The sequence below is a fragment of the Podarcis raffonei genome, chromosome 9 (assembly GCF_027172205.1).
Source record: "Podarcis raffonei isolate rPodRaf1 chromosome 9, rPodRaf1.pri, whole genome shotgun sequence".
NCBI lineage: Eukaryota > Metazoa > Chordata > Lepidosauria > Squamata > Lacertidae > Podarcis > Podarcis raffonei.
In genome coordinates, this window is record NC_070610.1 from 10,170,288 (window position 1) to 10,314,466 (window position 144,179).

The 144,179-nt window shown below is 41.8% G+C and overlaps 2 protein-coding genes across 11 annotated transcripts; one reads left to right on the forward strand and one right to left on the reverse strand.

The window, feature by feature from the left end:
• The first annotated feature begins 7,146 nt into the window (after positions 1 to 7,146).
• On the forward strand, positions 7,147 to 42,755 carry NCAPG (non-SMC condensin I complex subunit G). Of its 4 annotated transcripts, none has more exons than XM_053402771.1 (22): positions 7,147 to 7,295; positions 9,365 to 9,471; positions 11,299 to 11,508; positions 12,404 to 12,632; positions 13,934 to 14,079; positions 15,293 to 15,377; positions 16,376 to 16,568; positions 17,600 to 17,740; positions 18,392 to 18,532; positions 21,031 to 21,154; positions 24,442 to 24,531; positions 27,486 to 27,665; positions 28,004 to 28,114; positions 30,065 to 30,184; positions 31,243 to 31,476; positions 33,051 to 33,232; positions 34,162 to 34,336; positions 36,607 to 36,768; positions 37,330 to 37,525; positions 39,240 to 39,326; positions 41,138 to 41,210; positions 42,236 to 42,755. In XM_053402771.1, exons 2-22 carry the CDS (start codon positions 9,367 to 9,369, stop codon positions 42,342 to 42,344), a joined length of 3,093 nt encoding a protein of 1,030 aa, XP_053258746.1. In that variant the 5' UTR covers positions 7,147 to 7,295; positions 9,365 to 9,366; the 3' UTR covers positions 42,345 to 42,755. The 4 variants fall into 4 exon arrangements, with proteins under 4 accessions (XP_053258746.1, XP_053258745.1, XP_053258748.1 ...); XM_053402770.1 differs by having other exon boundaries at positions 7,147 to 7,275; XM_053402773.1 differs by lacking the exon at positions 42,236 to 42,755 and adding an exon at positions 41,753 to 41,795 and having other exon boundaries at positions 7,147 to 7,275.
• A 5,250-nt stretch (positions 42,756 to 48,005) lies between these two features.
• Positions 48,006 to 110,140, reverse strand: LCORL (ligand dependent nuclear receptor corepressor like). 7 transcript variants are annotated; one of them, XM_053402759.1, is made up of 9 exons: positions 109,891 to 110,140; positions 89,915 to 89,980; positions 82,549 to 82,628; positions 82,213 to 82,342; positions 79,601 to 79,855; positions 74,668 to 74,755; positions 59,970 to 64,699; positions 56,948 to 57,003; positions 48,006 to 50,757 (listed from the first exon to the last, which is right to left on the reverse strand). In XM_053402759.1, exons 1-9 carry the CDS (start codon positions 110,009 to 110,011, stop codon positions 50,689 to 50,691), a joined length of 5,595 nt encoding a protein of 1,864 aa, XP_053258734.1. In that variant the 5' UTR covers positions 110,012 to 110,140; the 3' UTR covers positions 48,006 to 50,688. The 7 variants fall into 7 exon arrangements, with proteins under 7 accessions (XP_053258734.1, XP_053258733.1, XP_053258736.1 ...); XM_053402758.1 differs by having other exon boundaries at positions 74,668 to 74,758; XM_053402761.1 differs by having other exon boundaries at positions 74,668 to 74,758; positions 109,895 to 109,992.
• Between the last annotated feature and the right edge of the window lie 34,039 nt (positions 110,141 to 144,179).

Here is a 144,179-nt window from a genome sequence, read left to right on the forward strand (position 1 = left end):
GGTAAAGGGACCCCTGACCATTAGGTCCAGTCACGGACAACTCTGGGGTTGCAGCGCTCATCTCGCTTTATTGGCCGAGGGAACCGGCGTACAGCTTCTGGGTCATGTGGCCACCATGACTAAGCCGCTCCTGGCGAACCAGAGCAGCGCACAGAAAAGGAGGGTGGGTAAGTGGATCTAATGCCTAGCTGGAACCCTGTATAATAGAGTAATGGTTCAGCCTTTCAAACAATATAAATTTCAAGCGAGAAATGTTTGGGCATATGGCATGCCCTTCCCCACTTGGGAGGAAGTGTTGCCAAATAGTACACAATTTCCAGGTGTTGCTCAAATAATGCCACCTTGGATTACATGAGGATTTTGAAAAGTGGTCTTTCATGTTTAGCAAATCAGAGGTACGACTGAGAAGTGGTGAACTGCTTTGCAATAAATAATAGCACAGCCTTGCAAATGCCCATGATAATTGCAACAACACTTTTGTAAGCCTGCCTACATGCATGTATAATAGTCACTATGAATTTTCCTTATCCTATTCCCCGCTGGTGACCAAATGAATGCCAGTTTATAAGTCGGAAACAATATTTCAATTATTTTTATGCAGTTATACCATAATAACCATTTATATTATTTTCTAAAACGAAGTCCAAAACTATTGTTACAAGTTTTGAGGGGGTCAGTCTGGATGATGTCCTGAGTTCCTTCCAATCAAAATACGAACTGAATAAAACAAGGAACCACCTTTTCAAACAGAATTAATTTTTAGCCAGTGAGCAGTGTTAGTGGCCTCTTGGTCTCTAATGTCTGGTGCCCTTGTTGCTTTCACACTGTGTTGTATTCTTAATTTACTGTTATTACATGCCCCTGAGAAAGACTTTTTGCTGAAATATGATGGGCAGTGCATTTGAATCCATAAACTATCCTTCTGGCAGTTGGGGGTTTCCTTGCCTTTTGAATCTCTGGCCAAATTAGTTCTTCCCTTCCCACTTTATTCCTGTTTGCTTTGGTTTACAGCTTCACACGTCATCTCTTTTAACCATTACAACATTTTCCTCCAAATATTTACCAATATCCAAATATTTACACCCCAGTGCTGAGTAACTGACCTCTGCATACTTTGAATGACCAGGGAGGGTTTTATTTCAGAGCACATAGCCCCATATAGTTCTGATTTTTGGCTTTGACTGTATTTGACAGTGTTCTGTGAATGCAGTCTAAAATATTATTTAAAACTTGTAAGGTTGTAACTTGTAGTGATACTCCCACACCACTCTGTACTTGGCTAGATTTACTCACTCACTATGGGCTGTAAAATGCATTAATTCTTGCAAAACTACGTGAAATCCAAACTGGATCCTAATTGGCTTCTTCAATGGGAAGCCAGATGATTACAAGATCCAGAGTTTATTTTGAATACGAAGGAGACTTCTGCTGCTGCTGCTGCTACGTGCATCTGTAACAGTGGAAAGAATAAATATAGCAGATACCCGGAGTCGAAGGAATGTTGGCAGCAGTTTGCCATATCTTAGTATCAGAGGCACATATACATTCCTGAAAATTATGGCTCAATAACTGTAATGGAAACCCAGTTTGATTAAAGAGTAGAAAATTACATTTCATAAAGCTTCCCATTAACTGATTAACATTAGGACAGGCATAAAGCTACCACTGTTCCATAAGTAATTTAAATAATGTTAAGACGGGAAGGATGGAGAAATAATGAAAGGGAGACTGGCAAAGGAGGCGTAAGAAAGAGGTAAGCTGCAGGGAGGAAGTAAGAAAATTCTGGGAGTTTTTGACAGAGGGGTCACTCCTAAGAGATTAACAGAGCGTGTGGGGAGTGTTTGCATCCTAGCCCCTCAATGAGAGGGAGGGTGGAGAGGGAAATAGTTTACTGTGGTGGCAGTTTGGTTCAGCTGTTCCTGAGATTACATGCCCTGATAACTGGACATTTGTGGTATAAGTGTAGGATGAGCGTGGTGTAGGGGTATTGCTATCATCTTGCAAGTTATTTCTGGGAGGGGAAGTTGCAGCATGGTGAATGGCAGGGATCAGAAAAACGGGGTGGGGGGGCTGTGGTAGCTGCAGGTCATTCTTTCTACTGATCCAAATTTGCAAGTGACTGGTGGCTACAGAGGCTGCAAGCCTGCTGCTGCTGGTGCTCAACGTCAGGTCAGTACATAATAGGACCACCCAAACCCACGATTTACAGTGGTACCTCGGGTTACATATGCTTCAGTTTACATACGCTTCAGGTTACAGACTCCGCTAACCCAGAAATATTACCTCGGGTTAAGAACTTTGCTTCAGGATGAGAACAGAAATCGTGCTCTGACGGCGTGGCGGCAGCAGGAGGCCCCATTAGCTAAAGTGGTCTTCAGGTTAAGAACAGTTTCAGGTTAAGAACAGACCTCCAGAACGAATTAAGTAGTTAACCTGAGGTACAACTGTAATTGCAGATGAAGGAGCTGGCTTGCATAACTGAGACCTGAGTGGGTGAATTGGGTGACACCTGACTGACCTCCCTTTCATTGCCTAGTAAGGAGCTTATGACCATCAAAAAGAACTTAGTTAGTCTTGCAACAGGCTGTGGTCTGAACCACTGAGCCTCTTGGGCTTGCTGATCAGAAGGTTGGCGGTTCGAATCCCTGCGACGGGGTGAGCTCCTGTTGCTCTGTCCCAGCTCCTGCCAACCTAGCAGTTTGAAAGCATGCCAATGCAAGTAGATAAATAGGTACCGCTGGCAGAAAGGTAAACGGCATTTCTGTGTGCTCTGGTTTCCATCATGGTGTCCCATTGTGCCAGAAGTGGTTTAGTCCTGCTGGCCACATGACGCAGAAAGCTGTCTGTGGACAAACGCTGGATCCCTCAGCCTGAAAGCGAGATGAGCGCTGTAACCCCATAATCACCATTGACTGGACTTAACCGTCCAGGGGTCCTTTACCTTTTTTTTTTAACCTTATCAGCTTGTAGTGACAGGAGCTTTTTCATTGATGTTTGTCTGCTGAAATACAAGAGCCCCCATCTGCATAGAACGGCAATAGATTTGAAGGCGCACTCGTTTACACAAGCATTTGCTCAGTCTCCTGACCCAACTTTCCTGCTTTAATTGCTATGTTCTTTTTAATGGGAATGTTTTATTGCATATTTTAATCACAGAAGTTTACATTTTGCTTGTTGAATCATGTATTTTAATTATGGTGTATTTTGTTGTTATTCTGTATTTAAACAATGTTGTGCCATTGGTTTTATGTTTTTGTAAACTGCTTAGGAGCCATCTGGGTATTAGTGGTATGTACATTAATTAGTTAGTTAAAGGTAAAGGGACCCCTGACCGTTAGGTCCAGTCGCGGATGACTCTGGGGTTGCGGCGCTCATCTCGCTTTACTGGCCGAGGGAGCCAGCGTACAGCTTCCGGCTCATGTGGCCAGCATGACTAAGCCGCTTCTGGAGAACCAGAGCAGCGCACGGAAACGCCGTTTACCTTCCCGCCGGAGTGGTACCTATTTATCTACTTGCACTTTGACATGCTTTCGAACTGCTAGGTTGGCAGGAGCAGGGACAGAGCAACAGGAGCTCTACCCGTTGTGGGGATTCGAACTGCCGACCTTCTGACTGGCAAGCCCTAGGCTCAGTGGTTTAGACCAGAGCGCCACCCACGTCCCAATTAGTTAGTTAAAATAATATATGTATAGATTTGTACTTTTGATAGGAAGTTTGCCACAAAGCAATGATACTTATTTGATGTGATTCAAACATGCCTGATTGAGAACTCTTAACATAGCGTAAATATTATTTGTGTGCGTGTATGTAATTTGCCTGGATTGCTTCCTAATGCATATATGAACTGTCCATTCGGAAATGCTGTATCTAAAAAAAGAAGGGGGAAAAGAGCGCACCAGGAGATATATTGCAGTATTCGGTAAGCCTTGCTTTGATCCACAACTATTTCGTCTACCTGACTTGATTAAGAGGTCAGCAAACACTGCTTTCTAGCAGGCAGGGCACTGGATGCAAATCTTCTGAAGACTAATCAATGCTTCTTGAAGGCTGCAGCCAAGGAGTTGACTGATCAATTGAAACTAAGAGTATATACAGGGAACTTCCTGCATTCCCCCATCCAGGTCTGTGTGAGGAGAGTCCTGGGGCATGTTAACCAACATATTTTTGCAGTGGTGAACAGCATAAAATCAACAATAATATCACATTCGTTACACATCACAAATCAGTAGATTGGCTTAATATGTTGACATAGCAGGATTGTCCCTCAGCGAAACTGGGAACACTGGGGTCTAGTGGCTATTCAAGAGTGGTTCGGTTTTTCCTCTGCAGGCAGGCCAGCACCAGTGTGAGAAGCCGGTCCACCCATGAGGCAGTAAGGCAACCACCTCAGGTGGTGGGATCCACAGGAGCGGCACAGGAGCTCCTTCCCTGACTAAACCGCTTCTGGTGCAACAGAACACCGTGATGGAAACCAGAGCGCATGGAAAGGCTGTTTACCTTTCCGCCGCAGTGGTACCTATTTATCTACTGGCACTGGCATGCTTTCAAACTGCTAGGTTGGCAGAAGCTGGCACAGACTAATGGGAGCTCACTCCATCATTCGAACCGCCGACCTTCCGATTGGCAAGCCCAAGCGGCTCAGTGATTTAGACCACACCACAGCTCCACCCGCTACCCTTGTGTATATATGTAAAGGTCCTGAATGGTGGGATTTTGAATAATTCTTCAGGATTTGTAGACACTTGGATTAATGGTGTGGAGTTCAATGGAACATCACATTTTGCGTGTGTTTTGACAACAAATGGTTACAAAAAATAAGTATGTGTATGACATGCCACATACTTCCTGCCCTTTTATGATATATATAAAAAGCAAGTCGAATTGCTTTCTTTAAGTGTTTTTCTTTATGCATTAAAGGCTGTTCTGCATATAGCCAAATCTTTCAGTGCTGCAACACACAAATAATAGTGGTGTTTTGACCACAGGAGAAATGCAAATCTGCAACTTGATTGTCCCCTAGTGGCTAGTTCTTAAAATATGTTTAAAATACATTCCCTCAAAGCTTAGAATCTTTTCCACATAAGAAAATGGACTGGCACAGCATCTAATTCACGATCATCTTCTTCTCTTGCTTTGCTTTCATTCTGAATTTCGGAAGCATCTTACCAGAGTGTTAATATATTACAGTTGGAGCAGGAGACACACACACAACACAGAATACCTGAAATTGGATTTGACATGTCTTGTTTGACATGCATAGGATTGCACTATAAGCATGCCTATGATTTGTGCAGCACTTAAATGTGACTAAACTGGTAGCTGGGTATCTCTCCTGTATTAGTCCGTTTGGAATGAGGGTGTCAACAACACTATCACATGTAATAAACAGTCACATATTCCAGGCACAGGGCATGTCTTTTTAGGAAGTGAAACTAATTCACTAAGGAGTCTTAAAAATATCATTTTTGTCACTGGACAACTTTTAGCTTGGTAAGTCTACATCTGATGAAGAAGCACATAAACTGCTTTTGGTAAACAAAACTATTTTAAATTTACCTTTGAAAATAATAATAATAATAATAATAAGAAGAAGAAGAAGAAGAAAGATAAATAAAAATATTCATTTATAATACAATTGCAAGTACTTGAGGGCGGTTGTTGTTATAAGTGCAGCCTGTTTACTTAGAAGCAAATCCTCAACAATCAATGGGGCTTGTCTTTCAGACACGTGGTCAAAATGTGATAAAGATCCCAACACCCTCATAATTCCACTTGGCAGAGACCTGGAAAAGGGCCTTCTTGGTGGTGGCTGCTTCCAGACTCTTCAATTCCCTCTATGGAGAAGCTGGACTGGCTCTCTCCTTGCTGTCCTTCCACTGGCAGGTGAAGGACCTTGTTCCAACAGACTTTTGGGAACTGGCTGCTTTGAATGACAGGGCTGGCGCCATGCTGTTTTTATTGTCATTGTTTGTATGTCTTAAACAGATTTTATAGGTGTGTAACGTTTTAATTCTCTTAATGCTCAATTGTTTTTAATATTTTTAAACATTTTTGTTTTTTCTTATATGTAATTGCCTTGAGTCCTGTCAAGGGAAAAAGGCAGAGTATAAATAAATATATCATATTGATAAAAATCCTAGTTCGTGTATGATTAAGCGCAGAGGAGGGTTTAATAGTAATAATAATAATAATAATATTTTTATTTCTACCCTGCCCTTCCCGGTTTAAAACTGGGCTCAGGGCGGCTAACAGCAAATATAAAACATTGATTAAAATGTGACTTAGAAACAACATAAAATACAATATAAATGCAGCATCAATATCAATAAAATTAAAAAATGCAGGGGTCATTTTGGGGAAGAAAAAAACAAAAACAACCCAGTCAGCAGACATCAAATGATCACCAGGGCTAACTGGCTAAGTTGGTCCTACTAGGGCCAGCAAGGAGACCAGAGAAGAATTTAAATGTGGGGTCCCAGAAAGGGTTTCTCCATAGTGGCTTATGTGGTGCTTTTTGGCCCAAGGGCCACCCAATCATTGAACAACAGATAATTACAGCAAAAGATACAATAGAAGAAACAATTCTAAGAACATAAGAAGATCCTGCAGGATCAGATTCATGACCCATCAATAGTTAAGTACATGTCTATCGAAATCCCAAAAGCAGAATATGAATGCAGCTCTCCTCATTCATGTTCCCTAGCATCTGGTGTTCAGAGGCATACAGGGGTAGTATACATCCATCCTGACTAGCCACCATTCTTATTCTCCATCAACTCTATCCAAATTGGTGGCCATCAATACATTGTACCGTTAGCGCTGACGTCATTTCTTTGCCCCGCCCCCTTTCCCTCCCCGAGTCACAACCCGGGATTCTTAACCGCGCCCCTCCTCCGTTCATTTCTCTGCCTCCCTCCTCTTCCGCCAGGATCTCGCGAGATTTGAAGCGGAGAGAGAGAGAGAGAGAGAGAGAGAGAGAGAGAGAGAGAGAGAGCGAGCGAGCGAGCGGGAGCTCCGTGGACGCGCGATAACAGATTTTGAAGTCTTAAGCTTGCGGTTGGCTCTCGCGGCCGGCGCCTTTCATGCCGAGATCTCGCGCGAATAGGGTGAGGGAAGAGAGCGCGCGAAAAAGAGAGCGCTCCAGCTCGGCCCCGCCCCTCGCCTCTGTGGGCGTGTCCAAATTTTGAAGGCGACGGCGGGAAGAGGGAGGCGCGCGGCAGTTGGAGCGTGGTAGCGGCCTGGTCGGCTTCTGGGGGCCTGCGCTGAGTAGTTCAGGTGACACGGGTCTTTTGAGGGCATGTGAGGTGAGGGCTGGCTTGGGAGCGCGCCGCCGCCCCTTTCCCTTTTTTCTGGGTGGGGCTTTTATTGGGGTTATTATTATTATTATTATTATTATGTCTATACTGCTTTATCTTTTGCAAACCGCTGTGAGGTTTTTCCACAACCGAGCGGTGTATGAAACTTTACGGAATGAAAGGAAATAAATACGTACGTTCATCAGTTTCCTGCGATAGAGAAAGGCGTGCCAAGTCTATTATTACCTGCAGGAGAGGAATGAGATTGTAAGCCGCCTTGGGCGAGACAAGGCGGCCTGCAAAGTCAATACACAAGAATATAGGTACCCATAAATGAATTTATGACCCATAAATGAATATATCGTGACACGGGTTTGGGATGAAGCTGTTTTTTAAGCGGTTTCTTCTCTCACAAGTTCTTACAGGAATTGGGCAGAGGAGAGGGGGAAAGCGAATGGCAAACATGGCCAAGGACCGGTTGAAATGCTATCGCTTCGAAATAGTCATACCTCATGTTACATTCGCTTCATGATACAGTGGTACCTCGGGTTAAGTACTTAATTTGTTCCGGAGGTCCGTTCTTAACCTGAAACTGTTCTTAACCTGAAGCACCACTTTAGCTAATGGGGCCTCTTGCTGCCGCCACCGCACAATTTCTGTTCTCATCCTGAAGCAAAGTTCTTAACCTGAAGCACTATTTCTGGGTTAGCGGAGTGTGTAACCTGAAGCGTCTGTAACCCGAGGTACCACTGTACGTTTTTTCAGGTTGCGTCCCGTGGCGACCCGGAAGTACCGGAAAGGGTTACTTCCGGGTTTTGCTGCATGCACAGACGTGCAAAATGACGTCATGCGCAGAAGTGCCACTGCGTGTTGCGTTCTATTCATGTTGCAAACGGGCCTCCGGAACGGATCCCGTTTGCAACCAGAGGTACCACTGTACATTTAATTTTAATAAACATGATGAGATTACCAGACATTAAGCTATCTTTATCCACATAGGAATGCAGCTGGGCCATCAAGCAGTTTACAAAAATAAAAATAAAAACAGAAAAATTCACAACCGTACTAAAACAGATTAAAATTACCTCAATAAAATAGTCAAAAATCAACATGGATATTTATTGCAATAGATATGCTGACTCCTGTATTCAACCACAAATCCACGGACACATCATGGACCACTTGAATGATGTTTGTGGACCATTGCTGGTCCATGAACCACAGTTTGGGAACCCCTCTTCTAGGTTCAATCCCTGGCATCTCTGACTCCCAGGTATGGATGAGAAAGCCTCCTATCTAAAACCTGGACAGGTGTGGCACATCAGAGAAGACATTGGTTCAGAATGACAAGTAATCTGAAATGATAGAAACTGACAATTTGCTTTTTATGTTCTTTAGATTTGGCATCAATATGTGCAGTATTAGTGGCTCTTGTAAGACTACTATCTTCTGAGGCAAAAGTAGATAACCTTTCTGCTCCCCTTTGAGGGCATTTTTCCAAGGCCTGCATGCTGACCGTGGGTGGCACAGAAGCCACTGATTGGCGTGGTATCTCCTTTTCTCTCAGCCTCCATTACCCCATACTGCCAGGTATGGGAAGTCCAGTAATTTTTACCTGAGGCCTGAACTGATCACTTGCATAGGGCTTCTGAAAATGGGCTGCATATTGCTCACCTTTGTGATCTAAAGAAATGAGAGGGCATGTGCTAAAATAGAAAAGTGACATTGATTTTGAATTTTTCCACCTGTGGAAACTGCAGGTGGTTTTTCTGAAGTTTGTTTTGTCGTTCTAATCTTGCCTGTTAACTACTATGGAGACCTTTGGTGGAAAGGCAGAATATAAGTGAAATATGAAATAATTTAGAGCTAGTTTCCATATAAGACTAAGAATAAAAGGGTTTGCAAAGCAATACAGATAGAAGCTTGTGTTTAGGCAAGTTGAAAAAACTTGGAAAACTCTGGTAACTAGGCATAATGGTTGATCCATGGTGATGCCAACACTTAGTGAAGTGGGTTCCATGAATGTACAAGATTCAGTTAAGTTTTTAAAATGACCCATTTCTTTGCAGCTATGAAAGGGAAGAAGTTCAATATTAAGGAGACCTTTGAAAAAGCTCAAAAAGCTCACCAAAATCATGCAAAACTTGTGGCATCTTTGAAGCACATATACAATGAGGTAAATATTATTAATTTCATGCTTTTTGACTTTAACCCCCAGGGGTGGCTAACACATTCATAAAATACATTGGTCTCACTGAAAACATTACCCTTTACACATCAAAACCATGCAATGGTTGCTTCAAGAAAGATATTGGGTGGGAAGTAAAGAGAATATGTAACAGGAAAGCTTTGGCAACTGAGCTTATCTAATAGCCGGCATGTGAAAGTACCTTCACCTGCCTGCCTTCCCTAAATAAATACAACTGCAGAATATCCATATGGATTTGCAAGTAGTGAACCATGTTCAGTTTACAACAGTATATTTTGTAGCAATAAACAGTGCTTCACTTCCATATAACAGTTCTCAAAGTGCTTCATGTTATGTCGGTACAGAACCCTTGTAGTATTATAGTATTGCCTAAGTGGAGGAGGAAAGCAAGGTTTGAAAGGGGCCTACTTATGGTCACCTACTGAGTTCAGGAGAGGTGACATTTGTCAATGAATCCATGAAACTATTAACCATAGGAAACATTAAGTCATTCTTTTGCAGGGAATGATATTGTAATCAATTGCTATGTTTTTAATATGTTATATTTCCGGAGATTATTATAAGCTCCAGCCTTATTTCAGACTTTGTGATATATTGAGATATTGCAATGTTTAGCTGGCGATATATATTGTGATACTGAAAAACAGATATCGCCCATACTGTCATAATATATGTGTTGTTGATAGTTACGATAAAAAACTCATTTTTCCTTATGGGGTACCCAAGAGCCCATATAGAGTCCTTTTGTAGGTTTTTATTGGTAGGAGAAAATAACAGAGACCAATCAGAGAATATTGAGAATCGAAGCAGCTAGTAAGCCTGATCTTTATTAAAGCTGTTGCAACAGGGTGCTCCCACACACACACAAGGGGGGAGGGAGCCAGAATAAAGGTGTGCCCGCCCTTATATAGACTTTGAAATTGCCCACTCTCAAACTCCAGACCACCCAGAGAAACATCATACATACATCACGGGGGCGGTCTAAAACAGAATCCTGAGCGTGTTGTTTATCTCCTGTCTGCCATTTACCTGATTGCATTATCTGGGTTTTGGCCACTCTTTGTTATTATAACTACTTAATTCTTGAATCCAGGTCACAGGCTCACCCTATTCACACCTTAAATGTGCCCTTGGCAGGATTTGTAGACAATGGGGATTCCCATTTCCTTCAACCTTGCAGAGAAATATTTGAGGTCATTTTGGGAGAGAAAGTGGTTTCAGGACTTTTCTGTGGGTTTCACACATGTGGTTTACATGTGTTTGCTTGGTACATTTATGAACATTTTGTATATATAAGACCTTAAAATTCTTATAACAATACTAAGTCTTCTCATGTCACAGTACAGTACAATGGAACCTTGGTTCCTGAACAGCTTAGTTGATGAACCAATCGGCTCCTGAATGTCAAAAACCTAGAAGAAAGTTTTCCGTTTTTCAGAAGCTGAACGTCTGAAGTGGCTTCCGCTTGAGTGCAGAAAGTTCCTGCAGCCAATCAGAAGCTACACCTTGGTTTTCAAATGGTTTCGGGAGTCCAACGCATTAAGTTTGAGAACCAAGGTTCCACTGTACTGTGATATGAGAAGACTGTAAGTATCAACAAAACATAGATTATGACCAGTATTTCAGATTTCAAGTCTTAATCTGGAATTTTCAAGCTCTGTCCAAAGAACCAGTTCTCAGTGGAAAGGATTTTAACATGTCATTGGATCTGCCCATTTTTTAATCAATGTCTGTTCCACCATTGATCAATTTTGATACTGAAATTGCATTACTTAGTGTGTAACTTTGTTCTAGTTGCAGGACAAAATCTCTTTTCATGAGGAATTTGTTCATTACCTTAAATTTGCCCTGATTGTCTACAAAAGAGAACCTGCAGTAGAACAAGTGATAAATTTTGCGGCCAAGTTTGTTGTTTCATTTTATGAGCCAGAAAAAGATGACACTGAAGAAGAGGAGCAAGTGGAAAATTCTCTTCTGAATTATTTGTTCAAGTTTCTGCTTGAGGTACCTTAGCAATAATGTAATGGTGAAAAAGTAGCATTGGATGCATAATGCTCCTCTTTATAGTATGATCTAATGGACACCATATGAATCTGCATATAAATAGGGTGTATATTCCTATGCTATTTTCTTAATGGTGATGTAAAATCAGTCTTGTTATATGGGGTAGAAATCACTTTGAATGCAAGGGCTGTGTTATCTTTCCTGCTCTTAAAGACATAAAGCAGGCATACTCGGCTCTCCAGATGTTTTTGGGACTACAACTCCCATCATCCCTAGTTAACAGGACCAGTGGTCAGGGATGATGGGAGTTGTAGTCTCAAAAACATCTGGAGGGCTGCGTTTGCCTATGCCTGACATAAAGCAATGATAAGTGGGCTTAGCTTTTGTCTGAACAATCTGTGCTGCTGACCAATATTCACCTAAGGCCAGAATTTCTGAAGTGCAATTATAGGGGTCTTGGATGCCATTGCTGAGGCTCCAGTTTGCTCAATTGATTTCTATGGGATATGGCTGTGTTTTGGTTATAATTACAGTCTGCCTTTATGTTCTATAGTTTTGCTTTCAGCCACAGTTGAAGACCAGCTTCATAATTGCTGTCTTAAGCACCAAGTTCATTTTGCACAGCCGTTCAGGTTTAAACCTGGTGTCATTCATTCATGGGTTAAAGATCCTTTAAATGGAAAAATAAATAATTTAAGATTAAGACTGACTGCCAGGATTGTAAGAATAAATGAAGGGGGTGTTATACCAAAGAATACATTTGGTACTTAAATATATTCATATTGTGTGAATTTATGAGATTTTTATATGTAAATATCTGAAACTATTCATATTTTTAATACATAAGAACAATAATGCAGGAATACTAAAAATTAACTCCTTGCTTCTTTTTAAGTCTCACCATGCAAACAGCAGTGCAGTACGATTTCGAGTGTGCCAAATTATTAATAAGCTTCTGGTGAGCCTGCCGGAGAATGCTCAGATTGAAGATGAGCTATTTGATCAAATTAGCAATGCCATGTTGCTCAGAGTGAAAGATAAAGTTCCAAATGTGAGAATTCAAGCTGTGCTGGCATTGTCTAGACTTCAAGATCCAAAGGACAGTGATTGTCCTGTGGTTAATGGTACGTTGTTACTGTATCAATGATATTTATTTTAACTTAAAGATGTATTTTTATCTTTTCAGTTCTTAAAAACTGGCTTTAATAGTTAAGACATTAACATTAGTATTGAATTCTGCCTGGGAGACTTGAATGTAATTATTCAAACAACTGTAAAGTAGTTGATACTTTATAATATTGGAAAATAGATATGTACAAAGGTAGAACATAGGGTACAAGAACAGTTTATGGTACTGGCCTAGTTGGGGAAAAGAAAAGTTAGGAAAATGGCCTGGTTTGGAAGTACTTTTCCTGGCTTGTTATGGTATAGTTTTGCTTGCCTTCCCCCTTCATGAAACTGAATAACCATTTGTTTCGAAATCTAATTTTTAAAATCTGTTTTCCTTTATTTTTTAAAAAAGTTTTGAACAATACATTTTTTTGGGAAATAACCTGGTTTAAAATGATATCTGAATATAATGCAGACAATCTCTTAAAACTGAATTTATGATCCTCTTATAAAAGGTTGCGCTTTTTTTTTTTTTGCAATGATAACAATATTTGGGTGGAGGGGAGTTTTCATCAGTCATCAAACAGTGCAGTTGTTTTTGTCAGTTTATTATGACTTGTTACTGGGTTCCAGGGACTGGAAAGTTAACACAGGTTGTCATCCACAAAAGGGTGACCTTGTACTCTTGTGCTATGCCTAAATCATTTGATATCTGCGGTCAGTTCTTGAGTCAATACTCCAATCAATGGTTTATATCCAGTGCTGTGGCAATGGGGTTCTCTTGGTATAGCAAGATTTCTGTTTACTTCCCGTCCCTCTACATGCCCACAAATCCTCCAGAATAGATTTTGAGGAAGCATGGGAAACTGGAGGGGAAGAGGGCATCAAGCCAACACAGCTCTTCCTACTGTGGTTAGGTCGCAGGCTACTAGTTTCTGCAAGCTGTATCATGTTTGCCTTGGTTTGTGTCAAGTTTGCTACACTAGTGTAACTTAATGTTTCCTGTAGCAAATATGTGAAGTGTGACTGACATGTGCTCTGCCTTTTAAGAATCAGGAGCATGTGCTAGGAAGCCCTTCACTTGTTGTCAATTCCAGCCTATTTCCGTGAGTATTTACATCTGGTGTGGAAAACCATTGTCATATATTGGCCCATCAACTAAAACGTCTGCCAAAAATGTAGAAGTTGTGCATCTAACATGAGCATCATAAAATCTTAATGCAAATGGTGTTGGCCACTTGTTAGTCATGTACATTTTCTTTATGTACATTTCCCAGTCATTAACATACTCTGTGTAATACTGTTTTTTGTTCAGTTTACAGTAATTTAATTGAGAACGACTCCAATCCGGAAGTCAGGCGCACTGTGCTGTCATGCATTGGTCCATCAGCTGAAACCCTGCCAAAAATTATAGGTCGTACTATGGATGTAAAAGAGACGGTTAGGAAATTGGCATACCAGGTAAGTCAATATCTTACTACAATTACTTACATTGCTTCTTAGTAATATATGATGTAAACATTTGGAGAACTCAACTTTATTCTCTCTGGGGAGCAAAATTATGTTTGGGGTACAGGTGTAAATTTATGTATAGGTGCATTTGCAGTGTTTTTTAAACTTGTTATAAATATTGCTGGCTCTGATCATTGTGCCAAGGAAGTCAGTTCAAACTGCATCATAGCAGTTTTTCCAATTAATCTACTGTATTCTGGCTGCCATGTGTTTTTCATCAAGATGGACCAGAAGCAATGAATGTACATGGCAATTAATAATAAAAGTATTATTATTATTATTATTATTTATTAGAATGCTCTAAATCTGTCCTAGCCTGTTCAAAACATGAGCAGAATTGAACTGCAGAGGACCATTGGGATATGCCAGGCACAGTTTTTGGTCCATTTTAATATAGCTTTTTATTGAGGATTATATGGTTGAATTTTGTTTCAAGCTCTGGTTCAGTGTTTAGTGTAACTAATGTAAATGTTAGTAAAGGGCATTATATTAACTGTTAAACATCGTGGCTCAGCTCTTACAGTATTCAGCTTGCCATAAGAAGTAATGGGTTGCACAGCTGCATCAAATAATGGATGCAGCCAGTTCAGAGGTCTGGAGGAGCATGATGCAAATGTGAATTTGTATCCATATTAACCACTGAAGTATGGTTTTTATACATGGGTATTCATTGCTGGACTGGGATTTGTGTCGATAAAACATATCACCTGCTCTTGTGGCCATAACAGGTTCTATGTCAGTGCAGTGAATGTCTCTTTGAAAGTCTTAAGAGTTTAGTTCTGGGACAAAAGCATAGTGACTATTTGGAAGCTTTCATGGGTTTCCTTTTAGAAGGAAAACTATATAAACAAAATAAAGGCTCTTAATTTTCAGCCTGCTTACTTGCAAATCAATCCATTACATTTTATGATGGAATTAAAATGCCAAATTATATCTCTCGTTCCACCTGCCCTAGTTCATTTCTTCTGAGTTTTTAAAGTGTGTTTTAGACACAGAATTTGAGAATTAACTCACAAAACTCAAGTTTCCCTTACTGTTTTATTACTTACTATGGCAAGATTCTCAGTATGTAGCTGTTGTGATAGGCACGTAAAGTTGCTTGCACCAATTTGTCAAAAATCATTATTAGTAAAGCCCTAATGTCGTGTGTGCTCTTTAAAAGGTTTTGGCAGAAAAGGTTCATATGAAAGCTTTGACAATAGCCCAACGAGTAAAGCTTGTGCAGCAAGGGCTTAATGATAGATCAGGTAAGACATTCTTTTTTATTTTATAGTTGCCTATATTGTGTGCTTGTTCAGTGTGCCACTTCCTTATTTTTTCATTGCTAGCGAAATGCCTGAGAGCCATCTTGCTAACAATGGTAAACGAAGGCTGCAGTCCTAGGCATTCTTGGGAGTAAGTCCCATTGCAAACTAGTGGGACATACTTTTGAATAAACAAGTAAAGGCTTATATCGTAACAGTGGGCAATCTGGTTCTTCTGCTCCTCATGTGTGACAACATATGTAGTTCTCATGTTGGTGACAGGCTCCATCTCTTCTGCCAGGCTTTTACAGACATACCTCTGCTTCCCACATTAGTTGAAAAGCCCTCTAAAAAGGTAAAGGAGTTAGGCAGTAACAATGGATAGCACTATGCAAGTATATGCATGGTGCTCTGTTGGAGAAATTTGTCTGACAGCTAGGATCTACAAATAAACTTCACAGTGATGTGAAGAGACAGTATATATACAATAGAAGAATATACTAAAATACATTGCATCTAAAGTATTGTTTCTGGGAAGCCCTCGTTGTTTATAGTAGCACAGGTTTCATAAGGAAATCCTGATTTAGTGCGTCAACATAGACACACTAATGCAAAGTGCCTTCATTCCTCTCTTCCTGCAAGTAGGAAAAGTTGGCGTCTGAATCCTGGCTTGTTTGGAAGCCATTTACCATAACTCAGTTTGCACGTAACAGGAAGCTGTTGTTAACTGTAGCTTCCCAGCTTGAATCTTGACTCAAGTGAAGGGAGAAGCGAAGCAGAAATGAAGGAGTGTACAAAATCTTGGCTTATCAAGTCAGGAGTTGATAACGTGAACACTGCCATATATAAGCAGCTTATATACTGTTGAATGTGATATGGCAGAGAAAGTCAGCTTAATCACTAAGTTTGTGTGTATCATAGTAACTATTCTGTAAAGGGGTTTTTGGCAAAATATTTATTCAGAGAAATTATATCTCAATTTAAATTTCCCTGCTTAATAGAATCTGTAAAAGAAGTGGTGCAGAAGAAACTTCTTCAGGCCTGGCTACGGCTGGTTGAGGGAAATGTGCTAGAACTCCTTCATCGGCTGGATGTGGAAAGTTGTCCCGAAGTGGGTATTCCAGCTCTTAATGCCATGTTTTCGCTGTCACCAGTCAATGACTTGATTAAAAACTTCTCAGACCTTGATGAAAGGTATGTACGTATGTGTTTGTTTGTTTTTTAAAAAAACTTTATACTTGAGAGTTGAACTTAGGAAAGTAAGTTAAAGGTTTCTGCCTCATTACTTGCCTAAACTTTATTCCAAAGACTAGTGAAATAACCATGTTTGTTTCTGAACATTTCTATGACACATTACTTTCTGAAAATAGTAAACTGAACTCATATTTGCTAAAATACCTATAAATTGCTAAATATCTGTAAGTAGCAGCCAGAACTTCCCGTTTTTAGGCAAATCAAAAAAGCAGCTACTAAAAGGCATCCTATTAACTAGTGAGGAATACTTTTTGGAAAAGCCATCAATGTATTAGTGGGCAAAGTAGCACCACTAAAGAGGATGTTTGTAGTGTGCATGCTGAGTGTTTGCAGACAGAGTTTTCTTGCTCCCCACAACAACCCCTAAAGGTTTAGTCAGAATTGGTTGTACGTATGAGAAGAGAAATGTCCATTAAAATAACAGATGAGAGGTGGTAGGGTATATGCATTCTCCCCCCACCCCCCGGCAGTAATACTTGGGAAGATATTACCCCTCCCTCAACCTGGGCGCAGATGGCAGCCCATTTAATTTCTTCAGTAGAATGCAATACAATTCCAAGAAACTGGGGTTAGTCTCTTAATAATGCCAAAGAGTGACACTACGAACCAACTTTCATATACAGAGATTGCATTAATTTAGGATAAAGATAGTGCTCTGCTTACTAGTATTCGTCTAGCAACTAACTATGGAATAACATTTTGCATGGAACATAATTATATTTTGCTTCAGTGAGGCATTCCTGCTGGTTACCATGAGATAATGATCCTTAAGTCATTTTTTAAATCAATGAAATTGTCTACAACATAATTCTTGTAACAGCTGCTCTGTCTTTTCAGCTTTTAATGTGTGTGGCTTGAAATGTGAATCTCAGCTTGTATATTTGTCAAATACTGTGATTGCCTTCTTAATTGACAAAGCAAAACTCCCCCCCCCCCGTTGAAAATGTAACGTGTATATATTTGTTTTCAAGGAAAGTAATTCCAATAGAAAAACTAACCGCTGAGAATGCTTTGTATTGGAAGACCCTTTGTGAGTACTTGAAATCTGAAGGGGAAGAATTCTTAGAGAACATTCTGCCAGAACCTGCCATATATGCAGATTATTTGCAAAGGTAAACAAGAAAGTTAAAGCATTAGTCAGTGCTTTTTTCCAGAAAAAGAGGTGCCTGTAGTCACCATGAAGTTGTTACAGTAAGTGCTACACATTTTAACAACAAAAAGAGGTGCCGGTACTGCGTACCCTTGAGTGCCCCCTGGAAAAAAATCACTGGCATTAGTTTAATTTATACTGCTTTTGGTCCTCACAGTTATTCTTTTTTTCATCTTCAGTTACTTGATTTGGACTTATTTCTATGTTGTTCACAAAACAGCAATTAAACTGGTTTGCTGGAACATAAAGATTACTGTTACTAATTTATGTGCCTGACTCCTTGTTGAGTGTGCAGAAGTAGCTACGTAGGCTAAAACAGGTCTGTGTGAAAAAGAATCTTTTAGCACTGGAAAGTAAGACATGCTCTTGGGAGGCTCAACTAGACACCTTCTAACCGCCAGTGTTTCTTCATGTAAGGCCCAGCAAATGAATAAAACAAAAGCAGCGATAAATGCATAGTATTGTGAAGATTGACGAGGCAGCATTGTTGTCTGTGGGTAGACTCAGTCAAATTATATTTGTAAGCCCTTTAACTGGTACAGTAACCTAAAATTCAAATAAATATCAAGATGTTGCTTGCATCATACCGAATAACCATTTGTTTTTAATTAAGTTACCTTCAGAATATGCCAGTTCTCAGTCAAGAAGAGAAAGAAGATATGGTTTGTGTTGAGCAACTGATGACAAAGGAGTTTATAGGTCAGCAGTTGATCCTTATGATAGGCTGCATGGATACCACCGAGGAAGGAGGAAGGTAAGGCTTAGTTTAGCAACAAAGGGATTTTTGATGTCTATGTTATTCTGTTGACTTCGATTTGACTAGGAAATGTTTCAGTAGCTCAGTCCATTTTATTCAGCATTCTAGTCACTTGGTTTCATGTCAAAGTTCCAACATTAATATTCATCAGTACAGCACCAAATGACTTGGTTTAATGGTTAAATTCACTTAAATAGCTTGTTTCAAACATTTTCTTTCTCCATCCTTCAGCACACTGAAACCAGAATATGTTTCTTGTCCTGGGACTGCAATGAAACAGTGTAGTGCTTTATACAGGCCTGGATAGGATGGGACTTACTACTTTGCTGTCCAGCCAGGTTTCCCCCATAGATCCTGTCAGGTTCCTCTGTAGTTCCAGGATGAATCATTTGCTATGTTCCAAGACAATAATGCCTACTCACAACGCAAATAGCTCATAACCCATCTATTCTCAGCAGCCAGAAACGTCATAGCCAGATACTGGAGAGACCTGCCAGGAGTAAACATAGACCAATGGTATCAAATAGTATGGGAAACGGCCTTATTAGAAAAACTAACCAAAAAACTGAAACTAACACGGGGACAGATAGAAGAAGACGCCTTCACCCCAGTTCGGTTCCCCTTTATCACGTTGCTGTTGTTGTTTAGTCGTTTAGTCGTGTCCGACTCTTCGTGACCCCATGGACCAGAGAACGCCAGGCACCTCTGTCCTCCACTGCCTCCCACAGTTTGGTCAAACTCATGCTGGTAACCTCGAAAACACTATCCAACCATCTCGTCCTCTGTTGCCCCCTTCTCCTTGTGCCCTCCATCTTTCCCAACATCAGGGTCTTCTCCAGGGAGTCTTCTCTTCTCATGAGGTGGCCAAAGTACTGGAGCCTCAGCTTCACAATCTGTCCTTCCAGTGAGCACTCAGGGCTGATTTCCTTCAGAATGGAGAGGTTTGATCTTCTTGCAGTCCATGGGACTCTCAAGAGTCTCCTCCAGCACCATAATTCAAAAGCATCAATTCTTCGGCAATCAGCCTTCTTTATGGTCCAGCTCTCACTTCCATACATCACTACTGGGAAAACCATAGCTTTAACTATACGAACCTTTGTTGGCAAGGTGATGTCTCTACTTCTCAAGATGCTGTCTAGGCCTGTCATTGCCCTTCTCCCAAGAAGCAGGCGTCTTTTAATTTCGTGGCTGCTGTCATCATCTGCAGTGATTATGGAGCCCAAGAAAGTAAAATCTATCACTGCCTCCATTTCTTCCCCTTCTATTTGCCAGGAGGTGATGGGACCAGTGGCCATGATCTTCGTTTTTTTGATGTTGAGCTTCAGACCATATTTTGCGCTCTCCTCTTTCACCCTCATACAAAGCCCAACAAGGCAACAAGAAGAACCCACCAACAGCATTCAAATCAATATGGCTAACCTCATCCAAATACACACACACCACATGAAAACAAAGTTCACCACAGCCAATCACAAACAACCAAACCCTCGGCCAGGGGTTGACAAATTTTTTTCCAGCAGGGGGCTCAGATATTGTGGGGGGCCAGCGGGGCTGGTGGCAGTGGGGAGATGATGAGCGGCGTGCGAAAGGGCTCCGGAGAGGGTCTGGCAGCAACAAAGCCCAGCCCCCTTACTCCTTTAGGCAGGGCGGGGAGAAGCCAGGAGGAGGAGAGGGAGGAGGTGTCGCCGCAATGTGTGTGAGGGAGAGGGGGAAATGGTGCTGCCTGAACAATCAGAATCATCCACGCGGCGATTCCCGGACCGTCCGCAGGCCGGATCCAGAAGGCAATTGGGCCGGATCCAGCCCCCAGGCCTTAGTTTGCCTACCCATGCCCTAGGCCAACCCCAACCTCTCTCACCACCAAAGCAATACAAGCAAATAGTAAAGAGAACCCACACAAGTGACGCTGACACAAAACCCCACATATACAATAAGTAGAACTGAAGCATTGCCACCTGACCCCCCACCCCACTCAACATTCCCTCCCCTCTTTTCCCCTTTTCTTCCTAATGTAACACTAAGGTCTCAACAAATGAAACTGACCTGTAGAAAGTGTATCTTGAAAAAAGAGACATTGCACATACTTTTGTAAATCAATAAATCTTCAATAAACATACATTTAAAAAAATTATTTTTGCTATGTTGGTTGGTGTTCTAGATTTCCATCTCTGCCATACTTGACTCTGGTCATGTTTGAATGTTTTGTTCCCCATCAGAAATTTTACTAAAAGTTGTGCTTTGCTTTCCACTCTGGAAGAGATTTTGAAGAGGTCCCAGTTGTAATAATCAGGATCTGCCAAGTGTGATGGCTGGGAAGTGAGGCAGTTAAACACTTACATGTATTGGAAACACCAACATAGCTTATTCAAAGAAACTGCCTCACTTCTGAAGTAGCAGTTAATTGCCAGTTCTTGGATTTTAAACGAGAATAGATATTACTCATTGTTTAGGGATCGTTTTATTATTATATCATCAGTGTTATTATTTTTCTTAAGGAAGAGACTGCTGACAGTGTTACAAAAAATCCTTATGATGCCCTCTACTTCAGCATCCCTTGTATCATCACTTACAGAGAATCTACTCCGCGTTCTCAAAGATGATGACAGAAGAATCCAGACTGTAAGTTCTAATTGCTCTTTGTCAGTTTATATTCCAGGAAAACAGCCATTAAAAGTGTGTGTGTGTGTGTGTGTGTGTGTGTGTGTGAATCCCTGCTACGTCCCAAAAACTTTGAAAAAAATCAGAGATTTCAGGGAACACTGAAAAAGCCTCATGAAAATTTCTCGTCTAGAATGAGTGTAATGCCTTCAAATATATTTTTATCTCAGACATTCTGCAATATTAGAGAATAATTCTGACACAACACTCAGATTCATTTTTTCATTCAATCACTTCCTATGAGATATCTCAAAGCGATTTAACAAAAGCATATATAAAACAATTTTGCAATGAAAACTATTTCAAATCCAATACAGATATAGACTGGAAAAATGCATTCTAAAGGCTTTTAATGACCTTTCTTTTAGTTTGGAGATACTAGAAGTATCGTGTTTGTGCTTTCTTTCTACTTTCCTCTTGGTCAGCCTTTTCACTATTCCCCCGCAAACAACAACAGGAACACCCTGCTACGGACTGGGAAACAAATAGCATTTTGCCCTGCCTTGCTGTAGGATAAAAAGGTTAAAAGAAGTTGGGACAGAAACTTCAAAAGATCTTTTGTGGCTGCCAAAACTTCAGAGGAAAAATCTGAAAGGTTTTGTGAGAACTGAGTTTTAAGCAAGATGCACAGATGGAAGTCGGCTGCAACTCGTATTCACAATTTTGTTTGTACAAATTGTACAGATTTAATAAACATGCTAAGTAGGCTATAAAATTGTACTGAGTTAGGGGTTACCGAGCTTTTTGGACCAATTGCCACATTTGTAAATAGAAACTTGTAGACACACCTTCCCCTGCCACTGCAATCAAGTATATACCACAATATTACGGTGCTTTTTTCAAACCTATTTCCAATGGTATTTGGGGCAGAGTAGAGGATCCTGTAGGTGTCAGGGATGGCCTTTCGGTGACCTAAGATAAATAAATTTTGCACTTTATGTTGTTAAAGCAGGAAGATAAATTCTGGTTTGATAAAATTTTGGTTTGATAAGTATTGCACACATATATATTGCTTTTTTAAAAAACCCAAAGCTTCATAAATTTGGACCTTTCCAACATGCCAGATGAAGTGCTTTTGAACTTGGCACCTCCTTGCCTCCCACATTCTATGCCAGAGTGAGAGCCAGATAATAATAATAATAATAATAATAATAATAATAAATAAATTTTATTTATATCCCGCCCTCCCCAGCCGAAGCCGGGCTCAGGGCGGCTAACAACAATCAAATAATCAAACAATCAAATAAACCAACATTCTAAAAATATTTCATTATAAAAATTAATTAAAATCAAGTTGATGGCAACCATTAAACAAAACTCTGTGCAGGTTGCCAGAGGAGGGAGTCAGGCTGCGCCCTGACCAAAGGCCTGGTGGAACAACTCTGTCTTGCAGGCCCTGCGGAAAGATGTCAGGTCCCGCAGGGCCCTAGTCTCTTGTGACAGAGCGTTCCACCAGATTGGAGCCGCAGCCGAGAAGACCCTGGCTCTAGCTGAGGCCAGCCTAACCTCTCTGAGGCCTGGGACCTTCAGGATGTTTTTATTTGCAGACCGTAGGTTTCTTTGTGGGGCATACCAGGAGAGGCGGTCCCGTAGGTACGAGGGTCCTAGGCCGTATAGGGCTTTAAAGGTTAAAACCAGCACCTTAAACCTGATCCTGTACTCCACCGGGAGCCAGTGCAGCTGATATAGCACCGGGTGAATGTGGTCTCGCAGCGAAGACCCCATAAGGAGTCTCGCTGCGGCATTCTGCACCCGCTGGAGTTTCTGGGTCAGTCTCAAGGGCAGCCCCACGTAGAGCGAGTTACAATAATCCAGTCTGGAGGTGACCGTCGCATGGATCACAGTGGCTAGGTCAGGGCGAGAGAGATAAGGGGCCAACTGCTTAGCTTGGCGGAGATGAAAAAATGCCGCCTTTGTTATAGCTGTAATCTGCGCCTCCATAGAGAGGGAGGTATCGAAGATTACACCCAAACTCTTAACGGACGGTGCTGGCACTAACTGCACCCCCGCAAGAGATGGGAGTTGCCCCCTCAATCCCATATCGTCCCGTCCCAGCCAGAGGACCTCTGTCTTCGAAGGATTTAACTTCAACCGGCTCCCACGTAACCATCCAGCCACGGCCTCCAGGCATCTGGTCAGTGTGTCTGGGGCCGAGTCAGGATGGCCATCCATCAACAGATAGAGTTGGGTGTCATCGGCATACTGATGGCAACCCAGCCCAAAACTCCGAACAAGCTGGGCGAGGGGGCGCATAAAGATGTTAAAAAGCATCGGGGAGAGAATCGCACCCTGAGGCACTCCACACACCAAGGAGTGGCGCGATGACAATTCCCCCCCAAGCGCCACCCTCTGTCCCCGACCAGAGAGAAACGAGCGCAGCCATTGGAGGACTGTGCCCTGGATCCCCACGTCGGCAAGGCGGTGGTCTAGGAGTTCGTGATCGACCATGTCGAAGGCTGCTGACAGGTCTAGAAGAATCAGATACCAAGACAAACTGCAATTTCCCACCCCCACCCCCCATCCCTAAGGGGGATTTGCTGACAATCCCCTGCTGACATGGGGGCTGCCTCTATTAAGGCAGGCGGGACCAGAAGCCCTCATTAAGTATTTTTTTCCACACATTACAAAGAAACCTAATATAATTGCACTTGATAGCTCAGTACAGGAGCAGATAATTTTTTGTTTGTTTGTTTCAAATGCAGTACTGTATCCTTGCTTGCAGGAAGATGGCGTTTTTATTTATTAAAGTAATTTGATCAGGCACTTGGCCTTTATGCAGAAAGGAATACAGCGGTTCATCCTGATATGAAAAAGGCAGCATATTCTATATCCTTAGTGTTTATCTAGTGGCATGTGAACTTTTTTGGGGGTGGTGATGTTAAGGATATATTTAAGATGAAAAACGGGCTTTAGGGGAAAATAAATGGTCCCTAAAATCTCACATGTGCTTGTATACTTGGTTATGTGGTGGCATTACCATTGCTAGAAAGAAGACAGGTTTGGAAGTGAAGTTATGCTAAGCAGCAGCATTTAGGAATGTTAAGAATCCTCCATCTGAAGCTCTACTTCAGTGTTAAGTTTGGAGGGTTAGGGGCTTAATGAATGGATGTTCTAGCAGTGTAAACTATTTTGCATCCTTCCAAAAATAACTGAAAAGGCGGGATGGATTTTTTTTTTTGGGGGGGTAGAAAATAATTGCAAAATTCTTCAAAATTTGAGCTGAGTACTAACTTTCTTTGCATCACCAGGTTGCTGAAATCATAACCGAGGTTCGTGATGAAATTATTACAGTAGACAAGCCCCCAGATGCAACTGAAATAAGAAAGCAACAGCTTAAAGTAAGTGGTGATTGCACTCCATTTTTGTTTTAAAGATTTGTCGTTTAATGTAACTGTAGCACCACTTGAATATTTTAACAGCCCTCCCCAGCTTTACCATCGTCTACTAATACAAACAGAATTACTAGGAAAGGAGAGGGGTCAAGCCGTCAACAGCTTTGAGCTATTGCAAGACAGTTGCAAGTTGTTGCAAGACAGTCCAAATTGCAGTAGAGCTACTAATGCAGTATTGTCGGTGTTGTGTGACATAGAATCATAGAATTGCAGAGTTGGAAGAGACCATGAGGGGGTTCGAATCCCCGCGGCGGGGTGCGCTCCCGTCGTTCGGTCCCAGCGCCTGCCAACCTAGCAGTTCGAAAGCACCTTCGGGTGCAAGTAGATAAATAGGGACCGCTAACCAGCGGGAAGGTAAACGGCGTTCCGTGTGCTGCGCTGGCTCGCCAGATGCAGCTTGTCACGCTGGCCACGTGACCCGGAAGTGTCTGTGGACAGCGCTGGCTCCCGGCCTCTAGAGTGAGATGAGCGCACAACCCTAGAGTCTGGCAAGACTGGCCTGTACGGGCAGGGGTACCTTTACCTATGAGGGTCACCTAATCCTGTCCCTGCAATGCAGGAATCTTTTGTCCAGTGTGGGGCTCGAATTAATAACCCTGAGATTAAGAGTCATGTTCCTGTAGTGAGGAGAACATCATTCATAGACAGAAAGTAAGGTTTGTGCATTTATCAGCCAGGAAAGTCACAAATGATGCACTGTTAACATCCAGGCAACGATTCTCCAACAGTTATAGTCATAACTCATTAAGCTCTAATATCCTTAATCATAAAGGCTCACGACTGGAATGTAGGAATTGATTGTAGAATGAGACTCATGACTGGAATGTAGGAATTGAGGGGTATAATCTGTTCCAGAGGACGCGAGCAGCATTATATGTAAAGGATGTATACACTTGTGAAGAAATCTATGACCTGGAGCATGAAAAGCAAATTGAGAGTATATGGGTAAAAATTTTAGGAGAAACAACAGTGACCTTATTGTGGGTGTCTTCTATAGACCACCAAGCCAGACTGAAGACTTGGATGGTGCCTTACTAGAGCAGATTACCAAACATTCAAAAAGAAGAAATATAGTAATCATGGGGGACTTCAACTTCCCTGATATCTGTTGGGACTAAAACTCTGCTAAGAATGTAAGGTCTGACAAATTCCTCCAATAGCTTGCTGACAATTTGATTTCCCAGAAGGTGGAAAAGCCAACAAGGGGATCATCTATCTTGGACCTGGTCCTCACCAAAAGGAGGGACGGATCGACGAAGTGGAAGTACTCAGAAACTTGGGAGAGAAGTGATGATGTTCTCCCGGGTTTCAGGATACAGAGGCAAGGGAAAACTGAGCCTAGTCAGGCACACACTCTGGACTTTAAGAAGGCCAATTTCAATGATAAAAATGAATGCCCTTCTAAAGATGTTTTTATTCCAGACAGCACCAATAGCCAACAATGCACAGTGCTTTAAAAGGAATGGCAAAAAGATATAGCTAGGTTGATATGGCAGGCGAAAAAATCCAGACTAAAATAAAATATGATTTATACGAAAGAGAAAGGTGGTTTCAGACTTAAAATTATACTTTGAGGCCTGTGTTTACTAAAGGAATGGATATTACTAAAGAATACTCAACTACAGTGGTACCTCAAGTTACAAACGCCTCAAGTTACAAACACTTCAGGTTACAAACTCCGCTAACCTGGAAGAGTTACCTCGAGTTGAGAACTTTGCCCCAGGATGAGAACGAAAATTGTGTGCTGGTGGCGCAGCGGCAGCAAGAGGCCCCATTAGTGAAAGCACGCCCCTAGCTAAAAACAGTTTCGGGTTAAGAACGGACCTCGGGAATGAATTAAGTTCCTAACTAGAGGTACCACTGTATTAGATCTGGAAAGGCATGGCATCTAATTCGTTTGGAATGTGTGCCTGTGGTACGATAAAGTTAAAATACACAAGGGTTTCTCGAACCATGTGATCAGAAAAGAATTATACAGAGTCTGGGGGGGGGGAATGTTAGAAAGAAAAGCACTGTTGTGGCTGTCACCAACAGAAGAGTTAACAAGGAGCAGTTGCAGAGATATATTAGACATCTCGGGGGTGGTGGTGGGGTATGTAAGAAAAAAATGGAAGAGAAAAAAACTTGGTGATGGACTGGCTACAATACCGTCAGCTAAATGCATTATTTAAGACCCACAAAAAATAAGGACTTGTAGGTCAAAGTTCGCAGTTTGAAAGAAAGCTTTTTGGGGCAAGAGAAGAAACACTATGTAAGATGTATAACGTGTTGCTAGACTGGGAAACGAAGGAAATGATCTATGATTAACTGGGCTGGAGATGTAGGGCACAATATTGACAGTATTATGGGAAAGACTTAGGAAAACAGATTTGAAATTCATTGCATGCTACACATCGAAGGAAAATTACATGAAGATGATTCCCAGATGGTATTTAACACCAAGCAGATTAGCAAAGTTGTTCAAATCAGAATTAGGGAGATGCTGGAAGTGTAAGAAGACAGAAGGAGCATTCTACCATACGTGGTGGACATGTGGTGTAGTTAAGGAATATTGGGTAACTTTTTCTAAGAAACCCAGAAGCTTTTATTCTGGGGATAATTACAGCTGAAGTCCCTAAAAGTCAGAATGAGCTCAGGCTTGCAAGAGAGGTTAAAAATATTAAAAAACGTTTCTTCGGCTATGTCCGAAGTAAGAGGAAGAACAAGCAAGTGGTAGGTCCTCTGTGTGGGGAAGATGGAGAAATGCTATTGGGTGAAAGAGAAAAGGCAGAACTATTCTTAACTACCGTATTTTTCGCTCCATAGGGCGCACCGGACCATAGGGCGCACCTAGTTTTTAGGGGGGGGGGATAAAGAAAAACAAACTGCTTTTGTATTATAATTTCTGGTTTTCCTTCCAGCTGGCTGAAATTAAAGTGAAACTTATGGAAGCAAAAGATGCACTGGAGAAAAGTGTGGCTTTGCAGGATTTCAGCCAGGCATCACTGTTGAAAGAGAGAATAATGGAACTGGAAAGCATTAAAAGTGACCTGTTAAAAGAGGCAGAGGAGCCTCCAACCAAAGAAATATGCATGGAAAAGGTGCTGACCTTTACACCAGCTACTGGCGTTCAGTTACATCGTTTTTAAATAAGCATGAATGTATTTGTGGTTTTTAAAATTGGTACGAAGTGAACCTTAAAGAAGTATAGTTCTCATGTTGATGTTTTGTAATGCTGACATCAAATTACAGTTTCTGTGTGATTATTTAGGCTTTGTACACAGTGTCTATTTCTCAATTATGAAGGACTAGAAAAACCTTGGACCTCCCTAGTATCTTAAAGGGATGGAATTGGACATACAGTTTGTGGGATGTGAAGGTGGCATTCTACAGTGTGTTCAAATAATTATTTTCTTTCCCCCTCTTTTTTTTAAAAAAGAGTGATCCTGAAACATTACTGAAATGTCTGATGATGTGCAACGAACTTCTCAAGCAGCTTTCCCTTTCGAAAGGATTAGGCCCAACAATGGATGCAATAATTGAATCTTTGGTAGGTGACAACAAAACAAAAGTTAGACATACCTGGGAGTTGAGAATATGTATTCTGAGCCGCTTGAATATTAATATTCCATTTCTGAACTTTGTAAATCCACATTTGGACAACCAAGTTCAGAAATCAGAGGGTTAGGCTGGGGATCAGCGAGTCTCGCCTCATCTCCTTGCAGAACAATAGAATCTGGAGGATCAAACCATCTACTCCAGACCCAGCATACATCACTAAACATCACGTTTTTGTGCCAGTTTTTAAAATTAGTTTCCCAATAGTTCCCCAACAATAGTCCAATCATAACAATATCAGTTAATACAATTATTCAAATACCAATTACTTCCCAGTTAATACATTACAGTTAAAATAGTACTGTAATACTTTATACTACAACTGCATTCTTAACGATTTCTAATTGTGTTATTATATTATTTAAATTTATAGAACTTCAAGTGAGGAGTTGTAACTGTTATCATTGTTCTGTCCTGCGTGTGAAAACTGTTATGTCCATGGAGATTCCTTCTGATCATATATGGCAGGGGTCAGCAACCTTTTTCAGCCGTGGGCCGGTCCATCATCCCCCAGACCATGTGGGGGGCCAGACCATATTTTCTTGGGGGAAATAATGAGCGAATTCCTATGCCCCACAAATAACCCAGGAGACATTCTACTCATGTAAAAACACGCTGATTCCTGGACCGTCCGCGGGCCGGATTGAGAAGGCAATTGGGCCGCATCCGGCCCCCAGGCCTTAGGTTGCCTACCTCTGATATATGGTGTATCTTCCACTTTTTCGGCTGTTGTCTCCCATCATGGCTTGAGGCAGAACTGTATCTCTCAACCCCTTGTTTCAATGTTTCAAAAGAGAACCAAAATCCACTCTGTCCCACTGATTAAACTGTCTCAGATCTTTGCCGTCCCCCCCCCCCCCGTCCCCCAGCTTGGGAAGAGTGGACTATTTTCAAACGTCCAGATGATTCAGTTCTCCTTTTGAACTCCTAAGACCTCTGCATTCCTTTTTCTCCCACAGCCCGCACTTTCTTTTCATCCTTACAGCTGAGATTTATGGCCAATTATCCTTGAACTTGCTAAGGGACGCGGGTGGCGCTGTGGGTTAAACCACAGAGACTAGGACTTGCCAATCAGAAGGTCGGTGGTTTGAATCCCCGCGACGGGGTGAGCTTCCATTGCTCGGTCCCTGCTCCTGCCAACCTAGCAGTTCAAAAGCACGTCAAAAGTGCAAGTAGATAAATAGGTACCGCTCCAGCGGGAAGGTAAACGCCGTTTCCGTGTGCTGCTCTGGTTCGCCAGAAGCGGCTTTGTCATGCTGGCCACATGACCCGGAAGCTGTATGCCGGCTCCCTCGGCCAATAAAGCAAGATGAGCGCCGCAACCCCAGAGTCGGTCACGACTGGACCTAATGGTCTGGGGTCCCTTAACCTTTTTATCCTTCAATTTAGATTACATTCGGAATCATCTCAGAGTAGTGATATGGGAGGTTGGATTTGCTTTGGTACACACAGCCAATCTCCATCCTTAAGGCACTTGTTGGTCAGTTCTGCTTAGCCTAGAATGCCTGACAGCCTATCTTCCTTGCTGCTACCAACCACTGAAAAGATAGAGCAGTGAAAATTTCAGGGAGGAAGAAAAGTGATTCCATTTCTCATGTAAAACTTACGAAGAATTAGCTCTGTTCTTTATGCTGCGCTTTCAAATAAATGCAAAAATTACTATTCCGGGGTGGGAGTAAGGTGTTAACTAGACAGATTGCCTGCTTGAATATTCCTATGATAAGTTCTGAAAGGGTGGAAGTCAGGTGTAGACGAGAATCACCTTTCATTTTCCTGTTTAGTTGTCTGAAGGAGATTCTTACTCGCCCCAGATAAGCAATTTAATGACTGTTTGGAAGATTATGTCAAGCTTTACATGAAATGTGCATTACTGTTTGTTTAGATCATTCCAGGAGTTACTAATATCCATCCAGCTGTAAGAAATTTGGCAGTTTTATGTTTGGGTGGCTGTGGTTTGCAGAGCGAAGAATTTGCCAGCAAGCACCTTGCATTGCTGTTGCAGGTAAATATTCTACATTGTGACCTTGCTACATTATCTCATTTAAATTAAGAAACTATCGCTTTGAAAAGTGGTGGGGTGTAAAGGCTCGTTTAACTTGCATATCTTTCCATGGAAAGGTGCAATGGGAAGCGATTTGCTAATTGATGAGCCTGGCATATCAACAATTGACCCCCATATTAGTAAACTTGGACTTGCTTTTTTGGCTCAGTACAAGAATGCATGGCCTCTTACTGAGTCATGATGAGGCAAGTTCTCTTGCATATTGAAATCTTTCCTTCCAATTGGATGATTAAGAGGTGATTGGTTGTTACTTTTATACCCTAGTGAGAAAGAGAGCTGCAGAGCTGTAGTTTCCCACATGTAAGTGGAGTTAGGAATGGATCTCCAACCTTGGCACCACTTCATGTAGAAGGACCGCAAAAACAAATTAGAGATGAGCTTGCAGTATCTCCAAATTTGGGAGTTGTGTACAGCTATTAACCAAAAGAAAAACAACAAAGCCCCAGTCGTTCATTATTACCTAAGAATGTGCAGCTTTTCTTATTGTTTTTTAATCTTTTTATAACTTGGGGTTATTAGCATTTTCGGGATGCGGGTGGTGCTGTGGGTTAAATCACAGAGCCTAGGACTTGCCGATCAGAAGGTTGGTGGTTCAAATCCCCACAGCGGGGTGAGCTCCTGTTGCTCAGTCCCTGCTCCTGCCAGCCTAGCAGTTTGAAAGCACGTCAAAGTAGATAAATAGGTACCGCTCTGGCGGGAAGATAAATGGCGTTTCCGTGCGCTGCTCTGGTTCGCCAGAAGCGGCTTAGTCATGCTGGCTACATGACCCGGAAGCTGTACACCGGCTCTTTCAGCCAATAAAGCGAGATGAGCACCGCAACCCCAGAGTCGTCCACGACTGGACCTAATGGTCAGGGGTCCCTTTACCTTTACCTTTATTAGCATTTTCAGGGAGGGGGGATTAAGAGACAATAGTGTGCAAAACCGACACAGAAGGCAAGGGATTAAATTGGTCACATTTATGAATTCAGATATCCTGTTCATCTTTCTAATGCCAGGTCTTGCAAATCGATGAAATAAAGGTAAAACTAAGCGCTTTAAAGGCAGTCTTTGACCAACTGATGATGTTCGGGATGGAACCTTTCAAAGCAAAAAAAGGAAAATGTGCCCAAAGTGAAAATGAAGAGAATGAAAATGAAGAGAATGAAAATGAGGTGACTAAGGAAACTGAAGAAGAAACTGCAACTACCCACAATCTCCTTCAGCTTCTTTCTGGGTTCTTAGACAGTGAGGTAAGATCATGAAATCAGCTAATATTAATACATGGGGTTTTATTGTATTTTTTTTTTAAACAAAAGGGTAGCAGTATGTTGGTTATTAAATATGAAAGCAACAACTGGTATGTTTATATTCTTGCAGCTTATTATTTCAACAGAGCTAAGTATGTAAACCTGACTTACAAAAGACATTTTCGCTGCTGCTACATGTTGTTTGTTTACATAGATTCACTACTTTTTCTCATTTCTTGGGCCCAGGACAGGCAGGAGGAGGTGCTCACAGTCCTAGACTACATTAGTACGTTAAAGAGTTTTGCTTCCAAGATAAAAGGTGGAAAGACCTCATAGTTTGGAATTATCGTTAGGGGGAAAAATGATTTTATATATTTTCTCTGTGAACTAATTCAGGTCAGCGGAGATGAGGAAAGTTAGGATAAATGATAATGGACCTTCTCTGGGGAAGATAATGTAGTTTGCAGTGGGGCAGCCCTTTGGAGGTAGTGAGAAAGAACAGTTGGTTCTTGCCTGACAGGCGTTTCTTGGAGGTGTTGAACACATGTTATGCTGCCATCTTGTGGCTGAAGGCAGGAAATGCAGACTGGTCTTTGTCCATTGGCCATGCCTCCATCACCTTATGCCTTATGAGGAACGGCTAAGGGAGCTGGGCATGTTTAGCCTGGAGAAGAGGAGGTTAAGGGGTGATATGATAGCCATGTTCAAATATATAAAAGGATGTCACATAGAGGAGGGAGAAAGGTTGTTTTCTGCTCCAGAGAAGCGGACACGGAGCAATGGATCCAAACTACAAGAAAGAAGATTCCACCTAAACATTAGGAAGAACTTCCTGACAGTCAGAGCTGTTCGACAGTGGAATTTGCTGCCAAGGAGTGTGGTGGAGTCTCCTTCTTTGGAGGTCTTTAAGCAGAGGCTTGACAACCATATGTCAGGAGTGCTCTGATGGTGTTTCCTGCTTGGCAGGGGGTTGGACTCGATGGCCCTTGTGGTCTCTTCCAACTCTATGATTCTATGACCTCAGTCATTTGAATGGATCAGACTAAACTCGTGTAAGGAAATCGGTGCTTGAAAAGCAGTAAAATAATCAACCAAACTACAGAAACTTAGTAAAAAGGGCATTGCAGCAAACACATAGGTCCACCCAGCTGGCTGCCTTTCTGTCTAGGCTGTCTCTTCAACACCTCTGAGGAATACCTGTCCAGTGGACAAAGACCAGTCTGCTTTCCCCATCTTTAGCCACAGGAGGGCAGCATAACCCACCATGTTGGGTGCTCACCATCTCTGGAGAGAGAAAGCATTTCAAAGGGTCATCCAGTGCAATTGCCTCCATCCCCTTTAAACTCTGTTTTAGAGGCTGTGTAATACGTGTGAGAGGTTTTACTTTTGCAGATGTGCTAGGGCGTCACAATTTATGATTTCTTTACATAGTTGCTTTTTATAGCTCTGATATATCTACTGTATGAGTGATCCCAGATCACAGATGACTGAGGGCTGTCAAGTGCTGTTGTATTAATCCTACTGAACGAAACCCAAATAGCTCGCTCTTTTTCCTAAATGAACAAACCTTTTTCTAGATTTCAGAACTCAGGACCGTATCTGCTGAGGGCCTAGCCAAACTCATGTTCTCCGGGCGATTGATCAGTGCTAAGCTGCTTTCACGACTTGTTTTGTTGTGGTATAATCCAGTGACTGAAGAAGATACCTGTCTCCGACATTCCCTAGGCGTTTTCTTCCCTTTATTTGCTTACTCAAATAGGTACGACTCTCGCCACTCCACTTTCCCCCTCCTTTTTCTGCATTTTAGCCAGTTTGAATTTAACATAGTTGGATAACAGGAGGAAAAAAGTTTGTTTTCATGCTTTTATGAGAAAAGTTGCCTGACAGTGTAGTGCACTCCTATACATGCCTATTCTGAAGTAAGGTCCATAGAGTTCAGTGGGATTTATTCCCAGGTAAGTGTGCATAGGATTGCAGTCTCATCTCATTCTTTCTAACCTTGTCCTCCAGATGCCTAGCTGCCGTGAGCAGCTTATCTTGGTTTATTGTGCTGGGCAAGGCCATTCTACATTTTTAACTGCTCCTCTCTATGGTTATCTATCCAATTTGCTTGGGCAGAACCCAATATTTCATTTCTTCCTCACTTGAGTTTGGAAGAACTTCCTATAGTTGTGGTTTATTTCAAGTTTCTAGAAGTAGAATTTTGATAACAAAGAGCCCGGTTTTACAAGACTAAAAAGGTATACCGTATTTTTTGCTCTATTAAGACTCACTTTTCCCCTCCTAAAAAGTAAGGGGAAATGTGTGTGTGTCTTATGGAGCGAATGCAGGCTGCGCAGCTATCCCAGAAGCCAGAACAGCAAGAGGGATTGCTGCTTTCACTGCGCAGCAATCCCTCTTGCTGTTCTGGCTTCTGAGATTCAGAATATTTTTTTTCTTGTTTTCCTCCTCCAAAAACTAGGTGTGTCTTGTGGTCTGGTGTGTCTTATAGAGCGAAAAATACGGTATTTCCCCTTGTATTGGGAATGTGCATGGGAGGCATAGATGACTTGGTCCTCCATTAATGCATAGAAATTACAAGACAATGAAACAAGTTCCCTTGAATGTGTAATACAAGATCTGGACATACTTTCTGGAATGTTTCTTGTAACGCATTATATTAATATCTACTCCATTTTAAAAATCCAGGACAAATCAGGAATGCTTCGGAGAAGCTTTTCTTCCAACCTTAAAAATATTGTTTAATGCTCCTGCATCTTCACCATTGTCTGAGGTTGATGCAGCAAATGTTTCTGAGTTGTTGGTGGACCTGACAAGACCAAGTGGGCTGAATGAAAGGGCTAAGAATTCACAGAACTACCAGGTATGCAGAGTCCTATCCTGTTTTGCTGAAGCTGAGATTGAACAGTGCCTCCTGATACCTGGTAAATGCTACAAGATGATTGTGGCACAGGAATTTTCTATACAGTGGTGCCCCACAAGACAAATGCCTCGCAAAACGAAAAACGCGCAAGACGAAAGGGTTTTTCGGTTTTTGCGTCGCTTCGCTAGATGATTTTCCCTATGGGCTTGCTTCGCAAGACGAAACGTCTTGCGAGTTCTTGCGAGTTTGTTTCCTTTTTCTTAAAGCCGCTAATAGCCGCTAAGCCGCTAATAGCCGTGCTTCACAGGACGAAAAAACCGCAAGATGAAGAGACTCGCGGAACGGATTAATTTCGTCTTGCGAGGCACCACTGCATTTGATTCTTTCCCTGTCGGCCTTCCCCCTTCTGTTTGGCAGCTTGGGAGCCACGGACAGGATGGGCCCCATTGCCCTGTGCTCCCTCTGAGGGGGGGGGGGTAGCCACACTGCGTTGCGAGCAACCTTCCCCCCCATCCCCCTTCTTTTCGGCAGCTTGGGAGCCGTAGTCGGGAGGGGCGCCGTTGTCCCACACCCCCGAAGGCCCTTGTCGTGGCATCTTGGGGGGGGGGAGGGTGCTCTCCATTCCGGCCTTGGAAGGCAAGGCCAATTTTTGTAAGGTTGTGCTGCTTTGGGGAAAGGGAGCCACGGCACTTTGCTGGCTACCTTCCCCCTTCTTTTAGGTGGTTTGGGAGCTGCGGACGGGACGGGTGCCTGTGATGGGCTGGGACTCGGGATCGGACTTGGACCCAGAGGAGTCTCAGTCTGCACCAGATCCTTTGCCCCAGGCGGCATCTGAACCTAGTCTGGGGCTTGATTCTGAAAAGTCCCAGGCTGCACAGGTTCCCCTGCAACAAGTACCAGCTGGGCTGAGTCAGGGGCCTGAGCCTGCCCTGGCTCCAGATGCGGGGAATACCTCATTGCCTTCAGCTGGGCCATCACTTACAGCTGCTCCTCTACCAATTGAGTCAGGAGAGGCTGAGGCGGCCCCTGGGTCTAGTAACCTACCGACATCTCCCGAGCTGCAGAGACTGAAGTCTGAGAGAAGGAGAGGCCTGAGTCCTTGCAGGAGGAGTGCTCGCCTTCGGGCGAGACAGAGAGGTGAGTCACCGGGGGATCAGGACCGGCCGTTAGCCCATCAGATATAAAAGGCTGCTGGACCCCACCCCAGGTTGCGGGAGCAACGTTGCTGCTTGCTGGAACCTGCTTGTTACCCTGTGCCTGACCTCGCCTGGTTTCCTTCCTTGGCCCTGTTGGACTGACTCCTCATGGAATCCTTGGATTCGGGACGAGACCTGGACCGTGTTACCCAGGTTACCCTCAGGCCCAGCACAGTGCCGTTGCCCCGTGCTGCTTCCTCCCAAGCTGCCAAAAATAAGGGGGAAGAGGGGGAGGCCGCCGGCAAAGCTCTCCCCTCCCCCGGAAGCAGCATGGCGCAATGGTGCCCATCCCATCCACGGCTCCCAAGCCTCCCCCAAACCGCCGAAAAGAAGGGGGGAGGCCGCCGGCATTTTTTTCTTTTCCCCTCCTTGAATTTTAAAGGTGTGGCTTATATTCAGGTGCGTCTTATATTCAGGCCAATATGGTAACTGCAGAAAATTCTTAAACAATAAAGACACTTGTAATGTGGATTTTTTTGTAATTATGGTCATACAATAGGTAAAGGTAAAGGGACCCCTGACCATTAGGTCCAGTTGTGGCCAACTCTGGGGTTGCGGTGCTCATCTCGCTTTATTGGCCGAGGGAGCCGGCGTACAGCTTCCGGGTCATGTGGCCAGCATGACTAAGCTGCTTCTGGCGAACCAGAGCAGCGCACAGAAACGCCATTTACCTTCCTGCCAGAGTGGTACCTATTTATCTACTTGCACTTTGATGTGCTTTCGAACTCCTAGGTTGGCAGGAGCAGGGACCGAGCAGCGGGAGCTCACCCTGTCACTGGGATTCAAACTGCCGACCTTCTGATCAGCAAGTCCTAGGCTCTGTGGTTTAACCCACAGCGCCACCCGCGTCCCATATAATAGATAGATAAGGGTAAAAGAGGCAGTAAATTTAATCTTAAAGATGGAACGCATAGAGGAAGGGGAGGAAGTCTGAGGGTTCAAAAGAACTCTATTTTTAATGTTGGAAATCGTTTTGTTTTATACATATACAAGTTTTTCAAAAACTCCATTTAAAAAAGAAAATTCTTAAACAATATGCAGTCAGATATTATGATGTTCTGTTACCTTTTCCAGGGTTTGACAGTTCATGATAATTTGGCAGTGAAAATATGCCATGAAATCTTGATGGATCCAAGTGCGCCTGATGTCCGTATCTATGTAAAAGCTTTGAGTTCCTTAGAACTTAATAAAGACTTCACAAAAGACCTGCTGGCTTTATTAGATGAGATTCTTGGGGTAGGTAATCACTTTTTAAATTAAATTTGGAGTGTGTGTGTGGAATAGTGCTTAAATGGTAGCCGTTTAGCTTCATTTGCCATAAGTAGAACTTAACTGAATAGGAGAGATCCTTTAAAACAAGAACTTCCTGACCATGTGAGATAACTTTGGTTTTTATGGTGCAAGTTGTCTCTGAGTCAAGCAATTAATAAATGACCCTGGAGAACTTCATTTTGGAAAACACATATTGTTGATGATAAGCCTTTATTTGCTTTTAGTTTGCAGATTCTAAAAAACCCATAGAATTAAAACGAGTGACTTTAAAACTTGGCATAAGTGTTTTCCAGCAACATTCCTATATCTCTCATGTTGCTGTTTGATTATTGGCAGTTATTAACGTAGGCTTTTTTTTGTTAATGTGTGTGTTCAAGCTGAAGTTAATTTAAACTGCTTCACATCTAAGATGGAGAAAAAGATGCATGTGTTGTTATGTTGATATATGCCCATTGCACAATTACTTTATAATTAATTCCCACCATTTAAGGTTGTATTAATATTCACCATTATCCTTCACTGCAGAAATTGAACGATAAAATGTGTTTACGAATGATAGAAAAAGTGAAGAGCAACATAAACGGGGAAAACAGTACTAATGGAGCCATCTCTGAAGGGGTACAGGAAACGGACCTTTCTCAAGTAGCTCAAGACACTGCTAGTCCCGACAAACACCACTATAATGACAGAACATCTAATTCCACTGACCAGAATGGAGAAGGTAATGTAAAAACAATAAACGAAAAAAGACCTCTGGTTGTTGTTGTTTTTTAATTCTTTTCTTCTCTCTAGAATAGCTGTCTAATGTAAAGAGTGTCTGCTGTCTAATGCTGCAACCCTGTACCCACTTATGTGGAAATAAATCATTGAGGCATATTTCTAAGTAGACATATGCAAGATTGCAATATAAATCAAGTTAACCTGAGAGAAAACTGTTCAACTTTATGCTTGATTCTGTATTGCCTCTGGAATCAAGGAGAACATCCAATAAGGTTTTTCTGCACAAGAGCCACTGAAATGAGTGGGGAGGCATTTATTATATGTACATCCTTTAAATATGTTTGTATTTTGCTATATTTATATCTTGCCTTTCCGTCAATGAACGCAAGGTGGAATACAGTGGAACCTCGTGTTACGGACAGGATCCGTTCCGGAGGCCCGTCCGTAACACGGAACCGACGCGAGCCAAAGCGCTGCACATGCGCAATGCGATTTAGCATTTCTGCGCATGCACGAGCGGCGAAACCCGGAAGTAACCTGTTCCGGTACTTCTGGGTTGCCGCAGGACGCAACACGAAGCGGACATAACATGAGGTATGACTACATGGTTCTTCTCTCCCCTTGTTGGATAGTTTGGCTTCAGAGATGATGATTATTCCAAGGTTACCTCATTGAGCATCACAAATGAGTGAGGATTTGAACCTCAACAGTGCCAACATCCACCCCCCTCCACATTTTTACATGGCGATGTGCAGCAAAATTCTGGTTGAGGCTGCAGGTGCCTGCCATCTTCCTGGAAGTCGCCAGCCTTGACTTTGCTTTGCAAGGCAGCTGCTCTCGAAAGCATACGGATTGATATGGCTAACTTGACCCAACAATCTCTCTCTCCCACCACATATGCAAAGAACTCTCACTGCAGTCAAATAAAGACAACCAACTGTGCCCTGCCTCTGAGCCTCTCTCACTGCCAAGGAAAAATAATAAATGAATGGAAAGAGAACCTATCCAGGTGACACTGGCACCAAACCCCCCCCCCCCCACATACACTAACTAAAATAATGTTACCATCACACCCACCCCTTTCCCCCTCTCTTCTCCCCCAACCTTATACAGTCATACCTCGGGTTGAATATGCTTCATGTTGAGCGCGTTCGAGTATGTGCTCAAAATGACGTCATGCACAGAAGTGGCGAAAAGCGACACATGCGCACACAGATGTGCCATCGCTAGTTACGTTTGCTTCTGGATGCGAACGGGGCTCCGGAACGGATCCCGTTTGCATCCCGAGGTACCACTGTATTGTAGACAACACTAATGTTTCGCATCAAATGTAACTGATCTGTAGAAAAGATGTTACAACCTCAAAGAGAGACAAAGTGCATACTTTTCTAACCAAAGAAAATCTTTAATAAAAATTAAGGAAGAAATGAAGGAAGGAAGAGGTACCTACTGGCCACTGTCTCGTAAGCTCGCTTAGGAGCACTTGGGTGGCGTGGAGTGATGGGGAACCCGCAGCCTGATTCAGGGCTCCCCCGGAGGGTACTGTGCCATTTTAGTGGGGACATGTGCAGTAAAACTTTCAATTGGATTTTTGCCCCCTAAATTCAGGGCCTGTGATCCTAAACATTTTTTGTGTGAAAAGGACTTCAAATCTCAGAAATGCGTTTAGGGATGCTTCGATACTAATTTCTGCTTTTGATATTCTTTGTGTTAAGTAGAAAATAAAGAAACCACTCAAATAACTGAAGAGAGAGAAAGCACAACTGCAGTGTCAAGATCTTCAAGAAGGAAAACCACAAAAGGTATTTAATATTCTCCTGTAAATATATTAATAGTATTTGTTTTGTGAGGGCTTAGAAACATTTTTTAAAATATTTTTTTTAAATTAAGATTTCCCCATAATACAGTAAAAGTAGAACTACAGAAGATACAAACCAAATAAGTAAAATATAAAGTTCTCTCTTAAAAGTAATTATTGGCTCCTATAACCCACAGAGGACAGTGGCTCCTCCCAGCTCTCACCTGGGATCTTTCCTTTCTCCTACCTGCCTCTTACCCTGGAGACCAACATTTCCTTGTCTCTCTCACAGGGTCCTCCATCAACCTTCTACCACACCCTCATGAGTATACAATCATTCCTATTGTCTCTTTTAATTATACAGGCAGCAAGCAATTTACACAGGTCTTACAAGTGTAAGCCTATCTCACCCTGTTCCGCCGTGCCTCTTTTTGTGACGTTTTGAGGTCATTTCCGGGTTCAGCACATTTGTGTGGTCACACGCATATCGGACTCGCATAAAACAGTTGCTGCCTGATCATCATCATCATTTTATTTTGCTGCTGTGGGCAGAAATATTTTATTTGTTTGTTTATGGGCTTTTTCCAGTTTTATATTAACAGATCACATTTTCATCCTTGTACAATAATTCACATAGACTTCACCACCCAGCTTTCCATGGCAGTTCAGATACATCTTATCTACCTGCATATCCATTAATTTACCCATCCTCTTTCGCCCCTCTTCCATATCATTGTTATCAACTGTTGATTGTAAGATTACCCCTACTTGAACGTTAAATTTCACGCCATATCTTTGTAGATATTCCCCGAAGTTTTCCCACTCATTGTCTGTTTTTTATTTTGATTTCATATTTTATGCTCGCTAATTCTGCATAGTCACTTCATCTCCAGTTATGTCCAGAAGGAATGCTTCTGGTTTCTTAGGGAAAGTAAATTTAAAGATCTTTTTTAACTCAATTTCCAGGTGTATTTGCACTGCCACCACAGGTGGAGAAATGATCCCTCTGCTTCTAAGCATTTCCAGCAGAGCGTGGAACCTCTTTTACACATTTTGACCAATTTGACAGGCGTCAAATACCACCTGTAATGCATCTTTTGCATGTTTTCTCTTATCTGATAACGGGCAGAAAAGTTCATTGTTTTATTCCATATTTTCCCCCAAGCTAAGATTTCAATGATATGCCCAGTGTCTATTGCTCATTTTGTCATTGCCTATTTGATGAGTTCATCTTTAGTCTCCCATTCTAATATTTTTATATATTTAGATTATTTTTTGTGTGTGTTCCCTGATACCAGTTTTTCAAATTCTGATCCTCCTTGTTGCTGCCTGTACATCTAAGCTGCTGTTAGTGTGTTGCTGTATGATCAAAATGTCTTCTTCTTTGGTGATCACTTGTAGCCGAGTAGGATTGTCTTCCATAAACACAGTTTTAACAATGAGTCTGTAAGTGACTCAAAATGTACGGAGACATAATTTTGCTATTACTGTAACACATATTGGATAAGATACATTTGTGGCTTTATAGTTCTTAAGGCCTTTACAAGCCCTCTAATATTGGCTTACAGAACTGTCCCTTAGATTAGAGAAGATTTCATTTTGACCCTGTTCAGCCTTTGAGTGTTGATGGAGCTGTAGTCTTACAACCTGCTAGAAGCCAGGCATGCTAAAGAGACTTTGTGTCAGGAACTGCCAGTACAGTGGATGTGCTTGCAGGGACTCTGCGGGTGGAGCAGTGAAAATGGGTAGAGAAACTAGTTCTACAATTTTAAAGGCAGTCTTTGAGGGAGAAAAAAGTAATTTGTGGTCTTTTAGGTCTCAGAAAAACAGAAGAGAAGTCTGTGCCGAGAAGAGGAAATAACAGAATTGTGGAGTCCGAAAGTGAAAGGTAATTTGTGTGCAAACATGGAATGTTTATGCAGCAACTCCTGTTTCAATTGGACAAACATTTATAATTCTCACTCATCTCCCCATTCAGCTAAATTGATCTGTTTAGTCATTTGCTGATTTACATATATACAACAGGACTGCAGCTTTGGGTGACTTGACCCTGTGGCAGTTGAGCTGTGGGGCCCTGCAGGGCTACAAAGTTCCCTCAGTGCTTTGAAACATGTATACGAAGCTGTTTGGTGCTGCCATCATTTGGGACTTTGGGTCACCATTATGTAGGCGATACCTCGCTGTAAAGCCAGCGAAGCAACAGCCGCTGATACGCTCTCCACGGCTCTTGCTCTAAAGCAAGAAAAGCGAGAGCTGCGCAGAGTGTGTCAGCGGCTCTTGCTCTACTTTACAGCGAGTGATGGACGGGAGCCATGGCTCCGGCTGCGGAGGCATCCCTCAGCTCGCGACTGCAGTGGCAGCCGAGGGATCCCTCTGCCATCCAGTGCATTCGCTCCATAAGACACACAGACATTTCCCCTTACTTTTTAGGAGGGAAAAAGTTCGTCTCATGGAGTGAAAAATACGGTGTTACGTAACCGTGTACTGATCTTGCAGGATCCACACTTGCGGCTTATATTATATATTGTTAATTTGTTTTGCAACCTGCCCTTCCTCCCGAAAGAGCTCATGCATGTTATCAGACCCACTTAGAAAGTCCTGAACAATTTAGGGTCTAGGGTCTTTATGGCCTCTACCAGTACCAGCCTGCCTAGGCTTTATTGGGATACTTGCTGGTCCCAGGCGAGTGCTGCTTGTTGTGTGGTGATGCAAGATATGGCCATCTCTGTAGTTTCATCCCAGCTGGGGGTGGGAATGGGCAGATAAAGGAGAGGTGCATATGACCCAGAACAGAGAGGTAAAGAAGGCTGAATTTCACACAATAATTTGCAATAACTCAAATAATTGAGTGCTGCTTCTAGTTTAAAATGGCTGAGTGTGGATTAATGATTCCTAAACCCTGTTACTTTGCAGTGAAGAAGAAGATCAACAATCTGTTTCACTGGCAAGACCATCACGCCGAGCAAAAACAACAGCTCTTGAAAAAACCAGAATGAATCTCTCCAAGCTTTTGGACAAATAACTGATTGACTGAAAAGTAGTCCAGTGCAGCTGGAAGCTGGATGTAAACCCACTTTTAAATAATTGTATGTAAAAAACAAAGCAAAGCATACCTGCTCAGTAACTCATTTTCTGCTTAATCCTTTTTGTGTGTGTACATGAAAGTGTTTTTTCTGACTTGCATTATTTTTTTTAAAGATTTGACAGTAGTGCACAATGTGAATGATTTGAGAATAGCACCACCTAATGAGGTTATGTTGCATATCTGGCTTAATTGCAAACTGCATTCTGTTTCCTGCATATGGTGCAGGTGGTAACCTATTTATGGATTATAGGTCAGTTTTTTTTACCATGCAAAATGTATAAATGTACTGTTGAAGTTACTCTTTTAAAGATGAAATAAAGGACATTTACTGGATCTTGCTCTTCTTTACCAGTTTGATGGCCGTGAGATTATTTTGACTTCAAGGGTGGTGGTGAAAGCGGGATTATAAACATATTACGCAGAATTTTGGTAGATCGGACTGGCATAAAATTGTAGAAGTCTGAAACCTTAAAATTTCAGACTTATTGCCTTTATATTTGAGATGTATCTGAAACATAGGTCAGTTCAAGTTGCCCACTGTACCTTGCTATTATTATTATTACTATTATTATTATTATTATTATATTTATCCCGCCCATCTGACTAGGTTGCCTGAGCCACTCTGGGTGGCTTCCAGCATATATAAAAACATAGTAGGACATCAAACCTTTAAAAGCTTCTTTATACAGGGCTGCCTTCTGGTGTCTCATACTGTTGTTATTAAAAATAAACCATTGGTGGTGGGAGTAGTGATAGAGATGGCTGATCCATTAGTCCTGGGTACACCTTGTGTGCTAGAATTCTCATCCACTAACTGTCACGTTTCGGTGGAAAAAAAGTTAGTGCTCATAATACTTAAAGCTGTGTAAAGGCATAAAATGCTGCTGTATTTTATTAGCAGTATTTTGGAAATGAGGTGGGTTTCTTTGAAATTGGTTGTAGAGTGAATATTGAATGGTTGATTTATTATATTGATTGATTGTTTAAACTGGCTGTAGGATATAATATGCTCCATATTTGAAAACGTGGTGCCAGGACTGCCTTCTGTGTGTATGCTAGAAGTATCAAGTAATCTATCATTAAAACAAACTATAGACAATGTAAGGGACGCGGGTGGCGCTGTGGGTAAAAGCCTCAGCGCCTAGGGCTTGCCGATCGAAAGGTCGGCGGTTCGAATCCCCGCGGCAGGGTGCGCTCCCGTTGCTCGGTCCCAGCGCCTGCCAACCTAGCAGTTCGAAAGCACCCCCGGGTGCAAGTAGATAAATAGGGACCGCTTACTGGCGGGAAGGTAAACGGCATTTCCGTGTGCTGCGCTGGCTCGCCAGATGCAGCTTTGTCATGCTGGCCACGTGACCCGGAAGTGTCTCCGGACAGCGCTGGCCCCTGGCCTCTTAAGTGAGATGGGCACACAACCCCAGAGTCTGTCAAGACTGGCCCGTATGGGCAGGGGCACCTTTACCTTTTACTTATAGACAATGTAACCATTTTAAGACAGAAAATCCAGAATGTAGTTTATAACCATTTTAATCTTAGTTTGATGTAATTTCTACAAGTTTTCACCCCCATCACCAAACACTTAGCAAAATCTTGATAAAATGAAGGCTTAGGAAATGACTGAGTCTGTTTTCTCTACAATCAATGGCCCTTCAGATTATTATTTTTTTAAAAAATGACATACATTTCATAGAATAGGTGAAAATTATGATTTAGAAAGCATACCATACATTTTAATAATTATAATCTGTAAGATTTTTAAAACCCTTTGCATTTTTATACAGCTTTGCACCAAGGTAAACTATCTACTGAATGTATGAATAACTTTTACACATCACGTTACATAAATATATTAACATCTGTGCACGAAATAAAACCAGAGAATATATCATTAGCGGCAAAAGAATAGAAAGAAATACAGCATACTGTAAAAAAGACAGTATCTCATTCTTATGACCTATACTGAAGTTGTTTTGTATTTACATGCAAAGAGTCACAGCCAACTAACAATGTTCATGGTTTACTATGAAGCCACAACCCCAGCATGTCATCTCATGATCAAAAATGCTTATTCAGCAGAAAAAAACAATTGCACACAATGTACAAAACAATAGTGCAAGAAGAGCTGCAAACTCCTTGTTCTCTTCATCTTTGAGCTTTTGGTTAAAAACTATACAGCTGACCAGAGATGCTGTTGTGAAACTTAGCTTCTACTCCATGGGTAGATTTAAGGCACATCATTATTTTCACAGGTTGGGTGCTTGTGTCAAATATGTTCCAGTTTTCTGTTTTTTTTCATATGTAGAAACTGGTTAGAGGGAGGACAGGAATTAAATTTAGATTAAAAATTGAAACTATCATCTAAAGTAGATGCAGCAACCTGAATTTTATTGCACTGTCCAGAATATCAGGTTTCATTGGCTTTCTAAGTGCTGCCCTGTCCTATTGGATTGAGCTATTTGAGCATACACAGATCCCATCTCACAACTACTATGAAACTGGATTTCGCAATCAGGAACAGGAGTCTCCAAAGTGATTAGCAGTGTCCTACTTCTCTATCTGGAAAACGTCACGAGGGTGTAGTGGTTTCGAGCAAAGTTTTAATTAACGCTTCTAAAAATGGAAAACTCTGAAACGTCTTGGGCTTTGCAGAGGCAGAAACTGTCTGCTTCCAGCGCTGGAATACTCTCCAAGCTACGGACTTATTCTACTACTCAGTATACCTAGAGACATGTATATAAAATAACTTAACAATTGTAAAGTTGTTTGGGCTTCTCAGTGCATGTACTGGAACTGCAATACATGTCTATCCTGCCTTCTAGTGCAGACGTCTAGTGCAGTCATGGGTGTGAATCTCTCTTTAGGAAAAGCTACAACTTTCTCAAGTCTGTTGCAAATTGCACAACACATGGCTCTCTGGCTTGTAGTAAGGCACAGATGTATGTATGCTCTTGCATAACCCTCTCCCAGTAATCGGGGAGATGAGGACAATTCTGGAATACATTTGGTTGGATCCTGAGAGCCACAAGCAGAATGACTTTTGCAGAACTTCACTTCTCTACCCCCACAAAAAAATAAAAGCTTCTGAGGGTTGGGGAACCCTTTCGTATAGGATTTGAGGGATTGCTTACACCAGGGGTCTGCAACCCATGGCTCCGGAGCCGCATGTGGCTCTTTTACACCTTTGCCGCGGCTCCGGGGCGGATACTAGCGAGGGGAGGAGACAAATTGTGCGCCCCGACACTCCCCACTGTGGTGGGTGCTGTACTGGCTGTGACGTCGCATGGGGGCGGTGCGTGCGTTAGTCACGCACCGTCCCGACGTCACCTTCCCGCCCGCTGTCAGATCGGACATTAAGGTAAGAAACAATATATGCAGTCAAAACAAAAAAATTTTTTCCTTCCAGTAGCACCTTAAAGACCAACTAAGTTAGTTCTTGGTATGAGCTTTTGTGTGCATGCACACTTCTTCAGATCTGAAGTATTTGAAGAAGTGTGCATGCACACGAAAGCTCATACCTCATACTTCAGTATCTGAAGAAGTGTGCATGCACACGAAAGCTCATACCAAGAACTAACTTAGTTGGTCTTTAAGGTGCTACTGGAAGGAAAAAATTTTTTTGTTTTGACTATGGCAGACCAACACGGCTACCTATCTGTAACTGAATATATGCAGTGTTATATTTGTTTTAAATGTCGCAATGGTTTTGTGGCTTCCAGGTTTTTTTTCTTCGGAAAAGGGTCCAAGTGGTTCTTTTTGTCTTAAAGGTTGCAGACCCCTGGCTTACACTTACAGTTAATGAGTTCCAACCCCATTTTTGTTTTGCTATTATACATTAGGGTATTTGCTTGCTTTTAATGTAGAGCCCGTCCTGTACACTTCAAATTATTATACTTTCTATATCATGTTTATTCTCTGGTGGCAGTAGTAGATGGAAGAGGCAGGCAACTATTAGACTTCTTTGCAGCTAATCTAAGTAACATGGATTGATGATCTGAGAGTGCAGTGCTTGAACGTGATTTCTGCAAATATTTCAAAGGGTATGTGAGAAGGACTTTTGTACCTCTGCACACTTACTACTATGTTTCCAATAGACTTGGGTAACTGAAACTCAACTGGAACTAAGTTGTGTTTGTAAGGCTCTATATGCTATGCTCAACAGTATTTTTAAATGCACCTGTACATCTGCCAGCAAACATTTTCAGTGTTTCACTAAAAATACAGAAATATTTTTTTAGGTAACTGGATGAAGTGCCTGGGTTTAGCACCTTTCAGATGAACTTACTACCAGTTGCATAATTTTAGCTCAAAAAGAAGAATGAAGGAATGCTCTTAGCCATTGAACACCATGCTTCCAGGTGATGACATTCCCTTATAAAGAGCCTGGCTTTTCTGTGCAATTAAGCAGCAAGATCTATTTTACTTAGTATGTTAAGTTGCACATATGTTACACTACATATTGAGTGGCTGTTTCTTTTTTATGGAGAAATGTCAAGAGTTGCATTTGGGGACAGCTATAGTATAGGCTATTGTGTTGTGCATCTCCAGGATGGGTCACTAGCTATACACCACTGGTGCGACAGGTTATGATCAAGACTACCCTTAAGTAAGCCAGTGACATCACTGAGATTTTAACTCATATAAGTCCTACGCTAGCTGCTACACCTAAAACTGTACATGTTCAGAACAGATTCAGATCAAACAGTATAGGAACTGGGCTGGTGGAATCCAAATGTCTAATATAACTGCACAAGTCTTACAGGAATGAGTCTGCATGTCTGCCGTTGGGAAAAAGGCCAAAGGGGACCACCAGCTAATTCCAACCATTAAAATCCAACTTTTAAAAACGGTGGCCTACATTCAAAAGTCTTGGATGGGGTACCAGGTACTCATGAATTGAATGGTGGCACTGGAGGCTCAGGGGATTTACGAGGACTAGGGGTGGGTTTTTTCTTCTTCTAGTTTTGGCTGATTCGCCAGTTAAGGTTCTGTTTGGATAGAAATGGCTTAGCCACTGTACTCCATTCTCTGGCAACTTCCAGATTGGATTATTGCAATGTGTGGGGCTGTCCCTGAAGACAACTTGGAAACTTCAATTGGTCTAAATGCAGTGCTACCAGTTCAGATCTCATACTAAGCCGATTTAAAACAGTTGCACTGGTTGCCAGTACATTTCTAGGCCCAATCCAAGGTGCAAGGTGTTTAAAAGCCCTAAACTACTCAGGTCCCAAATACCTGAAATATCATTTCCTTCTCTACAGACCCTCTCAGGTGTTAAAGTCAGAAGAGGGGGCCTTTTTTGTTATTCCACTACCCTCAGAAGCTTGGGGGTGGCGACAGCCCGGGAGAGGGCATCTTCTATTGCAGCTCCCAAGTTGTGGAATTCCATCCCACACATCTAAATCATACCGCTCTAGCAAATGCTGTAAACACCTCTTTTGATACCCAATAAGTATATTTTTAGGATCCATCTTATTTCTGTGATTGCAGAGAGTTTTAAACTATTTTAATAATTGTGTTTTAATGGTTGTGACCCACCCTGAAACCTTAGGGTGAAGGATAGGTAGTACCTACTACTACTATTAATAATAATAATAATAATAATAATAATAATAATAATAATAATAATAATTCAGAGCGTAGTTGCCAACACCAAGACCCAGAAAGCCATGGTTTGTAACTGCATAATATCCTGCTCTAATTAACATTCATGACAATCCAATAATAATAAGATCCCATGGAAAGCAAGAATCCCTTTATGGCCAAATCAGCTTATTTACAAAAATACATAAGTGCAAGCTGTATTACTAATCTCCAAACATATGTATTACTCTATATTTGAGCTTTGTGCTTTTAATGCATCCTTGTAGGCCACTTTAAGCTCTTGCATGGCCAAATGCATAGGGTGTTATCCAACTTCATTTTACTCTTGAGAAGATCCAGTGAAATTAAGTGACCTAAGTTAGCCACATCCTTTCATTTCCATAGGACTACACTGAGTAAATTAACTGCATTCCACCCAATGATTTACTCTGCATTCTTCTAGAGCCTATATATAAGCATGTGCATCCTGGTCTGTAAATATGAGCTAGATCTTCCTCTATCTTAGGCAGTACCTGACTTCTAAAAAAGAAGGCATAGTCCTGAAGAGGATAATTTGTGGACAGGTTTCTGTGTGCACTGTGCAGACCATTCTACTGTATCAAATGGCTGCTTTGGGGGAATGATGTCCCCTATATTTATCAGCCATGCACATTCAGGGATCTGTGCATACTCTGCTCATGGAATCCCTCCATCAACCTCTGCTGGGGGAAAAGAATTTCCTCCTCCCCATTGGGCTGGTGAGGGAAATAATGTAATTGGTGAACGTTACTGTACTTGAAGATTTATAACTTGGGCCGTCTGAGCAGAAATACCAGGGCAAAGACACAATGGGACCGACAACTCTCAAAAGGTATATAAGTGCCCTTTTCACTATAGATGGCATAACTATACCTTCTAGTGCAAAGGTTTACATAACTCTGCGGAAACAGATACTGTAAAAAGCAGCCTGTGATGGACTAACCCTATAGTTACTCTTGCCAAATCTAACAATCCTAATTCTACTCAGGTTGAATCATTATAAAATGTTAAAATGTTCTGGCATTTTTATACATTTATTTAAAATATAATCTGCAAGATGAGTAGCTGAAACACATGATTATTATTATTTTTTTTAAAAAGAAATGCCTACTGCGATTATACAATGTTGGATTGAACGTCCCCTCCCCCCCCCCGAAATCTGAACTTATAATCAGTTTATCAGGCAAAGCTAAACCATAAACTGCGATGCTCAAGTACTAAAGAAACACCATCCAAGTAATATACATGTGCACAAACTCCTTGCTACACTGTTTCTTGGTGCTTCCATGCAGATACCTCAGACTGCGAAGAAAGAGCAGAGCTGCAGACTACAATATGAACCAAGCTATACATGATTGTCTGTTCTGCTTGATGAAAGCCTGGCAGGTCTAGCTCTGGGGAGGGGTGAGAGAGGAAAATAGTTTAGCCTCCATGGAAGTATATCTTTTCCCCCCACTGAATCTACAGAACTCCCCCCCCCCAAAGCTATGAACCTGGAGACTTTTGAAATCCATCAAAAGTACATGAAAATAATCGACAGCTCGGTGCAGAGGTAGATTTCTTACTGGAATAATATCTAGGGACCCTACACATTTCAAGCTACACAAACTTCATCACCGCGGGGTAGCCTCAGTCCTGATCGAGAACAAAACCGTTTCAAGTCACTCCCAGTTCCCTCTGCACTCAGTATGTAGTCCTGGGCTGGGGGAATCTGTGCAGGGAAGCAAGCGTCTACTAGCAAGGCCAATGCAGGTGTGCACCTATTATGATGCTCACCTGAGTCCAGCTTAATGAGCTGGATTGGGTCAGAGATTGGGGGAAACCCTTTCGACCCTAAGGTAAATAAGGACACAACAATGCTAACCCCAGTCCTCTACATGACATCTAGTTAAAGTCCATAGCTTCCACAGTTACATTCCCGCTAGTCTGTCTCAGGTGAGGTAACAGTGCAGAAGTCCAAGTATCCAGTAAAGATCCCTTACCAACCAAACAACTTGTCAACCAAGTTGTCTGCCAAAGGGACAATTTTAAGGAAGCTCTGCAGACAAAAAAAAGCTAATTTTAACACCAAGAAAAAATATACATAAAAATTGGGCTCATTACAGCAATCTCAACTTCGTCAGAGAGAGGTTTCTGAAGCTATTTTCGGCAGGGTTGCTTCCAAAGGTCTTTTGGGGGAAAAACACCACGCATACGTCTTAAGATACACACAAAATGTCACATAAAAACACAGCAATGCAATTTTACTCTGCATTGGGGGGTGGGGTGGAATTTTAGGAAGCCAGTTGCCCAGCATGCAACTTCTGGGCACCACGACCGAATGGCTAACCATTTTAAAGAGATTTTGGCATGCATGTTCAGAAGTCAGTCATAAGAAGCTTACGAATAGGCACAGTCCCCCAGGCCACTTTCCGTGAAGACTATGCCTGACCATCAGAAGAAGCTCTTACCCCAGGCAGCAACCCAAACAGCCCCCAGAAAGGTAGTGTCTAGCTCTTTAAAGCAGTTTTGCTTAGTTATTACAGCAATGGCTTGCTCAGTTTTTACAATCATTCACAGTATTGCATGCTTATCAGGGACTACAAGACAGATGGACTCATCTTGACGATTCATGGGTTTTGCTGTTAGACTTGGGAGCTTCCATGAAGAGGCAACTGAAATGGGATCATGGAGTATTCAACAGCTCTGCTTGCAAATCCTCCCAGCAAAGGCAGTCCAACAGGTTTAAGAGGTCCTATAAAAAAGAGAAAATTAAGACCTGGACTTCACACATTTTCGTATGAATGGTGTGTGCGTTCACAATATTCACAGATTTAGCAGAAGGTTCTGATGGTACAAAAACCCATTTAATCAGTACAAATATATTTATTCTTTGACATTTTGTCAAATGCTGTTTTTCTTTATATTTCAGCTAAATTAAATAATCCAGCCTTAGTAATTTCAATGGAAAAGTTAAGCATGCATGTTCTTCAATCTTTTCCATTGAAGTCAACGGGATGTAAGGCCCAGCCTTTGTCCAAAGCTTACAAATTCAGGATTTGTCTGTCAGTGATTTGCAAGGGAGCCACATACATAGTGTTGTAAGACTTTATATTATTGCCTCAATTATATTATTACCTAAATTATCAATTTAAGGTATTTACATCATCTAAGGAAGCTTATTCCTTTTATCTCTGTTTTGAGATAGCCACTTACACAGGGGTTATGTTCTGAACCTCTGTGTGAATCAGCAAAGTCATGTAAAATGGGGAGCACCCTGGAGATTCCCAGTGGCTTGCAAGGAGACCCACTCTCCTCGCAAGCCAGAGACTTGTTGAAAGCTTCCCTGCACCTCAGCTGAGCTGGTCAAGGCTCCCCTGTTGTCCCTCCAGCTTGTAGGAGCCAGAGACACGTGGGGTTTGCACAGCTGACGCACAATGAAGTGAGAGCTGGAGAGCAGCTGATCCGAGCAGCCTCAACAAACCTCTGGCTCACGAGACGACCCTTCCTAGGGCCCAAAGAGGACTCCTTCCGAGTTGGAGGCGCAGTGGGGCTTTCCAGCTAACAGTAGCCACTTTCCCATGTGTCAGCTGTTAGCCAGAAGGCTGAAGAGCCTCAGCAAAGCCCTGTTGCACGTCCTCTCAAGGAGACCTTCCCCGGAGCCCAAAGAGGTTGTCCCCTTTAGGCTCCAGGGAGGGTCTCCTTGCAAGCCAGAGGCTTTTTGCGGCTGCTTAGCAGATGTGCGGGAAAGTTTCCCCATATATCAGGTCGGAGGCTCAACAAAGCCCTGCTGCCCTTCCAGCTTCCACAGCTGATGAACAGAGAAGCGTCTTCCCTGAGCGTCAGCTGTGGTAGCCCCTAAATTCACCTTAATAATATCTTTGTCCATTAATCCATTTTTGAACATTTTATCAGGCTTCATTGCCCATAAGGTAAGCCACAAAATCACAGCGCTGACTACTAAAATTAAGAAAGCGAACTTTTTAAGTCATAGTTCCTCCTCCTCTTCTGATACACCTGCCTTCCCATTTGTACAGTGGTACCTCGGGTTACATACGCTTCAGGTTACAGACTCCGCTAACCCAGAAATAGTACCTCGGGTTAAGAACTTTGCTTCAGGATGAGAACAGAAATCGTGGCGTGGCAGCGGCAGCGGCAGCAGGAGGCCCCATTAGCTAAAGTGGTGCTTCAGGTTAAGAACAGTTTCAGGTTAAGAACAGACCTCCGGAACGAATTAAGTACTTAACCCGAGGTATCACTGTACATGCCCATGCACATCTGGAGCTGGATTCTGGAGGTCTTTAGCTACACAGATCAATGTATGGTGACCAGTTAAAGAGACATCAAATCTGCTCCTAGTTTAGATAGGCAAAATGTAACTATTCAGGGCATTGTATCGCTAAAAGCAAGCATTTCAAAATCCTATGGATTTACTAACATGGCTCAGTTGGTAGAGCACGAGACTCTTAATCTCAAGGTCACGGGTTCAAGCCCCATGTTGAGCAAGATTCCTGCGTTGCAGGAGGTTGGACTAGATGACCCTCACCGTCCATACAATTCTCTGATTATACTGCCCCACTGAGTAACTTTGGCTTGATGGTTCCCTTTCCACTTGATTTTGTATGTAGCCTATTTAGTCCCCCTAAAAAGGGTATCAGAGTTAACAGAAATTATGTAGTTTTAGTATTTCATCTTAATATACCAGCGTTTGTTTTAGTATCTCATCTTAAGTAAGTTCCAATATTTCACACTCTAAGCTAATGTATTTGAAATAAGGCCAATTGCTTCTATCTTTTCCTACAGCTGTAGAAAAATAACTGGCATTGAAACTTTTGAAAAGGATTTTTGTCCCCAGTTCAACAATGCATTCCGGGGCAGATTCAAGCCCCCAGCTAATAAAAAAACAGAATGAGAAAAAAAATAAAAATAGAATGAGATGAAAAGAGAAACAGTAGACAAGGCAAATAATCCAGTTAGGGATGCCTGTAGCTTTCTTTTGCAAGTCTTATCTAAAACTTTGCATATGAGCTGGGATTCTAATGCATGTTACATTAACAATGTGACAAGCAACCATGCTGTAGGTTTTTTAAAAAAAATATTAGGAGGAACAGGATAAATAAATAATAAATAATATTAGGAGGAACCCTCCCCCCCTCGTGGAAAATAGCATTTGGAAAAAAGCTGTAACTGGAACAAATGGTGCATTTGTGCTCTCCAGCTCCGCCCCTCCAGAGAGACACCATGTTAAGGGGTGCAGTGAGAAGGAAAACCTAGCTCCTCTCCAGGAGTGTCAGCAGCAGTGCTTTCAGGTGGTACACATTTGGATGCGGATCGTGTCCATTTTAGTTGACTATACTTGCTGCAGCCATTTTGTACATAAACCCTATTAATAATAAACCCTGATTTTGGTGGCATTCAAGGTCAAACTGTAAAGCAGCAGCGCATTTCGAAGTACCTATTTTTATTTTATTTATAATGTCTTAAAAACAGGTTTGCAGAAGACTAGATTTGCTGATATTGTAATCATCAGCAATTTATCAGTATTTGCTGGTATTTTTTAAAGACTAAGCTATAGTGTTTTGCATTGCTACTCTACTATTTTGTTTTTATGTGTTACTTCTTTCTTAAAGAAATAAAAATGAATGAACAGCTATAGCAATGCTTTCGTACAGGACAGTAACACCCCCCCCAACCCTAATGAATTGATTAATCAACCAATCTGCACAATTTATTAACATTTTGGTCTCAGATTAAGCATTGACCTATCAGTCCTTCTGCTTCTCTAATTCACATTGGAGGACGGTGGCTTGTGGCAAGTCCACACCCAAAGCAGCATTGGTTACTTGGGCAATTGGCAGGTGCAAGTGTCAGGTCTGCTGGCATAAAATGTGTGATATTTCATAGCAGATAAACTCCAGATTAGGGATGGGCGATAAATGGTTTTCAATATTGCAATTTATCACCAGCTAAACATCGCAATATATCACGATATCTGAAACTAGGAAGGAACTACCATATTGGCCCGAATATAAGCCACAATTTTCCAATTGTGAAAAGTTACAAGTGTGGCTTATATTCGCAACCTTACGGTAGCGCTGCTGAAACAGATGGCCATGAGGGCCCTCAGGGGTGCGGGACAGCGGTGCCCATCCTGACCACCTCTCCCAAGCCACCATAAGGGAGGGAGGGAGGGAGGCTACTAGCAAAGCGGCGCAGCTCCCCCCCGGAAGCAACCTGGGAGCACAGGGCAACGGCACATAGCCTGCCTGCTGTTCCCAAGCCAAGGTAGTGGCAGGAGGCAGTAGTGTCGGGAAGCAGGTGTGCAGGATGCTTGGAACCAACCACCAGCGCCGGCTGCCCCCAGTTCAGGGCGGTACTGCCAGGAGATGGGCCGCACCCGCAAATAAGCCTTGAATTTTAAAGCTGCGGCTTATTTGCGGGTCCGGCTTATATTCTGGACAATACCATACGCAATGTCCTGGCAACTGCTACTACTTAAGGGTCTAAAACTGATAAATGATGACAGTGAATACAAATAATCTGGCCAGCAGGCCTACGAGGCAGCTCAAACGGCAGCAGCCTGGCAGCGGCAGAAGCACTGGCAGCGGGGGCACAATAATCAGCCTGCGAAGCATCGTCATGGCAGTGGTGGCAGGAAACGGTGGCAGAAGGCACGAGGACTTGCAGGCCACCACTGATTGTGCTGCCATTGCCAGGCCTTGCAGGTTGTCGTTGCTTCTGTCAACACGCACTGCGGTCACGGCAAGCTGTTTCTGCCACTGCTGTTTCTGCCTCCCAGCAGGTCTGCTGGCAGTCCCAGATTATCATCACCGTGAATTTTTTTCTTCTTATACCATAGGTAAGCATGCCAACCAAATCTGTTGTCAAATCCTTCTAAATCTAACAGCTCTCCATTCTCTAATTTAATCCATTCCTTTATCCAACAGAGGCATGATGCTTCATAATATAATTTCAAATCTGGCAGGGTGAAGCCACCTCTCTCTTTTGCATCTGTTAATAACTTAAACTGAATCCTTGGCTTCTGATTGTCCTGTCGGATTGTCCTGAATATCACCATTTGGTAGCCAAGCCCAAAACCAAAAGTCCAGTTGGGATGAATCTTGGCTTGTCTGCTGATGAAACTGAGTGTTGATGATTGATAATATTGTCATTTATCCGTTTTAGACCCTTAAGTAGTAGCAGTTGCCAGGACATTGTCCTGTTTGCCGCTGTGTAGTTCCTTATTTCTGACATTGTGGTAGACTGTAATATTTAGCTGGTGATAACATTGCAGTGTTTAGCTGATGAGTTACCGTGATGTTGAAAACCAGATATCGCCTAACCCTTACACACATTGTGAATCGTGATATATTGCCAGCTCAAATATTATGAAACAATTATCAAGATGTGAATTTCAAACCGGTGTTGGACGATATATTGATATATCACCCAGCCCTACTCCAGATATCTTGTAGATGGGATGTCAGGGAAGAGGCTAAGACTTGTTTTATTTGCTAGAGATTTAGGGAGCAGACGGGTAAATGGTAAAAGGGGGAGACTGGTAAAAACGAAGTTGAAAGGCACCTTCAAAAGTGTTAACTCTTTCCAAAACAACTGCTCAAAACTGCAAGAATAGAAGCTCACATAGATCAGGAATGGGAGCACCAAATCTTTGAGGATGTCAGTGTGGTTAATGAGCAGAATCAAGGAAGCTATTACAGAAGGCTTCTTTCAGAAGATGGAAGCCTTGCCCATAGGAAGACAAAAAAGGAACACAAACAATGGCAAGAGAAATGCAGGCAAACAAGAAAGCCGAAAAAAGAATTTGAGCAGCATATTGCTAAAAACATTAAGAAAATGTAGTTAACTAACATCAGAATAGGAAACCAACCACAAAGGTGGTTGGACTGCTGGATAACAAGGGAGTGAAAGGGGTATCAAAAGAAGAAAAAGAGACTGCAGAGAAACTGAATTGATTCTTTGTGTATGTCTTCACTGTGGAAGATGTACAACAGCACCAGGTCCAAACTGGTATATTCACAAAGAAAGTGTGAAAAGCTAAGGCTGAGATCTATATGCATCTACAGATGAAGGGTGGTATACAAATTTAATAAAAATAATAAAATTAAAATATAGCAATTAGTGGCAATGAGAGGAAGTTCTAGATCTTGTTGGCCCATTAAAAAGTAACCATTCACCAGGAGCAAATGTTATCCCTCCTGAGTCTTTTCAAGAACTCAAATGTTATTATTGCTGGTCTTCTAACAAAACTATGAAACTTATCCCTAAAATACCAGCTCCATACCTGAAGACTGGAAAACGGCCAAATGTAACATACATTTGTAAAAGAGATCCAGTAAAGAAGATGTCATTTAGCATATGGACAGGGACAATGCCATACAGACTATGAACTTGGACTTTGAATACTCTTTTGATAGTTCCTCCTCAAAGACTCCTTTGTGACCCCATTGTAACAAGAGGACAAGTCGCCGGATGAAACAGTAGCTGGATAAAGAACAGGAAGCAAAAGAGTAGGAATAAATGTTCAGTTCTCACATTGGAGAGAGAAGTTGGGTTCCCCCAGGAGCTATACTGGGACCTAAATTATATAGAGTTGGGTGAGATGATGTCATTTCCTGAAAACGCCAAATTATCTGGGGTGGTAAAGATGCAAGGGGATTTTCAAGCTCCAAAAAGATCTATCAAAACAGAGTGAATGGGCATTAATACGGCAAAGGCAATTCATTGTAAAAAAGTTTAACATGATGCATGTTGACAAAATCTGAACTGAGAAACAGCTGTTGTTTCTGTGGTGGGCAGCTGAATGAAAAGGTTGAGCAGCCCTGAAAAATGTAAATTCCATATGCTAGGGATCATTAGAAAAGGGTTTAGAAATAAAACTGCTAACAATGTCATTTCTTTAAACAAATCAATGGTGCACTCACCTTCAAAATACTGGATATAGTTCTGGCAGCTGCATCTCTAAAAGAATATTGTAGAGCTGGAAAAGGTGCAGAAAAGGGCACCTAAAATGATCAGGGGGCTGGAACAAACACTTCTATGAGGAAAGGTTATTTACATTTGGCCCGTTCTATTTTTAATAAGGCAAGTAAAGGATAACGAGAAGGGCTTTATAGCTTTCTTTATACATGGGGTGAAGAAAATAGATAATACTAGAAAAGATGGGGTCATCAAATGAAGCGGAATGGCAATTCAGAGTTCATTGAGGTCAATGGGAATTACTTCTAAGTAAAAAATATAGAGGCTTGCATTGTTAATTCCTTACAAAAAATAGACATTAATTGCATAGCAGCAATAAACTGTTCAAAAATACAGGTGCCCTGAAAAATAATTGCACCGAAACACTCCCCTTTCCTAAAAGTACCACTTCATGAAACAGTTGGTGAAAATTTGATACTAGAACTTTGGTACTGCAATACAGATATTTAAGTTGTATTACTGAAGTTTCACATAAATGCCATTGTACGTATGTGTCACTCTCCCATTCTGCTCATTCATTAAGATATTCAGAGGAGGCCCTATTAACTATGTCACTGCCTACAGACCTTCATTTGTGGCAACTTGGAGGAGGGTCTTCTCCATGCGACCTCTCAGCCTGTGGAATAAGCTCCCCACCGAGATATTGAGAGCTTCTGCCAGCTGTTAAAGCCTATCTAATTACTCACATTTCCCCGGGCCTCTGATGCAAGTTCAATGATTCCTGGTCTTGGTAATTGTAATATGGGCTTTTTATTGAATATTTGTTTCAGAATTGTTGTTTGGGTCTGAATTTGTTTTATTATTCACCGATTCGGTACTTAAAAAATAATAATACCAGAAAGAACATGAATATTCTAAATACAGGACTATGCACTTTAAAGTGAGGCATTTTCTTACGGTCATTAGAAGAGGGCACGTGGAATCTAATTATGTGCCTAAAATTAATACCATCAGAGCTTTGGATTACAAACGGAGGCAGATTTGACATGATGTCTGCTCTGGTTACAGCACTGTCCAGCGAGCAATGGTTTATTTCCTTTACATGCTATTAAGTATGGAAAACCATGAACAACAGAGAAAGAACAAAAACAACACAACAGAAGTCTCAAGTGAAATAATGAAAGACTATGAAAAAGTTATCAGTTTCTTTTTCTTAAAAGGATATCACAAAGCTATGCCTGAAAAAGTAGCTATTATAGTAAGCAGAATTTTGTTGTCGCTGCCAATTTTAACACACCTGTGCTTTCTATGTAATTTGAATTTCCACCCCACCACAAGAATATATATCTCTAAAGTTGCCAGATTACAACATGAGGTCCTGCCGGCCCCTTTAAATGCATAGTATGTGGCTACAATATCGTTTGCCTCATTCCTGGTGCCTTCATTTCCCCCATAGCTGCTGTGTAGCTGCTATAATAGGTAAAGGGGATGGGCGTTGAGGGGCAGAAATTGCAGCAGTCCTGTTTTAGGATTTAAATAAACAGGCAAGATTTGGGGGGGGGTTGCAATCTGGCAAACTCTAGCCTACCAAGAAAACTGGCAGCCATGAGAGAGCTCTTTATACATACATTATTATAAAATGGGCAGCTCATCTTATAACAATGACTTCATGCTATAGACAGTTCATTTATCTAACCCGCCCCCCCCCACCAGTGTGGTTCAAAGTGATTGCATAAGGACACATTCAAGATAGAGTCCTCAAGAAATCAAAATATGCAAGTTATCCCTCCACCGCGCCCCCCCCCCCAGTATGTTTATATAGGCTTGGAAATAATACAGATAAATGAAAAGGGACATAAGCTAAGCAATTAAACATTTTAGCCTCTTCCCCAATTTAGCATAATTCTGCATTTTTAAATATAATTTGGTTGTGTCTCCCCTCCCTGCAATTTACAATTTGTCATTCTGAATAACTGGAAATGAGCCCCCCCCCCAATTAGTCAAGATTTAAATTTTATCTTCCTTTTGTTTCTTATATACCCATGTTAAATGCTATTTTTAATTACACACCCAACCTTCTTTTCAAACTATGCCTTTAAAGATTTCAGCTCTGTACTGTTAGTTCTCTGTCTGAATTCAGATTCCTTAGACTATTGCACCAAGTAGTACTTGGTGTGTGCCCTGCTTTCCCCAAGAATGCACATGAACAACTGCTAAAGGGGTCAGCAGTATGTTTTCATAATGCTGGTCTTTATCAGAGTAGGGAGGGATATAGTTCTATCCCAACAGATGCTTTTTCCATAGTATCCAATCTGTGTAAGGAAGTCTCATTGCTGCACATATATCAAACTTCCTGGTTCAGGAAGACTGTGTGCTTTAAACTTTATTGAAAGGAAGCAGAATTTAGTATATGCCTAACTTTTTCAAGACTCTGCTCAAAATGCTTTAAAACATCCAACTTGAAAATTGCAGAGGGTCTTGGCAGACCACTTAATGCTTTTCCTGCCTGCTGTAGAATTTCAAATGCAGTATTGTCAGATGTTGTATGGTTAGTAATTGCATTAGTAATGCTTCTTATATTACTTATATATTGTATTTTTATTATATTCCACAGAATTCAAATTGCAACGCAATAAGAATACAACTGAAGAAATAAAAGAAGCAATAAACACAATTATAAATCAGTATATTTAAGGTGACGGATAGGCCATCTCCCATCCTTCAACCACAAATCCACAGACAGAATGCGGACCACCTCAATGAAGCTTGTAATTTGCAGACCAGTTTGGGAATTCCTGCTTGAAAATATTGTACTCTCAAAGCAAATGGGAAATTCAATTTTATACAGCGAAACATTAAGCAGTGCTAAACACTTTTAGCATTGCATCGTTTAAAATGGTAGATTCCTGACTTTTGTAAAAATAGTAAGAATGCTCTTCTGTACTGAGCATTCTTACTTGTCTGATTTTAATGGAAAGTTAGTACAGATTTTGTATAGGGGTGAGGGGGAGATGAAATAAAACTTACCCAGTTGGTACTTTGAGTAACAACTTGATACTTGGCCAGTGCTGCATAATTGCCTCGTATTCCTTTCTCTGATATTCAGGTTGTTGAGCTTGTACTGTGTCCTCCTCCTCTTGATTGTTTTCTTAGGGACCTCGGCAGGACCATCTTCAAAAGTGACACGCTTGCTTGGTTTCTTGCAGTCTTGCTCAATATGCAGGTCTTTAACCAAGCTGAAATTCTTAGCTTCCTCAGCATCCTTTTCACATCTGTCAGACGTTCTCTGCTTAGCAGAATGGGACCTTAAAGTACAGTGCCTTTCCCCCTGAAAGTAGCCGCGACTGGCACTACGATCTACAGACTCTGGAGTGCAAACAACAGTGCTACTGAAAGAATGCTGCTCTTCAGCCGGGTTGATTTTCTTCAAAAATATTCTACAATCCTTAAAGGTTTTGTCTTTCCAGTCATCTTCACCAAAGGCATGTGCTTTCCCAATATTTTTTTGGTTGTGATCTACGGATTGTGCGCTTGGTCTACAATTATTTGTCAAGCCAGGCTTTGTGCTGAGGTCTGTCAATTGTGTTTTCTGTTGATAAAATGCACCTGTGGTTTCATTTCCAGTTGAAGTGATTCTCGGAGAGTCTACAAGAATTGCGGGCGATTTAGTGTCTACTGTACCATTCTCGTGGCTTGTGCTCGTTTTGTTGTTAATTTCCTGACTTGTGTTAGCAAAACGCTGGCTTTGGCAGAAGAATCGCAAATGCTGCTTTTTCGATTTCCAGTCACTTGTTCCATGATTGTACAGCTTTTTCACCTGTCTCCACCGATCGTGCTGTAAATTCTCAAATTTGGTTCTTCTTAATTTCGCTAAAGTGAAGTTACGTTTCCTCTTTAAGACTCGAGACCTGACTATTTTATGGAGGATTTGAATCTTTCCCACAGAGTTCGATGGCGTGGATAGTGCAAATTTTTTAAAGTGCTTTCTCAAAGGACTAGTATTACAATCGCATTGTCTTGTTCCAATTTTAAATTGCCGGGTACTGATTACTTCAACAGGATTGCGAGCATTCGCCTTTCTCACTAACGCCAGTGACTGTGTTTCCGTAGTTTGCATAAACCATGTGCACAGTTCATCTATATTACACTTTTTCTGGAAAAGCATTTTTATAGGAGAGTTTTCAAGCTGTAACACGCAGGAGTCCAAAGGCTTTGATACTTTAATGCTATAGTCTTGTTCAATATGACACCGCTCATCATAGAGGCATTTTTCAAATTCTTCTCCGTTCACGTGCAACCAAGTATTTGTTATCTGTTCATATCTACTATTTAGTTCTTTTAACAAGGAATCATTAGAAATGGAAGGATCCCACCATCTGAGGGAAGAATTTGATGAAATGGTGGGATCTGACGACATTTCATTAACAAATCTAAACTTATTATTCTCTGAACTTTTTTTTGCTTTTTCTGGGGCCTTATTTCCTGAGGTATCTTTGGGTGCCATGTTTGAATGTTTTATTTTTTGATTCTTAGCATTTTTCAAACAGAGCTTATAGGATTTGTGTAGAAAGGCACGTCTACAAGACAGTGAGTTAGAGGATGCTAAGGACTGTAAGAAAGGCAGCGATGGTCTTCTATCTCTAAGAGATTGTCTCAAAGGGATTTCAGGTTTACTTGGTGCTACTGTAATAATTTCGTCTGAAAAATCCTTACTTTTATCATTCCAATAGCTTTTTGAAACATCCAACTTATTGCATTGTTGATCAACCTTCTTAGGAGACCCATATTTTTCTAACACAGTCTCTTGTTCTAAAGGAGGCAGGCAACTGCTAATACTCACTATTCTTTCCTGAGATGAAATCTGGTTAACAGTCACTGATATGCCAGATATTTTTACTTTTGCTGGTCTACCAGGTTTTCTAATTATATTTAAAGGCTTCTGTTTTGGTCTTACGATATTGCTACAATGGGATGGTAGCATTGGGCTGCTCTCTAAAGGTCTAACATACTCATAGCCAGATGCAGAGGTCTTGCGTTCAATAGAGTTTTGCATACTTCTGTTTTTTGGCAAACTATTCCTTGTTTCTGAGTTCTGCTTCACTTCATCAGATTCACATACAACATGATTGTGAGGACTTGGTACCAAACTGACTACATTTAGGCTACTTTCAGAAACACACCTCTTAGTCCTTCGTGACCTTCCAAAGACCACTGTCACAGTAATGTTCTTGTTAATATTACTGTCCTCTAGAACTTCTGCATTGGAGCTCACGCTTTTTCCCCTAGCACTGATGGAATCACTTATATTATTGGCATTTTCAGCATCTACCTTAGGCTTTGGCGGTCGGCCAATTGGACGCTTAATCTGCTTCACAACTTGAGGACCTAATTTTTTTGGTCGGCCCGGTTTTCTTTTCAGAGAGGATCCATTTCCACTTTGTTCTACAGGATCTTCATTTGGCTTACGCTCACCAATGTTTGTTTCATGAGCAATTACTGAAGGAAAAACAGAATTTACTTCATTTTTAGGGCTGTTTTCAAGAGAAACAGTTTTACCAGGATCCACAGCTTCCAATTGTTTTTCTGCCAGCACACTTGTTTTCCGCTGAAGAGAATAAAGGTCAATGTTTAATTTAGCGGAATCATTTACAGAGGTTAGTGTGTATTTCACTCCTTCGCTACTATTAATCTCTGAAAGGAACATAAGTTTTATAGGACTAGTGTAATTTAGTGCTGGAGAATTATCTCCCACATCAGAACTTGATTGCAAGTCCTCATTATGGTAAGTCAACGTATCTGAATTGAATGCTGATGATTTCAAAAGGCTTTTATATCCTTCATCAGACACTTTTTCTTCTTTTGTTGGCAGACATTCCTGTTTGCTATTATTGCTACATGGAGCATGAGCTTGTGACAGTACATATTGTCCCGTACTTCCACTTTCACTCATGCTAATAAGAAGACCATTTTTAGCATTCTTGTTGGCTTCATACTTGTGCGTATCTTTCAGTTTGCTGGATATTTTATAACTATTAAACAATGGCTTTTTAGTCTTTTGAGCCATATTTATTGTATCTTCCAAACGCTCTACAACAACATGTAGATTTGTGTTTCGTACAATCTTATTTATATCTTCGTTGCTGCACGTTTGGGCCTGTAAATCTTTCAGCATTTTTTCTCTTTCCATGCAGTTAGCTTTTTTCCCGTTTGAGGATTTTTGAAATAAAAAATTGTTTGTCACATACACAGAGCACCACATAGGAGGAATAACATTATGTTTGGTCCTGTCCAACATCCTATCATCATCTCCCTTCACAGAGACTGGATCCATATGTAGTTCACAATTTCCATGTATTTTAGCCAAGCTGCTTTGGGATGCTGTAGAAGTATTTTCTGAAAATGCTACTAAACCAGAATTGGTCTCTGAGTTATTCAGAAGTAGTTCTACTGTCTCTTCTTGACCTATTGGCAAAGACTTTGATTTAATGGGAGAAAATAGCTGATATTTATTTTCATTAATTTGTAAAGAATGATCTTTTGATGTGCTATGATTTTCATTTTTGTTTGGCGATGGTTTGTAAATTTTTTTCACATTTCTCTTTGAATTTGCCTTTTTCCTTGTGAAGGTTTCATCCAGACTGGCTATCTCTCTCTTAATTTGCAACGATTGTCTTTTAAACAGTGATGAATCGGGGGAATTATGCAGTGCAAATAAGGTTTCTTGCCGTTTGCGAAATCGTGTTTGGATAATTTTATTTTCTGCTTCTTTGTCATGCTGGCTCAACAACTCCATAAAATTATAATCATTTGCCTTAGCATCATGTAAGAGAGAGGTTATGAAGCTCTGTAATTTAAGATCAGATTCTGTTCTCCCATCACTCTTAGATAATTTTGCAAGATTTGCTGTATCAGTAGTTTCGATTGATTTTAATTTCTCATTAATTCTATCCATTAAGTCCTGAAAGGCGGCAGCATTTTCAACTTTTTCAAGCTTATCAGAATTTATAAGGCTAGTTTCTTGATTTGCACTTAGAAAAGTCTTATCCACGTTACCGGCCACTTCCGCAATGCATAATTTATTTTTCGGTTCACACACAGAACAACTTCTTTCAGCTCGCGACAGGGAAGGAGGCTGATTACGATTCATTTCAAGTCTATTTAGAGATCCTTCAAGTGATTCCTCCAAATAATCATATTCATCAGCTTCCACAGGTGATAATGTAGGTGGTGAAGGGCTGTGGCCTCTGCTAGCTTTGTTAATCTTTTGCCCTGCTGAAATGAGATTTGTACAAAGTGCTGTTCTTGCCGCGTGGCTCTTACACTCCTTTAATTGTTTGAGACAGCACCTAGGAGGACTAGAAGGCACAGGATTCCCTTTGTTTACCACTGTGTTAACATATCCAACGGTCACAGACTGGCACGACAAACGATCTAAGTCTTTCACAGAGACTGACAGAGGTGGCAAACAAGTATTTGGTCTTTGATTTTGTAAACAGCACCTTTTCATTTGCATGTTGCCATCACAACTGCAGACTGGAATGTGCACATCATCTTCAGATGCTTCTGAATGTATAGTTTGCGGCAGCTGGCAACTGCCAACAGAATCGATACACGATTCTTGGATTAAAAATTTCAACATAGCTAAAATCTGATGCCCGTGATAAGAGCACAACGATTCCAAAACTTTGCTTAGAGCAGAATTTCCTCTTTCCAATTTAGATGTTTCCTCTGATTTTGCATCATCTGTTGCACTTGAACTGAAAACGAAAAGCAGATCAAAACAAAAAGGAAATTGCAGTTAAATATGGCACAATATGACTGAAGGTTAATTCTGATAAGGTACCAAAACTCTTATTTCAAAAGTTACACTTCCACTGAGGTTCTGCATATACATTGTATGGAACACATACAACATTAATGAATCTGCTAACATTATGTGATACAACAGTAAGAAAAACTCAAGCTTGGCTAATAAATTGTTTTCTTAGTCAGATAGATTCTCCAATATAAAATATGCAACTGCACCTTCCATAAAATAGTCTAACCACAGAAATAATAAGCCTTCATTTACTCCAGTGAGATAATATTTTAATTTAAACAATAGTCACGATATGGTTGTCATCCTAATCACATTTTAACTATAAGTAAATTACACTTAAATCAATAGGACTCTGGGCCGCTTCACACATGGCCAATTTCTAATACAAAGATCATGTCTTAATAGCAAATTTTGTGAGTTCTAAAAGTACATTTTGTGCTACAAAAGCACAAAGTGCAGGAAAAAAACCTCAGTTGGTTGATGGTTTCCCCTACTAGTACATGGAGCAAAACATATACATTTGAATTTATCAGACATGATTGTATATTTGTTTTCATTTTGATTATATATTTTGTGGTTTTATATTTTGACTTTGTTCTGTGAACTACCCTGAGACCCCCGGGTATAGGGTGGTTTATAAATTCAATAAATAATAATATATTCAAGATGTAATGAGCTTCCTAGAAGAATGTCATATTTCCATACAGGAAATTAGCCATTTGGTAAGCAACCCTTACTCCGAAAAAAATGTGTTCTGGAAGTAAAACACTAATATTAAATTTCATTTGACGCTTATTTAGGTTAAGTTACCAGTTAAATGAGGAATGCAGTATTTCCTTTTATATCTTGAATTTAAGAAATCAGTATTACTTAAAAGAGCTTTATTTGGGCCAGACTATTTCCAATCTCTTTCTAAACATGCAGCAGTCTGCTAAACACAAATAAAATAAAATTGAATGGATACTGTGTACAGCGGTGCCTCGCAAGACAAAATTAATTCGTTTCCGCGAGTTTTGTCGTCTTGCGATTTTTTTCGTCTTGTGAAGCACGGTGTCGGGAAAGTTTTGGAAAAGCTTCAAAAATCACCAAAGTCTTTAAAAACCTCAAAAAAGGCTACCACACCGCGTTCTATGAGTTGCTCCTCGAAGTCAAGTCGCAACTGTATTAACGGTGTTAAGAAAAAGGAAACAAACTTGCAAGACGTTTCCGCCTTGCGAAGCAAGCCCATAGGGAAAATCGTCTTGCGAAGCAGCTCAAAAAACAAAAAACCCTTTCGTCTAGCGAGTTTTCCGTCTTGCGAGGCATTCGTCTTGCGAGGTACCACTGTAATGTTGGATATTTAACTACCCACTGCAGGTATTGTTCTAAAAATGCTGGCTTTTCTTTTAAAATCTACACTGCATATTTGAATTTGGACCCTGTGTTGCTTTAGTTCACTCAAAACTTTACATGAATGGTTTTCCTCATTCCTTTCAAGGGCAGAGTCAACTCTTGGTCTTTTAGAACTATGTTGTCCTTCATTTAAATAAATGGGAAAGCCCTTATGGGTGCCCACAACATGACAACTGTGTGTAGTGGGTACCATTTTTAAAGTCACTGTACAACTGAGTCAATGAAAAGGAATCAAGTGCACATATATTTCAATTTATAGGACAAGTCTATCTATCTATGGGAATCAATGTAGTTTTTATAGTTTAGAGTAAATCTATATGGATCTAAATAGGGCTTCAACTAAAATAACCAGTTAAATATTTTCTCTAACTACATATTTAAAACTGTTACTACTTACCTAATCATTAATTCAAACTGAAAAGGTAATAGCTCATAGCAGAAAGTAAATACAGATTTAAGAACAACATTCCTGAATTGCAACCTCAATCATTAACATCTATCAATATTTTTTAAAGTACTGATTAAGAGAAGTTAACTTATATTAATATAATTCTGTTTCAGAAAAGTATGTATTCAAACATATCACCAAACTCTGAACATGACACTAGCTGTCCATTTTTGTTTTCTAAAATATTTAGTGTTTATAGCTTTAACCTTATAGAATTGCAGAAAATGTTTTTTTTTAAGATATACTTTATCAGATCACATGTAGCATTAGTACTGCTGTTGATTCAGAAGTTGTAAAGCATAGTCTTGCTCTTGTCTAAAAATAATATAGAATTTCTCTAGATTATACTATTAAGTCCCTGTTACCAGATTAAAAGCTCCAAATTTACATGTCAAGTGTTCCTAGGTTACCAAGAGTATATTATTTTGATGGCTCAGGTAGCTCTGAATAACAATTGTGAAATAGTCCCAAAGAAAGGAAGACCCAAAGCCCAGTGATAGAGAACATGCCTAGAAGCGTACATAAAATACAGTATTTTATGTCTTTATCTAAAATAACTGAAGCTGTAGGGCTGGAAAAGACCTCCATTTGAGACTTTGGAAAACCACTGCTGGTCAGGTTATGCAACGGTGGCCTAAAAGGACCAATAAGCTAAATCTTTACAATCGAAGTTCATTTATGTTTATGTGCAACTGTAGTGCATTGATTATAGTGTCGGTGATGCAAAGTGGGTTTGGTACAATTGACTTATCAAATAAGTGTGACACAGAAACAATAAAACTTCCTGTTATTGATCATATATAAAAGTCTCACAGTACTCTGACTTTTCAATGATTTAGATGGGGCTTTAAATCCCTTCAGCAGCCAAAGTCTATCCATCTATGAATGGAGACGATCTCTAGAGGTCAGTAAGCAACTGATATAAGAAAAACCCAAGATTTGCACTGGGTTACAGAAGACCCGTGTTCAGGAAATGTAGATAGGTTTCCCTCAAGAAGCTGTCCTAAGGGTGGATTCACAGTATAAGTAAGTACTGCAAAGGAAACATAATTCCCAACACCATGTTTCTATCACAACGCTAACGTAGGGGTATTTGAATGGGAGAACTAATGGACAGAGGGTTCATATCCAAAACTGCAATCAGGCTTAATTTAGCAAAAATAAGGGGGGGCTCCTTCACCCCCATTATCCTGGGTAACAGGATTTAGAAACACTTGTTTACCCGCCCCCCCTACAGTTCTTCCCTTAAAACTATCCATTTGCACAATTACTAGTACAGTATGTGCAAGATTACCTCCTACTGAAAAGGCCATGGAAAAAGTCAAGCCATGCTTCCTAACAGCCAGGTTACAATGAGAAAAATGTCATCTTGCAAAATATTCAGTTTCAGAATGTGTTCTATAAACTTGAATAGTCAAGCACAATAATTTAGATTGGCATGATACCAGTCATTCACTTTTACAAAGTAAATAATCTCTGCAAGTAAATGTATGCATTAAAAATGTTTGTATGAATTTCTCAGACCTTTCCACTTCAAATATAAATGTCAGCCCCTAATTGTGAAAGAATGACATGCTTCATGTTATTAGGGAACCAAGAATGGCAGAGAAATAAACTATAAATGTATCTAAAGGTATGATTCCCATCAGTGAAAAAGACTGTAGAAAAGGAAACAAGAGGTAGTACATACATATACCCTGAGGACACATATACATACATAGAATAGCTTAGCTTCTCTACTGAATTTCCAATACTGTTTCTCGCTGCACATATAGTGCCATGCATAGATTAGGCTACACAGTTAACAGTATTTTACTCTTGTTTTGACACTAAAGGGGAAATTGCAATGAGATTTACCACTAGTCCTATGCATTTTGTTTTACCACAAAGTGAAGAAAAGTTTAAAAGCTATCTGTTGGCTTTAAATGGGCATTTAAAAGAGCATGTTATAATAATATGGATTTCCTCATCTGGTCTACAATTAAAATACAGGTATTTACAAGATACTGGAAATTGAAACTGATTATAAATGTGAACGAATTTGTAAAATTTGCAGATCAGAACTGATCGGTTTCCCTAACTATGGGGAAAAATCCAGCAAGAAGTTCACCTGCACACGTCCCATTTAAATAAATTGAATCTGCGCAAGAGGCAGTGGCCCATATATGAAAAATATTGCCCTGTGTCAATGTTTGTGCTAGGTGTGTAAAAAGTGAAATTGTAACTTATTGCAACTTTGCTCTTGTTATACCACTGTTGTCTTGCCCATGGATTAAATCAAATGAGGCAACATAAAAGTATTTTTCTTTTTACTGAATGAGCAAATCAATGACACATCAGTTTTGTAAATTTATGTGCAAAAGCATTGAAGTGCTTTACTAAAAATTACAACATAGAAACACATTAACAAATTCATACAATCAGATTTAGAAATATAACAACACAAAGAGGAAACAGAATTACAGTACATTTACAACACAAGACAAATACATGGAATTCATTAGAAAATATTGTAATAAATAATTCATGAATTATAGTGCAATTGATTTATGCATAAATAGAACTAATTGCCTAGAAATCAGTTATTAACAAAATCTGTCAAAAATCAAGGCAGCCACAGAGTTTTACTAAATTACTGCAACAATGGAAATACTGCAATTAAAAAAAACACACAAATACAGGTATTTGTACTGTAAACAACTAAAAAAACAGTATTACTAAAGTTAATATACAATTTAATTTAATATAAAATAGTCATTAGCTACCAGAAATGGTTTAAACAACTTTACTGAGCAGTAGTTCTAAAAACAGAGGCACTGTTTTTTTTTTTAATATAAAATACTTGAGAAACATTCAAATAAGTAGAAAGCATGTAGGGCTTGCTTTCACCTTCATTTAAAAGTCTGCTGAAATATGTATTTTCAGAGACTTGTCAATTTCTAAGTAGCATCTGGTAACTGAATTTAAAAGTACTTCAAAATTATAACTTAAACAACCTTTTTAAAAGAACACATTAGGGATGGATAAGGGGAGTCTATGCATTTCCCTGCCTTTCCTCAGTTGTATAATCAAAGGTTCAGACCATTCATTAGAAATAATTACATTTCTTTTTTAAAACGTACAGGTTGAGCATTATCTACAAACTATCAAAAAATATTTTAATATACTATTTCTGACCAAAAATAAATACAAGTACTAAAATGCTGAAAATTAATATTACATATAAAACTACCACTGTTAAAAGTCAATAGCAAAATGATCCCTGATTTTATGAATCCTGTTACTTTTTTTGGTCAGGCCACCTTTTAAAATGATATTAAAAGTGTACTGTAATGTCTTTGATATATATATCTCTGACTAAAGTCTAATATTGTCTGAGAAATTTAAAAAAAAGGCTGAGATCTAAGAAGTCGTGCATCAGTGGGAAATCCTCTCACAGTGGAATCCCCCTCTTATGTCACGTAACACAGTGGTCCAGAGGCTCTTGATCCTCAGGAACCAATTTTCAGGGGGGACAAAGGAACTGTAGTGAGGATGGATGGAAATGATGGTGTCTAAGAAGGATCCCAGCTCATGTATTAAGCAGTAAACTAAGTCCCAATAGCTCTCCAAGTAAAATGTTCTAGAAAAGACAGTGAAACCTGTAATCTTTTTTTTCTACTGGGAAAGACACAAGAAATCAATCATCTTAATCCTGACAAAAATATGGCTTAGTTCTTCAAAACGAAAGATGACCTGGACACCTGATGTTTGGTGGTCTCTTAATTTCTCTAATACAGAATTTTGCTTTTAAAAGATTTCCTAATACGCAACAGAGCTGAAGAAGATTCAGCACGGAACCAAGAGGCCAGTTTTGTTACCTTTATTTTATATTGTCACTCCAGTTTTTCAAATATCAATAAGAAAGGGCTGATTCCCCTCTCAATAGTTTATTATGAAATGTTACCAACTGAGGTGGATAGCATACTTTTAAAATGTAACGGCATGTGAATTCAGATGGTATAATTCACAGAGTCGAAATAATATTACCTTACACAAAATGTTGCTTAGAACGTGTTCAGTCACACATGCATGGCAAAATACAGTGTCTGAAAATTGTAAGCTTTCCCATAAAAATCTAGTTTTTCAATGAAAAAGGCCATGGATGTCTCCATTAATATGAGATATGATTTGACAGTATACCCAGGTTACATAGTATAAAATCTAGTGGCTATGATCCTTCCCTTAGGGGGCACATTGCCAACACATAAGGAATTTCCATAGGGCTCAAAAGCAACTCTGTTGCTCTGCTTACGCCCTGAGCCCATGTGAATTCACAGGTAGCACAGTGGATGGTTTTCAGGGACTGGATGTGTACGTGTGTCCCAGACGTTCACACAGCCCCACTTGGTCAAGTTACATAAGCTCTGGTGCTTGCAAAAACTGGAGGTGCACACAGGGATCCCATCTCCCAGGCTGCCTTAGTGCACTGCTTGCGTGCTTGCTGGGAGAGCCAAGTGGAACATGGTAAATCTATGAACACAAAGGGATTCTTCTTGCAGGGAAGGATCATGCCCAGTAGGAATACTCTGAAATTCATTTAAAAAATTGTAATCTAAAGGTAACTGGTCCTCTGAGATTCTATGAAAGGTTATATATTTAAAATGAACTGCCCGGCTTCCAAACAGTAAATATACAAATAATCTCTAGTTACTGAAGATTCAAAACAGTTTCACTGTTTCATATCTGTAATTCTATAAGACCCTGAACTGTAAATTTGGTTATTAGCAAAGTGATGATGTATCAGCCCACCAAAATGAAAACCTGATGTTCATTTTGATAAAGTAAAAAGTTCTGAAATGTCACAGCAGCAAATACATTACTGTTACAAGTGAGGTTTTTCAGTAGGAGTGTTACACAATCCTTAAATAAAATGTAAGTAGTCATAACACCAACTAACTAATCAGCACACTTAAACCAAAATAACCATTCTCAAGCTCATTCGGTGCACATTATGAACATGCTCTAATCTGCATTCCAACTTTCATCTTTAACCCTTACAAGTTAGCTTATTTTCCACACTAAAGGAAAACAGTTAATTTTATGCCTTTAGTATTCCATCTTATTTAATAGTTAATCATTCTATAGCTACACTAAATTTGTCAGTTTTCACAAGTATATATTTTGTAAACACCAATTTCTTGCTAAACCAACAATAAAATGAACAGAACCAAGTTTTATACCTAACACACGCTTTTTAAAATGAAACTTTATCTATATCAGATGTTTAGCCTTTATGTAGCTTCTCTTCCATAGAAAATTCTATATTCAGCTAATACTTCACATTAGTTTCCAAGTTAAGAAACTAGCACTGTCCCCTAAATTTCCCTTGATTTGTATTATTTTCAGCTACTTGCAACTTCTGAAAAATTCTGAGGCATAAATGTCTTCAAAGTATTAATCATGTATTTCCTTAATAAGATGGATTATTGAATGGCTAGGGTCACTCTTCATCAGTAAAAAAAAATGCTTCACATGACAAATACATGTTATTCCAAACATTTTATGCTATTGACTACTGAATAAAACCTGAATCTTTTTCACTTATTTGTACAAGGATTATATTAAATACAAACTATCACAATTGTGATCGATTCTATCATTTTGTCCACAGTGAAAACCCTGAATAAAGTTATTCTTCAAAAAGGCATGTATGTGGTTTCTGAACTGTAAAATTTGTCTTCTGTCTAAGTGAATTTTTCTGTTTCTCATGTGTGTATGTTGAACACAGCCGCATACACACACACACACACACACACACACGCACACAGAGGTTTCTAACAAATGAAACTATATAGGCTTGCTGCTATTTTTGCAGGTGCCAGTCCCTGAATCCGTTATGTTAAATAACCCAGTGTCTTGCAATCGGAGTTTCTTTTTCGGCGGAGTCTTCAGCGTTCCAGATCTTTCTTTAACTTTGTATTCTAAAGTGCTGTGAGGTACCCCATATATTCCTTGTGCTTTGGAAACACTCATTTTTCCACTCATTACCATTGTGATAGCTTCCTCCATTATTTCATGATCATATTGTCGGTAGCGACCACGTTTTTTCCTTGGCTGTTTGTTATCCTTGCGATCTAAACCATCTTCTGTGGATTCAGAGGTGCCATCAACAATTCCATTCTTAGCATTAAGACACAAAGGAGAGAGGTCCCCATGCAGAAAGTATGAATCAACACTTGACTGAGTTACAGCTGCAGAACATTCGATTTTGTTCTGTTTTGGGAGTATATTTTTCAATTTTTGAAGAGCTGATCCTTCTAAGACTGATGGGGTTTTGGAAACATGGTACATAACATCCAGAAGTCCAGCACTATCAGGCTGTTGTTTGGGCACAGCATTGATTCTTAGCTGAGGAATTTTTAACTGTACTGTTGGAGCTGAAGTTTCATATTGTACATTTTCATTTTTTTCTTTAAACTGAGTGACCATTCTTTGTAGAGTTAACTGATGGAGGTAACTGGAAGCTGTTGGGAATCTTAATTCTGAGGTTTCAAGTAGAGTGAGTTTACTTTTTTCTGTGCGCTCTGCTCGAGCTTTTGCCCACAAGGCTACTTTTTGCAGCACTGCACAAGTTTCTCTACTGTCTTTGTAAGAGTAACTGTCATTGAAATCTCGAGTTTTGTTTCTAAAGGGTGCAGGCTTTCCTGCTGGTAAGGCTTCTAAGTGGAGAAGTAAAGTTTTTTGAGGTATGCCATAAAGTATGCCTGCTTTATTAACGTCCAGTGCTCCGGACTGAATGTCTTTCAACGCTTTTGAGAGCAAACCATCTGCAAACTCAGCACTTCTTTCCACATAGTCCTCTCTGTGTCTGTGGAGTCTCCTGGATGGATGGAATGAAACGATGGTGAACTGATGCATGAGAGACTCTCACACAGCTATGGAAGGGAAGGGTCCACTCCTTTATTATACTCCTTGCTTAGGTAACATCACTGCTTCTGATACTTTTAAGTCTTTGAGATGTGGTAGCTATTGATTACCATAGCAAAAGCTACAGTTCTGGTAGGACCATGTGTCAAAAATGATACCCCAGCTTCTACAGCAGCCCTTCCAAGAACTTTAAATCCTAGCTCAGTATTTGATAACTTTCGTATCTGCTTGCAATTCCCTTTTGACAGATGCTTGCAGAGTAACACTTAAAAACTTTACACAATTTAACATCCATTGAATGCCCCCATCCAAAAGGAGTTTTGTTAGTAGAAACGTGACGTTACCGCTAAACAAGTAATAAAAGAGTCAACCCCCTCATAGAAACTTCGTTGCAACTACTAACAGAAAACATATTAAGACATCCAACTAATTTTTCAGTTTTGCAATTAAGTCCTAATCTTACATCCTAATTGCTAATAAAATGATCTATTTTTTCCCCCACGACTATCTGAAAAAACAAGCAATTTTAAAACAACATGGAATAATTCTATTGAACTGTTAGTCTTTTTTTAAAAAAAAAGTTTGCAAAAAGCACAATTGACAAAAAGAGCCTGCTATTGATGGAAGGATGCTAAAATTATAAAATCTGTTATTTAACTATTATTTCAGTAAATAGTACATTTCAGCACATTAAACATCTAATAATAAATGGGTCTCTCAGCAGCATGACACGAGTGGTAGTATCAAAATGCAAGAATGGCCATCAAGAGCTCTCTCTTTCACTAGGAAACAATAAGGAGTATAGCTGTTTTTAAAAAAACTTTCTACTATTAAAATGTAAATATTTTTCTTTGTCTCTAAATCATGAAGAATAAATTTTCTTCAATAGCCTAGTTTCCTTATGTATGTAAGCATTCAGTAAAGTTTGGTGATTGTTCTGATAACTTTTCTTTAACAGAAAAATGTGAAAAACACAAAATGAAACATATGAGTTATATATGAACACACAATTATGAGTGAAACTCTTTGGCAAAAGCAAAACATGTGTCAGTAAACATTTTACAGAAATCGGTTACAAAAGAAATATGTTTTCAAGCTTAAAATTTAATTTCCATTTATTACGTTTAACAAAACAAAAATAATGTTTATTTGCTTACCCAGACACAGAATTTTCAGAACAAGATCCATCATATGCTGACTGTTCCAAGCTTGTTTTCTTTGTAGAAAGATCTAGCACTCCATCCCCTATTGTAATAGCAAACAGTATAAGGATTACTTAGGTAATAGGTTTCCTTTACAGTAACAAAATTCATTTTAATGTTCCTTTTCATCAAAAAGCTATCTCTAAATTATTGTACCCGAACCTCCTTACGCTGGTCTACGACAGTAATAAAGATATGTTGTTGTTGCTATCTCTAACTTTACAAAACATCAAAGTACAATGGTCGGGCCACTGTAGGCAAGATCTACCAATTTGTAGGCCTCAATTTGTAGGTTGTCAACATGATTAATTCTTCATTCACCAGTTCCTCAAAGTCACCCTTACCCTGCTACAATTAGGCTTGGCTCCAAGAGAAGGCTTTTTTCAAGCCTAGTTTTTGCTGAGGTGCATGTGATCTTCCTGTAGATTACAGCTGGGGAGTGAGGGTTAACCATGCCTTCCCCAACTGCACTCTCTAGGAAAATTACTCCCCTTTAAGATTGAAAAAGCTAAAACGTTTCTTTCAAGACTAATTACTGCCAGTGGAGAGAAATATGAGTGCCCTTGGAGCATGCATGTGCTGTAGTGGTGTGTGATGAGGGCCCATGACAGTTTCTCGGGTTTTCAAAATGTGCTCACAGATCTAGAAAGGTTGGTGACCTATGGTGCAGGTCATGTATGTCCCCAGCCCCGGGGCCAAATAGGGTTCCAAGTTCCACATACAAGCCTGATCTATACATGCAGCAGAATGAGAATGCCTGGAGATGAAGAATGCTTTTTTAATGCTCCCCTATCAGTGGCGTAGCGTGGGGGGTGCAGGGGGGGCCGGACGCACCAGGTGCAACATCTGGGGGTTAGGGTTAGGGGGTGCAAATCCACGGGTTAGGGGGCGCAAATTACTTGCCTTGCCCCGGGTGCTGACAACCCACGCTACGCCACTGTTCCCTATCCATGCCACATGACCTGGAAGCTGTCTGCGGACAAATGCCGGCTCCCTCAGCCAGTAAAGCGAGATGAGCACCGCAACCCCAGAGTCGTTCGCAACTGGACTTAACTGTCAGGGGTCCCTTTACCTTTACCTATCCATGTTTAAAGATTTTCAGCAAGTTAAAACCTAGCATACCAGAGAGAAAGGTACTAATCCAGTCTGTTTCACAATATGCTAACCTTCTAATTGCAGGAAGATTTTATACACAGGAACATTTAAAAATGTGATTGCCCACCAGCAACCTGAAATGATACTGCCCATCCTACCATCTCATTCTGCTACATATATGTTTTACATTGAACTGATGGCAGATATATATAAATTATGCAATTAGAATATATACCATTAAGATGAGTAAATGAGCTACATAATGAGATGACAGAAAGCTACTTCTCATATTGCCATATTCATAATTACATGGCAGTGGCACAATAGTTGGTAGCCTTAATCCGGCGCCGTGGTGCAAAGCTCCCTCTGGTGGCGTACCCCCCTCCCCGTTCCCCAGAGTTTTTAAGGGAGGACGGCGCTGCTTGCGGGGTTGGAGGAGCTGGACAGCAGCTGGAGGGCAGCTCCTCCAGCGGGGAAGAGGCGAAGGCTGGACGTTGCATCTCCCGGCTCAACTGGCTGCTTCGTGTCACAGTGGCCACGGCAGACGGAGGCTGTGGGTGCAGCTTCGGCGCGGCATGGAGGAGGTGGGCGAGGGCGATGAGCTGATGCCAGGAGGCGCCACGTCCAGCCTCTGCCTCCTCCCTGGTGCCCTCCAGAACTTGGCGCCCCGGTGCCCCTCTGTGGGTAAGATGCCCCTGGGTGCATGCCATGTTTAACTTAGGAAAAATGCTGCAGCTTAGCAGAAAAGCACTGGGAGGCATATCCTTAATTATATAGCTTTAAAGAGAATATCTTGGCAGATAGTTACAGATACTCAGCCATTTCAAAGTGTAGGTTGAACAAATGGGTTGGAAATGGGGGATTTCTCTTTAGCCTAAATTTCAGATATCAGAAATGAGTATAAGTGTAACCCATCCTGAGAAGTGCCTGGTCATTAGTACTCTTCAGGTATTTGATAGGCAATGTGGAGGAATAGCAAGGTCTGACCAAAGCAAGTGGTGAACAGGTGTATTTGCAATTCTGGGCACCTGTCAAAGTTGACCCAGAGCCAGGTAGGAAATTAAGGATCCAGTACGATAGTTGGACCAAATCCCCACTCCTGAGGCCTATAGGACATCATCTTCATCTGCCTGGCTGAGGTGCAAGTTATTATTTCAATGTGTCTTTAATAACTACTTTTTATAACAGCCATTGCTAATATGATATATAAAATTTATACCTGTCAGCATTTTCAGCCATTTGACTTTGTTCTATTGTACAATGGAAGTATCAATAACATGCTTACAACCCATTTCACTGCACAAAAGGGCCAGCTCTTTGGCACTGTACACACCTGGAGGGTATTAAGTTTTACTCCCTCAATCTTCATTGCTCAATGCAGTCCTTCTCCTCTTCTACTCATTAAGATATCTAAAATTTAGGCTAAAGAGAAATCCCCTGCTTCATGGCCCATTCGTACAGCTGCTGCAACCCCCAACCCCATCATGCTGCTTGGAATAAAACCACATTTTCAGAAAGCGCATTTTCTGAAAATGAAAACAGCAGCTGTAGAGAAGATGCATTAACACAGGTAAGTATGACTCCTACTACAAACCCCCACCCCCAATGTTGAAAGTCAAAAAGAGGCAAATTTATACAACAAAATAATTTTTCACTAAATAAGTACCGTATTTTTCGCTCTATAACCCGCACCCGACCATAACACGCACATAGTTTTTAGAGGAGGAAAACAAGAAAAAAAATATTCTAAACGAAACAGTGGATATATGATTTTTGTGGTTCATGCTGTGGCCACAGACATGTGATCTGACGGTGAGTTTGGGGTAGCCCAATGCAACAATCCTCAGGATCCATGTGGATCCATGCTTTGTAACCACGTTTTTGCACCACTGCGGCCCCAGGCAACAGTGGGTGCATGATTTTTTTGGTGCAAGCTGTAGCCATGGACACGCTATATGATCTGATGGTGAATTTGGGAATACCCAGTGCAAAAATCCTGAGGATCCATGTGGATCTGTGCTTTGTAACCACGTTTTAAGTGGGGAGGGAAGGAAAAACACAGAAGGGACAAGGAACACGTGTGGGGTGGGTGGAGAAGGATGCAGAAGAGGGGTATAAGAGGAGAAGGCTCCTCTCCTCTCCCGCTTTGCTCCTTTAAAGGCTCTGCTTCTCTCCCTCCTCCCCGGCTCACTGAAAAAAACAGCTCTGGACTCGTGTAAGCGGCTCCTCTCCTCTCCCGCTTTGCTCCTTTAAAGCAAGCAGGCTCTCTGTCCCTCTCTCCTCCCCACTCAATCGCTCTTCTCCCGCTTTGCTGTTTCAAAGCGAGCCACGGAGGAGGGAAGGAAGGGGAACCATGGATCCTCTGCTCACGACTGCAGCAGATCCCCCCGCCATCCGTAGGCATTCACTCCATAACACGCACAGACATTTCCTCTTACTTTTTAGGAGGAAAAAAGTGAGTGTTATGGTGCAAAAAATACGGTATATGTCTGTGAACAGTCTTATTCCTTCTATTTAAAGAGGTTATAGCAATGGAATAAGGACAAGACATTTATATACTACCAACAATTTATTTTGTGTCTGCAAAAGTCCATATATTAATCCATCCAACAAAAGGATAATTAAGACCTAAGGATGCTAACTTGCTCAGTATTAATTCTCTTTAATGGCATTTTGAAAAATAAAACGGTTACTACTAACTCTTTGTTCTGCATTTTTAAATAAATAACTTTAAAGATGCACTAATTTACATGAAGAAGCTGCAATACTTAACTCCCTTTCACTGAAATCAGTGACTTGACTTTGGAAGAACTATCTCCTTATTTCTTTCATGAAGCCCTGGTTAGAACTAAATTACAAATGAACTTCATGTGAGCTGCCCCTTCCTGGTTTGATTTGGATATATGGTCAATTTAAGAGGGATATTTTAAAAAACAAAAACAGAGAACAATGCTTACAACTCTGAAAGAACATCAAGGTTAATCATTATGCCCAACTAACTATACTTTCAATCTTCATTTGTGGCTGACAGCACATTTAGCAGAAATAACGCAATTCAGTCTTGTAATTTGCCACTTGCCTGCACTAAGTAGCTGGCAGCTTTCCATGGGTAAGCACCCAAGTGGCAAATTATATTGTCCTCTGCAATTTTCACTGCAGGTGTAGCCAGCACATGCGATTTCAGGGGCAGTAAGCTAGGGCTGGCTACCCTCCCATCAATCTGTTTTCTCTTTTTACTGGTTTTTAAAGGCAGAAGCCACAGAACCTGATACAGTGGCTGTGATTCTCTCACTGGACTTTCTCACTGGGCCTTTGTATCTAGGAGCTGCAGCAGGGAAGAAAATCAGTGCTTTTCTTATGCTGTGTGTGGGACAATAAACACAGTAATCTCGCTTCCCTCTTGCTTGCTTTCACTTGGATTCAGAGTCTACGGGAAGTGCTGGTGGCAAAGGAAGGAAGTGGATGACTCCCACAGCAACTGGTTACAAACTGGTTACATTTTAAATCCCCTACTCCAGCAACTACTTAAGAGATATATTCCAAGAGGTTCTCAATTCATTTTAAAAAACTCAATGTGAACAGGTGTGTTTAAAATCTGCTCATTTAAATATGGTGCAGCCATACGTGCAAGAAAATCATGTATGATCTGTGGCTTGTGGCACCTATCTTTACAAATTATTTTGTATAGATAATAGTAAGTGAAACTGTATTCAAGATAGCTTTCTTATTTATTCTAAAACTCAATGAATTTCATTCCTAATCACATCAAGCAAACAACAAAAAAGAAATTTACCTTGCTGAGTATTCTGCTCTTGTATTCGATTCACAGTGAGGTCTAGAGGGCTATCCTGTTCTTCCTGAAATGAATTTTCTGTTTGGTTCATTTGGATACCTTTACATATCAGACTTGTTTCATATGACGAACCGTTTCTATTTTCTTGCATTTTACTACTTTTTGAAATGTATTCAATTGCAAATTGACGGATCATCTTTTTCATTAATTCCTGAGCAACTAAGGGAATGTTAGGATCACAGTTCTGAGGAAGATCTGTAGGAAAATAATAGCAAATAAACATATGAATTAGAATAAACACATTTACTGCATTTGCTTTATCCGTCTGCATCAAGACTTAATTCTCCGATGGAACATTTATAAAGTTGTCGGTCTATGCCATGGGTAGGCAAACTAAGGCCCGGGGGCCGGATCCAGCCCAATCGCCTTCTAAATCCGGCCCGCGGATGGTCCAGGAATCAGTGTGTTTTTCCATGAGTAGAATGTGTCCTTTTATTTAAAATGCATCTCTGGGTTATTTGTGGGGCATAGGAATTTGTTCACCCCCCAATAAAAATATAGTCCAGCCCCCCCACAAGGTCCAAGGGACAGTAGAGCCGCCCCCTGCTGAAAAAGTTTGCTGACCCCTGGACTATGCTCTACAGATTTCACTTATTTAAATAATAGCAGTTAATTCAACATTTTCAGTAAGTCCTGTCGGCTCAACTCAAGGGCTAAAATCCAAAAGAAAGAATACAAATATACACAAGAGAATATGTAGTAAAATATTTATCTAGTTTTTGTTCTAATATCTTCAATGCCGAAGAGGCAGCTGCTTCTGCAGCTCACAAAATATAGAAAATCTGGGCTAGAAAGTCCTCAACTGCATAGAATTGGAAGGAACCCCAAGAGTTGGCTAGCCCAACCCCCTGCATTGCAGGAATCTTGCATGAGAAGCTTCCATGAATAGACAACCTTCACCCCTTACCCTCGTACCCAGCAGAAAGTACTTTGCCCATGCATTCTGAATTACTGCTATCATCTGAGCAGGACATTAATTTACTTTTCAAAAAGTATTTATATCCCACCATTTTTCCATTCAAGGTAGTTTACAAAAAAAGGTATTAATAAAGCAATATCCCTGCCCCACTTGCAAACTGATTTTAAGGATCGATGTTTGCTACTACAAAAATAGGCAGAAACATGTAATACTGTAGTAGGAAAAGCTTAATTGGCACTAGGGCTGAACGATGTCTGGCTTTCAACATTGTGATATACCAATATAACACGAAGTCTGAAATAAGGATGTAACTATGTAGAGGTGAATGGGGTAATGTCCTGGAAACTGCTATTACTTAGGGCAGTGATGGTCAAACTTGGCCCTCCAGCTGTTTTGGGACAACAACTCCCATCATACCTAGCTAACAGGACCAGCAGTCAGGGATGATGGGAATTGTAGTCCCAAAACAGCTAGAGGGCCAAGTTTGGCCATCACTGACTTAGGGTTATAAAATGGATACATGTTTACTTACCTTTAACATATTTTTACAACTGTTATTTTATGGTACAGAGTAACAGGGGCAGAAGGCACCGTGATAACTGGCTTCACGGTTTTCCCCACATCACAATTTTTTACATAGCAAACACAGACGTTGTAATTCGCGATATATCGCCATGTTGCATATTATGAAAGTGTTACCACAATGTGAACTTCAAACTGATTTTTGACAATGTATTGATACATTGTCCAGCTCTAATTTGCACAAGAGTATATAGTCATGCATATATTACATGAAAGCTGTCAAACTAAAATTGAAGACAACATGAAGATTATTAGATCTAGAAATTCCTGCAAAGTAAATGAGGTACCCACACTTGATTGGCTTTTGTTTAGCCCTACAGGATCTGATGCATAATTTTGGTATGCTCCAGAAGCTGCCATTACTCTTGGATTCTCAGGCAGAAAATCATGTTATATTGCAGTTATATATTATGTGCTAAATAAATAATGCCTGAAAAGCAGAGGTGTACACCACCATCCATGCCCTTGACTGAAAAGCCTAGTGTATATTTGCTCAAAAAGGCAAGAAATTATGGAAACAGTCATGCATTCTATGAAGTGTATGTGTTCAGGCTGCTGACTACTGCTAACTACTCTCCCTTTGCTCTCCCACAAGTAGCTCCAGCATAGATACAGGACCATCCTGCATACAATTCTATGCCAACCAAAAGGGAGGCCCACCCCATAACCAGTTCCCCCTTAAAGTAGCTTTAGCATAAGGTGAGTGCATCAGAAATGCTTACCATTAGAAAATTTTGGAAATTAGAAAATTAAATTTTGTTTTTTTAAAAAAAGAAGAATCTAAAGCTACACTGGGACAGACCTAGCAATGGGAAACAGAACATATGAAAATTGCAAAGGGATGGCAATATCCAATTGCAGGGTTGCGTGTTGAAAGTGATTCTCTAATTTTTTTCCTTGGTTATGTATATTTTCTTTTTCCTTTGTATTTTCTTTTGTTGTAAATATGTATGTTTTCTAATTTGTACTTAATAAAAATAAAAAAGAAAGTGATTCAAAAGAATTACTAGACAAATACAATCAATTATGGCATCAATTGAAGTAATATTACCTTTCTTGCGAAAGAGTGCATTTAGGTAATTCTCTGCTTGGCACTCAATTTTATCAGTGTTGGACTGGCCCTGAGATGATAGTTCCTCTGTAGGTGTTGACTGCAAAGAACCAATAATTGTTGTATGATCCTAAAAGGTATAAAGAACACTTCTAAATATGGGTAAATTATGGCTCTAAAAGTTTGCAAATAGTGACTAAGATTAAGAAGGCTTTCCATTTTAAAAATATGCATTCATCAGATCCTTTATACTGTAAAATAATTTGAATTCAAATAAGATTTTAATAAATATATTAGAAACCATCTCTTTCAACAATTTATAGCACACATACTCACACTGACTGTGTCTTTATGTAAATTACAAAAGGAACATTTTTCATCCATAGACCAGTCAGCCACTTCTTCTGGTTCACAGTCTAGAGGGGGAATTTAAAAAAAATAATTATAAAAATAAAGTGTTAAAGAAACTTATAATTGACTACTACCAAAGGCAATTGTCTGTTTAACTATTCTTAAGAAGAGATACTTTTACAATGAGCTGTCACCATGAGAAGATTGCATATGTACACAACACATTGTTTTCAAAAAGATATACTGTATTAGTTTGGAGCCCAAGCAGATTAGTGACTTTTTCTGTTTAATTCAATGGAGCCTAAGTGCAAGTAACTATGACAAAACTTAAATTCCAGATTTCAGTGGGAACTAAGAATGACTAAGGCTGCAATCCCAAACCCCAGGATGCCCTCATGTTGGCTACCTCTGCTACCTCTACCTAACTTGGGAGTATGCCCCATGAAACTTATTTTTGAATAAACATGCATAGGATTCGAATATAACACTCTCTATTGAACCCACTGAGATGTATTCTCCCCTCTAATATTGGAAATGTGAAACACAAGTTACAGTGGTACCTCTAGTTACGAGCTTAAATTGTTCCAGAGGTCCGTTCTTAACCTGAAACTGTTATTAACTAGAGGCGTGCTTTTGCTAATGGGACCTCTTGCGGCCGCCAGCACACGATTTCCATTCTCATCCTGGGGCAAAGTTCTCAACTCAAGGTAACTCTTCCAGGCTAGCGGAGTTTGTAACCTGAAGCATTTGTAACTCGAGGTACCACTGTATTTGCTTTAAGGAACTTTGAATATTTCTCCATACTTCATTCAGATTGGGTTGTGTTTGTTTACAAAATTTAACACACTAGCATAAAGACTAAGAGTCTAGCACCAGCTAATTCTGTTTCTAACACTAGGATTTTTTTCTAGTACCTAGAAGGCAGAGTAGTACTCTGTTAAGGAGGTGATGAAAATGCCATTGTCAGCTCCTGCTTAGTCAACCAATTGGGAGAATGCAAGGGGCATGACAGCATAAGCAAGATAGCAGCAGATGCAGTTGAGTTGCTACTAGAGAAAATGTTGGCTGTTTAAAGATCAAAACAAATGAACTCAGCACTGTGTATTTTCTTGGCTGGAGTCTGCACTCCAATAAATAAAACAACACTTTCTAGCACTTATTAATCTATAGAAATCCCAAAGGGACTAAATTCAACAGGTATATATGGTGGAAAAGCACCAAACTAGAAAATCCCATACTGTATCTAAATTAGGATGGGCAATTTAATTATAGAAAATAATTGTGTCACCATAAATTAGTTCCAACTGAACTATACAATATACCATACCTTATTGTCTTTAATCAGTAGCAGGAGAAAACTCATAACAACACTAAATTCTATCATGTAAAATTTTTCAAGATCTCTCCGTATAAAATCATCCTGATTTATGAAACCTAAACATTTTGATACCTCATTTATCTCTTAAATATTTTTCACTGAAATAAATGGGCCTCTAAAATGTTTAGATGGCAGGATTGTATATCTTGCTAGGCTAGTACGTAAAGTAAAATGTATGCTCTCTTAAGCAAGTATTTACAGATTTTTTTCTTCTTATATTTTTTTAAAATTTATATTTATTTATTATTTATTTATTTATAACATTTATGTATTGCCTTTCAATGCAGTTTACAAAGGCTAAAAACAACACAAAGAATAATAAACTATTCAGCATATAAACAACAATTAAAAAAAATAAACAGCAGGTAAAAGTGCAATAAATTGAGAGTTTAAAATGTGGGCAAATGAGGGTTGCTATTTAAGATAGTCCCCTTCATGGATCACTGCCTTGCCGTGGCGAAGGGGCTTGAAGAACTCAGAGAAGCTATGAACTACGCCGAGCAGGGCACACAAGATGAACAGGTCATAGTGGAGAGTTTCGACCAAACGTGATCCACCTGGAGGAGGAACCGGCAAGCCACTCCAGTATCCTTGCCAAGAAAACTCCATGGACAAAGACAACAGGCATATAAAAGTTATGACGCTGGAAGATGAGCCCCTCAGGTCGGAAGGCGTCCAACATGCTACTGGGGAAGAGCGGAGGGCAAGTACAAGTAGATCCAGAGCTGATGAAGCGGCTGGGCCAAAGCCGAAAGGACGCTCAGTTGCGGATATGCCTGGAAGCGAAAGGAAAGTCCAATGCTGTAAAGAAAAATATTGCATAGGAACCTGGAATGTAAGAACCATGAACCTGGGTAAGTTGGAGGTGGTCAAAAATGAGATGGCAAGAATAAATATTGACATCCTGGGCATCAGTGAACTAAAATGGACGGGAATGGGCGAATTCAGTTCGGATGACCATCACATCTACTACTGTGGGCAAGAAACCCGTAAAAGAAATGGAGTGGCCCTCATAGTCAACAAAAGAGTGGCGAAAGCTGTACTGGGATGCAGTCTCAAAAATGATAGAATGATCTCGATACGAATCCAAGGCAAACCTTTTAACATCACAGTAATCCAAGTTTATGCACCAACTACTGGTGCAGAAGAAACTGAAATTGACCAATTCTATGAAGACTTACAACACCTTATAGAAGTGACACCAAAGAAGGATGTTCTTCTCATTATAGGGGATTGGAATGCTAAAGTAGGGAGTCAAGAGATAAAAGGAACAACTGGCAAGTTTGGCCTTGGAGTTCAAAACGAAGCAGGGCAAAGGCTAATAGAGTTCTGTCAAGAGAACAAGCTGGTCATCACAAACACGCTTTTCCAACAACACAAGAGACAACTCTACACATGGACATCACCAGATGGGCAGCATCGAAATCAGATTGATTATATTCTCTGCAGCCAAAGATGGAGAAGCTCTATACAGTCAGCAAAAACAAGACCTGGAGCTGACTGTGGCTCAGATCATCAGCTTCTTATAGCAAAATTCAAGCTTAAACTGAAGAAAGTAGGAAAAACCACTGGGCCGGTAAGATACAATCTAAGTCAAATCCCTTATGAATACACAGTGGAAGTGAGGAACAGGTTTAAGGATTTAGATTTGGTGGACAGAGTGCCTGAAGAACTATGGATGGAGGCTCGTAACATTGTACAGGAGGCAGCAACGAAAATCATCCCAATGAAAAGGAAATGCAAGAAAGCAAAGTGGCTGTCCAACGAGGCCGAGGAGAGAAGGCAAGCAAAATGCGAGGGAGATAGTGATAGATACAGGAAATTGAATGCAGATTTCCAAAGAATAGCAAGGAGAGACAAGAAGGCCTTCTTAAACGAGCAATGCAAACAAATAGAGGAAAACAACAGAATGGGAAGAACCAGAGATCTGTTCAAGAAAATTGGAGATATGAAAGGAACATTTCGTACAAAGATTACCATAATAAAGGACAAAAGTGGTAAGGACCTAACAGAAGCAGAAGACATCAAGAAGAGGTGGCAAGAATACACAGAGGAATTATACCAGAAAGATATGGATGGCTCGTACACCCCAGGTAGTGTGGTTGCTGACCTTGAGCCAGACATCCTGGAAAGTGAAGTCAAATGGGCCTTAGAAAGCACTGCAAATAACAAGGCCAGTGGAAGTGATGGTATTCCAGCTGAACTATTTAAAATTTTAAAAGATGATGCTGTTAAGGTGCTACACTCAATATGCCAGCAAATTTGGAAAACTCAGCAGTGGCCAGAAGATTGGAGAAGATCAGTCTACATCCCAGTCCCAAAGAAGGGCAGTGCCAAAGAATGCTCCAACTACCGCACAATTGCACTCATTTCACACGCTAGCAAGGTTATGCTTAAAATTCTACAAGGAAGGCTCAAGCAGTATGTGGATCGAGAACTCCCAGAAATGCAAACTGGATTTAGAAGAGGCAGAGGAACCAGAGACCAAATTGCAAACATGCGCTGGATTATGGAGAAAGCTAGAGAGTTCCAGAAAGACATCTACTTCTGCTTCATTGACTATGCAAAAGCCTTTGACTGTGTCGACCACAGCAAACTATGGCAAGTTCTTAATGAAATGGGAGTGCCTGATCACCTCATCTGTCTCCTGAGAAATCTCTATGTGGGACAAGAAGCTACAGTTAGAACTGGATATGGAACAACTGATTGGTTCAAAATTGGGAAAGGAGTACGACAAGGCTGTATTTTGTCTCCCTGCTTATTTAATTTATATGCAGAATACATCATGCGAAAGGCTGGGCTGGATGAATCCCAAGCTGGAATTAAGATTGCCGGAAGAAATATCAACAACCTCAGATATGCAGATGACACAACCTTGATGGCAGAAAGTGAGGAGGAATTAAAGAACCTTTTAATGAGGGTGAAAGAGGAGAGCGCAAAATATGGTCTGAAGCTCAACATCAAAAAAACGAAGATCATGGCCACTGGTCCCATCACCTCCTGGCAAATAGAAGGGGAAGAAATGGAGGCAGTGAGAGATTTTACTTTCTTGGGCTCCATGATCACTGCAGATGGTGACAGCAGCCACGAAATTAAAAGACGCCTGCTTCTTGGGAGAAGGGCAATGACAGGCCTAGACAGCATCTTGAGAAGTAGAGACGTCACCTTGCCAACAAAGGTCCGTATAGTTAAAGCCATGGTTTTCCCAGTAGTGATGTATGGAAGTGAGAGCTGGACCATAAAGAAGGCTGATCGCCGAAGAATTGATGCTTTTGAATTATGGTGCTGGAGAAGACTCTTGAGAGTCCCATGGACTGCAAGAAGATCAAATGCATCCATTTTTAAGGAAATCAGCCCTGAGTGCTCACTGGAAGGACAGATTGTGAAGCTGAGGCTCCAGTACTTTGGCCACCTCATGAGAAGAGAAGACTCCCTGGAGAAGACACTGATGCTGGGAAAGATGGAGGGCACAAGGAGAAGGGGACGACAGAGGACGAGATGGTTGGATAGTGTTTTCGAGGTTACCAGCATGAGTTTGACCAAACTGCGGGAAGTATTGGAGGACAGAGGTGCCTGGCGTGCTCTGGTCCATGGGGTCACGAAGAGTCGGACACGACTAAACGACTAAACAACAACAACAACAACAACAACAACAACAACAACATTTAAGATAGTAAAAATGTTTTAAATGATTGGGTCATCAATCTAATTTCTGCCTGGTGTCTAAAAGAAAACAAAGTTGGCATTAGGCATATCTCACCAGGACGGCGTTTCAAAGAGGCAAGCCATTCCATTTGTAAAATGGGTATTGACAGATGACCACTGTGTACTGGCCAATTAATATCTTCCTTTCCTTCAAGAAGAATGTCAGTGAAACTATATGAAAGTAATAATAATGCTTAGCATTTATAATGCTTTTTATGAGTGTTGAGTTCCGCAAACATCAGGTATGCTGAACCAATGAGTTCTGCATTTTGCTGAACTACAACTCCTATCAGCCTTAGCCGGCATGGTCATAATGGGATAATGAGGACTGTAGTTCAGCATCCTCTGGAGCAGGAGGGGCGAAGGCATGTTTGCCATCCTCATATACATTATCTCAGAGAACCTTTCCAATCTTCTAAGTTAGGTCACTATTATGTTCTTCATATTGCTGTTCAAGATGAAGGTAAGTGGAGGTACTGTCTTGACTTCACAACCAAGATGTGAAAATGCTGTCTATCAATATTTAAATTAAACAAACAACTTATAAAATGAGAGGAGACTTGAAATGGCTTTAGTCCGTCTTTGGTGAAATGCTTCACAAATTTTCCTTTATTGTTCCTGTCATTGTGTTTTCCAACAGGAAAGGATACTCAGGAGTAATACAGCATCTTGGACCATTTCCTAATTATAAAAATCACTATGTTTCAAGAGGAATGTCAGCTGTAGCGGCATGAAAATCCCCTACAACTTTTAGGAAACCAGCTTGATTTGTCTGTCTCCGCAGGTGGAGTATTTAGGTAGGTAACCATATCTACAGAGGAGGGGAAGTCCACTAAGCCTAAACCCTACCAAGTAGTGTTGCAGCCATGACAAAGGAACCATGACAAGTTATTCCACCTTCGGATCACTGTCATCCCAGTCAACACAAAACATGAAAGCAAGACTGTGTCCAGACACTTGAGTGGTGACAGATATTAACAGACAGACTCATAGCTGTCATGGAGATCATGAAATACTATCATGACAAGTACCGGTAGATCTCAGCATAGATGAAATCCCTCAGAAAACAATCCTGGGAAACTAAGACCGTCCAGCTAACTTAGGTAGGAAGACTGTTGGACTGCAGATTGGGTGATACATCCACCAGAAGCCCAGTTTTATCTCTAACACTGACCCTTAAGAACATTCAAAATGACTGCCAGAGAATTTTTAAATGGTGAAATTGCAACAGAATCTCCACTACCCATCTTCTAGGTTTAAGATACTGCAACACAGAAAAATCCAGTGGATAAAGGTGACTTTTAACTCAGCATCTTCTGACCAGGCTTCTGTGATAAACACTAGCTTAGTATGTTAATCAAGAATGAAATCTATTAATGGACCTGAATTGAGAAACAGAAGCTTAAAAACAAAAGGGGTGCTGCTAGGACAATGAGATGGGGAAGGGGATTTAACCCTCAAATGTCTACCAGCATTCTGCCCATAAGCCTATCTCTCTGCCCCAGCCCTATCTGCTCCTGCCTTGGAATATGCATACCAAGGCCACTTCTATTCCTCTCTGCCCTGCCCAGACAATTCATTTCCAAGCAGTTCCCAATCACAGTAGAGAAAAACCAACAAATCCCAACACAGAGAACAAGTAGACTGATGTACAAGGCACCCAAAAAGCAGTCTTCCTGACTTCTTTGAAGTCTCTTGTTATTTTCCCTGCTAACATCTTTTTTCATGGCAGAAGCGATAGCGTTGAAGCCATAAACATGGGGAAAGCTTTACTGCTTGATTCTGCTGACTCTGGAATCTAGTCCTCAGCCACTGCACCAACTCTCTTTTAAAAAGTTTTTTTTTTTAATTAAACAATAATTTATTAAAAGAAATATATTTTTACAAATATACATTTGCACAGGATTCAGAAAAGTGAGACTTTATTCAGTTATGATAATAATGGTGCAAAATCATTACTGTTATCATATTTAATTAGTTCAAAAGTAATCTTAGCAGTACACCGATTCCTATTATTCCTTTCATTAGGTAACAGCCCAAAAAGAAACTTAACAGTCTCAATATTCTAAAGTGAACAAAATATCAGGAACACTTATGTTAAATCAAGGACGTTAAACTACTCTTAAATCAAGGTTAAAAGAAATAGAAAAGTACTTGTAGAGAACACACACTAAAATTCCCCATCACAATTCCTTATTTTTCAAAAACATGTTTCAAATTGTCACATTATTTAAAGGTAGCCTTTAAGCACTTCAAACTTTTTTTTACCTTCAAATAAACTGAGGTCTCTTCGTAGCCTTGGTCCATAAAGCCCTTCTAAAATACTTTCAAAACCTACCAAAAAGAAAAATTAAAACATTTTACAATTCCATCAAAAAGTTATTTACACAAATGTAGCAGTGGGAAAAGTATATAATTACATTTGGGGACAAGACACTAAATGGAGTTTCTTCTCAGTGCTAATTGGCTAGTGGGTATCTTCTTTTTCCCTTCCAATGTCTTCTTCCAAGTGGTATTTTTTGGGGGAGTAGAGTTATTGATAGAATGGCACCATCCACATTATTGATAACCTTGTACATAATCTCCCCCAGCCCACAAATGCATCTCCGAATAGAGCATTTAGGGTGTGTGTGGGGAGAGATCATGGCTTGTGTGAGAACTCCAGTGAATTGCACCCCCTTAAAATTGTGTGTCCCAGCCCACCAAATCTCTGAAATCCCTTCACACAATGTTGTGACTTGTAGGATCAAGAAATAGAATTTCCAGAGCTTTGTTCCCAAGATATCTACTAGATATTTTGGGGAAAGCTTTGTCTGTCCATTTGTTTGTTCACTATACGTTTAGATACCTGTGTAGGTAACACTGCCATACTTGGCAGAGGGTTTTTAAGGTGGGGACAGTGCTGTTTGTCGAAGTCTGGATGTCATTGAAACTTGTCTTTGCCCTTTATTTGACATAGTTTTGCTTGCGTCTTGAGATATCATCACCAAACCCAGTCCTTGTACTCCAGTGGTGGGGATGGAGGACTTCATCACCACCAAGATGCCATTCGGATGTTTGATTCATATTTAATCAAGCTGGTGGACTGAAACATGCTTTTGGAGTAACTAGACATAATTTTTGGCATGATGGGTCCAAACTCACAAATTGCACTATCCATTTAAAATTCACAATATTTGTTGGTTTCTAAAAATATCCAGGCAACACTGGGCACATCCTAAAAGATAGTACTGCTAGGATTAACATATTATATGGATTGTTGGTTAATAAGAGGATCTCTTTATTGTTCAATTCTTCAATATTTACAAAGTTTATTTAAAAATTAAAAGAGTTACTGTCTATATTTCTCTGAAGTAAAATTACAACCCAACCCTGTCTTACTGCAGTACTACATTATCTCTCTTCTGTGTATTTTACATTTTAATACTCTTAAGAATTCACAACCAGTTTGGTTTAATATTATGTGTTAACTGGATATCTATATTATTATTTATTTGATAATGTTTGGCAAAGTTTGCAAGATCAAAGTTAGTATGACAGCTACAATTTATATACAGAGTGGAATGAATTCTGCCTCCTCCTTTCTTGTTCTTCCCTCAAATGATAGTTAAATTGTGGACACACCAAGGCTATGCTGTTACTCATTCCACCTCTAAGATTTAAGTATTTTGGAACCTGGTTTAATAGCTGATTTGGGCAAGGTACGAAACTGGATGAGGAAGATCCTCTGTTACACAAATAGCTTCTTCTCCAGCTCAGGAGCTCTGTGATTGTTGCCATATACAGTAAGTTTAAAACACAACTGTCACTGGCTTGGTATATAAGTGAAAGGCCAGTAGCTATCTTCCTATTTTACACGTGCAGAATGTGCAAAGCTGGGCTTCCCCAAACCTGGGTCTCCAGCTATTTTTGGACTACAATTATCATCCTTGACCACTGCTCCTGCTAGCTAGGGATAATGGGTGTTATAGTCCAAAAACAGCTGGAGATCCAAGTTTGTGAAACCCTGGTGTATAGCATATATTTACGCTGCACATACGTTTTGGATCACCAAACATTACCTATATTGCATATGCTAAAAGCCTAATGAATGGAGGAATCCAGAGGCCCCCTTCTGATATACCTTTGCTACTATGTATGGTCATAACACATTGTAAAGGTAGTTTTATTTACAAACTACTGTTATGATAACCTAGCCTCTTGAGACAGCCATCATTTGCATGGTTTATAAAGACAACAGGAAGCCAAATCAAAGAAGTGTACAGCTTGCCCAAAATGGAGGCAATCTAGAAGGCAGCATTAACCACACCAGGAAAGGAAAATATAAATGTCATCCAGTAGTCAAATACCTATTTTGCTTCTTGGAGCCCAGAGCTGAGCGCACAAACTACCCAGAAGGAACACATGTCCCACACCAGAGATACTGCCCCTTCCCATACTAGAATGATATATGCAAGACAGTAAACATTGAAGAGGTAGGCAAAATTTCAAAAGCTCCAATTTCCATTCATATGCTGCTTGTTGCAGAGAACACAACTATAACTTTGTTTGAAAGTAGACCTAGACTGAAAACAGTTTAAAGGGCAAGTCTTTTAGCACACAACTGCTTACAGTTTTATTATATACATACAGTAAATGTTTTAAAACAGAAAGCATCTTTAACATTTGCATAGTTTTACCAACCTTCCCTTCTAGCTAGCTACCTATAGAAAAGAGGCATTTTGGGATACATGATGGTAAACTAACAGAAACTTACTCAATAAATTCATGACCAGTTTCAATAAATCTGGTCTTTGATGGTGTCACACGTCCTCTGAAGGTTTGCAGCTTAAGTTGGGGACATTACTGGATGCTGCTCCACCTGAGTAGCAGGTGGCAGCAATGGCCAGGATCATTTTTTGTTACCAGTTTGGAATGAATTGGGGGCAGGGGGACTTGTGGATCTTCAGATGTTGCTAGACTACAACTCCCATCATTCCTGACCACTGGCCATGCCAACTGCACACAGTCCGAAATTACTGGTCACTTTTCGTGTGTTTTTTTGCAACTTAAGATCACCATCTAGTGACCAAGGTAAGAATTGCAGTCACCTCATTTGCCCATGAAAGTAATGTCCACTGCAGGATAGCAAGGGCAGCTGTTAACAACTATTGTTGATATGCTAGCCTAGCACGGGTAGGCAAACTAAGGCCCGTGTTTTTACATGAGTAGAATGTGTCCTTTTATTTAAAATGCATCTCTAGGTTATTTGTGGGGCATAGGAATTCGTTCATTTCCCATCCCACCCCCAAAATATAGTCCGGCTCCCCACAAAGTCTGAGGGACAGTGAACAGACCCCCTGCTGAAAAAGTTGGCTGACCCCTGTGCTAGAGACACTCCATTGTGGAACTGTTTGCATAAGTAAACAATCCACCTGTGAAGCTATTTCACGTGTTTAAATGGATTACTTATCTCTTGTGGGTAGGAGGGAAGCTTTGAATCCAACTTTACAGGAGACAAAGCAAACTGCCTGGGTTGCTCCCAGCCTCCTGAGGATTCCAAAAGCTGCCTGTTGTTAATGAGGCACACATTTTTCAGTTTGCTTTCTGTTCTTTGCTCCCAGGTAGGAAAGGCATGATTTGGTCTGTCTCCCCTTCTTCTTTCTCCTCCAGGTGGTCATCTTCCTCCACCCCCTTATTTTAGAAAGGGTTTATATGGACATTCTTTAAGCAAAATGAGCTTTGCTGGGGGGGGGGGGGAATCAAGGAAGAATGGGAGGTTGCTTTGTTGTTATTTTAGCAACAAGTTTATTTCCTCCATTTGTGGGCATTCCTTTCTGGTTTACATAATGAAGCGCTGGAAGGATGCTTTGGAGATGTTTGGGACCTTCTCTCTTCCCCCAAACCCCAATGTTTCGAAGGAATACTATGGAATAATATTTAGGATGAATATTATGACATTTTAAAGACTCATTTAAACCCACTTTGTAAGTCTGCCACCTCGTTGTTTTATTGTAATGAATCTCATAATATTGGACTCACACTGGCTGGGACAAGAAAACACTCGAGAGGACATGGCAGCCTTCAAGGAAGGGAGAAGGAGGGGATGGTGCTAACATTAATCTTTTAGTGAGATTCTCAAATTTTGTATATTAAAAGGCCTGCAAAATGCAGTAACATTTACATATTTGGTTTGCCATGGTAAATGTGGCATCCCAGGTACCCAGAACCTTTCATGTAACAGGATTCTGAAGGCTCAGCTGTACAGGCAGTCCTGCAAAAAAATGTTTTCTTGCAAGTGGAGAGTTACTGTTCAAAAATAGTAAATTAGGTTGCACCCCCAATCCCATTTGCCTTGATATATTTCAGTAGGATCTATTTCCGTGTTAGGGTTATGGTTAGGGTTGTGTTGTTAGGCCTGTTCTTCTAATAAATTTGATATACTGTTAGAGACATATTTAACTGTGACTGTGGTACTTGCTGAAGCTGCAACATAACATATTGAGTTAAGACAGACGGACACCCCCCCACCCCCACATTTATATACTTATGGCAGACAACTATTGCTTAGGCCGAGCCCCATTTATGTTTGTGGTATCCAATTAAGAGCTGCTCTTAAAAATATGATAATAGCAAACTATCACTGATGTAAATTGTGTATAAGTTCATGTGTTTCAAAAAAATAAACAGAAAGTGTTGCTGCATTTGGGGGGGGTGACTAGCCATTTTGGTTTTGTGCCTTTAACCCAGGTTCTGGGATCCTTTGGCTCCTAGCTTTTCCATCTCTGTTTCTAACACTAACTGCAGATGATGGGAGGAGCCCAAAAATGTCTAGAAGCACACAGACTTCTCATTACTGAAATAAAGCAGCAGGTTTCAAAATGAATATTGATTTTTGTTCTGTCTCACATTTTTCAAACGTATCATTCAGTGCTGAACTGGATTTTTAACAAACCAGAGGGCAGAAGGCTCTGGTGGAGGAAAGCAGGGGCCAACATCACATAATGATCTTCTTGGCCAAATCAAACTCTAAACCAATGTTTCTCAAGCTTGGGTACCTAACTGTTGTTGGCCTACAACTCCCATCATCCCTAACTAGCAAGACCAGTGGTCAGGGATGGGAGTTGTAGTCCAACAGCAGTCAGGGACCAAGTTTGAGAAACACTGCTCTAAACCAAAGTCTCTGTGATCCTAGATAAGACACACTGTGCACTCAACATTGCCACTGATGAATACTTATGTTCCTGTGTAAAGATGGCTCCAGCTTTATCAGTGAGACAGTAGCAGATCTGCCTTGGACTGTTGCAGGATTTGCAGTTCTCATGCCTTTGCTGCCCTCACTCCCACTCTTACTAACGAATTTTACCATTAATGAGTTTTCAAAAATGTATGCTATTTCGTTCTTTGAATATTTAACCATATTTGACCAAGATCAAATACTAAGCAATCAATTGACCGTATTTGACAATTGTGCCAACTCTAACTCACTTCTAATAATACTTTATAAGATCATAAAGTGTTCACATGCACTCCACCTTTATTTGCCAACTTCTACTCCCCAATGAAAGATATAGAAGACATATGAAAGAAAGAAAGAAAGAAAGAAAGAAAGAAAGAAAGAAAGAAAGAAAGAATACAGAGTGGCGACTTCAAATGTAGTTTTATTTTTGAGATGGTGTGGAAGAGATATTTGGACTTCTTTTTTTTAAAGAGTTATACTAATGGAGGAAGTGCCAAAGAACTTTTAAAGCTTGTTGTGCCATAAAGTCATATTCTGTGGACTCTGTGATCTAAACATCAACATGGCTCCATCACATCTTTCAGTTTCTGAGAATATCTCATCACAGAAATAATAATGCTATATAGTATGCAGAAGAAAATTAAGGTAACATTGTACATCAACTTAGTTATGCACCTAATACCGAATGTTCAGCACATTATCTTGTTTTGAGTTCATGGTGGCGCTAGAGTAACACAAGAAGATGTAAAGGCTTGTTTTAAGATATTCAAATGCCCTCACCACCAAATTCAAGAAAAGTTTAAATACAGAGTTTTCTTTTCTGGTTCCCCCAAAGTCATAAAAGTACTTTCAAATATTAAAAGAATATAGAACATCTTCAGGTCTAAGAATGTAATCTGGAAATCTGCCATGTAGATTTCTTACGGCTGTAAAACAATGGCAAGGTCACACACGGCCTCAGATTTCTCCTCCTCTGCTACAGATTTCTGCGTATTATGAAAGAAACTTGCCAATGTATTGGAAATACACCACACATACATTTCCAAGACGTAAAGTTCATGAAGATATAAATCTGAAGCAGTGACTCCTCTGTATATTACATACACATATGGAAAAATGTTGAGCTATGGTTACTGTTTCAATATGTAGCGTCAATCTGAATCAGTACATTTTTGCACAGATTACAGTATTGGCTATGGCCCATGGCAGGAGACAAAAAAGGTAAGCAGGAAGCAGATAAGCACATTCAGTCTGCTAACTATGATATAGAAATTGGGTACCCATGATGTATGAACAGGGTGATTATGATACTATAAGAAAACTCTTATAATGTCTGGCTGAATAACCAATAAGCAACCTAAAGTATTATATCTCAGTTCTGTGACATGTTAATTATAGGGACATTCATTTTCTAATCTGTTTGACTTGGAAAACAAGTAGCATGGGTTAATAACAGTGAATTTTTAAAATCTTCTGACATCTGAAGCATCTCTTCAAGATATTCCGTCTTAAAATGCAATCTTAATTTTATATAATAAACATGTTAAAATCTGCATCTGTAGGGTTGTATTCAGTGTGCACCTCTGCAAACTGCATGTTCCTATAGGTGGGATGTGATTTTAATCCATTCTTTCTGCTCTCTATGCACCATGAAAAGTCTGTTCTGAATAGCAGAACCCCTTGAATAACTTGGACGGTGGTGCTGGGGGTAAACAATATTTCCTCCTCCTGTTCTTGTAGCAAGAAGCCCCTACCTACTCCATCACATCTGAGAATGGAAAAAAAAAAACATTCCATTGATGGAAATCATCCATAGGGGTACTGTCTGCAGTGTCCTATGCTGTGGAGCACTATTCCAGCAAAGATTTGGCAGGCATCCTCATTTTTTTTTACTTTCAGGTGTATCAAATACTTTTTTAATGCTGCAGGCCTTTGCAGCAGTTTAATTTGAATTAAGTAGCCACCTGTATGATCATCTATAATGACACAAGATGTCTACCAGCAGGACAGCACACCAAATGGCAATCAGACCAGAAGAGGGATGAAGCACAACCAATGAACAACCAACACCCAAAACGGATCTGAATGGTAAGGATGACAAAACTCTAACCCTCCACTGCTTAGGAAGAGCTACCTGCTCCAATGCTCAGGGAAATATATAAGTTTTATGTGCAGAGAGCTATCAGCAGCAAGCCCAATTTAGGAATAGTGAGCCAATGATTCTCAAGCTATGTAACATATTACTATTAAGAATATAATAACAGCCTGCTGGATCAGGCCAGTGATCCATCAGTTCAGCATCCTGTTTCCCACAATGGCCACGCAGACTGATGGAGTCCCACAAGCAGGACCTAAGAACAAGAACACTCTCCTCTCCTGCTGTTTGCAGCAACTTGTATTTAGAAGCATACTGTCTCTGACAGTGGAGGCAGAGTATAGCCCAGGGTGGTCCAACATGCAGCCCACAGGCCACATGTGGCTCACGAAGTCTTTTTTGACACCCCTCAGCAACATTCAAGAAAACAACTGAAAGCCTTGAAAAAGGGTCATGCACTGTTAACGAAAGCGGAAACATCTGTTTGTGTATTAAATCTGTTTACAGAGCCTAGGGCTTGCTGATCAGAAGGTCGGTGGTTCGAATCCCCATGACGGGGTGAGCTCCCATTGTTCGGTCCCAGCTCCTGCCCAACTAGCAGTTCGAAAGCACGTCAAAATGCAAGTAGATAAATAGGTACCGCTCCGGGGGTAAGGTAAACGGCGTTTCCGTGCGCTGCTCTGGTTCGCCAGAAGCGGCTTAGTCATGCTGGCCATATGACCCGGAAGCTGTCTGCGGATAAACACCGGCTCCCTCAGCATATAGAGCGAGATGAGTACGCAATCCCAGAGTCATCCACAACTGGACCTAATAGTCAGGGGTACCTTTACCGTGTACCATATTTTTTGCTCTATAAGATGCACTTTCCCCCTCCTAAAAAGTAAGGGGAAACGTGTGTGCGTCTTATGGAGCGAATGCAGGTGGGAGGCTCTGCTCAGGGCTCCCTTAAAAGAGCCGCGTGGAGTGTGTGTGCGGCTCTTTGGGGCTTTTCTTCGAGGGAGAAGGGCAGCCCTCCCGTGTGCTCTTTAAAGGGAGCACGGCTCTTGGGGGGAGCCTTAGCCACGCGCAGCCTCTCCCGGGCAGGGGATGAAGACTCCCCTTGGCCGGGAGAGGCTGCTGGCGGCTATCCCATAAGCCAGGACAGCAAGCGGGATCGCTGCACAGCCTCTCCCGGGCAGCGACTGAATATGTTTCCTAAGTAAAATCAGCAGCTGAAATCCTGCTCAAGGCATTAGACTCATTAGATGCATTGGTAGGATCTTCCCACTAATGGTTTCATGGGCTGGACTCCCTACTCAACCCCCAATACATAATAAATGTAAATCCAAGTTCATGGAAGATCTTTGACATCATCATGTCTTCTCATATCTGACTGGTTTTCCAGTTCCATATAGTATTGACAAACATGCCAGCATTCTTTTTGCAGCACCTAATTAATCTTTCACAGTGGTGCCTCGCAAGACGAAAAGAATCCGTTCCGCGATTCTCTTCATCTAGCGGTTTTTTCGTCTTGCGAAGCAACCCTATTAGCGGCTAAGCGGATTAGCGCTATTAGCGGTTTAGCGGCTAAGCTGCTAAAAGGCTATTAGCGGCTTAGAAAAAGGGGGGGGGAGCGGGGGAAAAAATCGCAAGACTAGCAAGACGTTTCGTCTTGCGAAGCAAGCCCATAGGGAAAATCGTCTTGCGAAGCAACTCAGAAACGGAAAACCCTTTCGTCTAGCGGGTTTTCCGTCTTGCGAGGCATTCGTCTTGTGGGGCACCACTGTATAGGTCTACAGGTCCTGGTGTGTCTGTAGTGAAGATGCTGGACACGGTCACTCAGAAGAGTGACAGAACACAGCAGAAGGGTTGAGGCTTAGATTAGCAAGGAACACCAAAAGAGCAAGAGCCTTTATTTGTTTATAGAAGACATACAGCGCCCCAAAATTTTTGAGCAAAACTCGGAGCTCATCTAGCTTATTATGGTACCTATACATAGTCAGGAAATAATGAAAACAGATCAAAGGTCAACTTTTGGACAAGGTGTATGCACACTCTGACCTACACATCCTCTAAGCCAGAGGTCCCCAAACGTCAGGGGATCTCTGTAACTCACCCAGGGGGTGTGTGGTACCATTCACATAACAAAAACGACCATACAGTAGGCCTGGGTGATATATCAATATATCACCCAGGATCGGTATGGAGGGGAGACCACGATGACAGCTTCACTCCATCGCTGGTGGAATAGTCACCGCTCAAGTCGCTCTGCCTCCAGCGCCCAGCGTGCTGAGGGAGAAACAAACTAGCCCGGAGCTGGAGGCAGAGGGACCCAAGCAGTGGCGGTTTCACCAGCGATATACCGCTGGTGAAACCGCCATCGCACTCAGCACAGGCAAAGGGAGAAACAAGCTGCACTGGCGAATTGCCGATAAAGCTTGCTCTTCCCTCCACTTCCTTAAACTGCTTGGCTGAGGAGCGTGCTGCTGCCCTCCCTTCAGCAAAGCAGTTTATGAAGCCCTTGACCCACCACCGGTTCGCAGGAGCCAGAGGCGGAATGGGGGCTCTGTTAAAATGTTCCACCTCCTCAGCTGAGAGTCCCGCCTCCACTCCTGCTTGCACAAGAGTAGGAGTGGGATTGGGGCTGCTTAGCTGGGAAACGTGACGCCTGTCCTTCCCAGCTGAGAGAGCCCTGACCCCACTCCTTGCAGACTTCACCCGGGAGGGTGGGCTGTGTCTTTCCTCCTGGGGTGAAAGAAAGAGGCAGCACACCCGCACGAGTAAAGGCTAAGGTAGTTAAACACACGGAGCCTCCCTAAGGAGCCCAGAGTCCCTTGCTGGTCACGCACAAGTATTGGCCACAACCCGCAAGGCGCTGGGGTGAAAGCACCTCAGCTTGCATGGTGAGAGCTGCGGCAGTTTCACCTGACACCCCGCCGGCTGGGGCCAATGCAGTTTTTTTCAGCATCACAGTTTAACCAACATTGCCCAGCCCTACCACAGAGCTACCAAAATTTTCAGAAGTATGGAGGCCATGGCTTGGCTTTTGAAAAAGGGGGGTCAACAGCACTTAGCTAAGTGGGAACCAGTGCTCTAAGCTTAATACACTTATCCAGAACTCTTTCAGTGGCAGGAGTGACTTCAATTTTCTCCCTGGGATCCTTTCAGCGGCCGACTGGACTTGGGACAACAGTACCCTGCAAAGTTAGAAACTTGAATAGGCTGATAGGAAATAAGTGAGATACACCTCAGCAGGAAAGAAGAGCACACAGGTGAGTTCCAAAGAGGGTGGCAAGGGGAATTTGTTTTTTGGCGGGGGTGGGGAGAGTTGAAATTAACTTGAACAACATTCCTTAACCAAAATTATAGATTTGGGAATGGAGGAAAATTGAGGGGCTTGGGCTGTAATCTATGTACACTTACTTAGAAGCAAGTTTTGCTGAAGTTGGACTTCAACAAGCAAGTGCCTTCCTTTTCCCTAGGATCCAGGCACAACAAAAATGGTAAGGAAATGAGGGGGGAGCAGAATGAGAGGAGTAAGTAGGTAGAAAAACCTAGAGCAGGCAAGCTGGAAAGGAGAGAAGATCAAGAAGTGAAGAGCTTCTACCTACACACTTTTAATACATTCTCAATGGTTACTATTTTGCAAAGATCCTTCAGTTTCTGCAGAATTAATTTTAATTTTTAAGTATTATTAATCAATTTAGGCCCCAAATAAACAAAGGATATTTATGCCAGGTAAACTGTGAAAGATAGCAAAGATAATATTAAGGGTATAAAATGTTGTTACATTCTCAACCAAGATGATGACAAATATCCAGCCTTGCTGCAAATATAATTGGGGGGGGGATGGAAGCTGAGGTACTGTATTTGGCTAAATTAGTTAAAAATAAACTATGATTTAAAACGAATCAGCAGTGTGCTGCCGTATGCTGCTCAAAAATCTCTGCTTCACTCTTGTCCTGCTGGTGACATGCTGGTGACGAAACCAGAGACTTCGTTTGCATTATGTGCAAACCAATGTTCATGGTTATCCCCATCCACCTCCAAAAACAAAACCCATGAGCGGCAAGCCTGGCACATTCCTAGATCAGATACCTGAAAATGTTGGCTTTGCAATGTGAAACTCATTTTCCATATCCAATTTCAGGGGTAAATAAAGTAAGAAACACTCCAAATCTCCCAGATCTTCACATTCCTCAAGCCTTTTACCAGCAAACCACACCAGTGAATGAATTCCAAAACATAGCCCAAGACTTCTTTTCCTTACAGGAATAGTTTGATATACCTGGCAGTTATCTCACAATTAAAACAAAACAGTCTTTAACAAAATTACTGTTACTTGAAATAGAATACTATAGCAGAGTACAACAGTTCAATAAAAGCAGACAAAATACAGATTTTGATAAGAGTGGAGTAGCACCTATTACAAGACACCAAATATGACAATCTTTTTTTTTACTTTTTTTGCCTTTTCTTTTAATATTACACTTTCAGCTTTCTGACAGAATTGCATGGCTTGAAAAATAAATTAAAAAGCCAGTGTTAAAGTGAAGTATTAAGTATCAGAATATTTGAGCATTCTTCCAAATGTAGCAAGCTATCATCCCTGCCCACAAAAGTTTTATCCACTTTCCCCAAGATAAGTGGGACTCAACAACACAGCTTCTATCTACCCCCCCCCGACCAACCCCCCCCAAGCTACTTACATTAAGAAACAGGCAACTTTCAAGAACTTTAAAGCATATATATGCATGTCTGGTAATTAGGAAGCCTACCTCTTCTGGGAGCAGTTGCACTGCTCCAAAGCAGCAGGTATGCAGCTTATGGGTATTTCTTAATTCCAAACTGTCACTTGAAGACCAGGTGGCTTGGGTAAACAAAAATATCTTTACTCTAGTGCCGATAATGTAGGGGACAGAATTACCTGCCTGGGGAAAGTTCTACACATGGGGCACCACTGCAAAGAAGATAATCTCTTGAGTCATCTGTCTACACACAGTTCTTGTTGGGAGCACCACCATCAAGGCTTCTTTTGCAGATCTCAGAAGCACAGGCTGGCAGGTCAGTGTTTCCCAAACTTGGGTCTCCAGCTGTTTTTGGACTGCAGTTCCCATCATCCCTGACCCCTGGTCCTGCTAGCTAGGCATGATGGGAGTTGTTGTCCAAAAACAGCTGGAGACCCAAGTTTGGGAAACAAGAATGGGTTAACAGGGCTGGCCCCCAAGACATTTTGCTGCATAAGGCAAAGGAAAATACCCCCCCCCCAATTATTCTGTATGTATGCTTTTGTTGAGATTCCTGCATTGCAGGGGGTAGGGCTAGTTGATCCCCGGGGTCCCTTTCAATTCTACAAATCTTACTATAGACTCTAAGTATAGAGGCCAATTATAATGGCATTTTCTTTAACACTGGCCATGGGACAGCATCCTCCACTACACTCTGGGACAGTAAACTAGCTTAGGAGATGCAGGGCCGATTGCTTGGCACACATAGCTCTGTCTGTTCCATGCCCCAAGCATCTGCCACCTGAGGAAGCTGTCTCACTCAGCCTAAAGGCTGGAGGTGTGTGATGGGGATGCAGTAAAAAAAAGGGGGGTGTACTACATGGTACAGAGAAAACACTCTGGATCAGAGGGAGAGAGGATTTAATTTAGAGGTTTTTTTAAAAACACACACACAAACAAACCCCACAAACAAACCCTGCAGTGATGCAGAGAAGAGAGAGCGTAATTCTTCATTTGTGGAATATTTACTTCCAGGCTAACAATTTCAAGTTATAATTAAGTAGTCGGACTGTGAGCACTTAGAAAAGGATGTTATGATTACTAAGAGCCAGCGAGGGTTTTTCAAAAAACATGACATGAATCTCATTTTTTTTACAGAGATACAAACTTGATGGATCAGGGAATGCTGTGGATGTAGTATACCTTGATTTCAGTAAGGCTTGTGACAAAGTCTACCATGTTATTCTTGCTAAAAAGCCGGTAGAACAACAACAACAATTTATTTATACCCCGCCCATTTGGCTAGGTTTCCCCAGCCACTCTGGGCAGCTTCCAACAAAATATTAAAAATACAATTTTAAAAAAATCAACTATTAAAAACTTCCCTAAACAGGGCTGCCTTCAGATGTCTTCTAAAAGTCAGGAAGTTGCTTATTTCCTTGACATCTGATGGAAGGGCACTCCACAAAAGCGGGTGCCACTACTCAGAAGGCCCTCTGCCTGGTTCCCTGTAATCTCACTTCTCTCAGTGAGGGAACTGCCAGAAGGCCCTTGGCACTGGAGCTCAGTGTCTGGGTTGAACGATGGGGATGGAGACACTCCTTCAGGTATACTGGGCCGAGGCTGTTTAGGGCTTTAAAGGTCAGCATCAACACTTTGAATTGTGCTCAGAAACACACTGGGAGCCAATGTAGGTCTTTCAGGATCAGTGTTATGTGGTCTCGGCGGCCACTCCCAGTCACCAGTCTAGCCGCCACGTTCTGGATTAGTTGTAGTTTCCGGGTCACCTTCAAAGGTAGCCTCACATAGAGTGCATTGCAGTAGTCCAAGCGGGAGATAACTAAAATGTGGACTGGACGAGATAACTGTGAGGTGGATTCGTAGCTGGTTGACTGACCAAACCCAGAGTTCTCACTACTGGTTTCTCATTATCCTAGAAATAAGTGACAAGTGGGATGCCATAGGGTTCCCTTCCAGGCCCATAATGACTTGGATGAAGGAATTGAGGGGATACTCATCAAATCTCAAATGACCCCAAACTGTGTCAATGCCACAAAATACAGAAACAGGATTCAAGACAACCTTAACAGATTGGACAACTGGGCCAGAACTAAGAAAATGAATGTCAATAGGGACAAATTTAAGGTTCTGCATTTAAGCAGGAATAATCAGTTGCACAAATATAAGATGGAGGACACGTGCCTTGCCAGACCTAAATGTGAAAAGAATCTAGGGAACCTTAGTAGACCATAAGCTTAACACGAGTCCACAATAACAACAACAAAAGCTAATGTTATGCTAGGCAGAGTGGATAAAAATCAATGATTTTTTAAAAATAAATTTAAAAAATCATTTTTTAATTTAAATTGGATTTTTAAAACACTTTTGGAGGAAAAAGCTTTCTAAAGATAGTTTTCTATTTAAGTTACATTACAGTACAAAGGCTATTCATCAGGAAATAAGGATTTGTTGTAAGTTTTTCATGTGTGCTAAAACTCAGTCTAAGTTTTTGTTTGTTTAACCACATCAGATAACAAACATGGATACATACGCTATAATGTTAATTGTTTTAGTTGTTTAAATTGTTATTAAGGAAGTTATTTTTTTCCTTCCAATAAAGTACAGCAGAAAAGTTGTCCAAATATAAACAGTTAACTTATTAAACCTCACAATAATTTCAAAATTATCTGTCTATGTATTTCTAATAGTATAACAAAATCAGTAATTTTTGATATAACTGTAAAAACTACTCTGAAAATTTATTATTCCAAAAATAAAACTATCTGGTTGTAAATATTAAGATTATACCAGCAAGAATGAGTATTTCTGTAAAAAAAATGATTTAAATCAAGTCTTACTGACTAGTGGTTTAAATCGAATTGATTTAAATCAAATCTACCCTGATTCTAGACTTCATCAACTGTCCCAGTCAAGGGAAGTAATAGTACCACACTATTCTGCCTTGGTGAGACCACACCTGGAGTACTGTTTTCAGTTCTGGGGGCCACAATTTAAGAAGAATATAAAGAAGCTGGAACATGTGAACAGGAGAGAGACCAAGGTGATCAATGGTCTGGAAACCAAGCTGATAAGGAACAGTTGAGTGAGTTGGGCATGTTTAGCCTGAAAAAGAGGAGACTGAGAAGATCAGTGTTACAAAATGATAAAAGCTGATAAAGGCTAGGAGCCAAATGGCACCTTAAACCTAGATTTCAGTCCAGGGACTTTTTAACACGATTACAAAGCACATGAAGACAAGATGGGGGATCTAGCTAAAGATGGATAAATGCTGCGCACAAATGACAACTTTTTTAAAAAACACACACAAAAGCAATCAAGTAGAAAAGCTGTCTAGAAGAGATGTGACTGCAGTTTCATTATAGCAAAAGTAAAATCAAACCTCTTTTACTCAATTAGAGGGGGTAGTTTGCCAAAACCTGTATCTTTATAAGCTTGTGAACAACTTTACAGACAGAATTTATTTGGTTCTTTTTGCAATTTTTGGTATCTGGAGGGTTGCAACCAGCCACAGCAAAACAGGTCATACAGAGAACACACTAGACTAGGGCTGGGCGATATCTGGTTTTCAATATCATGATGTATCACCAGCTAAACATCACAATATCTTGATATATCACAATATATATCTGTGGTGGCAGAGGGCCTCGCCAGACCTCCCCACGGTGGAGGAAGGCCCCATGGTATCCTCTGCCGACACAGGGAAGAGTGCCACACCCTCCACCACTGAGGGGAGGTGCGGGGGGACCCTTTACCCCTGCAGGGAGGCCCAGCAAGGCCCTCCACCACAGCAGATATATATTGTGATATATCAAGATATCGTGATATTTAGCTAGTGATATATTGTGAAGTTGAAATCCAGGTATCACCCAACCATACCTGGAACCAGTTTTCTAAGAGTAAGAAAAATTCAGAACAACATCCCCAATTGCACATCATTAACTGTTCAAATTTATGTGACACACAGTGAACTTTACTTCTTTCTGAATTCAAGTTTTCTGCTCTCATAACTTCCTGTCACAGAAATTCTGCAGGCCAACTCCAAGAGTTTAGTTCTTTATGCATATTACTGACTGGTCCTGCAAGAGACATATTCCAAATTACTTGTTCTATTAAGTTTACAACTGAGGTACCCAATACTACATGAAAGCTGATGTAATGGTTCTAATGATTCACCAGGATCTTGTCCATGTTATCTTTCAAATACATATGGCAGTTGGGCAACACAGTAGCTGGATACTAAAATATTGATTCTGTGCTTCCAAAAATATTGAATGAAAGTGTGGAGGAGGGAGAAATGTTTGTCAGGGGAAAATAGCCAATATGTGAGTCATGAGCCATTGAGGAGAGGGCTACTAGCCATGATGGCTATGATCGTTCTCCATGGACTCAGAGGCAATAATCCTTCTGAATACCATTGCTGGAAACCATAGAAGGGGAGAGAACTTTTGTGCTTAAGTCCTGCTTCCAGGTTTCCTGCAGGCATTTATTCAGCTACTGTGAGAACAGGATACCACTTGCCTTATCCAGCAGGCTCTTCTGTTCTTAATCAAGACATAGCAATTGCTCTACAAACAATAAGCACTGCTTCTGAATTCTCCACATTTTTGTAAACTAGCAATAATATGCCATTTCTAGGGATAAAGGGGGGAAGGAAGGATGCCCAACTATAAAAGTTGTACTGCCAATAGATTAGACAGATGGGGGGCAACCTGAAGACTGCGCTTCTACCATTTTTAAGTAGGCTCTATAGACAATTAGCTTCTACCATTTTTAAGTAGGCTCTATAGACAATTAGTAAGCTGGATTTAGAAGAGGCAGAGGAACCAGAGACCAAATTGCAAACATGTGCTGGATTATGGAGAAAGCTAGAGAGTTCCAGAAAGACATCTACTTCTGCTTCATTGACTATGCAAAAGCCTTTGACTGTGTCGACCACAGCAAACTATGGCAAGTTCTTAATGAAATGGGAGTGCCTGATCACCTCATCTGTCTCCTGAGAAATCTCTATGTGGGACAAGAAGCTACAGTTAGAACTGGATATGGAACAACTGATTGGTTCAAAATTGGGAAAGGAGTACGACAAGGCTGTATTTTGTCTCCCTGCTTATTTAATTTATATGCAGAATACATCATGCGAAAGGCTGGGCTGGATGAATCCCAAGCTGGAATTAAGATTGCCGGAAGAAATATCAACAACCTCAGATATGCAGATGACACAACCTTGATGGCAGAAAGTGAGGAGGAATTAAAGAACCTTTTAATGAGGGTGAAAGAGGAGAGCGCAAAATATGGTCTGAAGCTCAACATCAAAAAAACGAAGATCATGGCCACTGGTCCCATCACCTCCTGGCAAATAGAAGGGGAAGAAATGGAGGCAGTGAGAGATTTTACTTTCTTGGGCTCCATGATCACTGCAGATGGTGACAGCAGCCACAAAATTAAAAGACACCTGCTTCTTGGGAGAAGGGCAATGACAGGCCTAGACAGCATCTTGAGAAGTAGAGACGTCACCTTGCCAACAAAGGTCCGTATAGTTAAAGCCATGGTTTTCCCAGTAGTGATGTATGGAAGTGAGAGCTGGACCATAAAGAAGGCTGATCGCTGAAGAATTGATGCTTTCGAATTATGGTGCTGGAGAAGACTCTTGAGAGTCCCATGGACTGCAAGAAGATCAAACGCATCCATTCTTAATGAAATCAGCCCTGAGTGCTCACTGGAAGGACAGATTGTGAAGCTGAGGCTCCAGTACTTTGGCCACCTCATAAGAAGGGAAGACTCCCTGGAGAAGACACTGATGCTGGGAAAGATGGAGGGCACAAGGAGAAGGGGGCGACAGAGGACGAGATGGTTGGATAGTGTTTTCGAGGTTACCAGCATGAGTTTGACCAAACTGCGGGAGGTAGTGGAGGACAGAGGTGCCTGGCGTGCTCTGGTCCATGGGGTCACGAAGAGTCGGACACGACTAAACGACTAAACAACAACAAATAGACAATTAAAGTCCCCCACTTTCAAGAGTACCTTTGAATATGAAGCCACCACCTGAACTAGATCATATGAATGTCCATACTTTATTTTTTCTTCCCCATCATTTTTCTTATCTGAGTGAAAGAGCTTTCGATCTGCAAGCAGCAATGTAGGGGGAAATAATGAGGTGCCAGAATTTGCAAGTTCTCAGCTGCTTATGCAACTCCACACTAATAATAGTAATAATAATAATAATAATAATAATAATTTATTATTTATACGCTACCTATATAATTGGGTTACCTCAGCCACTCTGGGCGGCTTCCAACAAATTAAAACACCAAACTCAAACACTGCATAAAGCTAGCAGAATGGCTAAAGTCCATTTGACAGAGGCCCCAAATAATAAAAAGCAATCCTTCAGCTTAATGCTATCCAAACATAATTCATACATCAGTATCTCTCCAAATCAGTGCTTGAAATTAGCCAGGGGGCAGGCTTTCGGCCACTTGAGACCAAGTGAAGATGCCTGAGTGCCAGGAGGGCACCTGACAATCTCTGCCATCTGGAGGTGGATGCCTGGGGATCATTGGATCTTGACTGTTTTCACACACTAAAACCACATCCTGTAGAATTCTGTTACATTTTAGATGCACAATTGGAAAGAATTTCTGTAACCAAAATGCTTTTCCTGTGCAGCCTGAGAAGGAGCAGTCAACATTAAGAATAAGAGGTTGAAATAGGCCAATGTATGTGACTGTATATGTGTGCATGTGTATGTATATGTATGTGACTGTGACTTTTCTTAAGCTCTCAAAGCTCTTAACCTAGCTGAAGGTTATCATCTGAACTAGCCAGATGTTTAACTGAGAATCAATCAGTCAGTCCATCATTTGACAAGTAAGTCTTTAGAGCATCTTGCACGAAAATGGCAACCAGACTTTCTGTTTTGGCAACTGTAACCTTTGGTTAAGGAGCCATTTTGCACCTAGCTTATATATCTTGAGTTTCCAACACTGCTCCAAAACCACTTTCATTTTATTCTTAGCCACATAATGAACAGAAGCCAGCATACTACTGACTTCAAGAGATTCAACTGATGATTGCAAGACAATGTGCTTCATGTAAATTTAAATGATGCCAACCTAGATGCCCCACACTGTCAGAGAGAAAATGCCTTCCTGAAGCCTAAGACTGGAAGGCACAGTTCTGAACAAAAATGCTATCTGGAGGTAGTTCAACAATCATATCCAAAGATCTTTAAGTAGAAGCACTAGGCAGAAGAAGGACCAACCACTTTGCTACTGGAACTACGGCACTGTATAAAAATCAAATGGCATTTCCTTCCTCCATCCCCATCTCTAAGATGGGGCACGACCCACTTGGAAATGTCCCTGCAAGAAACGGGAGCTGCCCATTTTGATAGTGCTTGTACAACTTCCCCTTGGCTACGATCTGCTCATCTTATGTTAACAGTTCCACCCGAATGGGATAAGGCCAACACCTGGAGAAAGGTCTGCAATAAAAAGCAAACCTAAGGAGCGAGAAATCGAGAGTCGCGCCACCAACCCACGCTACACGAAAATCTCTATGTGCACACATGTGCACGCATACACACACACACACACACTCAGCCACCAAATCCACAGCTAATACGTGGTTTTTGCAGCCAACGGAGCTGTCGAAAAGTTTTCTAAGAGCGGAGAGGGAGAGAGAGAAGAACAACGGTGTCCGACCCGACCCTATAAGCCGCCCTGGACACAGGATAGCCGGGGATGGGGGAGAGGAGGAGGAGGAGGGGGGAGGGGGAGAAAGGAGCGAGAACTGCCGTTGTTATGACAACCCCGGGAGGGAGGGAGGCTGGCGGGCGCAGGCCAGCGCGAGCGAGCGAGCGAGCGAGGGAGGGAGGGAGGGGGAAACTTCAAATCCCAACCGTCAACGCACGAGCGGCTTCCCCTCTTAAAGGGGCGGGCGCGCACAGGGACGGACCCTCTGAGGAGGGAGCCCGGGACAAAAGGAGCCGCCGCTCATCCGCCCTCCTCAGCGCGGCTGTGGCGGAGCCTAAATCGGCGGGCAAGTGCCCCACCCCGCCCCTCCAGGCCTTTCCCTGAGGGGGAGTTGGCGGCCGGCACTCGCCGTGCTTCCCTCACGGCGGCGGCTCCTCTCCACCGGCCGACCCCCCGCACACCACACCCCCACACCCCCCTCCCTCAGCCCCTTTCCCCTCCGCCTTCCTTACCCACACAGTGCATGAGCCGGTGCCGCCAAGAGTCGAGTTCGCGGCGGACTCCCCTGCGCTCCGCCGTGCAGCGGGGGCTCCGGCACTGCGAGGCGCCAGGAGCGGGAGCCGCGGCGGCCATTCTGCCTCTTCCCTTTCCCGTCTGCCTCTGACCTCACGCCCGCTCATTTGCATACGGGAGGGAGGGAGCCCGCGCGAGCGGGAGGGCGCCCGACGCGGCACGCCCGCTCATTTGCATACGAGGGAGCGCGCGCTTCGCCACGCCTACTCTCTCCCCTCAGATTCTCAGGCTCCTTCGCTCGCGGCTGTTTCTTCCCCGCTCAGGTTTCCGAACCCGCGAGAACGAAGAGGAGGACGGGGAGAAGCAAAGCGCCGGTGTCCCCCCCCCCCCGAGCGGATAGTATCGGAGAGAGGCCGGAGGTACAGCCGTTCCGTACTGCCAGCGGCGGGCGAGCGGGTGCCGGGCCGGTAATGCGCTGTGTGGAAAGCCGTTAAACAGAAGGGCGGGCCTCCTCCCTGCGGACTACAAACCCCAGAAGCCCTTGCGCCAAAGGGCGGGCATCCTGCCTGTAGCAGCTTCGAGATGGGCGGACCTAGAGGTACGCGAGCCTTGTCAGCTTCGCGGACTGCGTAAATTTGGTTGCTGTTTGCTGCTCTTCAAATTATTACATTTGTATACCGCCCTTCATCTGTGCATCTCAGCGATTAATAATAATAATAATGATTTTATTATTTATACCCTGTCCATCTGGCTGGGTTTCCCCAGGCACTCTGGGCAGCTTCCAGCATCTATAAAAACAAGGCTCATAAAAATACAAGATAAAAACGCAAATTACGTAATAAAAGCCAGAATAAAACACAAACCAATGACCCCCATCCCTCCCACAAATTTTTAAGGGCCTTAGATTGTTTGAATAGCCGAAGGCTTGGGAGAAGAAAAAAGTTTTCACCTGGAGCCTAAAATATATGTAGTGAAGCCACCAGGTGAGCCTTTCTGGGGAGAGGATTCCAAAAATGGGGAACCACTGCAGAAAAGGCCAATTCCTGTGTTGCCATCCTCCAGTCCTCTTGTGGAGGAGGCACACAAAGAAGGGGCTCAGATGATGATCACAGGGTCTGGGTAGGATTTTGCACACATACACACTAATCTACCACGATATCATCATAACATTAAGTGATGTAGAAATAAAACAAACCAGTTGATAATGCGCGGTAATGCCAGTTCATCAACACAAGTTACAGACATTCAGCTGCCCACAAATTTGTACCCAAAGTAGTATTTTACTCATCCCCCAGTGACCTGCTTTTCTTACTCATGTCACGCATCATTATTTATGCATGTACAATTTTGTAAGAAAAAAACAATTTAAAATATATATATAACCAAAGCTACTGGAAAATTAACAGCACACCATAGAGGACAAATCAGTAAGAAGGGGGAAAGAGCAATTGAAAACTAATGAAACTAGGAGCTTTGTGGCTATCCTCCCCCCCCCCCCGCTGATTTATGTTTAGGTAAAAATAAAGGGACCCCTGACCATTAGGTCCAGTCATGACCGACTCGGAGGTTGCTGTGCTCATCTTGCTTTATTGGCCGAGGGAGCCGTCGTTTGTCCGCAGACAGCTTCCGGGTCATGTGGCCAGCATGACTATGCCCTTCTGGCGAACCAGAGCAGCGCACGGAAACGCCGTTTACCTTCCTGCCGGAGTGGTACCTATTTATCTACTTGCACTTTGATGTGCTTTCGAACTGCTAGGTTGGCAGGAGCAGGGACTGAGCAACAGGAGCTCACCCCGTCGCGGGGATTCGAACCACCGGCCTTCTGATCAGCAAGTCCTAGGCTCTGTGGTTTAACCCACAGCGCCACCCGCGTCCCGATTTATGTTTAGTTGCTTGAAAAATGTGGATTCATTTCAATTCATTATAAATGAGAAGTACCCTTAATCTTTTCCCCCCCACAGCTGTAGGAGTTGCCAATAGTTTTCAAACAGCATTCCAAGGGACACTTGAAGGCAGAAGGGGGTCCTTAAAATCTTCTCAGTGAGCGCCATGAAACATAACTTATACATGCACTAATGAGCTTCCTTGCAGTGTACTGACAAAATGTGAACATTCCGACTTCTGTGGGGTATTTTCATGGTGATATGTGTGAAATGTGAAGTGAGTGCACACCTAAGAGCATATCCCAGATCTTTTGTGATGTGTAGCAGCTGTTCATTAACAGACACTGTGGTAGGAAAGTGTAGTTTGGAGGCCAATACAACATTCTGTCCACACATACTTATTCCTCTCTAGGAAGGATGTTAACCAATCCATTTCTTAAACCAAAGCCTTCTACTATCACTAATAATAGTCAATTATTACCCACCTTTTACCCTAAGGTTACAACAATTAAACAACTGACAATCACAAAAATAAGGTGCGTCACATGTGACTGCAATTTTCTACATTATCTTAATGGACAGTTGATCACAACGAACACCTGACATGTGCTGTGGAGTAGTTATCAGTTCCAGCCAGCTACAATCAAGGACACAAGATCTTCCTCCTAATCAACATCCTCACTTAAGTTATGGAGGTCAGCAGGGACCGACCAGGGGAGAATTGCCAGAGTACGCTTTTGCCATAAGCATCTGTGAAACAAAAGTTTGCAATGCAGTTATTTCAGTTCATATTACAAAAAAAATACTTAGTAGAGTTTTCAAATTAAATAATAGAAGCAAGTTGAAAAGCAAGACTGTGCGGATCAGTGCCATCACCCTGGGCAAGATACCCTCCAGTCCCCACCCTCAGTGCAGTCCTAATGCCACTCCATGCTCACATAAGCTTATTAGGTAGTGGCAGTGATAACAGCAGAAATGAACATCCCTACCTGCCTTTTTAAATAATATTTTTATTTACAAATTTATAAAGAGCAATTTCATTAAAAAACATAACAAGCTGTTATACAATATTTAACAACAAAAACAAAGATACGTAAAACAACATTAAAACATCATTTGAAGCATCAAATAGTGATTGGATTAGAAAGAAATTCATGTTAAAAGGGCCCGTCTGAGCAAGACAGTCAAGAGGCATGTGACTAAAGCGAGGAATGGTTCCCGCTGAACTGCAAATGAGGAGTTCCATAGGTTAGGGTCTGCCACACTACAGTGCTACCTCGGGTTAAGTACTTAATTCGTTCCGGAGGTCCGTTCTTAACCTGAAACCGTTCTTAACCTGAAGTACCACTTTAGCTAATGGGGCCTCCTGCTGCTGCCATGCTGTCAGAGCACGATTTCTGTTCTCATCCTGAAGCAAAGTTCTTAACCCGAGGTACTATTTCTGGGTTAGCGGAGTCTGTAACCTGAAGCATATGTAACCTGAGGTACCACTTGGTCCCTAGTGATGGCCAGCCAAATCTCAGGGACTTTGAGAACTGCCAGAAGTCCCCCATAAGGGGTCTTGGTGATCAAGGTAGGACATAAGGAATCAGACACTCCTTGAGCAAAATGGAAATGAGTGCTATTTTACTAGACTGTAAGTACGCAGTCCAGCCCTGATCAGCAAAGTGCTGGGTGAGACTACAGACACCCACCGTCTTCATTTTCTCAGAGTGGTTCTAGGTTTTGCTGCAAGTGTCTGCAGCACATCACAGTGCCCCTGAGTACCACAAGCCCCTCTTCCTTCAAACAAATGTTTTAGAAATGGCCATGGCTCATAATATTTATCCCAATATATGTCAGCTCTGCTGTAGTGATTCAACTCATAGTCAATAGTAAGGTTAACCGTGTTGTTTGCAAAGCAGAGTGAGTATCTTTAACAGCTGGATGTAGGCAGAAATTCAGCAAGCACCACCCCGCCCCTTCATGGAGAAAACATCATCCTACCAGCTAGGCATTAATGGCCATTAGATTGCAATGAGGGAAACAGGATTTGCTGGGATACCTACACATTATGCAGGTCTTCTCCACTTACATTTAGGCCACTAAACTTTTTTTACAAGTTGAGCTTCATATTCCTCCAGGATTTGGAAGCAAATACTCCTGCTTTGCAACAATGTACCGAAGATTCATAGTAGAATACTTCCATGTGGTATGGTTTGGGAAGCGGTGTGCACACAACGTTGGCTGCAATCCATATCTATTCTGTTGTTTCTTCGGAAACACAGTGTTTTGATGCAGTTTTCCCCAAACCAGTTTTGACCTGAATTGAGAAAAAGAATGACCTCGCTGTGTTTTAAGCTAGTAATGCGCACACATCGTCAGTTTTCAATGAAATATACAGGGATAGATATTCCAGGAACCACCAACTTAATCAATTTTAGTTTCTTCTAGTACTCATAACAGCATGTTAGGGGGTCAAGTGTTATAAGAGATCCTCTTACAACCCAATTTCTAACTTGTTCATTTGAAGAGGCTACTCAATATCTTGCTTAAAACCCTTACCAGGCAGATGTTGTAAAGACTGTTTATGACTACTATGTTATGCTAGGGAAAAAGCAACACAAAGACACAAGATGTTCAATCAAACTGCCTAATAAGATTAAATACTCTTGTTTTTAGTTTGCATACATCAGTGGTTGACTCTCTTGGGATTATTCCTTGACAAGTACAAATTACTTTTTCCTGTTTACTTACCTGACAAGTGTTTCCCCCTTTGCTCTCAAGGTCCCTCTACCTGTTGCAGGAACCATGGCTTGTCACTGCTCCAGATGCATGCCTTGTGAATTATGCTAGTATAACCATATACAATGGCTTTTCTCTCCGCCCACCTTCAAACTTTACTGTGGTTATAGCAGGGGATTAGCAGCAGCCAGATACTAGCTGCCTGTTACAGGGAACATGATAAGTGTAGAACATTGCAACATAAAACAAATGAAGATGGCTTATTTCAGAAACAGAGAAACAACAAACTGTAGAAAGCTGTTTGAGGCACATACAGTAAGCCTGTAGCCTGACTTGGAAGGAAACACCACAGTTTACAATGGGATGTGCCTTATTCCCGATATATGGGATTCAGCCTTGGTAATCTACTGACCTTTGTCTCAGCATTGCATTTCAACCCATTCTTCCTTTAAAGATGATTTGATGAACAAGAACAGCTTTGCATGTTGCAAGTAGGTTAGTTGATTTTGTGTCTCATAGATTCTGCATGATCATTCTATACTACATCTAGTGCATGTTGGTGATGCTATATAAATATTAAACTATATGAATTAAAAAGGGCAGTGAGAAGATCACAAGATCTAATCCCAAGAGGAATATCAGTTACCACATTTGGTAGCTACTGAAACCTAGGACTGAGCCAGTTCTTCTGCTATTTGTTAGCATTAATTGGTCAATTATTTCTTTTCTTTTTTTTAATCAAAAACTGCCCCATTTTCCCGTTCCTCTACCTACTTTGGAGGAGATTATGGAAGTTTTTTTTAAAAAGTTTTGTTATGAGAATTGCTACCCTTACTATCGCAATCCCTGTTTTAGTCTCCTCTTCCCCATTCCAGTCCCTACCTTGGTGGAAGTGGGAAGGTACATTTCCTTTCTGGTGCACAAGCCTGAATACTAAATTAACCAGGTTGTGTGCTTGCTGTTATTTCACTTGCTGTGGAGGAGTTGAAGCGCTGCTATCCTTCCCTGCTATCTACCTCCTCATTCTAGTAATTGGACCTTATATACAGGTTTGTAACTACACATTTGACTATGTCTTTTTTAAAAGCAGGAGCCACCAGCCTTTGGGGGCCCATGGGCACGCTTGCAAACCTGAAGGGCTCACCTAAAAGTAAGTGTATCCTACCCACTCTATACAGAACACTCAAGGGCAGTATTCTGTCAGCATGTTCCTTTAGCAGTGTTTTCATAGACAAGGCCTACACTATGGGTGCATCTATACTACAAACTTAAAACAGGCTTGATAACTATTCCATAGACCTGTTGAGGAATTTCTGCTGTGTAAGTCTAAATGTGTGCAGGAGGGCGAGGAGGGGGAGAGAGACATGTCAGCTGGTTCTTTCCTACCATCATATTCCTATTAGACTTGCCACCTACTCCAACCACCCATGGGGGGCATCTATAGAAGCAGGTATCTTCTATGCATATAGGATCTTCACACACCCTTATGTTCCACATCACAAGGGGAGCCTATATGCTTGGAGAAGGCTCCCCTCTGCAGGTGTTCCTGTAGGCATGGCCCAGCTCTTTCATTCTGAAATTCCTGAATGCCTGAATATATATCATACCTCTAGGGCACCCTGGGGTCTGGGAGGGGAACTAGGGATTCGAGACAGTTCTCATCACTGTAAACTAGGATTCTTTGGGGAGGGTGTGAACGAAGAGAGAAGAATCAGGATAGCAAATCTGGTATAACATATAAATTTGTAGTACAATTATGCCTCCTACAACTTTGTGATAAAGTAGTCCAATGTGAGTCACAGGTTTAGTATCGTACAGTTATGTTCACCATGGTAAATGTCAGTTCAGATGATAGAACCATTCGTGGTATTTGGTACTGGTGGTAGATTTAGTTCATTTCAGACAATATGGTTTGAAATAGGACCACTATATGGTTCTTGCAAAGGGGCTGTATAACTAAGTATGTCATCACCACAGCAACTCAGCAGCAGAAAATATATTGAGGCAAGCCCTACAGAGGATACATTACTAATTGCACTTTAATATTAGATATCCAAACAGGACCCAAAGCAGAGAAACATGAGTCTGTGCACAGAAGGAATGTTTGATAGCTAGATAGCCAGATATTATTTTTAATTCTCCTGAGCTGCCCTGGAAGCATTTTGTGTTAAAGTGCTTGGGGAAAAAATTACAAAATAAATAGAAGTAATGGATATAAGAGCCTTCCTATTGATCATCCCCCCCCCCGATCCCCGGGGGGGGGGGAACTCAACTATGGGAGCAGAGCACCCAGGGAGTAGCCTTTCTCCCCTACAGCAGCCAGTTTGACAGCAAAGCTAACAGCTAGCCCAGAGCATCATCAGACCAATATGTACTGGGGCTCTTGTTTAGGCTGTCTATACATGCTGCTTGTTTCAGCAACAATTACCAATACATAAGGTAAAGGGATCCCTGACTGTTAGGTCCAGTCACAGACAACTCTGGGGTTGCGGTGCTCATCTCGCTTTACTGGCCGAGGGAGCTGGTGCTTGTCCGCAGACAGCTTGTGGGTCATGTGACCAGCATGACTAAGCCGCTTCTGGTAAACCAGAGCAGCACATGGAAACGCCGTTTACCTTCCCGCCGGAGCAGTACCTATTTATCTACTTGCACTTTGTGCTTTCGAACTGCTAGGTTGGCAGGAGCAGGGATCAAGCAACGGGAGCTCACCCCGTCGCGGGGATTTAAACCGCCGACCTTCTGATTGGCAAGCCCTAGTCTCTGTAGTTCAACCCACAGCCCCACCCGCATCCCTACCAATACATAAAGGAAATGTCAAATTAGTCAACTAGAGTAATGTAGCATTATTGACTATTTGACAACGGATTTCATCATCATGGACTATTTCACAGACTATTGTAATTAAAATCCTGGCAGCATCTTGCCCATTTTAGAATAGCAATTAATTCAGACTTCAGTATCACTTACCTAGCCACCTATATTCCCAGAAGCCCAAGCCTACAACTATCACACTTTGGAGAGTCCCGTATTTCACTGCAGGATTAGAACCATCTAAGGAGTAGGCAACAACTGGATCTTCCAGAGAAAGAAAATCAGGCCAAGGTAGCTAGTTTGAAGGAATGGCGTAAAGAGAGCTAAGGCAAGGTCAGTTACAGGAATCTTAGCAGAGCAAGGACACATAGGCTTGCAGGCTTGCTGCTAGAAAGGGAAAGCTATACAAGGACAGAAAAGTTCAGTGAAATTGATGAACTATGCAGAAATTGCTAAATTGACATACAAACAGAGATAAGGACAACTGTGACTTTAAAGAAGAATGGGAACTTTTCACATATTACTTAAAAAGGCAAGAAAACGAATTGGACTCCTTGGCAGGTTTTGAATAAACACACACAAATCTATTGATTGTTAACGTAGTAGATAGATAATATAAGGATTTATACAATTTTACAGTATGCAGAGAACAATATGAGTTGAGAAATCAGAGGAGCTGAGGGAAGTCTTGGGGGAGGGAGGGAGGGTTTGAAGGGGGGAATGATGAATATGCGATGTTTTGATATTTTGTTATGTTGAAATTGTTATATATATATATATATATATATATATATATATATATATATTCAGTGACCAATCCGAGGGGAGACAAGTGGTGCAAGGTGCAGAGTGGTATAATCAAGGGGGTACAGTTTCAGTCCAATACTAATTGTTGTTGGCATTCATCTGTCTCAAGAGAGAATGGAATGCACCTCCAGGGGGGATGTCAGACCGCTGGAGAATCACAGCACCTACTGTGCAGAGACCAGTAACTTGTAACTGCTAACTTCTGCATTGTTTTTGCTGTGTTATCAGCACCAAAGGGACATCTCTGGGACCAAGCCTGGGCAGTGTGTGTGGAGGCCCTGGGCTGCCGAGATAACAAGACCCCCCTCTTGGCCTCACTGATGTGGTCCAAAGGAAAGCAGAGCAATAGGTTTGGCACCAGCTTGGCTACGGGAGTTGCCAGAAGGAGGCTTACAAGACACTATCCAACCATGTTAGGGACTCCACTCAGGATTTGTGTAGGGTTTACTCCTTAGCCTTTTATTCTTCCGAAGATGTCCCACAAGGCAGCAGGTATGGCTTGTTCCTTGGGGTTTAACCCCGAAGCCATTCTCATGAATGAGTATAGCTGCAAGTCAGTGGAGGTTTAGGATCTGAGTTGTCCTTCTCCAATACTAATTGACATTTTCAGTTTTAAATTAACTTGCTGCAATGCTAATTAACTCATTGCATGGTATATGGGGTTTTACTGGAGATGAATTGATAGAGCAATTCCCCCCTGAATGATAGAGCATTACAGCTGATGGCATATCTCCATTTAATGCAAAACAATTCTGGCTGCTCTTATCTCTTTCTTTTAAAACAATATTTATGGATTAAGCTGCTTAGGAGCTAGGGTGCCCATTTCTGAGGCAGGAATAATGGATAAACTCCAGCTCCCAGAAGGTCTGTAGTTCAAGATTCACCATGGCACTGATGTAAGCTTGCTCGCTGCCTTTGTTTTTTTATATAGGCCAAGAGAACGGAATAGATAAGAGGCTAATGCTATACCTGCTCCAGAACAATTGCAGGAATCAATCAGACCTACTTTTTTGTAAAGTAAATCTGCATTGTAGCTGGCAAAGTAAATGGACAGTTTACAGTCTCATTCATTTTATTTTGGTGGAGAAGCAGGTAGAGGAATCAGGTTACCTTTACAGAGTTATCAAATGCAACAGTTACATCATCATGTTGTGGGATTTAGCCTGCTATAACCAGATGTTTTCCGGTGCACCTGTACCTTTGGAACAGGCTTGCTTTAGCACCTGCTCTTTCTCAATAGGTGTATTCTCACTTGGAGCAGAGCAGTCCCAATAGTTTAAAAATTGTCCAGGTTTTAGTATCTGCTGTGGACTCCTGAACACAGAGGTCTATTGTCTTTGAGAAAACAGTCTTTTTTTGTTTTTGAAGGGTTGGTGTTCTCATAGATTGATATATGTTCTAGTGAAAAGCATGTGTATATATGAGAATAGGGCATTTAACATGACCATTCACTTAAGTATAAGCCCCACACCCAGGTGTTTTGTAGGCTGCTCTGGAAATACATATACTGAAGAGCAGAATACAGATAGGTAGGCAAATAAATAAACTGCATATTAACCAGTGCATTGGTTACCAGTACATTTCCAGGCACAATTTAAGGTATTGGGTCATTATTTTCCTCCACGGGGAGGAAAAATAGAATATAAATTGTGTGTGTGTGTGTGTGTGACATATATCCAGATGATTCTCAACTTATGTGGGAGTTTCATTCCAGGGATAGCATGTAAAGCCAAAAATGCATATAGTGAAAAAACGCATTGGGTTCAATGGCAGGTAGGATTGCCAAAGTTCTTTTTCCGTGGACAACCACCCTTTTCCTGCTCACACTTTATTATTTTTCTAAATTTGCTGAGCACATAAAGCTGAATGTATGCAAGTTAAATGTGCATAAGTTGCAAATTACCTGTGTACACACATATACACAAACACATACATAATACAATGCTGAATGGTTTAGGACCAGGGTGCTTGGACTCCTTTTTCCCATGTGAAATGGCCACATGCTTCAGCATTCATCATAACACTTTGGATGTGACTGGTCTGAATAAGACAAGTGGAGGAGTCTTGGAATAATATAGCCTCCAACAGGGACATTTGCATTTGTAACACCTATCCTAACCCCAAGGATCATGGCCAAAATCTGTTCATGCTGCAACTAAAGGCTCTGCCCTGCCTGGTACATTGCATTCATTTTATTCTGCAACAGCTTGTTCTGCCCTGACTTACACCGAAAGTGTGTGTGTTTAAACTGGCCATAACAGTTTCCTTTTTTTAAAAAAAACATGTTTAATCTCAAAATGGATCCACTGTTTCTCCTAAGGCTTCAGATGGCCTTTCTTACTAGGAACAGTCCATATTTCCTGGCTGATATGTTTGGTAAAATTGTGACATTTTGCCCCCAGTTTTTCAGTGTGAGACTGCAATTGCAAATCTATATAATTTATCTTTCTACTCAATTACAATATAGCTTTATTAGTAGAGTGAATCGTAAGTGTGCAGAACTGGGCGTGTACTTAATGTGCACTGCAGTATTTGGAATCAAAGGAAATAACTTTCCATATTATATTACACATGTTTATGATATCTATTGCAGCAAATGTCCAAAGGTTGACAAAAGCTAGCATTTATTAGCAAATCATAGCATTAACAAGGAGAGGGGGAAATGTCAGAACATTCTGTCATTTACTACTAGTAACTAGAAAAGTACTTGTACTCCCAGTAAATGTTGACATTTACTTAGCCAGATGGGATAATTTCCAAATTCAACCAAATAACATGTTCAGTGATGACATTTACTAGTAAATCCCATTTATTACTGAGTGCCCTGGATAAATGACAGATACCCAGATCCAACTGTGCATGCTTATAGCATCTGGGGCTAATATGCACAGAGCCCTCTTCAAATGATAGTAATGCAGCTCCAATAAGCTGCTCAGTAGAAAGGATAATTCAGGCCGTACTTCCTGGTTGGCCAATGGGCTTGATTAGTGCTTGTGTGCAGGGCCAATGGGAGCAAACAGTGGCTCTGGTGAAAGAAGGGCCAGTGAAGCAATGACCCATGGTACATGAGTCAGTTGATATGGCAGCAGAGGCATGCTCCTGCTGGACTCTGGAGGCTGGTATGGAGCATGTACAAGAGGAGAGACTGTATGCAAGGACTGGAATTCCTCCAAGGAGTAGCTACCGTATTTTTCGCTCCATAAGGCGCACCTACTTTGGGGGGGGATTCAAGAAAAAAATATATGGGGGCTTTTGCGGGAGGTGGGGGAAGTGAGAGAGCCTCACTCTGTCCCTTCCCCCACCTCCCGCAAAAGCCAGGGATAGCTGCGCGAAGCCTCCCCAGGGCAGCGGGATGAAGGCTCCCCGCTGCTCTGCGGAGGCTTTGTGGGCTACCCCAGAGCTGCTCGACCCAAAGAGCAGGTCAGGGAGCAGCGGAAAGGCTGCGTGCATCCTTTCCACTGCTCCCGAGCTTGTGGGGCTGGCGAGGGAAGCCTAGGTCCCCCCCCCCAGCCCCAGGGACCACACATTCGCTCCATAAGATGCACAGACATTTCCCCTTAGATTTTAAGAGGAAAACAGTGCGTCTTATGGAGCGAAAAATACTGTAAGCAAACCCAGGTTTAGAAGAGAAGGAAGAAGATGGGAGTAGGCACACCCAAACATCCTTTCTGTTGTTTGCAGCAGAAACCCACAACTGCTCAACAGCTCTTGTGGCTCTTGTGTAGCAGAGGAACCCCATGTCTGCCATTCACACGGTTCCTTATCTAGATGGGAATTTGCACATGGATTTGCCTGTTTAGGTGAGCATACAGCCTCCAAACTGGCTCTTGGTTCATTGCGATGATTTCAATATTGACCATGTAAAATCAAAATTGTTTAGCATAAACAATGCTACAGAGGTGCTGGAATTCAGTTCTGGCTGAAAAACACCCCTGCTTTCTACACATAAACCATGTTGTATGGTACCTGCATAAGGTAGCTTACAGTAGTATATGTGTGATGTTGTCCATTCTGATCTTCTGAAGCCCTATTGCCTGCAAGCCCTTTTCCGACCAGAGGGCTGCATTAAAAGTTGGTCAACCACTCACCTGTATGCACAGCCCACATCATACGCAAAGTCACAGATAGCAGGTTTTGAACCCAAGACTCTTTGCATACAAAGGCCTATGCTATACCCACTGAGCTACAGTTCCACCACATGACTGTGACATGTAAAGATCTTACATATGGCATTCATATCATGTATGGAAAAATAAAATTCCTTCAACGTTAACCTATTTACGATGTCATGGCACATCATGTCCAACAAATCATAAATATAATAAAAGCTTCCAAATTTAAGTGCTGGATAATATTAGATACCTCAATTTGGACTCCTCTTCCAATCAATGAGAGAAAATGTTACTGTATTTACTCAAATGTAAAGCGCACCTTTTTTCGCCAAATAATGTCACGAAAATTAGAGCCCACATTAGATTTGATGGCCCCCCAAATAATTTTTTGGTTTCAAGGTTTTGACAATTGAGGTGCTCATTAGATTTGATGGTGCATTAAAAAGGTAAAGGTACCCCTGCCCGTACGGGCCAGTCTTGACAGACTCTGGGGTTGTGCGCCCATCTCACTCAAGAGGTCAGGGGCCAGCGCTGTCCGGAGACACTTCCGGGTCACGTGGCCAGCGTGACAAAGCTGCATCTGGCGAGCCAGCACAGCACACGGAAACGCTGTTTACCTTCCCACCAGTAAGCGGTCCCTATTTATCTACTTGCACTTTGATGTGCTTTCGAACTGCTAGGTTGGCAGGCGCTGGGACCGAGCAGTGGCAGCGCACCCCGCCGCGGGGATTTGAACCGCCAACCTTTCGATCGGCAAGTCCTAGGCACTGAGGCTTTTACCCACAGTGCCACCCGCGTCCCTATGATGGTGCATTAGATTCATGTAAAATATGGTATGTTAGGAAGATTTTGAGCAATCTTTGATCACATACAGAAGAACTGCTGTGCAGTGATTACTTCAAGGCGCTGGTGCTTTTATGTGTTCCTGGAGGTTCCCTATTGTAGATGGTTTCCTTGTCTATTTTAGTGGGCAGAACCTATCTGTGCACACAGTGGAATTCAAACATAAATTAGCTCATTTAAAAAAAGGAAAAACAACGATCCCTTGCAAATGCAAGAAGTACTGAATAAACACGCATCTCTGAAGCAGATTGTCACAGAGTGCAGGATTCAAGTTGAATGAAAAGTTGCTCTGATGAGGAACCTTAGGTAAAGGTAAAGGGACCCCTGACCGTTAAGTCCAGTTGCAGATGACTCTGGGGTTGCGGCGCTCATCTCGCTTCACTGGCTGAGGGAGGCGGCATTTGTCCGCAGACAGCTTCCGGGTCATGTGGCCAGCATGACTAAGCCGCTTCTGGCGAACCAGAACAGCGGACGGAAACGCCGTTTACCTTCCCGCTGGAGTGGTACCTATTTATCTACTTGCACTTTGATGTGCTTTCAAACTGCTAGGTTGGCAGGAGCAGGGACCGAGCAACGGGAGCTCACCCCGTCGTGGGGATTCAAACCGCCAACCTTCTGATTGGCAAGCCCTAGGCTCTGTGGTTTAGACCACAGTGCCACCCGCATCCCATTGCATTCAGGAACCTTAAGAAGACCACAATAGCCTGCTGGATCATCCCACAGGCCCATCTTGTCCAGCATCCTGTTCTCACAGTGGCCAACCAGATGCCTTGGGAAACCGGGGAACAGAACATGAGCATAAAAGCATGCTCCCCATTCTTCCTGCGGTTTCCAGCAACTGGTATTCGGAAGCATTATTGCCTCAAACCTTATAATGGGCCAGGCAGAATCCTATTGGCAAATCCTACTGACAAATCCTCTCGGACCTGTGCTTTTTAGGCATGGAGCAAGTGGAGGTGTGGGCAAACCCTAACTTTTCAGAAAGAGAAAATGGTAAAGAGGAGTGGCAAAGATCTCCCCTGGGCGCCCCAACATTATGAATGCTTGAAGAACTATTGGAAACATTGTAAATCTACCCCCCAAAAAAAGAAAAAGGAAAAGCTTGGAAATGAGCTGGAGGAAAGCTAATCAATTTCTGTTGTTTTTTCAGCATGCCAGTCTTCAAAATGTAGAGCAGAAACAGTTGTGTTTCTCCCATATTAGCTAACACACACACTTATTTTAAGATGACAGCTTATGCAACACTGGAAAAGTACCTTTGCTCTGGAGGACTTTAAGATAAACAATTTACCCGAGGATTGAATTCAGATTATTAATTCTCATAAACAAAGCCTTATATGTCTAAGTGAACTGGGGCATATGAGTGCTGTCCAAGGAAAGTTTTTTTTTTTTAAAAAAAATCCAATATCAAGGCAAGTTATTAAACATTCCTTTGGCTCATTCATGTTTCCTCACGTTACAGATGAAAGATTTCCAGACACGTATGGAGGATATTGTTGACTTAGCAAATGCACATTGTAACAGAGAAAAGGAATTTTAACTCTAAAGTGATGGGTGTTTGTTTTTAAGGCTAAAAGCAGTCTTCTTAAAAGAAAAAAAAATGGCACAAGCATGATGAAAGGAAGATGTCACAAGAATTTCTTCAAAAGCTGTTCTTGTCCTTTCACTTTAGGAAACCTTTATTTAAAACCTCTCCTTTGTTTAATTAAACCTTTGCCTGTGTTTTGACACTGTTGATGAATGCTATTCTTCTTGCCCATCTTTATAAGCTGGGTGGTATAAGTTAATGTGTGTGCAAGTTCACACACACACACACACACACACACCCCAGTATGGGGTTAATGTCTGTGGAATCATTTGCATCTAGGTGCATGTGTGTGTCAATTATTTTTAATCTTTCTCCATTGTCTTTCCATAAAAAAACATTTTCAGGGTGATTTGCAGCAGAGCAAATAAAACTGCACATAAAAGCAGCATTTGACCACTAGCAGAAATAATTAATGCAACTATGAAAAACAGCTTAGTGCCAGGATCTGCAAAATACAGCAGGAGTCTCCGAAGCAAAGGTAGAAAGCCACAATGAACTCAGTGCCATCTGCTGGAGAATGTCAATGCACCCTTCAGTGTTTTTTTTAATCTCTATTTTTATTGTTTTTAAAGTGGTACCTCTGATTACGAACTTAATTCGTTCCAGAGGTCCATTCTTAACCTGAGGTACCACTTTAGCTAATAGGGCCTCCTGCCGCCACCGCGCAATTTCTGTTCTCATCCTGAGGTAAAGTTCTTAACCCGAGGTACTACTTCCGGGTTAGCGGAGTCTGTAACCCGAAGTGTTTGTAACCTGAGGTACCACTGTAATAGAAACAGTAGAAAATAAAACTGGTAGCACAGGGTCAGCAGTCAGTAATTAAGCACATGTAAACAGAAGGCTGATCGCCGAAGAATTGATGCTTTTGAATTATGGTGCTGGAGAAGACTCTTGAGAGTCCCATGGACTGCAAGAAGATCAAACACATCCATTCTTAAGGAAATCAGCCCTGAGTGCTCACTGGAAGGACAGATTGTGAAGCTGAGGCTCCAGTACTTTGGCCACCTCATGAGAAGAGAAGACTCCCTGGAGAAGACACTGATGCTGGGAAAGATGGAGGGCACTAGGAGAAGGGGGCGACAGAGGACGAGATGGTTGGATAGTGTTTTCGAGGTTACCAGCATGAGTTTGACCAAACTGGGAGGCAGTGGAGGACAGAGGTGCCTGGCGTGCTCTGGTCCATGGGGTCACGAAGAGTCGGACACGACTAAACGACTAAACAACAACAACAACAAACAGAATGTGGCATATCTCATCAAGAGGGACTTAATTGCACATGAAATATCCCCTCCATTGTGAGGCTTGAGTTGCTGGTGGATGTTACGGTAGTTGTATTTGGTCATATCTGAAATGTGGTTAAGGGTGCATCAGCGGGGCTACAGTGGGACAGCTACCCAGGCATACAAACTAGAACCTCAGGTTTTCCTGGGTGGGGGCTTGACTATAAAAGAAGGAAAATAGCCCCCAGGACAGGGTTAAGAAGCCTATGATTCTCCGTAGGTTGTTGGACTCCCAACTGAGGAAAGTGGGTTGGTGCTGATCAGAGATGACTGAAGGGTTACACTATTGTAGGCATCCATCTTTCTCAAGAAACAAGGGAGTGCGCCTCCAGGGGTGAAGTCAAATCACTGTGTTAGCAGCACCAAAATGACACCCCCCGGGTACAAGCCAACGCAGTGTGTAGGGAGGTCCTGAGCTGCCCAGGTGACAAGACCCCCCTCTTGGCCTCACTGATGTGGTCCAAAAGAAAGTAGAGAAACACATTTGGCACCAGCTTAGTTGCAGGAGTTACCAGAAAGAGGCATACAAGGCACCATCCAACCATCTTAGGGACTCCACTACGAATTTGTGTAAGGTTTACTCCTTAGTCATTTCTTCTCCTGAAGTTATCCCACAAGGCAGTGGAGGTTTAGGATCAGAGTTTTTCTTCTCCTAGATGGGCTACCTTCCCAGGTTGATGAGTCTCATCTGCCCCTCATTTTACCTCTACAGCGTGGGTAGGCAAACTAAGGCCCGGGGGCCGGATCAGGCCCAGTTGCCTTCTCAATCCGGCCCGTGGATGATCCAGGAATCAGCGTGTTTTTACATGAGTAGAATGTGTCCTTTTATTTAAAATGCATCTCTGGGTTATTTGTGGGGCCTGCCTGGTGTTTTTACATGAGTAGAATGTGTGCTTTTATTTAAAATGCATCTCTGGGTTATTAGTCCGGCCCCCCACAAGGTCTGAGGGACGGTGGACCAGCCTATGGCTGAAACAGTTTGCTGACCCCTGCTCTACAGCTTATGCAGAAATCACTTTACAGCGGTACCTCGGGTTACAGACGCTTCAGGTTACAGATGCTTCAGGTTACAGACTCTGCTAACCCAGAAATAGTACCTCAGGTTAAGAACTTTGCTTCAGGATGAGAACAGAAATGGCGTGGCAGCAGCGGGAGGCCCCATTAGCTAAAGTGGTGCTTCAGGTTAAGAACGGACCTCCGGAACGAATTAAGTACTTAACCCGAGGTACCACTGTATTGACTTTTGGACCCACCATTGGTCTTGTCCGCTCAGTTGGCTGGAGCCTGTTGTCCCATGCAGAAGAAGTCCCTAACTCACTGAGGGTTTGAGATTCATCAGCTACTCATGCTACATTATTAAGAATAAGCTGGCACAGTGCTGTATTACTGAGACTCTTGCTGGCATCTGGAAGCCTGCAACAGGAAAGTGGAGGTTTAACCAGTAACTCTGTGGCAAAAGTGCTTGGAACTAATGCAAGCTGACCCAGGAATGTTAACGCTAGCGTAAAAAGGCAGAAGAAATCTTCCAGAAGCCTGCAATGGAATGGGCTCTGGAGGGTTGCCAAACAAGGCAAGGCAAACAAGGCCTGTTCTCTCCTACTGCTCATCCTCTGGAAACGATGCCTTATGAGGAACGGCTAAGGGAGCTGGGCATGTTTAGCCTGGAGAAGAGGAGGTTCAGGGGTGATATGATAGCCATGTTCAAATATATAAAAGGATGTCACATAGAGGAGGGAGAAAGGCTGTTTTCTGCTGCTCCAGAGAAGCGGACACGGAGCAGTGGATCCAAACTACAAGAAAGAAGATTCCACCTAAACATTAGGAAGAACTTCCTGACAGTGAGAGCTGTTCGACAGTGCCAAGGAGTGTGGTGGAGTCTCCTTCTTTGGAGGTCTTTAAGCAGAGGCTTGACAACCATATGTCAGGAGTGCTCTGATGGTGTTTCCTGCTTGGCAGGGGGTTGGACTCGATGGCCCTTGTGGTCTCTTCCAACTCTATGATTCTATGATTCTATAAGTTGTGCTAACATGGACCAGGCAGGAACGACCCCTTAATCAGCACCATAGTTCTCATTACATCACAAAGACAGACTTGCCTTGGCTCTCAGTCAAAAGCACAGAGAGTGGCCTGATGTAGAAGGGAGAAGGGACTTTGGACAGTGAGGTGATAGACAAAGGGTGATTCCAACTTGTCACTATTTTCATAGAATCATAGAATTGTAGAGGTGCAAGGTGTCGGGATTCAAGCCAAAAGTCAGAGCCTCCAGCTTAGCTCTTAGTCCAGAGGAATTTGGCCACCCTCCAGGTGCCCGGCTTGATTCCTTATGACCTCCCGTCTGCGACTCCCGGCAAGATAAAAGGAGGTCTCCTCGGCGATTCTCCTCAACGTGAAGGAGAACACACCACCACTCCTCCCCCAGGGAGGGGGAAAGAGACAGACAGAAATATATCTTACATGTCTTTATTCCTGTCTTTCACCAGTACAGAGAAAACATGTCTGCACACTCTGCTTCCCCACTGCAGAGAGAGAATAAACTCCACCCATGTACTTCCAGTACAGGGTCATGTGCTGCTCTGAGGTAACATCCGGCTCTCAGAGCACTTTACAGACAGTCCCAGTTTCCCACGGGACAATCCAATAACACCCACATCCTGTTTACCATTCCAGCCACCTGGTGCTTGCTTCTGCATTGCTCCTTTTTCGTAACATCCTCCCCCAAAAGAATCAATGCGTGTTGCAGCAAGCAAAGCATGATCCAGAGAAGAAAACAAACAGTTGTTATACACATAACACTCCCCTGTTGTTTCAGTTCCACCCTTGGAACTCCCCGCCACTGGTTTCCCCAGTGTACCTCTCTGGTTGTCTGGTTTCCAAGGAATGAGTGCATCTGCATTACCTTGGCTAGCAACTCTCTGTTGTGTCTTTGTCTCTGACTTAGACACAGCTCCAACCTGTCCTCGGTTGTTTACAACAGCAACACATGCAACAGCTAAGTTAGCAAACTCTTTTGAGTACCTCTTGGGTGGTTGACCCTTTGTAACTCTCTCAGACCTACGTATGAGGTGCTGATCCTCTCTGCTCACTGGTCCAGTCTCAGGACTCTTTGGAGAACTAGTTCCAATGGTAAACAGTGGTTCATCCTTCAGTTGTGAAGGCCTACCTATTGTGTGAGACTTCCTCTCAATGACTGTGACAACTGAGCTCTCCGAGCTATCAGTGTCATCACTTTCATTACAGCTGTAATCAGTGAAATCATCATCATCTGAATCGTCCTCAGTGGGAAAAGTGTGTACTATCACTCTCTCCTGTTCAGGAGCACTCTCTAGAAATTTTGTGAGAATCACCTGACCAGATTCAGACAAAATTACTCTGTAGAGACCCTTTTCATACCCCACAAAAATGCCTCTGGCATTCTTTACTCCACCTGGAGCTTCTGTTCTCACATGAGACCCAAAAACCTTGAAATGGGCAACAGAAGGTTTTCTATGGAACAGTTTCTCAAAAGGAGAACTTCCCAACTCTTTTGAAACCTTTCTCACTTTCGTATAACAGAACGACATTAGAGACTCGGCCCAGTACTCATGTGGCAGATGTGAACTAAGCAATTGCGCTTCCATCCCCTTTTGCAATTCTCTGTTCACCCGTACACAGACACCCCTGTTCCACGCTTCCGCTGAAACAGAAACCTTGTGTCTTATTCCCTTCTTCTGCAGGAACCTTTGGAAATCCTGTAAAAGAAAAATCTGCTTCTCATCTGTGAATAGACAATCAATGTTAGCATCATGCATACTCTTAACTTTGTCACAAAACTCCTGAAACCTCTCCAAGGCTTCCTTTGGCTTTCTCAACACATAAACCCAGACATAGTTAGAGAAATGATCCACACACACAAGATAATATCTTGCATTGCCTCTAGATGGTTCTAGAGGACCAATCACATCAGCATACACCCGCTGAAATGCCCTGTGGACCCCGGTCTTCTTCTTGCTCACACCTGCAAGAGAAACTAGGTTAAACACAGATGAATTACATTCCATGTAATCACTTTGTGCAAAAGTCAACAAATAAAGTCCATCCTTCTGTTTGGCAGAAAGATATAACTCTCCATCTTTGTAGATCTCGCAGCTCTCAGCATCGTAGGACAGTTTCAGTCCTTTCTTTGCAATCTGCGAAACACTCAGCAGATTGAACTTTAATTCAGGAACCAAGTAAACATTGTTTATTGTCAAGTCCAGACTCTTAAGATAGACAGTCCCCACGCCGGCCGCTTCCAGCTCCTGACCATTGGCCTGTGTCACAGTGAAGCTTTGCTTCTTAAACGTTGAAAAGAGTCCTTTGTGTGGGGACATATGGACGGTCGCTGCAGTGTCGATAATAAACGCGTTCCCAACATCTGGCGTGGTTCCTTTCGCCATCAAAGCCTTTGCAGGTTCCACCATAGGCTTGGTACGACCTTTGCCTGACGCCTCAGGCTTTGCTGAGCGGCCCTTCGCTCCTTTTGGCTGACGTGGCTTCTTGCAGCTCCGCTGAAGATGCCCAGCCTGTCCACAACTGTAACACTGGACAACATTCAAAGCTACAGCATCCTTTCCAGTAGCCTCATCGGTGGGGGAATTAGAACTCCGTTCCTTCCTCCCCCTGTGCTTTACTTCCAGTGCAGCATGCCGGCTGTGTTCATCCTGAACCACGGCACTCAGGGGCACTCCCCCCTTCTTGGCATCCATGCTGAATCCAAGAGTCAGTTTGCACTCAATCTCAAGCCAGCTTTCACTTTTCAAGCCAGTAAAACTCCAAAAGTCTCTCAGTTTACTGCATCACTGGCAGGCAAAACTTTTGGGCTGTTTTTTTCAAAACCCTTGCACAGCTGCGCCGATACACTTTCGATTTCCCAGGCTCTTTTTAGGCCACTCAGTAACTGGCAGACGTTGCCTAGCAACCTGCTCAGGACGGAACTCCTTATCTAAACCACAGGAATTCCTGGTATGCAAGCTTGCCTTCAGAGCTTGTTTTTCAAACGCAGCTCTTGTGAACCAGAAATTAATCTTTCTGCGTTCATTTGCTCTTGCCCGAAATGCAGCATACCTTTTTTTCAGGCTCCGTTGCCTTGAAACACACTCCTCTCGGTGTCCAGCTGTCTGTTCTGTTTAGCCTCTGGCTGCAGGCAGACGCATTTCTTTATCTCCTTAGGTGCAGAGGATGGCAACGATTCATCGACCTCTCACCTCTCATGCAGATTCTCATAGATCAGATATCCAGCGGTCTGCTACCAGTTGTCGGGATTCAAGCCAAAAGTCAGAGCCTCCAGCTTAGCTCTTAGTCCAGAGGAATTTGGCCACCCTCCAGGTGCCCGGCTTGATTCCTTATGACCTCCCGTCTGCGACTCCCGGCAAGATAAAAGGAGGTCTCCTCGGCGATTCTCCTCAACGTGAAGGAGAACACACCACCACTCCTCCCCCAGGGAGGGGGAAAGAGACAGACAGAAATATATCTTACATGTCTTTATTCCTGTCTTTCACCAGTACAGAGAAAACATGTCTGCACACTCTGCTTCCCCACTGCAGAGAGAGAATAAACTCCACCCATGTACTTCCAGTACAGGGTCATGTGCTGCTCTGAGGTAACATCCGGCTCTCAGAGCACTTTACAGACAGTCCCAGTTTCCCACGGGACAATCCAATAACACCCACATCCTGTTTACCATTCCAGCCACCTGGTGCTTGCTTCTGCATTGCTCCTTTTTCGTAACACAAGGGACTGTGAGCGTAATCTACTCCCACCCCCTGTAATACATGAAATACAGTGGTACCTCGGGTTAAGTACTTAATTCGTTCCAGAGGTCCGTTCTTAACCTGAAGCACCACTTTAGCTAATGGGGCCTCCTGCTGCCGCCACACCGCCAGAGCATGATTTCTGTTCTCATCCTGAAGCAAAGTTCTTAACTTGAAGCACTATTTCTGGGTTAGCGGAGTGTGTAACCTGAAGCATATGTAACCTGAAGCATATGTAACCTGAGGTACCACTATACATACGCCCCCCTATCCAGTTTGAAACCACACCAGACCCAGCTTAGTTTTGCACATCTGCTACTAGTTTTATTGCTGAACCACTAGGAGGTTTTGTAGGAGGGATTCAAGTACAGAACAGAACTCTAGGTTGGATCAAAAGTGCTTTGTCAACCTAGCACAACAAATCCCCTTAAAAACTTTTTTTTTTTTGCTGTTAAGAAAGTGATGGGGATTCCTTAAATCTCTTAAAATCCCTGGAGATTTAAAGAATCTCAAAGAGAAGGTTTGTGAAAAGGTATTTGTTTTTATTTGTAAAAATGTAACTGAAAAACTAATAAAAATTTATTTGCGAAAGAAAGAAAGAAAGAGAAAGAAAATGATGGGGAAATACACTGATAAATTTGGGATGAACAAAGGACCAGAACTGGAAGACATGTAAGCACCCTTCAAGCAAAGCAGGATGGGTGTCTATTTGTTTTAAAATCACTCCGTAAAAAAACAGAACTTATGCTCCATAAACCCTGAACACCGACTAATCACCATGTAAGCTTTGTGCAAACAAATATACACACCATACATTTAAAGTACCACCCCCCCGAACAATATTGGGAGTTTACAGAACCTTTGACAAACTACAAATCCCAAAATTCATTGTGTGGTAAAATATGCTTTAAATGCATGGTGTGGATGCAGCCTTAGGACAAATGCTAAATAAACATAGCATTTGTAGGATTCAAAGATGGTTTTGTGTTGCTTCTATTTGAAGAAAGATTACTAGTATGTAAGATCTTCTAAATTTGGCACCTGTAGTGGCTCAAGGACCATGTTAATGAAGGTGATGTTTTGACCTAAGCAAATTATAATGTACTTCCAATAACATCACATATTTAAGAGGTAAAATTTGGCCTAGAATAAAACCGTTAAATGCTTTACATTTCATCTGTGTTTGTGTCAAAAACAATTTTAATGCTAAGGGACAGCTGTAGATTACTAATGACTCAAATACAGTTTGGCTGTTTCCATGAAGTGCTCTGTGGGATGTCAGAATATTTAATTCAAGATGTTAAAAACATCCCCAAATGTCACAATAATTATATCACAGCAGGCAATTAAAACACTAGAAAATGCCAACTGACTAAGAGGGTTCCTTGTTATTTAGAAAACTAATGAGTGACTGACACCTAAAAGCAGAAAATATTAATAATAACCACAAATTCCAATACACACTATAATTAATTTTAATAGGAAAAATTATATTAAAATTAAACAGCCTTATTGAATCCAACAAAACATAGCAAATGGCTGACACGAGCCTTGAGGTCTAGTAAAATTTAGGTACCAATACACAAACAGACACACTGGAGTGTGGACTCAAGGAACGAACAAGGCCAGAACAGTACAGGGGAAGGAGAGAGGGGATTGTTCCACCTGCAATGCTTGTACAGACAGAACTTTTGTCATAGAACGTTGTGAATTTCACCCAATATATCTACTGACATCTCTCTCTATAACCCCAAACTACAGAAACTGTAATCCTGTACATACTGGGAGTAATTCTCAAAGCATTAAATGGGATTTACCTCCATACACGTTTAAGGATTCTACTGTAAAACACTCCACCAAAGGTGTCATGGGTTTGGAAGACACTCGAACTCAGGACACAAACATGCTAAGAGGAAGGCACGCTTGGCAAATCCACACCATGATCAACTCCCACCTGGAAACCAATGTCCCCACTGTGGAAGGATGTGTGGATCCAGAATTGGCCTCCACAGTCACTTACAGGCTCATTGTTAAAACCGTGTTTGTGGAAGACATCTTACTCGGCTATGAGTGATCGCCAAAGAAAAGAAGAAGACGACTGTTCTGGGGGTTATCCTGACCTCCAGAGCCAATTTGGGGGGCTCACAGATAGCAGGGAAAAGATTTTCCGCTAATGGGGCTACCCATGGAGCCAAAACTATATGAAATGTAGAACACTGACTAAATCTGTAGATTTTTTTTAAAAAAAATTGTAGTTCATGGTACACTGAAATGTAGAATTAATAAATCTGCTGCTTTGGGAGATAGTTTTAGTTTTCATGCTATTTGAATCCGTCTTCTTTAATGGCTGAATATTATTAAATGCTATTTTGTTTTTACTGTCTTTTATTTTATAGATTTGGTGTATTTGGGAAATTGCCACGGGAGTAGTGAAAAGCCAGTCTTCTGTTTCCAGTCATATAGGTAGGGAGATGAGGAACAAGAGAAGGAGGAAGTACTTGGAGAAACAAAATGACTTAACAATTTGTGATACCTATGAGAATATCTCGACACACTCATTATGAAGCTATTCTAAGACCTAGTGGTATTAGAGTGAGAAATCTACAGCTGACCTTTCAAGATTCATAACTCCTTTCAGCAAAGAACTAGAGGATTTTAAATCAGATTCTTATAGTTGAAGACATATTTTATTATGTACAATAAAAAACAACAGTATTCACTTCGGGTTGCCTTTACCAAATAACACACTTGAAAATCTTTAATAAACACATTTCATCAGCAATATACCTTTCAAATTTAATGCAGAAAAGGGCTCCCTTAGTAGTCATCCTCAATCATCAAATATGTGTTGGTTACATATTTTGTTTTTATTTTGGAAAGGGTCCCTTTGTGAGGACGTATTGGTTGGGCCAGGGGTGACACAAAATTCAGTTTTATCATTTGCTACTGCACTGGGACGCGGGTGGCGCTGTGGGTAAAACCTCAGCGCCTAGGACTTGCCGATCGCATGGTCGGTGGTTCGAATCCCCGCGGCGGGGTGCGCTCCCGTTGTTCGGTCCCAGCGCCTGCCAACCTAGCAGTTCGAAAGCACCTCTGGGTGCAAGTAGATAAATAGGGACCGCTTACCAGCGGGAAGGTAAATAGCGTTCCGTGTGCTGCGCTGGCTCGCCAGATGCAGCTTGTCACGCTGGCCACGTGACCTGGAAGTGTCTGCGGACAGCGCTGGCTCCCGGCCTCTAGAGTGAGATGAGCGCACAACCCTAGAGTCTGTCAAGACTGGCCCGTACGGGCAGGGGTACCTTTACCTTTACTGCACTGGGAAAAGTCTTTGGGATTTTTTTTGGCCCCTCCTTTGATTGTACACTGGTGGTCCCCAAATCCACATCAAGCAGATAGGAAAACATGATTGTGCTTTTTTGGATATGACTTTTACACACATCTTCATTAGTTTCAACAGGATTCTAGCTATAGGTTCTGTAACCAATGAATAAAAGTGTAATGTTAAGATGATCTTCCAGAATATGGCAGAATATGGCCATTGGCTTATTGCACAGGTTTTCAATCTTTTTGAGTCCACGGCTCCTTGACCAACTACATTCTTTCTGTGGCTCCCCTGTGGGGAAACGCGCTCCGTGCCTCAGAAGCCCAGTTATGTCACCCCTGTTGGCAAAACCTATTGGTGTTTCGCAACTTTCTGACTAGTTGCAGGACCTTAGCAGAGTACACACAGAATCCACAGAAGCAATTGGCAACTTTACTACAGACAGGATAGACTAAGCAGGAACCAGGAACTTGTAGTTAGGTGTTTATTATATGTTGTTGTTGTTTAGTCGTTTAGTTGTGTCCGACTCTTCGTGACCCGATGGAGCAGAGAACGCCAGGTACTTCTGTCTTCCACTGCCTCCCGCAGTTTAGTCAAACTCATGCTGGTAGCTTCGAGAACACTATCCAACCATCTCGTCCTCTGTCGTCCCCTTCTCCTTGTGCCCTCCATCTTTCCCAACATCAGGGTCTTCTCCAGGGAGTCTTCTCTTCTTATGAGGTGGCCAAAGTATTGGAGCCTCAGCTTCACAATCTGTCCTTCCAGTGAGCACTCAGGGCTGATTTTCTTCAGAATGGATAGGTTTGATCTTCTTGCAGTCCATGGGACTCTCAAGAGTCTCCTCCAGCACCATAATTCAAAAGCATCAATTCTTCGGCGATCAGCCTTCTTTATGGTCCAGCTCTCACTTCCATACATCACAAGTTTATTATATACAGTGGACTATTTACAGGAACAGAACACGGATCTTTTGCTAGCTCTCTCTGACACGACTCACAACTCCTACACTGACACACTGAACTACTGAACTCACGAACTAACGCATTCCAGTTAGTAGGCCATTAATTATCACTCCCTTGAGAGAGCTTGACCAACCAGGGAGCGGTCTCCATGTCTCTGTCATCACCAGGCAGACTTACTCCTTCAGATTGCCTTCTGACTGTCTGCCAAACCTTAGTTGATTCTGTGTGAGTAGCTGCACGTACACAGTTTCCCAACAACCCCTTGCCAGCAGAGTCAGCAGCCCCTCATCCCTTTTTGAACACCCTCCCTTGTGGAGCATTCCTTCAGCCTCCTCTCCCCTCTCCTTGGGAGTCCTCGGGGCAGCTGTAGCCACCACTCCTTGTCTCTAAGCCGCTCTCTCACCTCAAAGAGTGGTACCTTCTTTTGCTGCTCCACAGGGGCCTGGGAAGAGGATGTCCCCAGAATTAGTGGCCTGATGGAGTCTGGCCAAAGGGTGAGCATGGGGTCAGCAACATACTCACCTTGGGAGGCAGCAATGGCAGCAGTGGTCACTGCCAGGCATGCATAGTAGAAAGCCTCCCCTTTGGCACTAGGCACTAAGCTCCCAGGCAGGCGTTGCACAGAGCCAGCACAAGAAGGGCCAGTACAGTGCCTTCTTGCCTGGTCTCCCACTTGTCCATTCTTTCCCAATGGCAAAGGCTGGTGGGCTGGCTTGCTGGTGTACCTCAGCCACATGCTTGCTTACTCTGAGACCACCTTAGCTCCTATGATGGACTCGGCCTCGGCCTCAGAGCAGACTCAGTCTGCACCGGATCCTTAGCCTCAGGCATCATCTGAACCAAGTCTGGGGCCTGATCCTGAAGAGTCCCAGTCTGCACAGGTTCCCCTACAACAAACACCAGCTGGGCTGAGTCAGGGGCCTGAGCCTGCCCTGGCTCCAGATGTGGGGATTACCTCGTTGCCTTCAGCTAGGCCATCACTTACAGCTGCTGTACTACTGGTTTGGTCAGGGGATGCTGAGGCGGCCCCTGGGTCTAGTAACTCACCGACGTCTCCCGAGCTGCAGAGACTCAGGTCTGAGAGAAGGAGAGACCTGAATACTCGCAGGAGGAGTGCTTGCATTCGGGCGAAACAGGGAGGTGAGTTGCCAGGGGATCAGGACCGGCCGCAACCCTGACAAAGATAAAAGACTGTCGGACCCTGCTCCAGGTTGCGGGAGCAACATTGTTGTATGTTAGATCCTGCACCTGTCCTTGCCTATTTTCCGGCCTTGGTCCTGTTGGACTGACTCCCAGCGGAACCTTTGGATTCTGGACCAGTCCTGGACCGTGTTTCATGGGTTACCCCCGGACCCAGCACAGCTCCTGGCCACCAGCACCCCCTGGCCAGACCCTTGGCGAGGCAGAGACAAGAGAGGGCATCAGAGGAGGGAGGGAAAGAGGGGCGGAGGCTAGTGTTGCCTGCTTGCATCCCCGACTCTCATTCAAGAAACTCCGGGGTACCACAGGACACTGGTTAAAACCACTGGCTTATTCAACTCTTTCCAGAGATATCAATAAAAGTTACGGCATAATAAGACATGGCTTACTGTTGCAATTACTTCTGAACCACTGGGAAATAACCTAATAAAATAGGGTCCCTCCCTAAGTCTCCTCTCCAAAAGAACTGAGGGTATGATGGTGAAACATACAAGAGGATGCCTTTGTATATTTCTGAATGCTTAAGTGATGCAAACATTTGCTTTGAGAGTTTAATAGAAGTATGGTTAATGCCAAACGGAAAAGGTGATCTACCGATGGTCTATCAAAGCCACAGACTTTCGAAATTATTTCTTTGATAGACTGAATAGCACAACATCTAGCCTTGTCAGGACCATATGAAAAAAGCTACAATAGAGAGAAACCCAGAATATAAATTTTGTAATTTAGTGACTTTGTCCATGAGCTTATATACCAATCTAAATGAATACATAACTATGAGAGGGAGGGAGAAAGGAACATTAAACAAAGCTAAAGCTTTAGTTCATGGGTAGGAAAACTAAGGCCCAGGGACTGGATCCGGCCCAACCGCCTTCTAAATCCGGCCCGCGGACGGCATGGGAACCAGTGTGTTTTTATATAAGTAGAATGTGTGCTTTTATTTAAAATGCATCTCTGGGTTATTTGTGGGGCATAGGAATTCGTTCACCCCCCCTTCAAAATATAGTCTGGCCCCCCACAAGGTCTGAGGGACAGTGGACCGGCCCCCCGCTGAAAAAGTTTGCTGACCCCTGCTTCAGTCCAAGAAGAAGATGAAGAAGAAGAAGAAGAAGAAGAAGAAGAAGAAGAAGAAGAGGAGGAGGAGTTTGGATTTGTTATCCCGCTTTATTACTACCCGAAGGAGTCAAAGCGGCTAACATTCTCCTTTCCCTTCCTCCCCCACAACAAACACTCTGTGAGATGAATGGGGCTGAGAGACTTCAGAGAAGTGTGACTAACCCAAGGTCACCCAGCAGCTGCATGTGGAGGAGCGGAGACACGAACCCAGTTCACCAGATTACGAGTCTACCGCTCTTAACCACTAGACCACACTGACTTCTAATCTCAGAGCTGCAACTGCCATTGCACTGGTGACACTAAAGATTGACCTTAAGAAACCTGATAGAACTTTTATCAACACTTGAACTGAAATCCAAATGTGAAAACCATATAAAGCTTAGCATGTGTTTTAGCACTAAAAACTTGCAATACGGAGGGGTTTATTAAGACCCTCCTCTAAGTGTCAGGGGAGCAGGGAATGCTGAGTAGCAACCATATTAGAGTTTCAATTAACAAAATTCCCATGAGATGTCCAAGATAATGAAGAATAAAACAAAATGCCTAGATATTTGCATGTGGAAACTTGTACAAGTCCATCAAAAGGCCAATTATAGTTTTTGTTACGTCTTGAGCCTATGGGTAATACTTGAGTACTGTCATAGTTATGGGAGAGCTCCATTCTTGCAAATGTTAGGACAATTCCTTTAATAAACATTTTAGACCTATTTGTGTCTGAGTAGAATGGCATCGCCTGCAATGAAGAACAGAGGCATCCCTTGTTTCTTCAAAGCTTGGTGTATGGAATTTGGGGGAGTTAAGACAAGGTGCAAGATCCTCAACATAAAAGTTTGAACTAAAGAACAAATAGAATACATGCTGGTGGAATCTAGACACATATAAACAACACTGTGAAAATGCTTTTAAAAAGTTTGGGAAAATATATTGAAATTGCCATAGCTCACCATCGCCATCTAGTGTCACATTTGTATAATGCACTTTACAACACACTTAAAACGTTTTATTTGCACTTGTATAGCTGAGTATGTTGTCTAGCTTCCCTAGATGTTGCAGTGCAACAGCTGCCTTCAGTCCCTGCCAGGGGAGAAGGTGGGAGAAGCCAAGTTACAGGGAACCAGGCAGAGGGCCTTCTTGGTAGTGGCACCCGCTCTGTGGAACGCCCTCCCACCAGATGTCAAAGAGAAAAACAACTACCAGACTTTTAGAAGACATCTGAAGGCAGCCCTGTTTAGGGAAGTTTTTAATGTTTAATAGAGTATTGTATTTTAATATTTTGTTGGAAGCCGCCCAGAGTGGCTGGGGAAACCCAGCCAGATGGGTGGGGTATAAATAAATTATTATTATTATTATTATTATTAACAACAACAACAACAATAACAGGGACACGGTAGATGGCTTCCCACACAACTTCGGATTTGCGCTGAAGCTTCCAAATATAATTGTTTCATGAGATGAAGCTGCCTCTTTATCAACTGAGATGTCTTATCAACTGTTCCCATAATTACTCTCTAGGAATCAAATCAAAGTCCAATTTGAGAAATGCAAAGGCTGCCTTCTTCCCCATCTCCACCCACTCATTTCAAGTCAAAAGTTCACCACAGAAAACATGTGGCTCAGATATACTTTTAACACACATCAAAGGCTATGGACACTGTTATGTACTGAGTTGAATAGGATTCAGAATGCAGCAGTCTGATTGGCCCTAGAACAATAGGATCCAGAATGCAGCAGTCTGAATGGTCCGCAGAATCCCGGAATTAGCCAATCACGTGGGGCCCATTGTGTAAATAATGTATATAAAGCAGATATCTGGGGAGAACTTTCATTCCTCACTACTATGAGCTGAATAAAGAGCATGAAATCCACACTTGACTCCGAGTACAGTGGTACCTCGGGTTACATACGCTTCAGGTTACAGACTCCGCTAACCCAGAAATAGTACCTCGGGTTAAGAACTTTGCTTCAGGATGAGAACAGAAATCGTGTTCCGGTGGCGCGGCGACAGCAGGAGGCCCCATTAGCTAAAGTGGTACCTCAGGTTAAGAACAGTTTCACGTTAAGAACGGACCTCTGGAACGAATTAAGTACTTAACCTGAGGTACCACTGTATATGCACCACTGTATATGTACCACTGGACCATAAAGAAGGCTGATCGCAGAAGAATTGATGCTTTTGAATTATGGTGCTGGAGGAGACTCTTGAGAGTCCCATGGACTGCAAGAAGATCAAACCTATCCATTCTGAAGGAAATCAGCCCTGAGTGCTCACTGGAAGGACAGATCGTGAAGCTGAGGCTCCAAGACTTTGGCCACCTCATGAGAAGAGAAGACTCCCTGGAAAAGACCCTGATGTTGGGAAAGAGGGAGGGCACAAGGAGAAGGGGACGACGGAGGACGAGATGGTTGGACAGTGTTCTCAAAGCTACCAGCATGAGTTTGACCAAACTGCGGGAGGCAGTGGAAGACAGAAATGCCTGGCGTGCTCTGGTCCATGGGGTCACGAAGCGTCGGACACGACTAAACAACTAAACAACAACAAACCACCACTGTATATTTCAGACACATTATTGGTTTAAAATGCAGCAAGGTAATTTCTGCCTGCAGCATTTCAAGTCAAATTCGCACTTGCTGTAAACACCAAATGGGTGTCTGTATCTGTGTGTTTATTCTGGTGCACATTAACTGATTTGCAACCCTCCGCCCCAATTCCTATTCAAGAAAGTTGTCATCTGCACTTGAGCAATGGCTGTCTGAACTGTACACAGCTCAGGTTGACCCCAGCTCCCATTTTCAAATTGGATAGAAGCAGGTTTGAGGGAAAACCTCACATCAAACAGCAGTATTTCTCATGGATTGTGGCTAATGTCATATGTACTCTGCATCAAATACCAGCCGTGGGAATTCACTCAGGCTGGAGTAAATGGTAACGTGGAAACAACTTAAGAACCATTTTAAACCTGCCGTGGTTTCCTTTGGAGAGGGAAAAAGAAAGACTTTTAGGCTGCATCTTGCTTGCTAATAATATCACTATTGACTAACACCTAATATGATGTGAAGGGCCTGTGCTATCCTGTTAGTGTCATATTTACGATTGAAATGGCTGAATTATTAACAATGGAAGGCTATCTAAGAGAAACATTTAATTTCCAAGTTATTTGTCAGGGAGACAGAAGAATATGGGTTGCACACAATTCCCATTTCTGGTTTCCATTTGAGCACTGCGAAATGCAAGGCAGGAGCAAAATGCAGAAGGGGGAAAGCATTATAACAATAATAATACCTTTATTGTCAATGTACAACCTGTGTACAATGAAATTAACTGAGCCTCCCCCCGCAATCACTCAATCTCATTGCACTCTGTGTGCTTGTCGCACAACACACCAACCCCGAAAGTCAGTTGCACTTTATTATTTTCCCTTCAGCAACCTAACAGCCCATGGATAGAAACTGTTTTTTAGCCTGTTGGTACGACTAACTATACTTCTATATCTCCTGCCCAAGGGTAGAAGATTAAAGAGGTGCTGGCCAGGGTGTGAATCGTCCCTGAGAATTTTTCTCGCTCTCCTAAGGCATCGATCCCTTGTGATGTCATCTAGTGGGCTCAGGGGACAGCCCATGATATCATGTGCTGTGTTCACCACCCTCTGTAAAGACTTTCTGTCCATGGCTGTCAAGCCAACGTACCACACTGTGCTACAATATGAGAGGACACTTTCTATTGTGGGCCAGTAGAAGGAGGCCATCAATTGTTGTTTAACTTTGTTCTTTCGCAAGACCCTGAGAAAATGGAGTCTTGTTGGGCCTTCCCAACCACCTGAGTTATATTGTTTTTCCAAGTCAGGTCTTCACTAAGGTAAACTCCCAGGAATTTAAAGGAAGAGACACTCTCCCCCCCCCCCCAGAAATACAATGGGGCTAGTTCCCCTCTCTTCCTCCAAAAGTCCAACACCATCTCCTTTGTCTTGCTAATATTTAGGTGCAAGTTATTCTCTAAGCACCATGTAGATACTTTTTTTAAAAAGATATTTATTAAATTTTCCAATTTTTTATGCAAACAAAAACAAACAAACAAAAAGATTAAAAAAAACACATATAGTTCATAAAGCATACTTTTCAATAACAAATTTCTCTGACCTCCTCATACCTCCCCTTCTTGTATTCCATTTAAAATTATTTGTTCAGCAAATCCTTAACTTAAAGCATTACAGCTTATAATATCACCTTATTTTCCAAACCCTTTTCCCCCCATCCATGTTCCTTTATATCATTACAGCTAGAAACCACTCAATTTCAATCCAACACCATTCAGCTTTCCTTAATTTCATGTAGATACTTTTTGAAGCTCCCCCCGTACGCTGATTCATCTCCACCCATTATGGTAGTATCATCTGCAAACTTCATAATTGCAGTGGATAGATCAGATGAAATACAGTCATATGGGCCTCTGTGCTATTTATCTGCATTGTTCCCCATGCACATTCAGATGCGGACTGACAGGGTCGCTATAATATAACTGAGTTGGTGAGCCCTTATCACTCAGTTATCCCAAGAAATGTTTCAACCATAATGATACGGCTATTCTTCATACAATTTGCATTAAATTCGACTTTCAGGATGGGATTCTTAATCCAGAGCAAGTGTGTATGAAATATATATCTCAAACTGTCCGTTCTCCTCAAATACGTGCTTGCAAACAGCTGGAGTTCCCAAAGTGTCTCTTCAGAAGAAACTGCAATAGAAAACAACTTTTCTTTCAGTCTCAGCAGGCAACACATAGTGAAAAGGGAACCTGCCAGTTCACCTATATTCAGAGCAATCATGTCAGGTGCAAAGGCAAATGTTTAGCAGAGAAACAGAAGCTCATCACATACGTGTTGTCAAAACTGCCCCCAATTTTTAGTTTTCCCATATGTGAAATATTTGTGCACTTAACCTTTTTGCAAAAGTTTATTTTCTGAATGAAATATGCTACTTGCTGTCTTTACTTCTTCATACAAGACACACTAGTCCCAAGACAAAAATAACCAACAGTGTGCTGACGGCACATTTTGTACCTTGCTAAGTAAATTTATTTTCTTTTATTAAAAAATACCCTACAGGATTTTATTGAAAGCAAAGGCAACTTGTTGTTTAGTCGTTTAGTTGTGTCCAACTCTTTGTGACCCCATGGGCCAGAGCACGCCAGGCACTCCTGTCTTCCACTGCCTCCCACAGTTTGGTCAGATTCATGTTTGTAGCTTCAAGAACACTGTCCAACCATCTCGTCCTCTGTCGTCCCCTTCTCCTTGCACCCTCCATCTTTCCCAACATCAGGGTCTTTCCCAGGGAGTCTTCTCTTCTCATGAGGTGGCCAAAGTATTGGAGCCTCAGCTTCAGGATCTGTCCTTCCAGTGAGCACTCAGGGCTGATTTCCTTCAGAATTGATAGGTTTGATCTTCTTGCAGTCCATGGGACTCTCAAGAGTCTCCTGCAGCACCACAATTCAAAAGCATCAATTCTTTGGTGATCAGGCAACTACTACTGATCAAAATAACTGAGTTTATCAGGCTGGTTTTTAAACGTAATATATATACAATTATGGTTTCTTTCACCTTCAAGTGACTGGACTTCATGGTGGTAAAATTATGATTGGAATATATTACCAACATATGCAAGCAAAATCTAGGTGCAATCCAGATTAGGATTGTTTTGCTTCCTTGTGAGGCGCATGACACATTCACCAACCTGTAGCTATTCTGCTATTTCTGCCCTTTTATTATGGGGTTTTCCAGATTAAGTTTTATGAGTTTTAAAAAAATTATTGTGGTGTCCTTGCGCTATTGATTTCTGTGAGAACCAACTGCACAGTCTCATTGCTATTATCAGTGGGAGT

Bases quoted from the DNA above. Each gene is read 5' to 3' on its own strand.
- NCAPG (XM_053402771.1), top strand. From the start codon at position 9,367: ATGAAAGGGAAGAAGTTCAATATTAAGGAGACCTTTGAAAAAGCTCAA. The intron at 21,155-24,441 runs GTAAGTTCTAAT...TTGCATCACCAG, and splicing joins ATGACAGAAGAATCCAGACT to GTTGCTGAAATCATAACCGA. The intron at 24,532-27,485 runs GTAAGTGGTGAT...TTTTCCTTCCAG, and splicing joins TAAGAAAGCAACAGCTTAAA to CTGGCTGAAATTAAAGTGAA.
- LCORL (XM_053402758.1), bottom strand. From the start codon at position 110,011: ATGGCCGCCGCGGCTCCCGCTCCTGGCGCCTCGCAGTGCCGGAGCCCC. The intron at 89,981-109,890 runs GTAAGGAAGGCG...TCTTTTTGGTAG, and splicing joins CCGGCTCATGCACTGTGTGG to GTTTTGAAAGTATTTTAGAA. The intron at 50,758-56,947 runs GTGAGTGCACCA...TCTTTTTTATAG, and splicing joins CTATATCCAGTATTTTGAAG to GACCTCTTAAACCTGTTGGA.